The following is a 144,179-nucleotide window of genomic DNA, read 5'->3' on the forward strand; positions in this document are numbered from 1 at the left end:
TTTAGTAACGGACTCACTTCTTTCCTCATCTTTGACTGTTGACATACTTTAAAAAAAAAGCCTTTCTTGTTATCCTTTACCTTCTTTTCAACATTTAATTCCAAGAGGACCCTAGCCTTCCTCACTGCATCCCTACAGGTCCTGACAATATTTCTCTATTTTTTCCAAAGGTGGACAGGCCCTTTTTTCCACATTTCACGGATCTTTTTCTTTCCTTTCAGTTTATCCATGAGTTCCTTGCTCATCCACGCAGGACTTTTGTCATCTTTCCCTGATTTCTTACTCTTAGAGATGCACCAATCTTGAGTTTGGAAGAAGTGGTGTTTATGCACCAACCAGCTCTCATGTGCCCCTTACCTTCTAACACTCTAGCCTCTAGCCCATGGATAACTCCAAGTAGGTCTTTGAAGAAGTCAAAGTTGACTCTCATGAAGTCCAGGGCACAGTGAGGATGGGCTGATAGTTGGATGTAGTGATCTTAGAAGTATTTGTCAACCTATTATTCTATCAATTAAACAAAAAAGAAAAATGATAAAGTCCCCTAGGGAGCCTTGGAGGAGCAATGGGAAATGAAGCCACATAAGATACTATGTACTTACTGTAGCAAGACGGCTGTAAGAAGATCAGAGAAGGGTGTGAAGAGTGGTTAGTGATGGTTTTCACTGCAAGCAAAAGGAGTCATAACAGCAGTGCGGAGAGACATGAAGATAAGAGAACAGAGCTGTGCAGAAAGCTACAGTAAGAGCTGGTGTATGATTTTGGAGTAACTATGCAGCATAAAAAAGCACAACCAGAACCCACCCTAATAATGAACATCTGTTACCAGTGGGAAAGTAAGGTCCTAAGGCAGAAGATGAGTCTCAGAAGAACATTCGTTTTGATGTGCCACTTGGCTGTACATAAACTGTCTCACCTTGTTCTATGATGCGTGAAGAGTAGTTGGGCCAGGCGTTTGCAAAGCAAAATATGATGTGCTTCATCTTGCTCTCTCTCCATCCCACTTCTCACTTTCTGAACACTGATGGAGAAGGTCACATTGGGCAGGCCTCTCAAATCTTCCATCCATAAGGAATGCCTCCCAGTCGAAGAAGATTATTTAGGTTTTAGATTATTTAGATCTGACAGTTGAACTAGATGATCTTAATGGTCTTTTCCAACCTTAATGATTCTAGGTTGCCTTCAGTGAGCCCCTTCATGGCCATTTGTATTGACATAGTGCAAGCAAGAGTGCTGGCCCAAGTTGCTGATCAGTGTTCCCCAAATTAGCCAGAGCCAAAGCTCAGATAGACTGCAGGTTTTGGTAAATCTGCAGTCCTTCTCTGAGGTAAAGCTGTCATGTTTTATGCATTAGCATCCAAGAGAAACAAATTTAGGATAGCGTGGTAGCACTTCTAATAATGCATGCTAACTGCTTTACTGGAAAAGTGAGCAGTTGCAAAATTCAAATCAGCTATAGCCTGCATAGTTCTTCACATAGGATGCAAGATATATACATTATATGGGATGTTCAGCAATTCTAATAATAGATCAAATATGTCCCAGAAGTTAGTTTTTGAGATGTTTGCATTTTGGGCAGAAATCCTTTCAAAATATTTCCTCAGGCAACCAGTAGCTCAGGAGTGAGGAATTTATCTTGTTTAATTCTGACTGTCTTAAAAGGAGAAAGATTGTGGGGATCAGCTCCTTAGCTGTTGCAAACTGGCACCATTCCACCAACCTAAATCAGCTTTTGAGTTTGTGTACTGAAAATCTGGCCCAATGCTTCACTTAATCCTAGAAATTTTCACTGTATTAGCAAATCCAGTTTGATTTAAATGAAGAAGTATTAAACGTTTTCAGTTCTGTTTTACTGTCAAGTTGAGAGCACCAGTGTATAGGTCCAAGCACTACTTGTGATCCTGTGTATGATGAGTGTTTCAACATCTCACTGCAAATAGCTGAGACTGATGTAGAAATGGTAAATTTAGTGTCTGATTTTATACAAAAAGAGGTGAAATTCGAACACCTAGTGAATAAATGAACTGCTTTGCAACAGCTCATGAGGAGTGATGACTCCTGCTTGGCTCTATCTGTATTATCGAGGTATATTATCTTTTGTACATTTTTCAAATCCATCAATAAAGTGGGAACTGTGTGTCTTTGGCTCCAAAGAATGTGTTGTTTTAACTATGTTTCTTCTCATTGCAAAGGAAACGAAAAGTGGGATAAAGAGCTGCTAGTAAAACAATTTCCAGGATTGCCTATTTTTCTTGCTTGTAAATGGTTCGCTTCAATTTAACGCTAAGTCCCTAATGAACGTCTGGCAGAGGGGACTAGTGATTTATGCCTCCTTGTGATGTACTTCTGGCAATTGTCCAGACTGCTTTTTTCTTTGTACTTCACTGACTAGTGCAAGGATGCAGACTGGTAAATCTCAGTAATATTGGGAACTGAGAAATTCTGGTTCTTGTGTATCCAGTGCAGACGCATAAATTTGTCTTCCTGAAATCCATCTTCTTTTTAAAAGACAGCCTTGCTAAGGCTATATTTATGAATGCTAACGATAATAGAGGCAAAGCTCATGACTTTATAGTTTGGTGCAAATTTAATTCTAAAAACAGGAATCAATCCACTTTATTATTTTTTAAGCAAATATAACAAACTTCCAAAAATTGAAGCATATACTTACCACACACAGAACGAATTTGCTGAAAATGAACATGGCGAAGTAGGAAATAGTCTGACTTAAAAAAAAAACAAACAGACACTTACTACAGACATCTTTTATTATTTTTTTACCTGTTAGCCTATGAGATCCTGATTTATCTTAAAATTCCGCTTAGAATTCCCATTTAGCTACAACTCTCCAAAAATTCATTAGTCCTTTTATCTGTATGTTCCTCCTCCAAAAGAGTTAAATATGATATTCCACAGATTGCCACAAATAACTTTCCTCTTTGCAAATAACTGTTGCTGCTATTATTATCAATGCCAGCACAGCTTAGGAAAAAATACCCTCTGTCAGAATGATCCCTATTCCCAGTCCAGTGGGAATGAAGCCCAAACTGTCCTGGGATGATGCTGTCATCAGGGACCACATTTTGAAAAGACAAAAATGGTGCGCTTTTCTGAAGCCATAGGAAATGAAGATGTAGACATCTTATGCACAGTCCAGCATACATGTGTATGTGCAGTTGAGGGAACAGCTGGCTGCTTAGGCCAGAAAAGAATTCTGAAATAATGCTGAAAATGACAGTACAACTAGGGCAACAGCAAAGTTACAGGACACTCTTGCATGATGATTTCCTTGGCAATGAGGAATGGACACAGAAGAGACAGTCTTTGTGAAGTAGGTTACATACCCTTAGATGCTTTGACTTTTCATAGTTTTGTTTTTATTTTCAGTTTTTATGCTGTGGCACATATAGAATGATTTTTACATACAACATAAGAATTTTTATTTGTCTGAATTATAATGCACCATATGTGAATGCATCTGTTCTTCAGTGTGTTGCATTTATTATTTGTGCTATGGTGGGGCCTCAAGTTTCCACCTCAGATCAGGGTTCCAGCTTGCTAGGCAATGCGCAAATACATAATGGGAAACATTCTCTGCCTAGAGAAAAACATGCTCTAAATTGTCAAAAACAGCTTAGGGTGGGAAAGCAAAACAGACTCAGAGTACCGTTCCATGGTAGCTCAGCCTCATCCAAACTGAAGTCACCATAGTCCCACATCTCCAATCCAGACTTCTGGTTGCCCAGAGGTGGCTAGGACCAGATCATGGCTAGAGAGCTGCATCACAACAAGGAGAAGAGAAAGGTAGATAAGAGTAACCACCTTTTTTGGTAAGGTTAGTTCAGCAGAGGTGATTTGCAGTGCTGCAATACAAGTGCCAATGCTAGCATGAGGAAAGGGTATGGCAGGACATTGGGAGCACAATAGCCCTGCTATAGGTTGGCAAAAACTGCTGTAGAAGCATGTGTGGAGAAGCTGCATCTGTCCCACCTCCTACAAACTTAGTGCTGAGCAGGACAAAGCACCACAGCTCCACACAAGCACATCACTCTCTGCACTACCCCTCACTCTGCTGTGCTGCAGACCTCACCTGCTCCCACTGCCTGGTGACAGCAAAATGCACAGAGAAGGACACTGGCACTGGAATCAGGCCCTTGAATTATCAGGGCTGGAAAGACCACTAAGTTCACTTTGTTCATCTGTCAGCCCGCCATCACCATGCCCACTAACCACTTTCCTCAGTACCACCACATCTACATGGTTCTTAAAAACCTGTTGAATGATGCCTCCACCACCTCCCTGGGCAACCTGTTCCAACCTTACCCAAAACAAAGGATATTTGGGCAGCTAAGCCACAGAATAAATGCTTTGGCATGCAGTAAGTTTGCTCAGGAACCCAGTTTTTCCCACTCCTCATTGTGTATGTATGCACACACATACATTCAGGCCCACATGATGTCTGGAGAGTGGCATGGGATTGTCTGCATTTCTGGATCTTCAGAGCAGGAGCTCAAGGCTCCTGGTACCAGAGGTTGTGCTGAGTTCACTTGGCCATGGCCAGTAGGTACCATTTATGAAGCCTTTGATGTTACATGCCGCATTACTAACGAAACTGTGCATTGCATATATTCATGCCATAAAAAAGGCCAGAATGGTTTCTATCCTCAGATCTTTGTGTTCTTTCTGCTCCTTTCATTTTCAGTTCACACTGTTGTTTTTAAAAGTCCACTGGGGCTCACTCCATCTTAGCATTTGGTTTCTTTCTTTGTCCTCCTACTGCAATCTGTTACCTCTTGTTATCTAACATTATCCCCATCTTTATTGCTTTATGTGGTCTTGCATAGTTGCTGCTGCCTCTAGGAAAAGGCTGCCTGCCTCTGAGGGCATATTTTTTTTTTTTTCTTTTTTTTTTTCTTAAATTCTCATTTTAAAACACATGTTTTTCCAGCATTTATGATGCAAAATTGGCCTGTCCTTCTCTGCTATGGGCCATGAAGCATGCTTGCTTTAATTTACCCTACATGCTGTGCTTTTGCATTCTTCTTGTCTGTAATTTATGCCACATACTGTGCACTCCCTTGTTTTATACAACATAAAGTTGCCAGATGGGTGAGTGCAACGCATGCTTTAAAATGAAGGCTTGAAGGCAACTGCATAATATGAAGCTGTGGAACAAACCAACACCAAAAAGGAAAGAGCATTTGAAAATATATCTAAACGGGTCAGTAGTTATTATGTGGGCTAACACTCTCAGCAACACCTCCTAATTAGCAAAACACGCTATTAACTTTTCCCTGAGATTTACTTTTTCCTGCTTGCTTTTCATGGTATATGGTGGTAAATGGTGGAGCAAACAACAGAGCATTAAGAGGAAAGAGGGATATTTGGGCATAAACAAGGAGCAGTCATTTTGCAGAAGGAATTGGTGCCTAATGATGGGAGATTTGTTTGGTGGTGGCTGGTGGGTCAGTTCAGGAGAGCACTTTGCTGGGCTGTAGAAGATAACTTGTGCATGGAGGATTTCTTATTATTGATCTGCTCCTATCCTTTCCTAGCAAAGGTCATTTTACATGTCACCAGGGTTTATTCTATGCTGTGCGTTCTATGCTAGGAGCTCCTATGCTATGTGCTCCTATGCTAGGAGCCCTAGCTCTCAGTAAGCTCTCAGTTAGCACTACTCTGTGCACTCCATGCTTCCTTGGGCACACGTCATAGCAGCTGCACAGCCCTAATCTTCTATCACCCCCATCTCACAAACAGGATGGCTACATCCAGCTTTGATGCAACTGCTGATCTGCACCATTTGCTCTGGTGTTGCTGCCCTAGACCATGCTACGCAAGATGTATCTACATCGCTATAGTTCATGCAGTCTGTCTTGGGGCTACAGAAAGCAGATGTAGCCATAGAGTCCTTCTGCACTAACCAGACCTTCACTCACTTTGGGGCTTCTGCAGTACTTCCTAGAGGAAGAAGGCAGTAAGCATGGTGGTTGGCTTGGCCAGTGCTCCAGCAGAAGGAAAGGCTGGGATTAACCATGCATTTCATGTTGGCCGTTGGAAACCAGGCTGGGATTGCTAAACAGATGGTGTCATACTAAGCATCAGCACCCTCACTCTGCTGTGAGTGTTCTTGAGGAAAAACGTGAAGATAGGGAAAAAAAGCATGTGACAAAATCCTACTGCCTTGTGGAAGGGCCAGTGGGAGGAAGAAAGATGAGGAAAGAAATCACCTACATGCAAAATGAAAGGATAACATATCGATGCTAAATGTTGACAAATACTGAGCTCTGAGAGAAGAAGTCAACATGCAGGACTAAGTTTTTTGCCTTCTTTTTGCCCTCTTTCACCTGTCCTCTTTAATACCAAAACTGTAGCTGGTAAATGATCCTACTGCATCACCCTTAGTGAGACTGTTTTTGGAATGCTCTCTGTTCTCCCATCTACTGTACTTTTAATTGCTTTTACTCTGAAACTGGCTGATGAAATTTCCTCATCGGAAAGATGAGGAATGAAAAACAATCGTGTTGCTCATTGTTAGAGAGCGAGTCTGGAACAATGGGGCAGGGCTGGTAATATAAAGGCCTTTTGTGCTCCCCTACACTGAGTGATATACACAAAGTATCTTCTGTGGAAACAAAAGTCATTGGTGATATTTCATGACCATTTCGTCACCATTTACCTACAGATGCTTTAATTGTAAGTCACAGACTAGAGTTTGCTGATGCAGGTATTTGGCATTTCAAGTTTCCTCCTCAATTTTTTTTTTCATTTTTTCATTACTGTGAATGCAGATAGATTATGCTTTTGGTGGAGATTATGTCAGAAAAACATAAAAGGTCTGTACCTGATACGATGAACTTCCTCTTGACATTAAATTGGTGGAATAATGGAACAGAGAAATATATTTCACACTTAGTTTAATATGCCTTTAAGCAATCAGGTTAAAGGACAGAGAGTAAGTAAGGAAAATTAAGATCCAAAATAGCTGCTGATATATTTCCTTTGTTTTCTATAGGGCTGGACTTTTTAATAATCAATCAGTTTATCTCATGCATGTTCATATATTTGAGTACATTGGACACAGTCCAGGCATTGATTGACTGTCCTCTGCAGCTCCTACTGTGTTTCTTTTTCTTCTGAAGGAAGAAGAAACTCAAGAAAGAGAAACTTAGCGTGACAGTGCCTGAAAAAAAAGTTTTCTTTCCAGGCCTGAAAATAACTACTATGTGCTTGTTTGTCGTGGGTATATTTCCTGTTTCTGTATGACAGCCATTAGAAGAGACATGCCAGTGCAACCAGTAGAGTAGCTTCTTTTCTAAGGACATCTATGCGAGCATACGCAGATACATACAACTTTTATTCAGGGCTTGATCTCCATCACCACCAAATTTTCAGTTGCATCTCAACCCTGTAATTCAGGAGGCTGATTTATTAGTGAACCTCTGACCCTAGTCCCATAGAACAGTGTTCCAAGAGTGAGAAATCAGAGCAGAATTTGCCAAATCCCAAAATTACAATCTTATTTTCAAGGTTTCTTTCTTTTTTTTACCACCTACCACGGGCAAAAATTCTGCACTGGCTCAGGTACAACTGAGCTGGTGATTCCCAGAGGACAGCACAGCAGAAAGGTCTCTCACTGGGGTGGGGAGGACAGAGCCTTCTTTTGGGAGTTCTCAGTTCCTTTCCTGAGGCCAGCTGACACCTCATGTGATGCTCTGCTTCTTTGTTATAGTGGTTTGAGGGTGACGCATCTCTGCCAAACTTTTCATTCTTTTGGTTTGAGTATTTGGATTGTCATCAGAAAGGACTGAGGCCGATACACTGAATTTCATACCACTAGGATCTAGTTTTCAAGAGAGCAATCTATCAAATGGTAAGAGAAGGAAGGACATACTGACTTAGTCAAGATCAAAAAAACTTCTGTCTACATGACTAAGATTTAGTCACATACCTGTGACAGGGCTCTGTATTGGCTCTGAAACTGATGTGAAGAGCACATCCCTCGTTTTGGCAGGGGTGGAAGTTCAGTGCATTTTTCAGGGATGAAACTCAGAAGAACAGAGAAGGTCAGTTTAACCTTGTGGTTGTGGTTATGAATGAGCAAGGAAGTTTAAATTACACTGGAGGACAGCTCCTTTAGTCACAGGAGCCTGTAGTGCACTCTAGGGCTTTTATAAATAAATATAAGCACTTTGTGTTTTTACAGCAATAAGCAAACTGTTAAGGCACAGTGACTAGGTTGTTCTTATTTAGCTTTGCTGATGATGAAGTTCCTTATTGGTTGCTCAAGATTGCAGCTACAGAGCGGGCTATAAACTGAACAACCATGCATTTTTCACAAGTGCAACACAGTAGTTTTTCAGTAGAACTCTTTCTTGCTTCCTTGTTATTTTAAACGATAAGCATCAAGTGAAAGAGCTAATTAAATTTGTGTTTAATCAGTCCAACAGCTCATTCCAAATCTGACGGATTGTTTCGTACGTTGGGCTGAATACAGTAAAAGCATCAGTTTTCTTCCTAAGCTCCTCAGCCATTACACATAGGGTTGCGTGGACAATATCAACAGCTTTCCCTGAGAATTCTTCTGTTCCAGACTTAAGCACTTTGATGGCTGAGATACTTTGCTGCATGGTTTGTTTCACCCTGTGATCAGCTGCCCCTTGGATTACACACGCTCTTCTCAAAACGCCTGTCTTGTACCACAGGCAACACGGCAGTTCTGTCTCACAAAAGATCTCTTCAGAGAAATCTCCCAACATGGTTCAGGGCTCCTCCCTGCCACCCGTGTGGCCCAGATTTTGCTGGCAGATGCTGGCTGGGTGTATGCACTTGCTCAGCAGCACTGGGTGCAGCCAAGCCTCCCCAAATCCTTCACTCAACTTTGCCTGAATTGTCGCAGCAGCAGCAGCTTTTCACTGACTCACCAAAGCCCTATTAACTGAATAACAGAACATTTCCAACTGTTTTACCTGGCATCTGCCATCATTAAGTAATATTAAAGTTTTCATTAGTAACATAATCAGAAGTAAATAAAAGCCTAAAGTCAGTAATGCTCCGACTGATGTGACATTAGTTGTATGAAAGATCTGAATCAGACCTTTAGTCTTTATTAGCCAGGTGATTAAATACAAAATGAATTTCTGAGAGTGAGAACAGATGCCCAAGATGCATTTATCAAAACCTAGGCAGAAAATGCACTTGCACTTCAAATGGCATCTCATAATAGGTGGCATTTACAAAAACATGTAACTGTACAGTGTCCCAATGATTGGGCAGCTCTTTAATAAATCTTGTGCAAAAAGGCCTTTTGTGAAGAGAAGCTGTACTTAGCCATATTCTTCTTATTACCTAAATCTAGAGTCAACTGAGAGGGAAACCTCTCCTTGCCAGCTGTGTCAGCCTGCAGCACTAACAGGAAGGCTATTTTAATGCTGAACTGAGAACTGAATTACTTACTCAAACAGTAGTTTCCAAACTGCAAAATGACGATCTTGTTCCCTTTGCAGTGTGTTCCTAACAGCATCCCTTGCACTGCACAGTTTCAAAAGACCGTGCCTTTGCCATATACACACACAGCATCTTGCTTTCTGAAATTGGTCTCCCCCAGCTGATTTGAGCAGCTACTTTTCCCATACATCTATTTCAGTAACTCTTCAGCAGCTTACAGCCTGACCAGGCTTCAAACCAGCCTCCAGAACAGCTGGGTGGAAAAAAAAAAATAGTATTTCCAAGCTCCAGGTGGACATGTTTGCCATGGAAGTTATGATTCGTGTTCATACTGCTGCACTCTAGATACCTGCAGTAATTTGTGTGCACTTTGGTTTTCACTCTTGTGTGTGCTGAAGCCTTTGGGAATTCTGCTACTGACTTCATAACAAGTGCTGTATCTTAAACTGTCAGATATCCCCCTACTGTGAAGAATGAAAGTATTCAGCCAATTAAAAAGATCCTTTTTCTAAAGAAATAAATGCAAATATATTGCTATAGTATGTAAAATAATCAGTAAGGAGAAGGAAGGGATTGTCACCCTCTGCTCTGCCCTCATGAGGTCCAGCTGGAGTGCTGCACCCAGGCCTGGGGCACCCAGCACAAGGAGTGGAGCTGTTGGAGCGGGTCCAGAGCAGGGCAACAAAGGTGCTCACAGGGCTACAGCACCTCTCCTATGAAGAGAGGCTGAGGCAGCTGCGCTAGTTCAGTATGGAGATTCCAGGGAGACTTCATTGCAGCCTCGCAATACTTAATAAGAGCTTATAAACAGAAGGGCAACTAACTTTTCACATAGTCTGATAGTGACAGGACAAGGGAATGGCTTTAAACTAAAAGAGGGGAAATTCAGGTGAGATGTTAGGGGTAAATTCTTTTCCCAGAGGGAAGTGAGGCACTGGCATAGCTGCCCACAGAAGCTGTGGTGCTCCATCCCTGGAGGTGCTCAAGGTCAAGTTGGATGGGGGCCAGGGCAGCTGAGCTGGTGGGGGGCAGCCCTGTCCATGGCAGGGGTTGGGGTGGGTGGGTTTTGAGCTCCCTTCCAACCCAAACCATTCTGTGATTCTATGAATTTAGACTAGGCTTTCAGAGGCAAATGTTAAGGGTGCTTTTACAACCTGGGTATCAGTCACTGGATCTGAAAGGCTACTGAGCTATCTTGTGTGAGGACAGGGGGCCTGGATCCTCACTGAAACTCTCAGATGGGAAGGGCAGCCAGCCAGACCTTCCTGTGGCCAGAGCCACAGGGTCTTTTCTTTCCACAGAGGATACGTTCTCCCATATCAGGAGGCAGCTGATTGTATCCTTAAAGAGTAACAGAAGAAATTCCCCGTGCTTCACAGCATGTTCCAGAGAAGGCTAACTGCACATGGGACTGATAGGTCAGTGAGCCTGGACACTCCTGGTAACATGGAAACCATCTGCTGAGGGGTCCACAGGAACTTTCCAAAACTCTCGTCAGCTTCCTGCTGCCCTGCCTTGTGACAGCAGGCCTTTGGGAAAACCTCTGCAGCTTCTAAGTGAAACTTGACTTGCACATTACTTGTTCAAACAAGCTATGAGTACATATGACTCATCATTTCCCTACTTTGTTTTGCCTGTTAAGCAGCCATCAGCATTTACATCACAATTGATCATAAAAGTGCAAAAACCGTGTAGCAGTTCCAGCCTCACCCCATGTGAGTTACTACAAGAAATTAGCAGTCCTCCCTCAACTCTCCACCTTAACTGATATCATTTTGCTTCCTAGTACTTATTTTTACAGTTTTTATGATCTGTTGTGATCTGCAAACTAGCACATACAAACAAGTTTATGGCCTAAACAACCTGGTTACAAACCTCAGTGCACAGGAACACTCTCGCTCCTTCAGGCTGACCCAACCTGAAGGTCAGAGCCCTGTCCAGCCTGACGCCTTGAGGTCCTCAGCATCTCCAGGGATGGAGCTTCTACTGCTTCTATGGGCAACCTGTTCCAGTGACTCACCACCCTTATGGGTATAACAAAGTTATTTTACAAATCTAAATCTCCCCTCTTTTGGTTGAAACTACTTCCCTTCGTCTTATCACAACAGACCCTCTAAAGAACCCATCCCCTTCCTTCTTAACAGCCCTCCTTTGGATACTGAAAAGACAGCTCTCAGGTCATTCCAAAGCCTTCTGTTCTCCAGGCATGCTTGTGCTATACAATTCCAAGCCCTATTTTTCTTCACAAGATTCACTTTACAGAGGACTTAATTTTAAGCAGAGTATGGGGGGGTGGGATTTTAGGGCACAAAATATACAGGACTTGAGTGCTAACTATCCTGGGCACATGTGCCACAGCTGCATCTGTCCCAAAGCAGATATGCATTAAGTGACAGCTGGATAGATAAATATGTGCACATCCATACAACTGGAGCACTGTAGTTTATTTTCCTGAAAGCACGCAATTTGTCAAGGACCCCAGGGGAAGTAGACAAAGTGGCAGCATCTTGCTATAAGCAGTGGCTAGGGAGGGAAGAAGAAATTTGGATCATGAATGGGAAATCCCAGCAACAGCTTCCTTTCTCATGACAGCAAGTTCCTTAAGATGAACTTATTTCTCTCCCTGCAGGAAGAAAGATCAGACAGAGAAAAAGCATCAAACCTAAAAGAAGATAAATAGATATCATGGAAAGCAATGATGTCTGCAAAGCATTTGGCTTTATTATCTTAATCAAAGCAAGCCTTAAGCAGAATTTAGGCTACTAGTCCCTATTATGCTATTGATTGTGCTGCAGTCCATGCCAACGGGAGAACCAGACTTCGGAAAGCCCACTTGATGGCTGTCTGTTTTTGAGGCACCTGTCTCATATGCTCCTACAGTACAAGGTATTGTACTGATATGCCATCTTTTTCACTTCGGTCATAACCCAGCACTTCTCACTCCACACGTGGCATCCCCTGAAAGTCCTGAATGCCATCTCATGCATTGTTGGTAAGAGAACAAAGTGTAATGACATAATGGAACAAAATAGAAGTGCAAACTATCTTTGAAGAATCTGCTTTAGATTTCAGTGAGCAGCAGAACACAACACTCCTGGTGACATCGCCTTTCTGGTGATGTGCTACAGTAATTTTTTCTTAATTAAACAGAACTATTTAATTGCCTTCTAATTTATTTAATCAACTCATTTTTCATCGCAAATTCATCATTGGCTCAACTGAGCAGCTTTTACATGAAAGCCACAAAAGAAAAGAAAAAAGATGTTTCTGCACGGGGAATATTTTAATATTCCATCCCCGGTTTTGCTTCCTTTTTCTGAAGAGCAGAAATTCAGCATTTTCTTTTTCTTTAAATAATCCTTCTTGCTGTTGGGACAACTCCCTTTTAAGGCCAAGTTTTGCTCAGAGGGAATGTTGACTGCATTTATAAACACCCACTTCCTAGGGTTTATAATAGTAACAGCAACATAACCTGAACTATAGTTTCAGCAACACGAGGCAAATACATTCAGCAGGCCAACCAGCTTTTTTGGAAAAAAGTTTGGAGATGTTGTCAACGCCACCATGGTTTTAATTTTCTCTGCTCACACAATCACATCTTTGAAAACCCCCTTCCTTTTTCTTTGCCTCTTTGAAGGTAGAAGCTGGTGCTTCCTTCAGCTCCAAAATTCATAGTCAGAATATTCAGATGGTGCAGCAACCACGGAAGTAGGAAAATGCCACCTTCTTTATAACTCAGGAATTTTAAATGAATCCAAAACTGTGACTGCGGATAGAGTTTCCAAGAACTACAGTGAAGACCAAATTTCACCATATGTGTTATTCTGCTCAGTATGTCCCCTTTAACTCTGGGGAAGGCTGCCAAAAGAAAAAAAAAAACAAAAACCCTAGTGCAGGCCATTTCTAGTGTAACTTATTGTAATCTGATTAATCAGTTCAGTACCTAGAAAAAAGATATGATGTAACAGAGCAAGAAGAATTTCCACTTAATAAGGGTTACACACTTCCCAAAGGATGAGCCATACAAACCACAGCCTCCAGAAACACCACTGACTTCTGGATGTATCCTGCTCTGACACCATCAGCACTGAACCAGAGAGGGATACTTGTGTCTGGTCTTTAATGCTGCCTGCCAGCACAGCTAACTCAAGCTTTCCAGCCATGCAGGTTTGGAATTGCTACCTTGTATGAAAGTTATTGTCTATGTGTTTGTGTCACCATAATATTTTGCATCGTGTCCACCCTTTGTCTAGAGCAGGATGTGTAACTTCAGTGTGATACCAGAACAGTTCCCAAGGGCCTGGTGCTGAACTTGCTCAGGTGGCCATAAATTAGGAACAACCCCACTGCTGGTGGTGACACAGAAACGCACAAGCCTGGACTCGGGTTTCTCATACCTGTTGCACAGTTTTTAAGTGAATAGCCAGGGGGCTGAAAGTAAAATGATCTGCCTCCACCCTCCTAGAAAAAAAAAAATAAACCAACACCAAAATCCACTAAAACAAAACCCCAACAAATAGAAGCACATCAGAAATGTGTAAGGATAGCGGTGGTGAGGAAATTCTCACTGCAAACATAACAATCCTGTGCCAAATGAGTTGTCATGACTTTACTATAACATTCCCACAAAGAGGAGCTGAATTTTTCTTTATTGTGAAATCTTAGTTGTGAGCCTTTCTGCTCCTGGGAAAAGTCATATGTCAGAATAGAACAGTGTTTCCAAATATGACTAGTCTGAGCAGATAAACAATGAATGTCAACAGAGCATTCAGGGAAGTTTATATCTGTGGTTAAACTCCTTTCTGAAGGAGTGTATATTCTTGTTTTGGTAGTATTACACATCAGAAGTACCTTGCCTTTGTGCAAAACACCTATTGAACCGTGGTCACAGTTACCTGCAGTCCAAGTATCAGCTGTGCTCAAGAACATGCTATAGCAATACTGTACACCATGTTCAAAAGTTTCAGGTTTCTTTACACCACATTTTTTGATACTGTTGTACATTAGGCACTGACAAAATGAACATGCTAATTCTCTTAGTTCTTTCAGTTGACTCCAAACCAGACAAAATTTGGAGGTTCAATCTCTTGTATTTCTCAAATCTTGGAGACGATCCCACTTCGCTACTTCCTGTCCAAAAGGCTTTGAGGACCATAATGGGGCAGAAGACTCAGTCCTGACCACTCTGTTCTTACAAATACTGGGACCAAGCACACCTTGTCCTTCTACAGAGGTGAAAACAAAGCATTCTATTAGGAATGAGGGATCCTTTAGAAGCAAAATACTCCTACAACTACACTGCCTCTATGGCTCCCAGATCCAACAGCTCTTTAATACACTGTGCCTAGCAGTCTTGGAGAGGCTTCCTACCTCAAGACAACATCCATTTTAGTCACATTTACTTTGACCACCAAACCACAGCTCAGTTTTTTTGCTCTTTCGATGTATCAATTTTTATTTCTTAGAGGCAGAGCAACACCACTTTAATAAAGTGCCCTGCTGCTACTAAGCAGACTAAAAACCAGGGGTCACACCAATCTGCAAATAATGCAAAGAGGAAACTGAATTTGGGTCTCCCACTTCCTCAGGTTGCACTCCAACTTATATAGGCAGTAGCACTGAAGGTAAGAACTCTCTCTTCTGGTCAGTGTCCAAAGTCTTCAAGAATTCAGATCTTCTCCTCTTCCTTCCAAGTTCTCTTTATTATTGACAACACACTCACTTTCAGCTCTCCGCAAATTTTGTCGATGTGCTTAGGACAAATCCAGCATTTCACATACTTCCATTTAAATTGAATTTAAACTGATTTTAATCTGCAGACAGGCTAGCTCTTAATTTCACTGTGCCTCAACATCCCTCTTTTGTGGATGGGGAATTACAGAGCAGATGGAGATATAACATACTTAAAACACATTCAAGACAGCAACTTTCTTTTGTGGCCCCACAACACAGCAGAATCTTGGAACCAAGAAAGCACATTAAATCATACTGTCCTTGTTAAGGGAAAACTGAAGGGAGTTTGGTCACTAGAAGGGTTTTTTTTTTTTTTTTTTTTTTTTTTTTTAATACTATTAAACACAAAGAAACCCAGAAGCTTGGCAGCCTATCCCTCCATGTAAACCCATGTCTTTCTACATTATGAGGAAGTTCAGTTGAGGTGAAAACCCTCTGTGAAAATTTGGATTCTGAAATGCCTTCTAATCACTACCTGAAGTCTTTTTTTTTTTTTTTTTTTTTAAATCATTATTCACTGCAATTAAGTTTTAAAAAGAAGGGTACAACTGGCCTTGAGAGAAGGCTAGTTTCAGGAGACTGATTACATGACCAGTAGGATATACTGTGTATGACTGATGTCTTAAAATATTTAGGGAAGTGCAGTGAGTTTCTCATTGCTGTCATGAAATGGCATCCTAGGATTTTAGTTGTTTATCCTGTTGTATGAGTTAAGCTACATGGTGTTAACCAAGTATATTAACCAAGTATAACTGCACAAGCAAACAAACACTAGTTTGGTTTAACAACTTCATAGAATGAACCATGGAATGGCCTGCATCAAAAAGGACCACAAAGATCATCTAGTTTCAAGTTCGCTTCTAACAGGGTTGCCAACCACCAGACCAGGCTGCCCAGAGCCACATCCAGTCTGGCCTCGAATGCCCCCAGGGATGGGGCATCCACAACCTTCTTGGGCAACCTGTTCCAGTGCGTCACCACCTTCCGAGTGAAAAACTCCCTCCTAATATCTAACCTGAACTTCCTGTCTCAGTTTAAAACCATTCTTAAAATGAACTTTATACCAGGACTGCCTGGTAAAAAGGACCGAGAACCTTCTGCAAAGGTTGGCTTTTCAGCAACTCATACAACTTGCTTTCACACCTCTCTTTCAGTATACGTATATAGGAAAGTAAACAGAGGAAGACATTAGAAAGAGTTGTCACAACTCCTAACCTTACAGTTAATGAATCAGCTCTGCAGTAACCATGACAAACCCCACTGTTGTGTGCTGCAGTAGCTGCCGAGGCTAACCACAGACAAAAGGCAGCACTGGGGCCTGTTTGCTTTTGCATTCATTCATTTTCCGAATATTGGAAAGGCCGCAGCTACAGAGCAGAGGTATTCTTGGCTGTGCTGCTGTGGTTTTAATGCCTTTTACATGGACATTTTAGAAAGACTGCAATTATGCACAGCACTGAGATAACTGTGGCTAAGTCTACAAAACCATTTCCTCTGAGCACGTACTTCCCTAAGTGAGATTCATGAAGCAGGGAAAGCACGCTCAGGGAAAATAACAGCAACTGCTGCTCTCAGCAGAGATGGCACCTGCTCAGTTTCTGATACTACTCTCAAAGCAAGCCCAGCTCATCTATCTATACTATAGGACATCTAGAGAACAAGCACGCATGAACAAAGGAAGCAAAATATCCAAAAGGCGTGGTATGACATATGTCTAACTGAACAGTATACCAAGTTTCTAGGTATTTGAAAGGGACTGATCCCTCTTCTGGTAAAGCAGATCTAAAGAAGTGATTTATTACAGCTACTCTCCACCAACTTGTCCCCTGGCACCTCCCTAGCACTCAGCCTCTCTCTAAAAACCGCAGCATCTATAGCTATGTAAACATTAGTTGGCCAGCCTTGAGGTATGCAAGAACTCCCCTAACCAGTCATTCATCCTACATCCCTCTGCATTTTAGACAAAGCACAGCTTTGAAATTAGATAGTCATGATGAGCAAGCTGCTGTTAGAGGTGAGTCCCTTGCAGTTTCTATCCAGAATTAGTGTTTAAGTGTCTCAGAAGATGCTGCTTTCTTGTAGCTATGAAGAATCAGAGATTCACTGTATTAATGATTCTGCAAATGTCTTCAGATGGGAGAATTAACACCTACTGCAGGCAACATGATTGACTTCAATTTGCAGTGCCACTACCTTTCAGGATCTTGAGAGACACTAATTTTGGAAAGGTGTTTTGCATGGAAGACTGGCATTCAAAGCAAATGGAAGATTCAGTGTGTGCAGGTGTTACTTAGCAACCCACAGAAGAAAACTTTAGTTGCAGCTAGAAAAATTTCTAATTTAAAAGGATAGCATGGGTTAACGGTTAGGCACAGCAACAATTCAGCAAAGCCTTTAGAAACAAAACTTATGCTGCTGTATACATGGACAGCAACTGTCATATTAGCTATATCACTGCACACCATTTTCTTAAAATTAAGTGCAATTCTCTCATCTTCCCTGAGCTACCGCTGGAAGATGCATATTATTAAAAGGAGGAGTTATCAGTGGTATACATCTCTGTAGAACTATCTTTTCTTCCACTCAGCCTAAGCAAGCCTCTCCTGAAGGGTTTTCAAAGAGAATGATCCAAAACATTCATTCTATCCCTTCTGCTCTGCCCTTCCACAGGCACCTTCTTGGAGGCTTCCTTTGTGCTGAGAAGAGCTTGGAAAACAGCTACAGCACAGTCATTCCCCATCAAGCAGTCAACCTCAGAAAGGAGACTGTACAAGACATATTTAAGCTGTACTTAAGCTGTAGAAACTTTCCAGATATCAGCAATCTGCTCAATCCAGTTGGGAATGGAAACTGAAACAACCCACATTCACTTTCGCACAATAAAACAACCAACCATACTTGCATTTTGTTATTGCAGTATTAGAAGCTTCATTACTCCAGTTTTGCTTGAAGAACCTTAAGAGAATGTATGTGTCACTACTGCATACTGATAGGGCAGCATATGCTGTAAGTGCACCGAGATCAGACTAGATACATCCTTTCAGTTCTTTGAAATTGATTTGTGCAGAAACAATATGCATAGGCAAGAAAATAGTGTTTAGAGTTCAGAGGTATTCTTTTCAGAACAGAAATAGTAAGCAGTGAGGCCTTCCTAGCAGTTATCTGGAGCCAGAAAGTAAAAAATATTGTTCTTACTTGTATCAAGATTTAAACAGATATAAAGCCAAATTAAGAGTCAAGACAGGAAGAAGTATCAGTGTGGGAAGGTATTATGTGAACAGAGACACAGAAGAAAATACAAGATGAAAGTACTGTGATCTTCTCCAGCCCACTATTCCAGCAAACAGATCCAACTGGCACTGTTCTAGCTCCCATTATCTGCTTAGTGAATTATGCAGGGCAAAAAAAAAAACCAAAAAAAACCAACACAACAAAACAGTACAAATCAAGCTTGAATTCCCAACTCCACACTCTGCCTTTTGGAGAAGGAATATGGTTGAGTAATCCAGTAGTTATCAACACCTGCTGCATTGATCTGGTTTCAGAGATGCTGCAATGGGTTGGACAGCTCTGAACTGTCTCAGCCTCATATTCCCCTCTTTGGGCACGCGAGTCACTCTGCTTCTGTGCTGACTGCAGGCCTTGCACCTCTGAAATCTAAAAAGAATAGGAAAGAGTAGGAATAACAAACAAAAAACAGATGGTAAGAGGAGTAACCATTTTTTAATGCTTCCATTAGCTATGCTATACACTGAAAATTACAGAAAAACCTCAGAACAAGGTAATAGTTTTTGTTTTGTTTTAAAAGGTGCATGTACACAAACGCAAACAGCATGACAAAAAAAAGAAGAGGAACCAGAAGTACCTGCCCACAAAGGGGATTTCAACATCATAAGTTTAACTGAAACAGTGGGGAACTGAAACTGAATAGGAGAGGGGGCTTAATATTGAATACTGCAGAGATATGTTTTAATTGCTATACAGCATTTGCCATGTAGCCAGTTGGGGCAGAATTACCTTACTCTGATACAAACCCTGAGAAGCTGAACAACTATAGGCACAGAAGCAAAGCAACAAAAGAACTGCTGCTATCTTAGTTCCAACTAAAGCTAAATGAGCCTCATAAACACCACAGACAGGAATATATTGCCATTTTTATGAATATCTTAAGTATGCTTGTCGAGATTCAGGAGGCAGCTATATGGAGAGAAACATCAGTAACACAACCAAGAAAGCACCAATTAATTTAAACAACTTAAATATGAAGTCTTCTCCAATTTACGCAGAGAATACATGCTAACAGATTAGCATTGAGGAAATCATGTAAAGGAGAGGACAAACACTTGCTCAACATTAACAAGTAGTTTCCAAAGATGTATGGATAATCCAATTCCTTCCATGGAGAATCAATATTTGCTCCAGATACTGTCTGTAGTCAACTCTGCACAATTTTACAGAAAACAAACGCAAAAGGTGAATTGCAGGACTGCCTATACTGAATGTGTTAATTAACTTTATGTTCCCTAGTTCCTTTAACATTTTGTGGAAACACAGTTTAACAAACAGAATGACACAGTTCTTATCACTAGAAGTTTTATTTGTTTTTAACAGAATCAAAAAATTTTTAATACAAGCACTCACTTAGGAACCCTTCTGCTTCTTTAAAATTGCTATTCAAATTAAAAAAGTTCTGGATGCCTGCTGATCTTAACCTGTAGATACTTCAGAGAACACAGGCTTAACGAAACTATACATTTCTTCATTTTTTGGCCATCACAGCTCTGCCAATGTCCATGGTTAAAGTGCATATGATATCAACACTGAAAAGTTAACAGTACAGCCATATGCTGTACAAGCTCAACCTGAACAAGCTTCCCCATTCACTACTATGACTGCAGTTCAAGTCTGAATGGACAGTCTCCTCCTATTCCAGGCCTCATCTTCTCAAATTGAAACTGCCTGTTTCATCACTGCTCAGCTAAATATAGTGCACAAGTGAAACATCCTAGTTTTGGTGAAGCTTAAGAGATCTAGCTGGTACCAACACTCAATATGTTAGCTTATCCCTCCCCAATTATTTCTAGGCACTTTGTTTATAAGCCATACTATGTGTAGTGCTTTTTAAAAAAATACATTTATCAAACCTATAAATAGTTTCCCACTACTCCCTTCTTCAAAACCATTTCCTAACTATACAGTACACACACAGCTCTCTCTGAAGTTTAAAGAGAAAGCAAGACCATCACCAAGGCAAGGTAATGGTTATGTACACAGCATGCACTAGCTCCCACTCCCATGAGAGCCACTCAAGTTCAGATGCCTGCAACACTCCAGTCCCATGTACCACCTTCTTCTTAACTAGCTTCAGATCCACCCTGGCTTCCAGCTCTACTGACACCAGCTGGATCACTTGAGCTGGAACAAGCAGTAAGAAAGCCCACAGACATCAGTTGCATTATTTTTCCATATTTAAGATTGGCAGAGAGGCAACTCAACAACAACAACAAAAAAATTGTAGACAACCCTCCACTTTGTATTTCCAGGCAGCTGGAAACCCAGCAGACAATGTAGCTGTTGCTTAACAAACACAGAAATCTACATTGTATGCCAGGTTCATGCCCCAAACCTGGACAGTCTTCCCACACAACTGATTAACAGCAGCTGTGTGCACCGCAGTTCACAGTACATTTCCTCCCCTAATATGCAGTAGTCACACAATCAGACAAGATATCTTTTTCAACACCCATCCTTTGGTTGGGGTAGGCTGAAGACTCTTCATTGAAGAAGTCCAATTATTTTTGTAGTTCAAATTTACAGATACCAGTTAAACCACGGCCCCCAGAAAGAGGCTATGGAAAACATTTCTGCTTCCCAATATAAAACATTCAGATATTAGATCTAATTCCCACTGTAAAGTAGATCCAACATATCCAATCCTTTACTTGGGGCCACACCTCCGATGTTAACTTGTTAGCACTGTGAACTTGCTCTGCACCGAGGAGAGAAGACAGAAATCCAACAAACAGTCTAGATGGAAGATAGGAGATGTCATCAGAGACCCAGTAGCCAGATGTAGCTGCTGATTGTAAAGACAGAATCTACACTGACTACTGAGCGACTGATGGGCAACTACAAGTTCTGGGCTGAACGATCCACAGCATTAGTCCAACACCACCTGCAGAAACAATTAGAAAAAACATCAGTATAAGAAACATTTGGTTAGACAGACCTTACAGAGAGAAGCATCCACAGTTAGTGTTCTACAAGAAAAGAGTGTTTCAGGACAATCGCCTCAGTTACGCACTTATTAGTTGTTACAATGAACAGGCATTCACAAAGCGTTCCTGAAATTTTAACCTGAAATTACTAGTATAGGAAAATAAAAACAAGTTAAGAGTCAAAAGCAGCTAACATGAAATGCTCACAAATCTGAAGTATGCTAATATCAGAACAAAAGCCAACTCAAGTCTCCCCTTAATCCTCAATGCAGTATGAGAAGCTGAGAATTTTTCAAACAGGCTGTTCACTGTCCAAAAGGGCATTAAATAAAATTGAATGTAAAGGCACAGAGGTAATCCTGAAATGGTGAAACATATCCCACATCACAGTGAAAGAAATACAACCTCTACATTATTTAGTAGGGAAGGAAGGGAGCTGCTTAGAGTTCACTATAACAGCATTTTGAGTCTTTGCATAAAAACTCCTGAACATAGCTATTTGAAATAGTCTAGTATCAACTGAAAAAATTTCAATTCCTCTCAGTGCTGAACCTGTCATTCTTCTGCATTGCACATCCAAGAAAAACATGAATAGATACACATCTAGCTTGTGCTTCCAACGGTGACTTCAGTATAACTTCCTGAGTTCTTCAAGTGGAGCTAAGTGCTAAGACTTGGATGCTGACTTGCCATGTAAAAACAAAAAATGACCAAACTCCTCATCCAATATTTCAAATACTCTATTAAAACACTTACTTAGGAACAAATGAGATTTTCAACTTTAATGACAATACTTTCAACTCTGCCACTGGCCCGCTAACTGTTTCACTGCCTTTTTTTTTTTTTTTTTTTTTTTTTTTTAAACAGAGCTGTGGCTGATTGTAAGAGCATTTCCGCACTTTTTTTTTAATATCATTTGCTTACCACGGTTCTACCATTTATGTTTGACTAGATTATAGCCATACAATCAGATTAAGGATAGATCTACTGGAAAGCAAATAACTAACAGATTACTATAAAGTACTTCTGGAAAGGAGTGGTCGCTGTTACATCCCATAATTCTCCTGAACTTTACCACAGTGCCATTTCACAAGCAGTATTTAAGCATGAATCGACATTAACTGATTCCCATGTTGTATCCCTGCTAGCCTGTACCTCTGACAGCACTTTGCCAGCATTTAGTGCTATTGGAAGTGCAAGAGCAGCAGAGCTGAAGCTGGTAAACAGATACTAGGATTTCTGTTGGAAAACTGATCTGCACAGTTTATTTACCACAACCTGTCCACTTCCCCTCCTTTTGCATGCAATGCCTTCCTTACACTTACCTGACTCCTCAAGACAAATCACCATCCTGCTGTTCTCCCAAGAAAAAAGCCCACTAACTTTCTACTGTATTTCCACTCCCTTAAGAGCTTGGGCTTTTCGCAGGAAAGAGTCACAGAATCACAGAACAGCCTGGGTCAAAAAGGACCACAAAGATCATCTAGTTTCAACCCCCCTGCTACGTGCAGAGTCATCAACTACCAGACCAGGCTGCCCAGAGCCACATCCAGCCTGGCCTTGAATGCTTCCAGGGATGGGGCATCCACAGTCTCCTTGGGCAACCTGTTCCAGTGCCTCACCACCCTTTGAGTGAAAAACTTCCTCCCAATATCTAACCTAAACCTCCCCCGTCTCAGTTTAAAACCATTCCCCCTTGTCCTATCACTATTCACTCTCCTAATCAGCCATTCCCCCTCCTCTTGATATGCTCCCATCAGGTATTGGAAAAAGCCACAGTGAGGTCTCCCCAGAACCTTCTCTTCCCCAGGCTAAACAATCCCAGTTCCCTCAACCTTTCCTCATAGGAGGGGTACTCCAGCCCTCCAATCATCTTAGTGGCCCACCTCTGGACCCACTCTAAGTGCTCAATCTCCTTCCTGTATTGGGGGCCCCAGACCTGGACGCAATACTCCAGATGGGGCCTCAAAGAAAGAAAGGTTTGCAAAGGTCTCAGAGATGGAAAGCTCTTTCCTGTAGCACAGTGGACCTGCTCTGCACGTACATAACATGAAGTCTCAAGCTGTACCACCAGCCTAGGTCATCCAATCCTTATTTCAAATTGAGTAGTGCACTGGTTTGATATCTCTGCAAACTAAATTCTCATTACCATGTGAAAGGATTAAAAAATAAAAAACCTACCACACATAATCTGTAATATAGGCAGGTGATGCTTTGGCACTGGTGAACTCTTCTAACAGAGGTTTATCTATGCAAGAGGGAACTGAGCTGCATATCACCAGATCAAGATAAAATTGGAAAAGCACTATGGGATGTTGCTATGCACCAAATACAAAGGCAGCAGATTAGAACATTTGTGAATCACTGCTGAAGATACTCCTACCTTTACTTGCTGAATCAAGACAGGTTTAATGTGATTTAAAAGTTAAGTAGCTCAAAGCAAGAAAGACACGCACAGATACATACACCACTGTTCAAATATAGAAAAAGGTACAAAGTCAATAACTATTTTTTTAGTGAACATCCTATCTGTTGGATTGACAGGGAAGAAGACAGGTCCTGATCAATCATTTTGTAGTGGCAGAGATTCATATCATGGGATAATATATTATTGGAACAGGGACAGCACTGACTTGTTAAATTCTGTCACAAGAAGAGAAAGCAGCTATTAAGTAAGAAGATCACAGAAGCGAGGGCTGCAGGGCTGGGGGGAGTAATGTCAATTGTAGCAGTTTGAACAATAGTTTTTCCCATGATGTCCAAAACAGTATTTTTCCTGAATTTAGTGAGAACACTGTACAGGTGACTGAACAAAAAGAAGTAGGTGCTGCTTTACTAGTTTTACTATTTTGCCTAAGATCCATGTTGCAATATCCAAAAATGAAGCAGAGGATAGTTTCAATACTTCCTAAACAGAAAGCAAGCCATTACCTCCCCAGGTTCAGAGCTGACAGTTTGAGTTGTATTAAAATTCTTACCAGAGACGGCCAAAAGCCTGCAAGTCAGTGCACTGGACTGCAAGTTAAGAAACATTTCTCCACACTTAATGCACAATACGACGGAGTTTCAGCATTCACCAAGCATGCCAAGAACTTTTAATTACCTAATATGAACTTAGGCAAATAGCCATTATGTCTTAAGTTCAGAATTCAGTGAAACAGCTCAGTGCATTGTTTTAACTGAGCAGATATATGCTTTACAAAGAGCGTGTAATTGTGGAGTTCAGCTATGCACAGCAATTTGCCCTACTTAATGAAAAAGTTAGCCAAGGCACTGATTGTAGAGAACTATTGCACAAGTTTTAAAACCCAAGGTAATGATACAGAAGGTGAAACCAACATTAAATACAGGTGTCTAATTAAAAACACATTCTTACGCACAAATTCCTCTGCAGTTACCTAATTACACCAGAGCCAGGATATCTCTGCAGCAAAGCATGTTTCCAGCGATCCCAGATCCTGCATACCTCAGACCCTGTGACTGTATTGGTCAAACTCATTCAGACCAGCTGATGGTCACTTGACTCTCTGCACTATTTATACATCGCTCCATTAACTGAGCGATTCTGATTGGGCTGAGCACATTTACAAAAACCCTGCCCAAGACATTTTTTGAATTGCTCCACTAGAGAATACTAGTATGAGCAAGCCTAGGGAGGTATAGAGTTGGCACGGTCTCCTAAAACAATTTCCTAGAGGCAAAACCACTTGCATTCTCAGAGGCCAAGTAACGAGCTTGTTTTTAAAGTTGCATTTATCAGCAATTAAAACACAGTTACCCTTAACCAGGACCTATTTCTGAGTTGATTTTTACGGACAGTCTTTGAAATATTTAATATAACTAGACAAACTGGCTGCATTGTAAAACCCATAAAGGGCACTGTAAAGAGTTGAGTGTGTGTGTAGAGATATATATATATAAATAAAAATAAGAAAGATGAACACAAAAGAGTCAGTCATACGGGCATAAATAAAATCAGTTTTATATGAAGTTAAGTGTCCACTGAAGTTATCTAACCTTATATTTATGAAGAGAGGCATAAAGCTGCCACAGGAGCATATAAAAATGAATTAAGGTTCCTAAGCTATTTGCATAGCAAGAAGGAATGATCTTCCTTTTCATAGTGTCTGTATCAGGATGACACTGTTGTGCAAGTAAGCAGCATGCAGTTATCAGCTATCATTTGTCAATACTTACACCCCAGAACATTGTAACTGTCCACTGGATAGTAATAATAGGAAAAACTGACTTCAAATTGCAATTTGTTAAGTTATAAGCATTAAGTTAATGTAAAAGCAGCAAGCGGTGCCCACGAGGGCTCTGTTTCAGCAGAGCATCAGACAGCTTGCCAGAGGATTTCAGCTCAGCTCCTCATGAGAAATGCAGAAGGCAACTATCCACACACCAGCAGCAGATGCAACATTACAGAAGCATCACCAGCTCGCTGCTTGCGTGGACACAAACCCAGCATCTCTCAGCACAAGGCACACTTACAGCACAGGAGATTGCCAACGCAGGAAAACATCAGGATAGGAAAGTGAAAAACAACACCTTCCCCCCCCCCCCAGCCTGTGCCCCCCCGAGCTCACATCCCTAAGCCAGACCCACGCAAGGTGTGAGTCAGACTGCATGCAGCCCCCGTGTCTGCTCCATACGTTTGCCAGACGCACCATGCGTGCGTATGTCAGGCGTACATCAGGGTGTACTGCTTGTAGGGGAGAGGCCCACCCTGCCATTAAGAGGCAAATAGCTGGTGCTCACAGTACACCGCTGTTGTTGTAGCAGAGATGCTAAGCGAGATTCAACAGTGTCAGAGAATTACTTGATCGGAGTGTTAGCTCATTTATATATTTTTACAGCACGCACGTACCTTGCAACAGCACACCCGCAGCATGCCATGTATTAACAATCTGAACTAGCAACTCAACTGAAACATGAGTAGAAACTAAACGGGTTAAGCACAACACACTATTTTTAGTGCTGATAGACATGATTCAGCTGAAATTTAAAAAGACCAACTAGTAGAGAACTCCGATGATGGCTGAATTTATCCAGACAGCTCTCTCCCCTACAGCACAGTCAGGTTTTTAGAGTCTAGCCATCAATGTCCTCGCTATGCAATTCAATTTACGCTACCATTGTGGTTCAAGCGTGCTTAGCATGTAGTCCTAGGGGAAAACAGGGGGCTTCATCTTTCATTCCACTGCCAGTTTTTCAAGGCAGATACCTCTGCCCACAGAACACCAGGGGAAGAAAATACCGCTCTGAAATGGCAATCCAGTGAAGTAGAGAAAGCACACCAGGGATGAGACAAGTTTCTGAATGGCAACAATTTCTAAGATTAAACTCCCAGCTCTGACAGTATGATCCCTCTGTATAGTCCTCAAGGACCTATTTTAAAGTTAATTACTCTTCCAAGTGCAGTTAGTACTTACTTCAGGAGAACAACGCTGTTCATGTGTCACTTGAACTTTGCAATAAAGGCACTTGATTATTCAATTATGGAGATAACGCGACAAAGCCAGCTGCTCCTGCATCACACCCTAATACGTAATAGGAGGCTGGTGAATGTGAATTCTTTACCCACCCTCTCCTTCTAATTACCTTACTGTCAGATAAGCTCAGCTGGAGGAGGTAGCTCCTCCAGCATTTTCAGCCAGCTGCAATGTGAAGTTTATCACATTTATGCTTTAAGTCAACTTAAGCTGTTTCTGATCATCTTATTATTCTACAGGAGAAACAACTCTGTCCCCCAGGCAGACCTGGCCAGGCTTGAGAAAGAGAATACAATGACTGCTTAGATACAAATTCCAGTTCAATTAGTTGTGAGCTTCTAAGATGGGGAAGCTGGACTACAGGCATGGTTTGGGCACTGTCATGCCTTATGACTCAGTGGGACTCACTTTCTCCCCAAAACAGTTACCATCCTTTCCCCTACTAAATGCTAAAACAATCCTACTTGAATGAAAAAGAGAACAAGTCCACACAAAATTTCACACCTGCTATCTTACGCAACAGCATGCTTTTTTTTTTTTCCTGGAAACACAGGAGGAAAATTACAATGCACCAGGAAGGGCTGAACGCTATGTTACCCACCTCTATGTTTAGAAAACACAAAGACTGTATTTCAATGAATAACCCAATCATCTTAGGTAGACAGTGTTAAAAAACAGACATGAACAAAGAATACCAAGGAACATTAAAGAGTGCAGTAGGCTGGAAATCAGAGCACTGCTCCAGATTACAGCACAGATGAATCTCGTTGAGGTCTCCAGAAATTCCGGAATGAATGCTATTCTTGACAATAAGTTCTCAACAACCGCCGTTCTAAACATTAAGTGCTCTCTGAACTACTGACAACATCAAGCCCATCACAACAATAGAAACTATCACAGTTTAAGTGTTAATAAAAACCCTTATGAAAAATGTGAAAGTCAGGGACACACTTTATCTTGCCTGAAGATTATCACATGACATCAGCATGCTTCTATGCCTCAGAGACCTTAATGTGCATGTCTACTCCACAGCTCACATGACTTTGCTTCCTTTAGGCCATAGAAAGAAACAGAAGCAAGCGTCACAGAAGAGCAACAGGTACATCGTATTAAGAAGCTTCTCAAAACAAGGACTGGTTCTGTAGAATAAGAGTCAATATATTTACCAGTATTAAATCTGCTCTAAGTAATACAAGCAAGGTCACGGCATACAAATAAAAACTCAAAGCTCTCCATGTGCAACATTCCATGTATAACTTGCATAAAGGCATAAGGCATGTAGCAGTGTCAAAGGCAGTTAGTGTTTCTAAAGATACTAAATTTCTTACTCCAAGTTAGTATTCCCAGGCACATTGTGGTAGAAATCACTCCAGTTCTTGAAGTTAACCAGCAGGGGAGTTTTAAAATACAGACAGAGGCTCCACAGGAAACAGGAAAGCTGCATCTTACTGAAACAACCATATAAATGAAGATCCCTCTACATAAATATACACACACTTGTACTGAAGTGATGAGATTAGGTAAACAGATAGAGAAGCACACTGGCAGAAGAAAGTGATGGATGTCAGCACTACCCAAACTTTTGTGTAGTTAAACAGAAGGATCTATTTGGATCTGGGTCTGTACTATAGTGGCTATCAGTAGAGTTATTTAATGATGTTATTAACATTTGAGTAACACGTGCAAGTTAAAGTCAGAACGACCTCTCATGCTTGACATCATAAAAATAATGAAGAGGTCAGCAAATAAGTGACTGCTTCCATCAGTGCAAAAGCACTCTGTACACACCGATTGCTAATCAGGAAGTTTCTAAAAAGAGTCACAATAATTAAGGTAAAAAGGCAAGAAAATCCAGGATAGGTCTCAAGGATGCAAGAGATGCTGACAATGCTACTACTACTACTGCTGATAAATTAAAGGTTACTCATGACATGCAACGACAACTCTGGCATAGCTTAGCAACCCAACACTAGGAGAGAGAGCTGAATGGGATACTGAAGAAAAACCATAAAGCCACAAACTTAATAGGTCAAAAAGTATATGTGACCACATTATAATAAGAGGCAGAGACACCAGGGATTTAACTTTTACTTTATCCCTTTCTCAGAATGGGAAATGCAGAACTTGGAAGAAAAGAGTGAACTTGTGGATATAGTGTTTTGTCTGAATGATCTAGCTGCCACAAAACAGAAGAGAGACCAGCTGCAGAATCATCTTCTCCCACAGTAGATGTAACCTCCAGGCTGTTTTATCCACAGAGTCTTGCCAAGATTATCTTCCAGTTTTCCCATAGCATGAATCGCTTTTAGACCACCTCCAGCAAAAGCAAGAAAAAATAGCTAAAGGCCATTGTACACAAATATAGCTAGAAAGAACCAAGAAATAGCTCTCGAGATGAGACTTTCAGAACTATAGGAATGCTAACGGAGCCCTACAAGTAACACAGACAAATAGGAATCAATATATTGTTGGCTAAAGTGATCTTACAATGAAGACAACCAATTTATTCAGGGTAGGCAGGGATGGTGGTGAGGAATTAACAGCACTGAAGAACAAATGAGGAGTAGGATATCCCAGGGTATTTGAAAAAGTGCTCTTGAAGGGTCATCTTTAGCAGGATGAAATATCAACAATATACAAGATTAAATATTTTACTCCTGTTCGATTCTGTTTACAATAGAATGGAGGACAATGCCAATCTCAAGCTCTAAACTGCATGTTCATATATTAAGGAAATATATATGAAATCAAACTCAGTGATTAATGCCCCAATACTAAGTACTGCAGTGGCAGACGAGGAGTTAATTTATTCTGCAACATGAAAAGCTGTTTTGGGAACTACTAAAATTACAAGAACAGTTCTTACCAGTGCTTCTCATGAGGACTCCCAGTTTGGTCCAAATAAGCACTACTCCAAGGGTGGGTGTGATGCCCACTATGCATACAAATAACTTCAGTTCCCAACTTTAACCCACCAAGAGCTCTGCTGAGAAGCCTTTATTCTTGGTTCCTAACACATACTGAGGAAAAACTCAAAACAGATTGACTACAGGCTATGTTATAGAAATATAGGTTATACCTGACCTACTTTATCCCATTTGAATTACTGCAATGCACACTCATTAGACACTGTTAAACTCAGCTGTTCAATACTTGCATTTAAAATCTTATTATGAATCCTTACTTCCAAGAATACCATCACGGAGAGCAAGAACAAATCCTAGGTGTTCCATTTGGGAGAGGTTTTATGAGTTCTGCAGAATTGTTTGCTTTCTCATTCCAAGTATTTTTTAACATATTCAAAGCATATCTGCATTGTCTATGGAACTCTACAGTAAACAAGAAAAACCTTTTTAAGCCAGGCCTGCACAGACTCAATAGCTTTCTATCTGAACACTTCCTCATTTTCTAACCTTAGTAATAGCAAAATAAAGATGGCGGCAGAGAATCCAGTGATTTACTGTCAAAGCAAAGCAGTGAGGACACTCAAGCAAACATCCCACTGAGAATGCTGTAAGCACTTGAAAAGCACAAAAAGGTCAGATGAAGCTTAAGAGTAAATATGGATTCAAAAGCAGATTCAAAACCAACCACTTAATGTGCATATTCCCATCAGGATTACTAACAGAGGGTTTCAATTCAGAGCAAAGCCAGCTCTATGAGTGAGGACTCCATCTCTCTACAACTGCAAGACATACTGGCTTAGGTATATACATGCACATTTTGTCAGTGACAATCTTTGCATTAAGCACAGAAGACTTCCACATTCACTCACAGTGAAGTAGTTAACTAAAAAGCAAGGTAATCCAAACAAATAAAGTGAAGCAAAATTCACTGCAAAATCAACTGAAGAATAGAAGAATGCGTCAGATCCATTACTGCAATTAAATTTAATCTCTGAAGCAAAAAAAAAAAAATTAGTGCTAACCTCCTACTACAGGTCAAAATGACAAGACAACTTACACACAGCCATATTAAAATTCAGATCTCACACTGTATACTTTTATTCTTAATATCAATGTAAAGAGAGCAAAAAGTTGTCTTTATAGTATAAGAGCAGTACATAATTCTATTAAAACAGAGCTAAAAACCACCAAAGCCCAAAAAACTAACAAAATTGCCCTGATAATCCACCCAGTAAGTTTTAGATATACCCAATATTTTGCAATGCACTGCAGTAACATGAGTCATTATCAGATTGCCAGTGCCATTAATCCTCAGTTTTCTACAAATGATGGGGAAAAATCCACAAATAAAAAAACCACACATGAATATTTCTCATAAGCAGTAAGGAAAATGGGTACTCATGACTCTATCTTATGTCTGCTAATGGCATGATCAACTTCAGCTCAAGTCTTATTTCTCCTCTTCATTTCTCTGACCATAACAGATTCACAAGTATTGCTGCGAACATGTGAAATAAGGCATGAAACAATCTCTTTGCTGTAGCCTGTCACAGAGTGCTTCCAGTCTCACAGAGTCATTTGTTCACTACTTTTCAAGTTACAGATAACATCTTTCAGATATGAGACCTGGGACTTGAGCTCCAACACATTTAAAACATTTTCCTATTGTCTTCATAGTAGCATTTTCTCCTAAAGGAAGAATACAGTGGCAATTATAGACTTATTTGATTCACCATGCCACTCCAGTAGCCTTCAAATGGCTCTTAGAGAGAGTACCTTCATTTTATTTGCAGAATGCCTCATGCAACATCACCTGGGTAACTGATGGGAAAAATGCAATCACCTACATGGATACAAACATCAGCACAAGGTAACAACTTAATAGTGGAGTTACACATGTCAATCACTGGAGGAAGTATACTGAAAGTTGTCTTTTTTTTTTTTTTTTTTGAGATAATTCCAGAGCCTAGATCATGGTGTATTCATATCTTGCATGATATACACACAAGTACTATATGTACAAAAAATCCACTGCAATAGTCAGACAACAGGAAAGTTGTTTAAAATGAAGCCATTCAAAATAGGCAAAGTTTCAGAGTAAAGAACAAGCAGTTCCAGAGAAAATAATCCATCTGATATATTAACAGAAAAAAGCCATTTTAATAATTGGTGCCTTCAGAAAAACTGACTCTGTTAAAACTGTTTTAAATTCTGAGAGGTACAGTGAGAATGAAGAATTCCACGCTATATCTTACAATAACAACAAGGAAATAACTCTTTAGATCCCAGTGGGTTTAAGCACTTTTGGCATTACATAAACATGTGCTGAACAATTAGATGCGGCTTAAAATTTGCCAGAAGCTGCTTTTAATTACTTATCTAGCTGACATAACACCATGGAGCACTGAGTCAGTCATACACAGAAGCATCACTGGAAATTCTTCTGAAAAACTGCTGAGCACACAAGGGCAAGAGGCACAAGCTGCAAGTGAAGGTGTAAACCAAAGTAAAAGAGCAATTCCATCCAGCACAGCCTCTAGGTCTGCTAGTGGCAGGACAGGGGAGTTCAAAGTTCACTTTTCACAGTTGATGTGGGTTTCCTTTAAGATGCCTGGAAAATGACTATGTTGACCACATCCACATTCTGAAATACTTTTTTGAGAACTCCTAACGAAGCTTCAGCCAAAGGAACAGGAACTGACTCATTTGTACAGTACCCATCCACTGCACAGTCACTCTCAAGCGTGTGCCTGAGATGCATGTGGGCAGAAATAAAGCCATCAAAATTTACACTGTATTCGAGAGACTACAGCTAGAGATTTCACACTGACACACCAGCATACAGGTTGTGAGCACACCTTTAGGCTTATCTTTATGGCCACAGACTGCTACTCACCATATCAACTCCACTTTTTCTGAATGCAAGTTTATGCACAGGACTTACAACTATGAGCTCTCCGTAGTGTATTCTTACTACCTGCAACTCAAACGGGCCATGAACAAACAGATAAAGACAAATGAACCAGCACTGCTATCACAACCTATGGGAAGCACGCAGAAAATCAAGCGTACTGTTACAAACCAAGTGACTATATGCTGTATGCGACTCAGTTCTTTCCTAGGCATGTTTTATGGCAAGATCAAACCGCTCTCAAAATTAAACTTGAGGTATCCTGTAAATCATCTCAATAAATCAAATTCACTCAGCAATCTTCAATGCATGGGAAAACAGCATGCAGAGAAGGGAGCTCTCTACAGAAGGACGAGTGGGTACTACCAAGTTTCAGTGTAGGGCTGCTAGTTATGCACAGACTTGCAGAAAACAGGCATCCCATTTAGAAGTCAGCTTTCTATCAAATAGGTGTGCCACTAAGCCATTGTTTAAACCCACCGAAACTACACTGAATCATTTCCCTGAATAGCATCACAATGAAGTGGGTGTGTTGTTTTTAAATCAAGGTGTCCAAGCGATTTAACAATTTTTAATCAACACATGTACAAAACCCCCCCAATAAATTCTATAAGATTGTATACATAAAACTGCCCCAAGAAACAGCCCTTCAACGCCCCTCCCTCCCTCTCCCACCAAAAAATAAAAAAAATTAGGGAAAATAGAGATTGCAGGGAGAAAGACAACTTTGGTCTGACTGCAGAGCTATGCTATTCAGAATATCCATCAGCACCTTCATTGCTCCTGTCTAATTGGCTTTCTGAATGCAGACCCAACATCTCACCAACAGTTTTCCCAATGGTTTTGTCTCTCCAAGGTGTGACAAAGGAAAAGCTTAGTCTATAGTCCTCCCCCATATGAATATTTGAGTAAGCTTTCCTGCTCTTATCTAGGCACCTTATTGATGTGCACCTATGTGGTACCACATACTGCTCCCCTACCATAGAATTACATGCTCAAATTCAGCCAAGAAGTCAGCAAGTTCCAGCAGATAAATATTCAGGCAGCAAAAGTATACTGAAAATACACAAGGCAGTCACACACTGTTGAGGGGCTTTCTGGTAACATCACGACTCACTGGGCAGAAAGTTCTGGGGAAAGCACAAGCTTTTTGACAAGGTAAGTACTTTTTCCTCTCCCTACCAGATCAGGAAGATGCAGAACACATCTCCTAGCTTCATCTGAGAGCAAGAACACATCCTGGCACTTGATAGTTGAGAGGCAATTGGTTTCTTATTCAAGTGTAATGCCATAGTCCACACTCACTTTCTACAGGATTGCTCATGTAACTTTTTCAGAGCAACCTTTAAGATACAGCAGAGCTACTAAAATACATGATTTCCAAAAACACCAAAAAAACACCTTCTACCTACAACAATAGTAGTTTGGCAGAGTTTTTTTTTTTTTTTTTTTTTTAACAAAAACACTCTGCAAGTATACACATCTGTTTTATAAAAGTACCTGCAACAGTAACTTTGCTGCTGCTACTCATGTAGTTACTAGAAGACAAGATGTCACCTCTGGTACTTAGAAATGACCCACTTCTCCTCGTCATTCTGCCTACCAGAAGTGGCCAAACAAAACCCCCAAGGCACCTGCAACTGAGCATCATCCTGACTTTCACGCACTAAGACTCCGCACAGATTTCAGATGGGCCCACTGTCAGAAAGCACTTTGGTTTTCTGAACACGAAGTGAGATTTCACCATCCTCAGCTCCAGCTGCAGTATTACAGAAGTTCTTTGCAAGTCCTGCTTAACAGTCAATTCCTCAATTAACAGCTTCTGAGTTGTTTCAGGAAGACAGGTGATCACTCAGCTATAGTAGTGCCACAATTAGGACTCCCACTGATATTGCACCTGTTTGACCAAAGGTAGCACTTCTGTGTTCTTGAGCTTAGGTGGAAATAGAGAGCTTGGGTATAATACAATAATAATATATAATAATATATATATATATTAAGGTTGGAAGGCCACTAAGATAACCTTGTAGTCCAACCACCAACCCATCCCCCACCATGCTCACTAACCACATCCCTCAGTGCCACATCTACACAGCTCTTGTAGATCTTGAGAGACCGTGACTCCAGCTGCTGGGCAGCCTGTTCCAACATTCCACCATTTGTAATCAATCACTCCAATTTGTCCAAGCAGTGCAAATCCAGGCTAAATTCCCAGATGTGACGACAGGGGAGAAGATGGAACAACTGATGGCCTTCAGGTGAGCAACATCTTTGAAATAATATACCAATCACATACAACCTGTATCAGGCAGCAGATGGCAGCAAGCTGGGAACCAACTTGTTTTCCAGCTCTTCATCTCAGCCACAAGGCTCACCTTCCCTGCTCCCACTAACAACTACTTCCAAGTATTAAGGACACTGCATTGCAGCACCGGTTAACTGGTACCTACTAATTGAAGATCAAACAACTTTTTGAAGATGGTTAGAAACTAGAAAAATAATTCCCTTAAGCAAAGACCACAGTAATTTCCTTAAAAAAGTATTAGTTAAATACGTTTGTGGCCCTTAGTGCAGTTTTTCCCCTCGCATCAAAGCTTCTCACACCATGCTCTCCCTGCATCCTCTTTGGGCTCCCTCTACTGCAACTGCAAATACAATTATGCAATGTACACGAGAGCTGTGTTTCCTATAGTTTCCGGAAGAAAGAGTAAACATTGGATTTCATCCTCATTCCACAGCTGCTTCCAGGGAGGGAGGCCTCCCATGTGCTCCTTCCTCTCCAAGGAATTCGGTCAGAGGGGCAGAGCCTCGCTGGCCAGAGCTCAGCTGCAGCAGCTCCAAGAGCACCACAGCTGCCCACTGTGAAACCTCACTCATCAGACTAGGCACTCTGCTGACTGTTATTCTGTGCCACAGGTAGCTGCTGGCTCAGGGAGCTGGCACCTGGAGGCTGCCTTGCCTATTGTTAGATAGGAGATGGAAATGCTGCCATTATTGACAATAAACATCATAATAAATAACATTTGTTGTACTACAGAGCCATCGGAGATGTGTATTTACATGTTACACCTCATTATACATACATTCATTCAGAAGCTTAACTAAGGTCATAGGTTTGAATTGTTAAGTACTTGCTGATGCTGTATGAGGCTCCTTCCCATGCTGAAGTTTTCATCTTGCTAACCCGATAAATTTGGTTAGAAATTAATTTATCAATTTGCACTATTTCCTTGCAAGTTTAATCCTCACATATTTTAGCTTAAGGAACTAACACAAAAAAAAAAAACAATTTTCAGTTCTTTCAATTTCTTTAGATTCCTCCTAAAGTAATTAGGATGGCTAAAATATTTCATTTTACCCCATCACAGAGCTTTTCCAGAACCCCCCCCCCCCCCCCTTTTTTTTTTTTTAAAGTATATTTTTGGCCAATCTAACATACCAACTTTCCCATCTTCTGTTTGGTATTACCAAACACCTCCCTCTTAGTACGAAATAAGGAATGTCATCATACACTCATATTTACATGATCACCTCCCATCCAAAGCATTTGAATCCCATCCCGTAAAGCTCACCTCTGAATGACAAACCTTCCTCACCACAATATCATAACTTTCAACTAAGCCTGCAATTGAATACAAGATACTCTCATAGTTGTTTGTACACAATAAATCTGTTCTTGTAAATAGTTTCCAAATATGTTATTCGGGGTTTTGATTTGCTTAACTTCTCTTTTTCTCCTCCCAGTGCAAATGAAGAGTGTGCAAAACAGGCCCCACAAAAGCACAACTACTATAATTTCAATGAAGTAGAGGGACCATTTGCTAGTAGAAACCATTTCACATTTACTGCCCAAACACACACTTGTTAGGAAAGGGCAGTGAAAGATTAGTAGAACACAAATATTTAATTATTCACAAGTCATTGAGACCCGTGACGTTTTCCTTAAGGTGTGAACAGCTGGCTGCAAAATTTAGACCAGATGTTGCTCTTAAAATGAGCACTGATTATTATAAACAGTTTCAACCATGACCAAGACAGCTCCAAAACTGAACAGCACCATGCACCTATTTATAGTAGATACTTCTGACAGTGAAGAAAAATGAAACATCTGGCACAAGATGATTGTGAAACAGATAAATCTCATCACTTAATAACTTCAGAGTGTAACTTTTCAGTAACATAAGCAAACATGCAAGGAGGAGCCTAGAAGTGAGCAGGAAGATGCTCTCACACATAGTGGGCACAATTACTGTAAAGATGTAGTGTTGAATTACCATTGAAAAGCCAACGTAGTTCTTTACAAGCTGCTGAGTCTTACTTCATATTTTGTAGGGTACAACTCCAACCTGTAGATTAGATTCACCAAGGGAGCTGCACTGCTGTCTTGCACTAAAAGACAGTTGTATATAATAAAAGTTACAATGGCACACAATGGCAGTGTGTGCCATTATAACACAAATAAGCATCTACACATTCACAGTAAGGAGGGTTTGGCCCCTTACCTACAATGGGGTTTGGAAACACCAAAAACTTATCACCGAGGACAAGAATAAGAGCTTTGCATGGCTAGATGTCAGGGCAAAGCCAAAAGCTTTAAGTGATATTGGTATAATGTTAGGATAAGCATATGGCTTCACAGCGCAATCAGTGAGATAACAGCAAAATCTGTAACAGAACTCCTCTGAGAAATAGAATTTTTTTTTTCTCCATAAGTGAGCATTAGGACAGGACAACTATGGTGCAGTCTAACAATGAAATAAAGCATATCTCGAAAGTAGGCAGGAATCTGAACACAGGTATACAAGTAGGTATTTTCTTCTCAGGAAAATATTGCCTGCTCAGTTTTTCCACGCAAAAGTTGTGTCACATCACGTTTATCTGTTGCAATACCCCATGATATAATGTGCAGTATAGTATACTTACTCTAAAGAACAGTTATTTTCTTCCCTTAACATCAATGCTTGTTACTCAGTTGTTCTGTATCTTAGTCACTCGAGGGTGACTAAAGGTTTCTTCTTTAAAAAGAAATCTCACTCTAGAAACAGAATTACTTCCAGGAGACTGCAGACAGCAGTCTTCCATGAACCTTACCCAGACCCACCTTCCCTTGATGACTGCCACCATCATAGCTGGTTTGGATCCATCTGAGGTCCATTTCGGCAATCAGATAATTAGATTCAAGATAGAGGTGGGATATAGAGGCATACAAGCCCAGCAGTTTAGAAAGAGGGCACAGACCCTCCTCCTTGGGCAAATAGCTGTGGTTCAAACCTATTGCTAGGAATAGTTGGGTAAGGCAATGACTTAATTGTTTGGTAAACTTACAGAAGTCAGGCTTTCCTGCAATGGGTATTTCTGTGTCAGGTATCTTTAAGAACCGGTGAGAAATACATCCATCAGGATTCACTTAAAAATAGTTAGCCTAGCCCTTTGGGCAAGCTGATGGTCCAGAGAATCTCTTGTATGCCACAAAGTTCATTGTCACATGTTGTACTCAGAGGTCTTCATTCCATGATCAGCTTCAAGAACACGCAATAATTCTGTATCATTTCTTGAGTGAATTCATGAAGCTTTGTTTCATTTGCTTTGAGCCATAAAATCAGCTCTACCTTCTGACTGTTAAACTCACAGCATAGTGATGACTTACACTTGTATACCAATACATCACGTATTTAAATTTATACTGCTTATCAACCTTAGCAATACAATATATTCACAGAAATGAGGTGGCAATGCTTTGACATTATAAGATGAAACAACTATAATTATATCTATCATACATGCAGGAGACGGAAGCATTTAGATACAGTGCACCTAAGCATACCCATCCAGTAGCTTAGGCTTCACTCTGTTGTGCTGAGAATCCCCAAAAAGGTATTTAAAGCAGCATTAGTGGCCTATCACAAGTCTATACATGTGCCATATATACAAGCGTTTTGAAAGATGTTCTCAAAAACCCCAAGCAAACAAGTAACATCAGTTCTACTTATCACAGCAAGAGCTGGAAAGTTATTTGTAAGAACAAATCAAGGCAGACATAATAGCCTGATCGCCCCCCTGGGAGAACTGCTGCAGTCGTATTACACTGCATTTCTAACAGTTATAGGTGCAGAAGAACTATCTGCAGTGCTAAAGTTACAGCTGGGTGAACAGAATGTTTCTACATTTATGCAATGCGGCTTCAGATCAAGAGCCCACTTCTCAAACTTCAGCACAGGCAGAACTTGAAGGTGAAAATGTCTCACTGCTCAAAGGACAAGCACGCCAAAGGGCAGGTAACTCCTCCTCCCTTTTCACTAAGTAATAATAAACATAATGCATCTTCAGAGATGGGAACAGTGGGTGTCCTTGCCTACTGAAAGCTTTCCCCGAATTGCAGGCATTTGGAGACGTAACTGCCACCCCAAAAATAATTCCTGGTAAAAAAAAAAATGAATCGTTTTCTAAGAAGTGATAAATCATCGTACTTGTCAAAAGGTACCCACCATCACCACATGCGTGTTTCATGGAAAAAAAAATACATATCAAAGGGACTTTATATAACCTAACCCATTCAAGATGCTCTGGGAGCGGGAGGAGTTGCACACCATACATTGGAAGTTTCCATAGGTTACTGCAGCTACCAGAAGGATTGCAGGCATCCCTCACCCCAAAACTGATCTGGTTGGAAAATCCACCTACAACCCAAGGACGTGGAGGTGGACAGGGAGCAACATGGTATAGAAATCATAGAATGGCCTGGATTGAAAGGAACCACAATGATCACCCATACTGACAAAAACAAAAAGGAGCTCAGGATTTGCACTTATCTGGCAGTTCTCAACACCATGACATCCCACAACAGGCACCTCCTGATGCTTGCACCATCTTGCCATCCACGCTGCTGAAACATTTTACAGACTCCACTGACTCCTGCAGTGCTACCAAAGCAATCTAAACCAGGGCAGGAGTCACTCTGCCACGTAGCCCTTCCAGTACTTGAGATGCCAACTGACGCAAAATATCTGCTGACATACAAGAAGCATTTTGCTCATTTCCCACCTCTGCCTTTCTCTGCATCAGTCATCGAGCACCACTACTTGAATTAATAGAAATAGACATTAAGATACAAGATATACCAGTGACAGGGTTGTTTTTCTGCCTTTTTTTTTTTTTTTAACCAATACTTTCATTATATACATACACAAAATCAGACAGCAACAACATATTAACAGAATTAGCATAAGATGTGGTTTTGCATGAGATCATCTACTACAAAAGTTAAGATTTTTTTTTTTAATGAATAAACTGGAACAGTCAACAGCATGACACAAACCAAAACACAAGCAATAGACATGATCTAAACAGACCGGGACACGCCGATTTAATTCCTGAAATTTCAGCCTACATTAAAACCAGTCAGCCCTCACCTCATAACAGTATTTCAAAACAGGTGAGCAAGCCCCAATGGGAGGCTGCTGATCATTTTATTAACACACAACAATTCCTGTAGGATTCTCCTTTTTTAAGCTTCCCATACTCGAGCAGAACAGTATGTGTTTTTTATTTTCGGGAGGGTGAGGGGAAGGGAGGGGGGGACCTCCGGCAAGAATGCTAACCTTATGAATTCTTTCTCTGGAATTTTAATTGGTAAATCTATAAGGAAAAATGTACCCAGCTGCACAGAGCTGCTCCCCAATCCCAGGATGATCACAGGACCTTGGAGCAGTCAGTTCCAGGCTGAAAAGAGCCTTTTCCTCAGGTGGCATTGAGACACACCTCAGCTAAGGAATTGTAGAATGGCTTAGGTTGGAGGGGACCTCAAAGATCATCTAGCTCCGACCCCCCCCATGCTGTGGGCTTCATTAGCAGAAGACAGGTTACGCTCTTCCCCATTTGCTAAGGCGCAGTGCCCTAAGAAAGCATGCTTATCTTGAGATCTATTATTTTTATTGTTTCTCTTATTAGGCATTTCCTACTCATTTTCACTATAAATTTAGCTACACGGCAACCTTGAGCTCTATTTTTAAATAAAGCTTTGTTCAAAGAACTTCTGAAAATCATTTTAGGAAAGAGAGAAAGGCTTTCCAACATTTAAGACAAGCTTCATAGTAGGAATGTAATCTCAACACTGAATAGTTCCTATTTTTTTTTTAATGAATGCATTTAAAACCAGAGCTTTAAAAACAAGAAAAGCAGCAAAATAAGACACCGAGAAGTGTCAGGCAGAGCACATCTCTTTTAACCCGTAACCAAAGCGCTTTCTAAACACATCCTGAAGTTACTGCTCAAAAAGAAAGTAAAAAATAAAAGTCACAAACACAACAGATTTAAAGCCGAAGTTACAGTTTCCATGTAATACGTTCGCTATTTATTGTATTTACTTAGAGATACACCAAACCCATGCTTTACCGCAGGTACTCCCGCTCCTCACCCGACTCGGGGGCAGCTCTCGCAGCCCCGGTTACGATGCCATATTTAAACAGAAGCCAACGACACCGTTTGACACAGGATCTCGTTTTCCAAGCCCGTACCGGATTGGGGAGCCCAGGGGGAGAGCAGCACGATGCGCAGCGTCCGTCGGACTACTCCCGTCCTCCGCTTTCCCCAGGCTCTCCCCCACGCGGCCGTCGGCCCAGAGATGTCGGAAGCCGCCGACCGAACGGCCCGCGCCGCCCCCAGCGCGTCCATGCGCGCACCGCTCCTTCCCCGGCGGGGCGCAAAAAGCGCGCAGCCACCGCACGCGTGCTCGCCTCACTTCTCCCCCGCCCGGCTTCCTACAAGCGCTTTACAAACCGCTCCCTCCAACAAAAACGAAAGGAAGGCAACAAAAGCAGGCGCCGCACGCCCCAGGTACGTTTCGCTTCGCCCCAGCGCACCGCGTAACGGGGCTGCAAGCAGCGCCCGGCAGATCCCACAGCCCCCCAACGCGGGCCAGACGCACCACCACCAGCGCTGCGTTCCCTCCGCACTCACCGCGCCGAGCGGCCTTTCCCGTTGCCGGGCGGCTCCCCAAGCCTCTCCGGGCGGCGATACCGCGAGGTGGGAGCGCGGCCCCCGCCCGTACACCGGAGCCCCCCGGTATGGTGAGGCCGGGCCGGGAGCGGAGCCGCCGCGCACGCCGCCGCACGCCGCTCTTATAGCAACCCGCCAATTAAGGACGGCCAATCAGCGGGCGGCGGCCACGTGACGGGGCAGTTCCAATTACCGCGGAGAATTTTTCTGAATTAGCGGGGTTACACAAAGGACACTCATTGAGGGGGAAGGAAAAAAGGGCAGCAAGCGCGAGCGGGAACGCCCAGCCGGAGCCTGCTGGTGATTTAAAGCAGGAAACTCCCTCGCCTCACACAGACACGGCCGCATTCAGGACCAGCCAGCATCTAAATAGGAGGAATGTCTGGCACACATTACGCTAATCCGCGCGCTGCGAGCCGCGTCCTGCAGCCATCGGCGCTCTCTGCCCCCGCCGAGGAGCTCGTTGAGGGGGGAGGGGGGGGGAATGAAAAGAGGCACCTTCGGCCGGGAGAGCCCCTCTTGGTTACGTAGAGTAATTGTTATTAAATATGTAAGCTGGAATTACTTTCAAAGCAAAGGCTAGAGCGGCGCTGCTTTGAAAAACTTTGTATCATACAGTGTGCAAATCAGTAAAATAAATAAAAAAATAAAATAAAATAAAAAAATTATTTCAATGCCTCATTCAATGCGTTAAATAATCAACGCTAGCTCTCCGTGCCAGGAAGGAATCAGCCTGCTTAAAAAGCAAGGAATGTGCTGCCGTGCTACCGACCGCTTTCCATTTTTATTTTGCAGAATCGCTCCCAAAAAGAGATGAATGGCACACAAGGAACGGCTTCTGTCTTACATGCAATACTAAAACCCTCACCTTGCCTACATGCCCCTACTGCACGCAGGTGAGCGCTGAGCTTCAGCTCTCTTTTTGCACCTTGAAGACACACACGTAGCCATGCATGGCAGCAGGAAACACCATGAGGCAGAACCGGAAGGACTGTGGGGCTGAATGCCACAGCCACGCCAATCCCAACTTCTGAGCAGGAAAAGTGTGCCATGGCAAAGCACTGAAGATGATTCAAATCGCCTCTCCCCCACCCTCCGGTGCCACGGAACAACAGCCCTCTTTAGCCAGGGGAGCGGGACCATGTGGAGGGATGACTCAAAGCTCTGGGGTAGGGAAAAAACCCACAGAGCAGAGCACACAGCACCCCATCCCATCCACCCCCCCAAAAAAAAGGCACACCGCCTCACATTATATTAATTAAACACACAACAACTGTCTTGAGGTAATAAACACGACAAAGGCAAAGCCATCTCGTCCTACCGCAAGATAAGTTTACTGAGGTCAAACCCAAGGGAAAACTAATCTAACCACATTTTCAAATTGTTTGGAATATTCCATAGCCCAACAAAACCATAAAATGACAAAAACATCCCATCCTAGAATAGCACAGGGATAACAAAGAATGTTTTGTTTAATTAAAGGCAGATGACCTAATAAAAAATTTCACACTCACAGTGCGCATATAAATCTTTGTCTTGGTTTTACATCTATCACATTTTTTTTTAAGAAAACAATCCTATGTTTATTTCCTTTAGATGATATATTTTGGCTTTGAGTGAAGTTATTTCATTAAATATGTCAGAATACTTTAAAACTGTAGTCTTTATCTTGCCATGAGCTTCAAGCAGGTATGCAACTTTAAATTACAAGTAGCCAGACCAACTTATCAACAGTTACATCTTCCATCTTCTACAGGGATAGTGAATAAATGTCTCAAAATGGCCATGGGTTCCTGTTAATATTAAAATTTGAAATGAACCGTCCTTTCTTTCCAGAAGTTTAACTATAGACAACTGAATTAAAGAAGAAATCTAGGACAACAGGTATAGCTGAAGAACTTAGGGACTAATACCTCTCTTTTTTTCTGACCCTGCTGTCATCTCAAAGAGCTGCAGCTTTTCCTCAGCTCCTGAAGTTGAGAGGTTGCTCCTGAAGTTGCTTCTCATGGTTTGGAACTTCATTCTATGTTTCTATCCTAACCTTAGTTCGGGCCAGCTGTTGACACAACATGAAACGATCACCATCGTCTCTCTTTGCTTCAAGTCATGTTTCCCTTGTCTTGTTCTATACTTTCAGTCTTCCATTCTCCAACTTGGTAGAAAACAGACATGTATCTGCAGTTGTCCCTGATAAGTTACATAAGCCTAATGATTTTATCACACTTCGTTTGAGTTCTTCCCAAAGCACTTAGTATGAGGTTCTTCACAACAATATTTTAGATTAAAACAATCAAATTATTTCACTATTCTTTTTGAATGGAAACCGTGACTCAGATGAGCCAAACACAAAATATTCCAGAGAAGTATTCTATGTATAGCGTTCGTGTGAGCTCGTGTGTCTGAAGCCAGCCAAATCACGTAAGTACTCCATAATGGAAAAGCTGATTAACCATTGTAAGTATCTCAGAAGCACATTTTAAGGTAAATCCTTGTAATATCCATGTGAAATGGTAGACTTAAGTCTCTAGAAAATGAGAAACAGAGGCCAGGAGTATGTAAGCGACTCAATCAACATCACAGAAGTTTCCATCAGGAACTGAGTCGCATCAGGGAACTTTTGGCTCCCCATCCCACACGCATGTCCTGGAGCACACTGTGCATCTTGTTCCAACCAGTGCTGAGCTGGATGGTCTCCAGCCACCATCCACAGGGCTAAAATGTAGCACTCAAAAATGATAGCAGCTGGTGCTTAATGGGAAAAGACGTGCTTGCATTGCTGACCTCAGTGTTGAGAAATTTATTTTATTTATTTATTTATTTATTTTGTAAAGTTTGGATATCTTATGGGACTTTCGTCCTAATGGAACGCAGGAAGGTGCATCACTGCACTGCTGGCAGTGGTGCCTGAATTTCAGTAGCTTGGCTGTGCAAGCGTGACGAGTTCAGCTGGATTCTGCTTGTTGTGCTTGCTGGGGAAGGGATACTTCACTGCAACACAGAAACCCAGTTACACCAGGAAGAGAAGGGGAGGACTGGGGAGTACGAGAGAGAAGGCACAGCTCTCTTCATCCCATTCCATGTACTCTCACAGATGTAAATGCCCAACTCTTCTCTTACATTTTTCTTTTCTGAATGTTTCTTCAGTTGACTTGTCTTTCTTCACTGTCCCAGCAAAGCCTGTTTCCTGTTATTCTGAGCAGTTTCTCCCATTAGGGAAGTTTCCCTATTTTTCCCTTTGGATTTTCTCGCTGTTGTCACTTTGTCCAAATGTGTGGGGTAACTGACTCCCTTTAAGATGCTTGTCACTGGCATCAGACACAAGGGCTATCTAGTTGACCTGTTTATTTGGGAGTGAGACAGTCCAAGGTAGACAGTTTGCACATTGCATAAAGCAACCACACAGAGACCACCCTTCCCTCTTCAGGTCAAGTTCATTCATGCCAACACTTTGTGGCCAGGACTCAAAATATAGAAGTCACATCAGTGCTGGAGGAACTTCAAAGGAACTGGACAGCATCCTTCATGCTAATTACACTGACAGATCTTTCCCATTCAGAAAGGAATGTCCCCAGTGTCACAGAGATCTGGACATGTGTACAGATGCCATATTGTTTCTACACAGTACATATATGGAAGCAGAAGTTGTTAGGGGAATGAAGAAGAAATGAATATTATCTTTTCACAGAGCTAATGGAACGTGCATCATTTAACTAACAAGTTAATCTTTTCTGAGTAAACAAATGATCTGGGCTCTGAGAATTTTTGTTTCCCTATTGATTTTTACCTTTAAGGTATAACCTATTTGTCTCTTGCAGTAAGAGTGGAAGGGCTACATTAGTGAGCTTGGTTAAAAATACTCCTTCTCACCAACTTAAGCAAGTCATGGTACATACTGTGATTGTTTCATTGCATCAGTGTGCATTAAGTCCTCTGTGCTCAGTGTTATATACATAAGCACACGTGTCAGCTTTCAGAGGCACTGAGCTGCTCCTAATTTCCACTGGGATTGCTGGGCTGCAGCACCTCTAAATAGCAGATCTCTATAGCCATCTTTTCATATACAAAATACCTCCTTTGATTCCAGCATCTGATTGCAGAACCTGAGCTGTATTCAGTGTTCAGCTCTTACAAACGATAGCTCGCGAGATACAACGGTGAGCAGAATCCTACCACACACCTCCAGTGGGAGGTTAAGACAGGAGACTGCCAATTACCCATATAAAGAAGTATCTGACACGCTCTAGGAAACCAGGGAGACTGCTATAAACTTATGTAATGAAAGCACTGCAGCTTTTATCTCTTCTTGGGGAAAACCCTGCTAATATCTAAAAAAATGAGGTCATTAACACCAATTAAGAGAAAGACAGAAATAATATTAATTAAGATAGCTCTTCTGGTACTTCACCTCAACAAGAATCCCTATACACAGTTTCCTGAGAAGGTTTTTTTTTTTTTGGAAAGCCATATTCATGAATCCAACAACTTGTGCAATTTTAGCATCGCTTGCTGTAGCTTTGCTAAACTGCTAAAAAGCAACCACCTCTCAGAACTAACACAGTGCTGTTGTCTATTAAAGTAACATGAAAAACAGAGTACTGTTGCTGCCTCCATACCACTTGTAAAAAGGAAGTCTTATTAGACTCGGATCGACATATGTAATACGGCAGCCTGAAGAAGGATTTCATTTGCTCTGTTTTTAAAGAGCTACTCAACTTTTTCAGACTATGGTGACATAAATATACAGTGGGTGAGGGTGGGGGTGGTTTGGGTGGGAGAAGGGGAGGATGGAGGAGGACAGGGTTTTATGCCAAGAGCTGAATCATAACCATGTGAGTAATTTTGAGTTTTTTTTCCTTAAGGGTATGAATCAAATTAAATTTGTTTTGCTGTGGGTGAAGGAAGAGAGAGAATATAATAGCATGAATCAGAGCTATCATCAAATATGTGGCACAGTCTAAAAATTAATTACAATTACTGCCGTCTTCTAAAAAGTTTCTGCCATAAGATGTAGCAATTTTGTTAATCAATATAATTCATTGAAAATATTCTCATGAGTAAAAATCTTTAGGTTACCTTCCTCTGCATTTTTTTTCCTATTGCAATAGAAAAATATTAAAATCTCTGGATAGAGATCTGTTAGATGCCCTTTTGCTCTGGCTGTTAGCAAACTGCTGCCAATAATGAAATGTAGTTATTAGACTCCATGTAATTTTGTCAGTTGGAGCTATCTTGAGGGTGAAAGCACATGGAAGACATGCTTCACTAGCACAGATACCCTGACATTCTAGTTAAGACAACCTATTTAACGAAAAATGCAAACAGAAAAACACTCAATATTCCTTTAATTGTTCTTTCCTGTGAGAGTGAGATGAAGTATTGGAAAATTGTGTGCTAGACACTGGAGGTTTTGCACTTTGGAATAATAACTGAAATACGTGATACGGAAAAATACGTAAGGGGCTCAGAATATAAAACCTCTTTCTAAAGAGGTCAGTATAGATACATGGGGGGAAAAACAACCAAGCATTATTAATTATTAGCTAGATAGATAACCAAGGACATATGTTTCTTTGTACTAAGTAAGAAACCACTGGTTCTGGTAACTAAAAAGTTAGAGAGACATTGCTTCCAAGCCTCTAGTATGGAGAAAACAGTATTTAATTCATTGTCTGAAAAACACTATAAACCCAAAGCAAGACATCATTTGGAATCAATTCCTCTCTCTAAACAACTCCAGATCTTTCCCATAGTAAGTCCTCTGCACGTGCCCAGCCAAAATCTGTGCGGAAAGGACTCATATTCAGTGTGCTGTGGAAGTCAGCTGACTGGTGAACCGTGAGCCTCAGGGACATGATTCCCAGAGGGACACAACGCTTGTTTCTGTGGAGAACTCTGCAGCTGCTGTGATGTCCCAGGGGTGCGTTGGGGGAAGGAAGAAAGCAGATCTCTTGGGGTTGGAAAAGACCTCCAAGATCACCTAGTCCAACTGCTCACCTATCACCAATATCGACCACTAAACCACATCCATAAGTATCACAACTATATGCTTCAGGAACACCTCCAGAGACGTCTGTGAACAACAAGTCAACACCCACTCAACAGCTTCTGCATCAGTTGAAGTTTCCCATTCTGTCTGGACAGTGTCTGAGGGGACAGGTTCTGGCCTGGTGCCTGCTGCCTCTGCCATACCCGTGTTAATGCCAACGTGCCAATCTGCTTCATTCCTGTCAGTATCTTCTAGAGTTCTTCAAGAACAGCCAAACTATCACAACTGAAACCCATGGTCACTTCAAAGACCTGATGGTCAGACAGAAGGCCCAAAAGTTTCGTGGCCAATGCCACATGACGGACGATTCCTTTGGCTCTCCTCCTGGACAGCCCTCGCTGACATGGTCAAACATTTGGTTTACCAGCCAGACTTCCTTGCTACATTGCCTCCCTTTTTCCACCATCACTCCGTACCTGGTTTCAACCAAGCCTCAGCCTGCTGCCAGGCAGTAGGAAAACCGGCCAACTGACTTGTGTCAGGTGAGAGAGGCACGTCTTCACATACAGGACATACATGTGGGGGGAACATAAAACTCAGAAGATGCTTTGCAATAAGACACCCAAGACTGAAAAGCTAGATCACTACAGCATCTGCTGGGATCACTCTGAAAACAGAGGTAGAAATTCTTCAATACGAGGTCTGAAGGCCTGCAAAAAGATTGGCACCACACCTTAGCCAACACTTATTGGTCTGGCAACATAATTGGCACATAAGAATTTTCATTACATTCACATTGTCACGGAAGGTCAATTCCCCCCTACCTCACCCTAGACAAAGAACACTGATATTCTGTAGTTATAGCTTTTACTTGCAATGAAGAATAACTACCAAATCCAATAAAATGCAAGTTCCCAGAAATAATGCTCTTATTCAAGAAAAAAAATATCTTTACCATATCTATGTTTCATCAGTAGTCACCTTTATTTATAACCAAACAACATAGATTACCAGTGAATTTTCTACGTCTCTGGTTAAATTATTTCTCAACCATTGTGCATAAACCAAACTCCTTCAACTCATGCTCATTCTTATTTTGGCACACAATGCCAGGTTTTTAGTAGGACGAATAACTTCTCTCCGGAGGATACATGCTGGTTGGTAAATTTAATTTCAACCCTTCCATACCAAATACTCACATTTTCTCGCACATTTTAGATGAGAAGCTTCAAAAATAAAAAGAACATGTTTCTTTGGCAAAAAACACTACAGGAATACAACTCAGCAGCTGCCTTCCCAGCCAATAAGCAGAGAGCTATCACATGCAGGTTAACAGAAATTTGTCCTATTTTTAATAACATAATGGCTTTGGTATAGCTTTGGTATAGCTCATGCCTTTCTTAAAGCTATGAAATTTTAAATATGTTTCTAGAAAAAGAAAGTATCTTTGCTATCTGCTGTTCTCAACTATTCAAAATGGAGTCTGCTACATAGCCACTTTGGCTACAAAAGCAGATGAAGGGGAGACAGTGATTTTAATTCCGTCTCTTTTCCCATCTAACTAGTGATAGGACTGGAGGGAATGCCTTCAAATTGCGCCAGGGGAGATTCAGGTTGGATGTCAGGAAAAACATTGGACTGGGTGATCTTAGAGGTCTTTTCCAACTTTGGTGATTCTGTGATTCTATGATTCTATGAATACAAATTCAGAAAAAAAATACACTGTAGTGTTTCACAAGATTATTAGGGGTTTATTGGAACACTGAAGATTTTTAACAGAAAAGCTCCTATAGTCAATGGCTTTAATTTAGTAGACAATATTACTAATACTTGTTTACTTCATTTGCTTAGGAGATGTTTCTGAAAGTAGTTACTGAAAACTGAAATTCTGTTTTGCTTTCAAAAAAAAAAAAAAAAAAAAAAAGTCACACATCCTGTACATTTCTAGAATTGCTGAAATAGTTCAACAAAATGTGATGAGAAATTCCATTTGAAAATGCCAATGCATGCAAATATGATTTGAAGTATGGGATGGCTTGATGAAAAAACTAAACACAAACATTTCTCCATGATTATATATTCTATTTCTACAGTCCTATGAAGGAAAGGTGTGGGAAGGCTGTGGAGGAGGAGGGGTGACTGAGAGGAAACTGCAGTTGTAATCAAGGGGATCATATACAACAAAAATTCTTTTGTTTGTTTGTTTGTTTTGCCTTCAGAACAGAAAATTCAGTACAAACATAGGTATACACTACTGCATGCCCTCTACAGCACCACATTTTTTCCTGCCTTGTTAATTCTATAAGGCAGTCCAGGACTACGAATTTTTCAGTGAACTCAGAATGGATGCACATGTGAGCATTTAAACAACCCTGTGATTCCTGAAACTTGTTATTTCAGAATTGTTTTAAGACATGTTCCAGGAGAGGTCTTAAAATAGAAGAGAAGCAACTCTGATCTTGTGCCTTATACACAGAGGAGGAGTTGACTGCATAGATTAGTGAAGCCATCACAGGCCAATTCATATGCGTACAATTGCTTCAACAACCCAGAAGTACATCCAGAACAGAGCCACAATAATAACAAACACAGAATTAATTTCCACCTTCTAAATTAGAAGGCAAATTTTATCACTGCTGGCCTGTAAGCTTCCTGGGGCAGGGAAGGTCTTGTCTGTCTCTCTTGTAGAGCATTAATCATGCTGCGGGTGCTTACAGCTAATAAGATGCATGTAAGTCTATTCTGATGTGGTTTCTGACACTTCAGACTATTGAAGAGTCACACACACACTCAGACATACTCTTACCTCCCTACCTAATGATACATTAATGTTCCTAATTTAAAATACAAGTCATGATAGGAACAGAAAGACTTTGTTTTTGTTTTCTGCCACCCAGACAGAGTCTGTGGCTATACATTGCAAATACTTGGCAAAAACTAAACCGCAAGTATGCAGCAGCACTGTGAGTAATAAAGATAATGTTTGTATTTTGTTTTTGAAGAGCCCTAACCAACACACGAAAGCAAGCGTACTGAAACTAAATAATACTCAGACCTTTAGAAGAACTTTTGAGGATCCAAATTATGCAATTTAAGCACTTTGTTCTTCAACAACCTAAACATCATGTAAAATTTACAAGCATTAACTCTGTGCAAGTTCTCCAGGCTGAAAAGCGGAATGTAGCCATTCTTTTCTACTCCAAATATTAAAGCTCAAACAAAAAGCTCTATTATTAATAAAAGGAAAAAAGTACCAAATTCTGTTGCCCCAAAAGTTGAGAAATACTACACTGCTAAGCATGCCAATACAGAATTCTTCACTGTGTAGAATCATGTGGAATGTACAGGTGTCCTGTAGTTACTTTGGTATGATGTATGCTGAGCAGTATCCATTTGGTATTGTGAGCAATATCCATTAACTTTGACAGCACATCAGTAATTCTGCATGGACTACAAAAATAATGGATAAGAAATATATTTGTTACTTTTCACAAAATAATGGTGTTGAAAAGACTTTCAAGCCAAAACAAAACACACAACCATAAAAACAGAAGGGGAGAGTTGCTGAGGTAAGACTTTCCTAAAAGACAAATTTCTCCTTTAGCTGTATATTGCATGCTAGATCAAAACTTTATTATTGACAAGCATGTTGCTTTTATTCAGAACAATTTAAATAAATTCTCTTTCCAGAACTACACTGTGCTCTTACTTGCCAAAAGCTGATGAAAAAGAACTTCACGTTGCATCCAAAATTATGCAGGTTCCCTTTCCTTCTCTTTATCCTTTATTCTTTATAAAGTAGCAGGCAGATCAGGAGTCCCTTTGTGCAAGTGGGCTCACTTGAGTCATGAGGAACACTGCTTCTGCTGCATCAGGGAACCCTGAAAGGAACCCTCTTTCCGGATAACCTTTCTAAATTCAGAATTTACAGGCTTTAGGAGGCAAAATTATAGCTCTCCCACAGTACAGTGGGGAGCAGTACATCAGTTCACTCATCCAACAACATATTTTGGACTTGCAAATGGGTTGTGTTTAAGAGTAACCAGAGGGGAGCAGAGTATTATGTGGTACAACCAGTTAACTAATAATAGTCACATCCTGCTTAGCAGGGTTGCATTTCTACTGTCCTGTTACCTCACTCTCAGCAACTATCAATGCTGAATTCCTTGACCATACACAATCAGAGGCATTTTGAGAGTACTCTGACTGGACGACAGATGGAAAGTCAAGGATCCAACTGGCTCCTCCCCACAGGGCACACAGGAGGCAGTTTGAACAGATGTGCATCACAGAGCATCCCTGAAAAATGTTGACCAGAACTGCCAACACAAATCTTACAAAGCAGTGAAGCAAAGCCAGGTCTGTAACACAGCTCTCTTGAAACCCCAGTGTGCCAAATGAGCCATCAAAAGAACCACCATTATCATCCCTACAAGAAATTGTCCAAGAAAACAGGGTTAGTCAGGCTCAGAGAACTCCAACCAGACTTCACCTACAAGAGAGATGTATATGGGGTCTTAATCCAAGCCTCAGCCAGCCTTCTCCAGCACTGAACTGAAATGCTTAGCTTTACCATTGTGGTCCTCTGCTCCGCCAAACAGCCCAGATCTCTAATGCAGATGCTGCCAGCCAAGCATCAAATCCAGAGTTTTCAAGTGCCCCAGATCTGCCCAGCAATCAGGCAATATACCAGGGACAACACTCACCCACTGATATCTGCCTGAACAGCCAGATCTCAGTTTTCAGAAAAAAATCACCATTTTACACCTTTACTGCTATGGCACACGACCATGGATAAAAATACGCTTTGGAAGAACCTCTTTGCTAACAAAAAATGACCACAAAGGATATCTTAAGATCCACTCCACATACACACAGGGAAAACAAACAAACATAAAACCCAGAAATCTTCATTTCCAAACGAAAAGCTCTCAAGCTAGACTAAATCTTCTCTAAGCCCAAGAGAGCTGGCTAGGAAAGGCTTAGAGAAAGAGCAGCGACTGCCTTATCCTCATGCTGTCTGCTCTGCAAAAATGATTTTAGAGACTGGGTTTGTCCAGTTTTTTTTTTTTACTGGTTTTCTCAGGGAGATTCTGGGCAAGAATGGCACTAGGAGATAACTGACTATCACCCCCATCACACAGGAAATTGTGAAGTGTTCCTGAAGATGTCCTGTCAGCCTGTGGATGGAGAAAAATGACCAGCATGTGGTGTGCGTGCACGCAATGAGTGTGAGAATGGTAAAGCAGCAACTGAAGATAGAAAATAAAGTTCCAGGAATAACTAACTGGTTTGCAAGAATGACTTCCCTGCTTTCCATCCCTAACCTTTCTTTTCTCTTATGCATCCACCCTCTTTTTTAAAGGGAGCCGTACCGCAACCACTGTTTCTATTAAATTCACAAACCAGAGCAGTTCTTTAAGGCATTTGGAACTATGTGCAATCCTTGAAACATCTGTCTGGCCAGTACTCTCAGAAGTGTCACCTTAGTAACTTTTCATCAAAGCTCTTCAAGATTCCTGTTTGCTCAACTGCCTGAAGGTTTCATTCACTGACCTCCATTGGGAAATCATGTGCAAACAGTTACTAAACCTTTCAAAAGCAGACAAAGAGCAACCAAAGAATCCTCTTCATGTGAAGGACATGATCACATCTGTCAGTGAGCATCCCCTCCCACCCAGTCCCCAAATCAATCCCTTTCACAAGTGAGATCCTCTGGTTAAGTCCTTCCTAAAGCCTAACCCCAAATTCAGGCAGATGTCACTGCATGTGCAGAACTGACACTTTGTTCCCACCTACACTGGTGCCCATAAAGGGTGTGCTGGATACAGGTCCAAAATCTATTCCTAAAGAAAGGCTGTGCACTTAGTTAGACCAAGAGATCTGTTTCCACCTTGCTGCCCCTTAACAGTCCTCCAGTGGTTCAGGAACAGCAAAATTTGGCAACAAGCACCTAGTAATTTTTGATTTCCTACAAGCTTCAGCTGTCCTGCATTTAAGTCCAGGACAGCCAACCACTTAATCACCTCCACAAATAAACTTTTCCAGAGCACACATCAGAATAAAAACATACTATAACAAACTTATTTTAAGATGTCTGCTTACTCTAGTCTGAGAGAAAAGTGGTGCTTGCACACTGAAGCTCAGCATTCATACCATTCACACAGTGGCTTTAAAAAAAATAAATTGAATGAGCAGGGAACTGCCATTCTGCAATACTGCATCTAGAGCAAACGCTGATCACTCTTACTTAGCAAACATCGAACGGGCTGCATGACACGGTTCTCAAAGAAATAAATCTTCATTTTTAGATTTTTTTAGTCTTAGCCAAAGAATGAACGATTAGGTTATTTTCTCATCTTAATAAATGATGCAAAAGCTCCAGACATATGGTAGCATTTGTGTACTTCCAGGCAAGCGATGATAGCTTTCAAATGTTACTTCCCCTCCTCCTCCTCCACTACATGAAACAAACACACTGCAGCCCATTTAAAACTTAGTGACACACACATTTAAGAGAAACTATTTCAGTACAAGTTACCAAATGCCAGATGCTTGTGTTAAGTAATTATATTAGGAAATAATGAGGAGATGAACATCACTATGGGTTGACAAAGTGCCTATGTTTACCATTAAAGTTAAAATAATTTTAAGAGGTAAAATTTCTGCTTAAATTAGCAAGGAGCCAATATGTATAACACATATCAACCACAATAACACCTACAAGATCAGAGGATTTGGTACTGACTCATTCGGTCTTGTTAGTATTAATCCTCAACTGCTTCATTTCTCTTTTTCTAGTTTAAGATCCACAACAGGACTCAATTTCTGAATGAGGCAATGGTAATAAAATGGCTGAAGACAAAGTATAACATTTTTTAAGAAGCAGGAAGCCTACAAATCTCAAAATGGCAAGGTATGGCATTATAAATATTGAGGTGCTTAATTAGGAGAAGTCATCTCTTAAGGCTTCAGCTCTTGTTTTCCTTGGAAAGACAAAGCTGCGTTTCCCCAGCAGCTTTTTGCATTTACAAGATTCATTTCTGTTCTCAAGAAATGCCTATGTCCTCCCTAAAATACATAGCACAGTCGTACTGGAATTGTTCAGACGTCCTCTCTGACTGAGCGTTGTACTGTCATCTACTATTGCTCAAGACTGGTCATAACACTCTGTAACATTTACAAAGTTGGACTCTGTTCAGCCTGTCCACCCAGTAGCTGACTAACTAGACATCATTACTTGAGACTAATCTGAAGAAAAAGGGAAAACAAATAACCTGAATACCATAACGCCACTGTATGCCTGTATTTTCTCAATCTCAGGGAGTTCTAACACTGAATAAATTGACAAGTACACTATCTGTAACAACTTCTGAGGTTTTCACAGAGCAAAAAGAATGAATAGCCGGCAATTAATATTATTTTGCATTTTCAGAATGAAAGGAGAAGTTTAAATAGGAAAATGTTTTCTACTGGTTAGAGGCAAATTCTTGTTATTCCTTTAAATTAAAAAAATGTTATGTGCTTCAGGGGGAAGTAGGCACCAGCAACAACAAGCTGTTCTCCACTTCTGAGCCAAATGCTTGCAAAAATACTGAACACAGAATACATTCATAGCTGCGGCAAGACAGAATAAGAGCTAAGAAAATCAATAGGGAAAGACAGACATCTCTCTCCACCTTGGACGAGGCTAAAAAGAACAATTCTTAACCTTAGATGCTACTTACAAGGCTCTGCTTCCAGAAAGTACTTTCAAATAAATTTGTATGGAATTAACATGAAATCAGAAGCATTTGACCAGGGAAATGCTTCATCCTTGCATGGGAATTGACGTTAACATGGAGAAACTTAGGGTCTGTTCAGAACTTACTCCTATTTATACACCGAGGCGAGCTGTAAATTGTGAGATTGAATGCAAGATTACTCTAGCAGCAATTGGCACAAACCCCTAAACAACATCGTGGGCTGTATCTTTAAAAGGTGTCAGAGGAAAAGCAGATGAAATGCTGTAATCTCCACCCACTGCCATTTAAGAGCCGCTGCCCACGCACTCCACACACCCAGCATCCTGAAATCCGCCCTGCTTGAAAAACCCGCTGCATTAGGCGATGGAAACTCGGGCTGTGCTGCACACAGCTGCCCCTTCGTGCCGCCCCACGGCAGGGCTGGCAGCAGGCAAGCTGTCCTTCCCAGGCTCTGGTGCCCACGTTTAGCCATCTTTCCATCAAACAGATAAAAAAGGAGCCGCAAAACACAGGAGCTGTATGTCTGGGATAGGGGTTTTCTGTCGTTGGCACAACTGAAAAAGGGGCTGTCCAACCTCAGTATTCTTGGGGAACATTTACATCAGTCTCTCTGAGAGGTCTGCCCTGTGTTAAGGCAAACGTATTCAGCTTCAGCATATATGCCCCTCCATTGTGTGCAACGGTTTGCATGGACACTGCCCACTGTGCAAAAAAGTTCAGTAAGAGCTTTAGCTCCATGGCTCCTTTTTCTTCAAAGGAAGGGAATTTCACTGAGAAAGCGAAAAGGCTGGGTTATGGGGATGATTACTTCATTATATGTTAAGAGTTCTCAGAACAGAACTCAGTAAATCCATCATACAGGATCTTTACATTTAATGAACTCCTTCGATATTCTTTGGGGAAAAAAAATGCACGGTCCTATAAAATTTCCTATAAAATTACATATAGTCAACAAGACATTGAACCACTGCTCAAAATGAACTGAACAGTTTAAGCACACCTAAATGAAAATAAAATTAAAACTATCATTGCCTATTTGCAAGATATATTACAACACTTTAGATCTGGCCTCTAAATATGACTGAATTTCTTGTAGCTTTGGAGAGGACAAGACCATACACCTTATTCTGGACAGCAACAGTAGCTCTTAAGTGGGGGGCAGTCCTATTTGGAAAAAAGCAATGAATTTGTATCACAGATGAGATGCTGATGCTGAGAGGATTACAACTTTTCTATCATGCAATGCACACTCAGATATTTAATAAGAGAAATGAGGAGAAAATGTTTGGAAAAAGTGAAAAAATGAAAAAAAGTGGCTCTTGAGATACGATTATTACAAAACAGAAGATCTGCAACAAAAACAGGCCTTTATTTTAAGGAAAAAAAAATAAAATCCTTAGGAAACAACATCTTGGGCAGTGTCACTGCAGAGTACAAACTATATTATCTTGTCATAGTATGTTGTTTTGATTGGGATGAATTTTAACTGAATAACAAACTAAATTACAGCTTCAGAAACATGTGCTAATGCTGAAGAGCTTGGAACGTGGCACTTGAGAAAACAAGTGAGTGTGGACGTTCTGACTGCTCTTGTTAAGATGTAAATGATCACCAACCTTAGTGGCAGGTCATCATTTGGGGACTCACCTATATTATACTGTTATAAATGACAAACAGTAACACTATTAAAAGAAATACACATGCACACACACATCAGTTCCTCAGAAAAGGTGGTCCTCTGTAAAAATAGCTATGATCTGAATAAGCAGGACAAAATCAAATCAATCTCTAGTTAGCTTTGTTTAAATTGCAGCATTGTTTTTTTTCATCTCTCTTCTTTTGCTTCCCATCAGCATGTAGCAAGTCATGATTACGCTGAAGAATTTGCACATCATTAGCACCACTTACGAAGTCTTTTCATGCTTCACTGTCTTCGGTAATTTTAAAACACGGGATATTTATGATGTTCAGTATGGCACCTTCTGCATTCAAGCTCAGAACAACCCTTCTCATCAGTACCGCACAGCACAATCTGCTGTCACTGGTCAAAGCATTCCATGCGGCAGCAGGTGGAAATGATGGGAAGCTGCCAGGAACAAGTCCCACACAAGCACTTCCACGTATGATTGCACTTTACAGAATATCCACTTTACTCCTAGGGTGCTCCAAAAGCACAGGGGCATTTTAACACCCTGTACAGCTTCTTGTTTACACCTTTAATATGATGAACTTACAGGATATTCTGTCCATGTAACTGAAGTTCAGAGCACGTAGTGCAATGACAGCTTTCAATTGGAATATAAGCATGTTGTGGCAGGACTTTCACTTCTGAATAATCATTCCTCATAAACAGTGATTAAGTGTGAGAGCTCATGACTATTTCAGATGCTTATTACTTCTACCAGCGCATATAGTCATAAGATTTTTTCTTTCTTCTTCAGCTGCTAAGAAGCACGGCAAAATTGATTTGGAAATAACTCACACGTATTGAAATTAAACGCTAACATGAAACACTTTATTTGAGAAGCTTTAGGGACTTATAACATTTTGTTATAGTCCTGTATGATCTGGGAAGGTTACAACAGATATTTCTGACAGTATACTTTCGTGCTGAGGCTAAATTTCATTCGCTAATAGTAATGCTACATCGCAGCTAATATAAAGAGGACTTCTCAAGGGGCTCTTTGCACTGTTTCAGAACAGGTGCCAGCTTTCATCGAGGTGGGTTCTCTTTAGTATTTTCTGCGTGCACAGCTCATTTGCCGCGTGTTACATAGTGGAAACCGCACTCATAAAGGAAACGGGCGTGAAACGCCGGCGGAAAGCGAGAAACCAGCGAAACGCTCGACGTGCCCGAGCTGTCCTCAGCAACCCCGGCTCCATCCGAAGGAAGATAAGGGGTCGCTGGGGCCTCGGGCTGCCCGCCATAGCGCGCAGCCCGCGGGGAGCCGCAGCGGCGGGAGCGGCCGGGAGGGGGCGCCGCGCTTTTACCACACAAGGCCGCCGGGTAGGCGAAGCCGGGCGCCGCTCTGTACGGCTTGCAGCAACGGCGTGGGGCTTAAAGAAGCAAACCCCGCGCCTGCCTGAACATTCAAGCGAGGCGATAAGCTACAGAATGACACGTCTAAGAGGAGCTTAAAGATACAAGCAAGATTTTAGCTAATGGTAGTACTGTTTCGCGTGACTGAGCTTTAATATGCAACTGAAGTCTTAAGAGAAGGGTGTGAATAATGGCAAAGAAGTCTAAGCTCCTCAGCTCCTCAAAGCTGGAAAATCCTATTCCAGATTTGTCATGTTTGTGCTTGTAAGTCTGCTCGGAAAGAGAAGGTAGGAAAAAAGAGTAGGGTTTTGTTTTAAAGCAGCTACAGCATTGTCCATTGAAACAAAAGTGGGATACCACTTAATTATGACACTTGGGTGTTAAATTAAGCCGTGACAAACACGTATCAAGAACCTACTCAATTAAGTAGCAGCAAAGTCTACCCTGTATCAAGTAACAGAACTCCCCAAAACTTCAGTCCTCATTGTCTAAAATTAATTTAAAAAACAACAACAACAACAAAACTATGAGTCAATGTACAGTAAAACACCTTCTAAAGATAAAATAATGTGATCTATCTATTCTTTCCCCCAAATTTTTCCTTGACATTCTTAAGCTGATTTATTTATGAAAGTGTCTCTATATTTAATAGTGTTAAGACGTTATTTTCTTGCAAGTTTACTCAGTAGAGCCATTAAACTCTTGATTTTCCTTCCACTACTCTAAGGAAAACTACTGTTATCCTTTATAATGCCATATACACAGAACCAGTTCCTCATTTGCAGACAATTTTTTCCTACCTAGATTCAGAGCAATCATGATCATTAGGCAACACTAGAGTTAAATAAATGTGACCTAAAGTGATCACAAGTCAGAATTTATTTTGACAGAGATATTCTAACTTCAATAAGTGGAAACTGAAAAACTGCTCCTGAAATATTTCAAGCAAACTTCACTCTCCAAATGCAAATATAATAAAAACACAAATGAAAAGCTAGAAATACACTCAAAAATATTTCCTATCTCTGAAATGCATTTGAACAAGATCGGCTACTTGGCCAAAAGTCAAACATGCTAGTTCTCACTGACAATTAATAAATTAAAGAACATTCATACATTAAAAAAAAAAAAAAAGAAAGAAACATAAATAACAACAACACAGTCTACAGTGAATATCCAGTTTTAGCTAGATGAAAAAAACACACAGTACTCTCTGAAATAGTTTCACATTTACCTATTCCAGCTCCTCTCCTCTCTCCTGTTGCTACAGCAGTGCACACATGTAAGATATGGACTGCCTTGTTTATGTACATATACCAATAGTACCTCTACTGCACGCAGCCTTAGACAAGCCCACCTGCTGGGAATTCCCCTAAGGAGAGCACCATGAAACATAAGAAAATTTGCATCTATTCATAAAAAGATCACTTTACTTTAGATGAAGCCCATGTGGAATGGTTATAGATGAGCTTGGGACATTTATAGACTTGATACCTCATTTCTCCAAAACGCCAAGCCTGTGCAACTCCCTGATCTCAGTAAGAAGAGTACATTGAAGAGAGAGCTCCTCATTGTTGCCCCCTTGGCAGAAAGACCAGCCTTTACAGGGTAATCTGTGCTAACCAGCCTGGCACTGTTCAATTTCACTCATCTTTCCTCACCTTGTGAAACCTCTACTTTCCTCCATCCTGTAAAAGAGAAAAATAAGTCCCCAAATCCTTTAGAACTATCTCACAATTGCTGCTATGACCTTACCTATATGAAAACATAGTTCCTCTGTTACATGACCATCCTCTTCCTTGTCTGTGTTGCCTGATGCAGCTTAACTTGCCAGAGACAGAATGCTCCCTGCACCATGATGCAGTACAAAAGCCAATGTCACTTCATTATCCTTTTGTAAATACACTATTACCACTACCAATGTGTTTGATACTTCATCTGCCTCTTGTAATTATCCTCAAATTGGGTCTCTTGAAACAAGGTGTTTTCTTAACCTTCCAAATGATTAAGGACCACTAGGGTAAAGACCACAGAAAGAGTCTTTCACCTATCTCACTACTCTCTTCTAGGTTCTCCTTCCCTCAGATGAAACTTCAGTTTATCCAAGCACTGGTTGCTGTTGTAAGGCAATGCCAATACTGCACAGCCAGCTTATCATTATATTTTTAACAGTGAGAAAAGAGAAACAGCATGAAATGAAATATAACTGCAAAGTCATGTACCTTTATCCCTACTGAGTGCAGCACCAGCATCTTAAGAGATACTGCATATGCTGACTGGAAAAAAAGTATGTTTCAAACAGTTTTTGTTTAAATATTGCAGAATCATAGATAAGATCACCAGTAAAATACATGAATTCCTGCAACACCTTATCAAAATAAAGTCTTCAAGCTCAGACCACGAGGAGTTTGTCAGAGCTACAGGTGGGAGCTAGGAACACTCAGCTGCCTTTTTCGCCCTAAGAACTCATAACTGCGTCTTTCATTACAAGTTGTTCCAGATTTCAGAGAGCATCTGAGATCTTTCAATAAAGAGAAGTAAAGGTGAGAGAGAATGCATGACAGATGTTGAAAGAGAAGGGAATGTGGCACAGTAGTTAGGCATACAATCAGCTGAAAACCACTTTGATCTGTACTACCTGCCATGTATTCTTATTTTCCAATTGTTCACTTACTTGCAGTAAGCACACTTATTACCATTTGTTTTTTGTTTTTCTTCTTTTCCTTTCTTTTTTTTTCCTTTCTTTCTAAGACATCATACAAAGGAATTAGGGAGTTGGAGTCCTTTGAGGCGCCCTCAGGACACGAGAAGCTTCTTTTCGCAAGGTTTGCAAATAGAAACAATGAAAGAAAACACACATGAAACTGAGAGCATTCTAATAATCTTACCCCCAGTCATCTGTTTAGCTTCTATACACTATATATGTTTTGGGTTCCGGTCAGCAATTAGTATTTCTCCAGCATTTGCACATCTCTGTTTTTTTTAAGACTACCAACGCATAAGAAAGCAGCTTCCCACGACTGAGCAGAGTTTTTATCCTAAGCTGTTGTACTGGTCCTTTAACTTTTTATGACTCATAGTTTAAGTATTTGGGAATTCCCCTCTAAATATGAGTTTGACACACTTGCATTACGGAAAGTTATTTTATTCAAAAAGTAACAGAACGCAACATTCATGCAATCCCCAAGTCTATATTTAGCAATGCACAATAGGTCTTTTTTTTTTCCCAAAAAAGCTTTCGTACTGATTGTAATTAAAGACAGATTGAAGGGGAAAAAGAAAAAAAAAAAAAAAAAAAGAGGGAGAAGAAGATTGAATAGGAAAAACAGTGGCATTGAGAACAATCATAGTGTTATACACTAAAGCAAACCAGGAGCTTTTTTTTTTTCTAAACTATTCAAGCAATGCTGGGCTGTTTGAACTCCCTGCCCTCCAGTTGCATGTAAAAGCATGCAGCTTATCTCTTACCTGGCTGCTGAGGTACCCTCTTGGTGGGCTGACCAGTCACCATGGATCACCTGACCAAAGCCTGGAAAAAAGGAAAATAAGATCAGCTGACCATCGGTGCTGGCTAGCTTCAAGCTCAAGCACTGCTCTCCACAGCACTTTGTCATGTGAGTCTGGACAGAACCAGCTGTCATTGCTTCAGAAAAAGGGAAATGGGCCCCTCCGCTTCCACCTCCTTCCTTCCTCCTCTCTCACTCTTTCCTATCTCTCTCTGCCTCCAGCCTCCTCCCTTTCTCATTCTCCAGCCCCGCTCATTCACCGCCTGCCTAGTGGGGGTCTCCCAGGGGAAGCCACATTCCACAACATGCAAGCATTTCCCCTGCATCTTGAGGTTTCTCAACAGGCTGCCTACACACTTCTGCTGAAAAAAATAAAAAAATAAAAAAATCAGAGAAACAGAGAAAAGGCACCACATTCCACAGCCCTCAGTCAGCCCTGGCAGTCTATGAGGCATTTTCAGTCACACAGCACAAAATGCATTAGTCAGAGCTGAAAGACCACACACTTTGTACCACTACCATGCTAACAGAGAATGGTCTGAGCAGAGCTACAGGAAAAAGGAAAAGGAGGGGTTCCTATCAGTGCTCCCATTTTACACGGTGCACCCACCCAAACCCAGGGACATTTCATGGGGAAAGGCCCCCGGGTGACACCCACAGCAGAACTACAGTGGGTGTGGGCAGAGGGGACGGCTCTACGTTCCTGGAGCACAACCTTCACGGCCAGGACTCCCCCTCCAGCAGAATGTGTTATTCCAAAGACTGCAAGACATTATCTAAATCAGAACTTCTATCTCCCCGATGGTTTGTTCGTAGGAAATAGAAGCCTAGAAGAAGCGAAAGTAACACTGCATGATTCAGATTCCCCTAAACCACATATACTTTCAATTCAAACTTTTCCCCTCTTCGATACTCCCTATAGTTCTGCCACTATATCCATCTATGGAGTTTTCTTTTCTCTACTGACGCAGTTTCAACCCCGCATGTGTGCAGAGAATCTGATCAGCCAGGAATGAGAAGGGAGCTCAGTATAAAAAACCCTCATTCCTAATCCAAATGACCTAATCGTTCATCTATCTGCTCGCTGCTTCCGTTCTCCCTCTCCACACACACACACACACACACACACACACACACTTATCTATTGCTTGAAGACATTTTATGAGCACATGTATGGCTTAGGAGGAAACACTACTTTTTAAAATACGTTATAGAGAGAACGTGCGCTGTGCTTGCGCATACTTGTGCCCACTGAAACCAGTACCAAAGTCCCCAGCCCCAAATTCCCCACTCTGCACAGGGACCGTCCCTAACCCTGCCAGACACACTGGCTGAAGTCAGCATAAGAAAAGGGCAGGGAGGTGGGGGACAGGGAGGTGAGAACCCCGAACCATTTGCACTGGAATTTCTGTTTAGGAAAGTCCGCGCTTTAATGAAAGACTGATACTAGATACCACAAAGAAACTTTTATTTCTGTATGCATATGACTCATATATATTTTCTGTGTGGGTTATGTGGGTTATGTTATGTTTCATCTTAAAAAAAAAAAAAAAATGTTTCAAGGAGATTTTTAAACATTAGTTTAAAGTTTAAAAACATAATATGTTTATGTACAATGATGTACAATTGTTTTTAATCTGCCTTTTATTGCACAGCGCTATATAGAGCAAGTTCCCTAATGTGTTGTTATTGTATAGTCTGCATTAATAAATACAACAATCAGCAAAAATATTTATCCTAAATAATTTCCCCGAATGGCTCCAGAAAAGTTTACTAACTGAGCCTTTCAGAAAAACATACCTTCTTGGTTGTTTGGTTATTTTCTTTTCCTTTTCTCACTTTTCTGATTGTGAAAATATATTTTCTCAATACGTTACTGACATAAAGGCAATATTTTATGAAACAAATGGTAGCTGCTGCTGTGCAGTATTTCAGCAGAGGAAGGCTATCCAGAACAGCCTCCAAGACTGAACACTGTCGCCATTATAACAAAAGCATTAAAATGAATAATTCATGAGCAGAGGGGCCACTCTACTATTAAAAGGCACCAACTATTCCACAAATTGTCCAAAAGCTATCCCTTCTACTGCACAGTTCCTCCAACTACTTTGTGACTCTTTATTATTCTTCACTTTTCTTAAATTGCACAAAACAGTAATTAACAGAAGCCAAAGGACCTATGTTAGGAGATTTTCCACAGGAGTAACACATGAAAGCTGAAAATGAGCCAGAAGGAAAACAAATGTGTTTATATTTGATGATGGATCTATTAAAGGGTGGAGGAAACAGGACTTCAACAGGCTTCTCGAATCTGCACTTTCCAATCATGAAAAGGACGAATGCAGCAGTATGTCCTTTGCCTTTATTTGGGACCTTCCTTTTCAGGATCCCAAAGCATCACAACAACACACTCATGAATTAAAAGACCTCGTTAGAGAGCACTTGCAGAACTTTTCTTCTGCGTACAGCTGCCAAACATAAAGCCTTAAGAAGACCAAATGATTTGCTCCAGTTCACAGAGGAAGGCTTGTAGAGTGAGCTAAGAACAGCGCTTCATCTCCTGCTTAACAGTCCCATGTCCAACAAAAAACTTCCTTGCTCTACACTAATGGGTAGCACAATATTAAATAGTTCTGCAGAGAGAAACCAGTTTTAGCATTCCCCAAACAAAACAAAACAACTGTGATGCACAGGTAATTACTGCAGGGCTAGGGAAACAATGTGATCCACTGATTCAAATTTACCCCAGAATAATTTACAAACTCAGGCTCAGAACAAAGTTTTTAAAGGAACTTAGGTTAGAATAGCAAAGTACATCTGTGTATGGATCATATGCTGCATGAAAAGCACATACTGTGCCTGCAAAGAGATTATTTATAATATATATTTTCAAACTTTTTAAGGCTTACTGAAAACAGGTACACTAGCATCAATCAACTTCTATTTCACTTGAACCAAATTTATTTCTTAAAACAAAGAAATCAAGAAATTGCATGCCTAAGTAACTTTACCAGTGATGCCATTCTACAGTGTTGAGCAAAATCCATAAAAAATATCTTTCAGTACACAGGTCCCATTCTCTTTTTAGGTTTTCTACTGTCTTATGGAATTGGATTGAAATCAAATCTCAAGTCTCTCACTGCAGTAAGTTTACTGGATACATGGCAGCAAGCCTATTGTAGTGGCACACAAAAACATGTCCCCAAGATAGAACATAGCGGGTGGAATAGTAACAGCAGGTGTAGTTTTGCAGGAACAGACACTGGTCACTAGTAAACTCTTAATATTTTTATTTTAAATTAGTCAGCTTTCTTGCAGAGCCTTGGTAAGTACTTCCCTGAGTGTTACTTTCATAATTCTAATCATCAAAAGGGCCTTTTTTAATACCAACAGCATCTACTTGAAAAAGATGCTCTTCTGATCGAGTATTAGATTTCTGCTGTGCCAAAAATTTGTCCTTTGGTCAACTGAGAGCTGCTCCCACAGCAAGTCCTTACAGGAATAAGGAAACAGTCTTCAGCAATTAGAACAATCTGTACAGTTAAATATATTTTTAGTTTGCAGTCCCCAAGGAACTGTGGCAAGAACTGAACTACAAAAAAAAAAAAAAAGAAAAAAACCCCACACTTGTCTGACTTGTCTGTTAGATATAATTTATACAGCTCAGCTTATAGTGAGCAGTTTCACTGTAAGTAATCAGTTACTTCAGTGCTAATGATCATTAATGGCTTGATAACTTGTGGAAGGAAATAGAGGTCAAAAAATCATAAAATGCTTATGAAAATGATTCAAAGTTTGTCTTCTTCAAAATAACCATCTTGAATCAATACACAGGAAGAATTTTCTGTCGATGTGAACATGATGAGTCTGTCTGTCCACCAAACTAGCAACCTCCACCAGGGAATTCAGACTACTGAGTCAATATCTAGCCACAGGTGTTTTGGAAATCAAACAGAATCAAAAAAATAATTTTAGAGAAAACATTATCAGAAGAGAAAGATTACTACTGCTTCTATGTGGAGATAGGTTTAAAAAAAAAAAAAAGAGAAAAAGCAAAGCAAAAAGCTTTTCTCAGTTTAATGTCCATGATGGGGACAAGAATTCCAAATAAGGAAGTTAAGCGGGATTTTGGTGCTCAGACAATCAATGAAAGCTGGATGAGAAGAGACAGAAGTAGTATTTATGTGCACTTTGATACAATAATATTTATCAAACTGATACATTGGTCAGTATGCATGACTGTCTCAGAACTACATTATGGCTCTAAACAAGAATAAACAGAATTATTACCTTACCATTACTTTGATCTATAATCAAATGCAAAAGAAGAGGTTAAAGAAATCAGACGGAAAAGAACTGTCCAACAACCAAAGAACACTCCATCTGATCACAGTATGCCTTAAAGTCACATCAGACAATATACATCACTTTATCTAGAAAGTTTTGGTATCTGAATTTTAAACTTGATATAAGGAAAAAGTGCTTTTTGATAAGGGTGGTAAGGCAGTGGCACAGGCTGCCCCGAGAGGTAGTGGATGCCCCATCCCTGGAGACGTTCAAGGTCAGGCTGGACTGGGCTTTGAGCAACCTGATGTAGCTGTAGGTGAACCTGTTCATTGCAGGGGGGTTGGACTGGATGATCTTTAATGGTCCCTTCCAACTCAAACCATTCTATGATCCCATTGATTACCTCCAACTATCTCATAATTTCTAAGAGCCTGTAAGTTGAGTAGACTTATCTTCTGCTGTTGCGCTGACATACTAACTGTTGTCAATATGAGAAAGTGAGCCTGTGAATCACACAGACTATGAAATGTAGCATAAGCACAGAAACTAGTCAGAGGCCTTTGAATATTACAGAGGCACAATACAACAATTATTTAACGCTCTTAAATAAAACTTTCATACACTAATACATAACTCAGTGTTATAAATTACAAAAAAAATTCAGAGAAAATTTCAAGGGCTAAATAAACAGTAAACAGTAAAGGACAGCAGAATGGTAGTTCCTACCATCTTTATAATAAAAAAAAATATGGTGAAGGAGGTGTCTCACCTCAACAACAAAACCAGAATCCTGGGTTGAAGTTGGAAGGAACATCTGGGTCCATCTGGCCCACCCCCTGCTCCAGCAGAGATACCCACAGCAAGGTGCCCAGAACCACATTCAAGCAGCTTTTGAAGAGCTCCAAGGAGGAGATTCCACAGCCTCTCTAGGAAGTCTGTACAAGTGCTCTGTTACCTGCAGAGCACAGAAGTGCTTTCTGATGGTCAAACAGAAGGTCCCATTTTGTGTCCACTATCTCTTGTCCTGGCATTGGGCACCACTGAAAAGAGCCTCGCTCCTTCCTCCTCATATCCTCCCTTCAGGTCTTCATAGACATGGATGAGATCTCCCCAAGCCTCCACTTTGCCAAACTGAAGAGTTTCAGCTCTTTCAGCCTTCTTCCCATTCAAAGTGCTCCATTACTGATCGCTGTGGACCTTTGCCACAGTCTTTCTTGTATGGAGGAGCCCAGAACTGGACCAAGCACTCCAGGGGTGGTCTCATCAATACAGAGTAGGATCACCTCCCTCCACCTGCTGGCAGCAATCCTCTTAACGCAGCCCAAGATAGTATCAGCTTTCTTGGCAGCAAAAGGGCACTGTTGGCTTTCATTCAAGTCTACCAGGACCCCCCAGATCCAGTCCCTGTTCTGAAAAAGCTGCTTTCCAGTCAGTAAGACCTCAATGTGTACTGGCGCCTTGGGTTGTTCTTCTCCAGGTGCAGGACTTTGCACTTCTCCACATAAGTCTTTCAGGTGCACAGGTTTCCCAAGAAGTTATAACAAGCTGTGTATTTTGACTAAGGTGCACACTGCTTTCATTAACATCATTATTTTTTCCTTTTAGCCATCAGGCTAGACTTCATGAAATAGGGCTCACTTTCCCTCCTTGACAGGAAATCCTAGGTTCAGTACTCTTTCCTTCTTTTCAAATACCAGAGCTATTTCTTAGAGTAGAGAAGGTAAGATTTTCGTGACAGTTCATTTTTATAATCTTGACGCTGTCTGACAATCACAGTTTTTAAGATTTTGGGAGTGCTGGCCTAGAAGAACTCAGGAAAAAAAGAAAAAAAGTAAAACTTGCATATACTTAAAAGTAACAAATTTGTTAGGGTATGCATTTTTAGGATAGTTTTGTGGTGCTTTTAAACAGAATAGAAGCAGCAACTCTGAGTCTGATGAACTTGCAGCATCATGTTGCAGTCTCTGAAGTGTCAAATTGCCATATGAAGTTAAAGGAAGTAGAAAATGTTTTCTTTTGGGCCTCATTATCAAACAATCTACTGCCAAATGGGCAAGCTAGTTATAAAACAAAGAACTGCACTGACAGAAAAATTATAACAATAAATTTTCTTCAGACATTCTGGTTGCAATTCTGTTGCCTCAGTACAGGTCTGTGTTACTGTCTGAAATACCCTGTGTGTCCACCTGGCTTCCTGCAGGCAATCCTCTAACTTCCAAAAGGCTCAAGCTCTGCACCAGATCTGCATGCCTCATGTGGGTGCTACAGCACCTCGAAAAAGCTAGACAATTCCATTTACAAAACTCAATCCCATCCTAAACACCACAAATGACAAATATGACTCTTGTTCATGCCCATACTTAAATACATTGTGTGATAAGCGTGTGTAAAGCAACATTTTGTGTTGTGAAACAAGAACAAAATAGACCACAGAAGACAGAAGCCAAGAGTGACAGGGAGAAGAATTTAGCACATTCAAGCTTCGTGCTCCAATCTCCAAACAACTTCCTCCTTTTCTCCTTACTGCAGTAATTCTCTCCATCATAAAGGACAACACAGGCTCTGTGTTCACTCGAGTGTATACATCTCCTGTACCAAAGCGGGATCAATAAACTAGGCACTATAATTTAACATGGAAAAGGGGTATATGTAGGCCATCTGACTACCACATAAACAGAGAAACAAACAAGGCAACCTCGTGTCTTCTCCTGTAGCACGGAGTTCACTGAGAATCCCTCAAATACTCCCATGGCAAGAAAATCAGCCAAAACATTACAGGATCCTACAACTGCAGCTCATACTACTAATAAGATTCTATAGAATCTGTCCAACAAAAATAATTATGCTGCCAGTGCTTGCATTTTCCTCTCATCTTACTCAGTGTCCTCCAAATGTTCAACTCTGTTTTTTATTCGTTACCTATATTTATGACGTTTCTAATTAAACATAAGAAAGGGGATCAAATACTGCTTTTTTGGGTAACACGCTTTACCGTTAACACAATTTTTAAAACAATAAAGAGCAGCTCCAGACCAACAGGCCTAAAATAAAAAGACAGACTTGACCATTTAGCTCAGACAGACACAGGGATGTCGGAGTTCTGAACTGACTACTCAGGTGCTAGAAGCAAGATGAGTACACTGGCATTTGTTCCACTTTCTCAAGAAGGTCAATCAAGGAACATGGTGTCACTGACTACTGTCGTTTCTTTTGCAGTGTTATCATGACACGCTGAGTTCCAGGCTTTTGCCATTTTGATCTTCTATGTGATACATGGTACTAGTTTTGCGATTGTGGCATGAATGGATATCCTTAAAGCCTTCTTTGGGGCTTAATGGCTATTATGTCACTTGCCTGCTAGTAATTTCATTTTGTTGTAGGTAACCACACAAAAGAAATAGGACAAAGATATCTTTCTCATGTCTCAATTGTTCCTATGCAAGTCAGTGTTTGTTTGCTGTATATAAAAACAGGAAGACTATTTGTGCCCTATGTGTCTGAAGGAACATCTGCTTAGTATTTCTTACCATACTAGTATTTTGTTATAGAATCTCAAGCAATGATAATATTCAAAATGAAAAAGTTTGCAGTACTTCCCAATAGGAGAACAGGAAAAGGTAGATTTTAGGGTTCCTCATCTGTTTCTTCCTCAGTTTTAGCTCACCAGGATTATTAACATCAAAAACTTACAAGCATGAACAGAGACTGATGACCAGAAGTCAACCACCTCTGTCTCTACGCTTGCTTTACCTAGCTTATGGCTATTCTGCACAAGAATTATAATTGCTTTTATTGGTGTTGTATCTAAAAATATATTTATATAACAACAACAACAAAAGCATGTTACATAATATATAAAAATATTTTTTAAAGAAATAAATTAATACTTGAAGTTCTCTGGTCATGGAGAAATTGCCATTAATTTTTGCCTCTGAAAAGTTTCAACAACTTAATTCGAAAGCTTACCCTCTACGAATGTGAGGCATTAATTAAAATTCAAATAGTTTGCTCACAGTTTTCATGGCTAGAAGCCGAACTTTTTCAATAGCATGTCACTAGCTAAATCAAGTCCTGTTTAATTTAAGAATCAGAGGAAAACAAAAGAAAGGGAGGAACCTTAGCAAACTGAATGAAAGCCAGCTTTTAAGCAAGGGTGTAGAACAAGAACAGGGCAAGGAGAATGCAAAGGAGTTTTCAGTCCTATGGAATGTAAAACTTGCTTATGCTACTCTTCAAATGTAATGTTTATTGCACAACAACAATAAGATTGAAGGCCACAATTTTTACAGAGATTACCTCAATTACTTTCTATATTTGTCTTTCAGGTTGCTATCAAGATGGAGGTACACATGGATTTGCCAGGCGCTAACATTTTAGAGCATTTTAAAACAATCTATAGCAGGTAAAAATTATCCTGGAATTCATGTTCCTGTTTTTTTTGTTTGTTTATGTTTTTATGGAATAAATCATGAGATAATAGGCATACAAGTCTGTAAAATACTGGTACATCTAAAAATGCATGATGTGCAGAAAACTGCCTTAGTGCGAAGCTGAGCACTCAAAAGGCATATGAGACTAAGCTAAAGGACATTCACGCAACCTTAAGTTCACCTTTATGTTTGCATATAGCAAGATAAAGTCTTCAGGTATGGTTCAAAACCTGGAGCTTCTTCTTTTACAGATCCATCCCATTCGATACACAAGATCATTAGCTTTTTGTTCAACAAGCAAAATGATATTTTTTTTTACGCTGCTATTCACTACATGGCCATAGAACTGCTGTATCCTATTTCGCTCCAACTCTGAGAAGCAAACCTTTTCATAGGCTTGTAGCCACTGTTGGTGCAGTGTGAAAATGACATCCATAATACTAGTAAACACCATCTTCCTATTAAAAGAAAAACTAGGAAGAGGAATGACCTTCATTTCATACCTTGGGAATTGTGGTGTAAAGAGATTAAGGCTTAGATAGCCACAGTGAGTGGTGCTTACATGTAACCTATGGCAAAGAAAATAAGAAACAATACTAAGTGATGTTAGCAGGCTAAAACTGTAAGTTGCATCGGTTCAGCAGCTGATTCAAAAACACCTCAGCTCTCCTCACAGCAAGTCCCTGCAAAGGCTCTCAGCTCAGGGGTAATCATCTCTGAGCAAGCTGTCTCCAGCCAGGAGTCAGAGACCTTCAAAATGCAGCAGCTGGTGACCTCAGAAGGGAAAAGACTGCTGAGCACTACCAATAACCAAGCACAGTCAGATACTCTCAAAACAGGGCATAAACAAATAGGGAAACCAGCTTTTCAGTAGTGCTGAGGATGTCTCTCAGACCTCTGTGGCAGAAGCAGGAATAGCAACCAGCTCTCCTGGGCAGCATTCTGTTGCCCTTCTCTTAAGCCATCCTTTCTTTGCGAACTTCCCTCGTTCACTGCTTATCTTTCGAGGTCTGTGGCTGTCAAATTTGATTCATCTCCTTACAAATCCACCTGATTCAGTGAGTAAAGGAAGAAGTCTTGCGGAATAAATATTATATGAATATGTAACTAGATTCTCTGCCACAGATACATAATCAGAACTACAATGAACTAAGTTAGCACTGCCAAAATTCTGACTGTGGGTAATTTTTTAGCACCCAATTTATCACATTATTTTTCAACCTACTTTTATTCAGTAAATTTTTAAAGCCATAGGAAAAAAATATAGAATATTTTCATAGGAAAGTTGGCCTGATCACAGCACGGACTAACTACAGCAGTAAGGTGATCCCTTCCATTTAAGCCATCATTTCGACACTGGGTCAGCTACAAAAAGCAGGTGGCAAATAACAAGAGACAGCAGTCCATGCTCAGAAATCTTTAGCTCTTCTGTTGCACAAAACTACAGTTGACTTGCACACAACTTTTGATTCATTACCTCAATCTTGATGTTTCTGCTTTCACACTTTATCTTTTCTTTCAATTTTTGCCTTAGAATAATTGTTCTTCATTTACTCCTAAGCTTCCAAGGACTGAACCTCACCACTGCTACATTATCCTACCTTCTTCAGTTACTCATTCTATTACATCTCTAGTCCCGCAGGTTTCTAAATCCCAGTTCCCATCCCCTTCTTGGACCTTCTTGTTTACATCTTTCATTTACCTACCCAAGGGACCCTACCTCATCTCCTCAGTTGATCCCATCATAATACTTGCATTTACTTCATCTCCTCCATATCAGGTCTTTCTCCCGGACTCCTGAGAGTCCTTATCTCACTGTCCTTACACAGACAAACTCCAGCTCCAGTATACAGCATCCATCTGAAGCACGCTATCTGTGCTGTGTACTTCACACTGCACCTTCTGTGTTCCCTGCATACAAGTCCGGAATTTTCTAGAAAAGCTGTAAGATGATTTTAAAAAGGTTCTTTGTTCACAGTTGTAATAGCCCGGGTCTGCATTACTAAATGCTGCAGATGATTTCCACGTTCAGCTACCCACCTCCAAATTTCATATCCCTATCTCACAGCACAGGCAAAAGAGCACTAAAACTATGGAAAACAATCAAAAATAGCTGAACATTTTTTATGTGGCAATTTAAATCCTCCCTCTTCTTACCTTCAATGAAATGTGCCCAAGGTAAAGTTGTGACATGGTCAATTTGTGTGGTGTGATGGACTTGTGCTCCAACAGAGAGCAAGCTCCTGTGAGCAGAGGTAGTCTGTCCCTCACTCTTTCCATCCTTTACCTCCTACAGTGATCACTTCTGCTCCATGCCTTCAGCATGGACGAGGAACTAAACTGACACGTTAAACGGAGTCAGGTGCAAACCTTCAGTCCCTTTGTGTAGCTCATGAGTTTCGTCTTATATCTGCAATCCCATCAGACAGATTCAAGTGAACTGAGGTGGTGGGCCTACAAATGCAGTTAAACCAGACCACCCTCTGAGGCTGAGATCTGGATGATGAGGCAGAGTGTACTGGGCACAGTTCAGTGCACGCAGTCCAAATGCATCAGACTGTACCTCTTTTGATAAATCAGAAGGAAAGGAGAGGGTCTTCTCCAAGATCAAAATGGGAACTCTGAGCTTTGTTGTGGTTTTCTGCAACTTTCTTTTCAGGATAAAGCGCAGAGAGCTGATTGCAATTAAGTTCTATAGGGTATCTATAATAAAAAAAAAGGGTGCTTGCTAGATGAATTTTAGAGTTCATATTCACAGCATTCCTTCAAGCAGATTTTTATTATGTATTACAATTCTTACTGTATTTTGCAGTCACTTTGTATTACATGTAGTTTTGCAAAATGCAGTTATATTATACTGAAAAGCTGACAAGAGTTTACATGAATTATTTTGGTATAATTACACTTTTATTCTTTTTAAAAAAACTCTCAATCAACTCCACCAAAAGAAAAAAGCCGTTTTGTTTTAAAAACAAAGAGATGAAGCCAAAATATGCAAGATATTGTGCTGGCATTCCACTTTTAAAAAAATAAAAGCTAAGGGTATTCTCATAACAAAGCTTCCACAAATTATTCCTATGGTAATTAAATCCCTCTTTGCTGGAAACTAACAAAATGCCATTAAGACCACAAGACAATTATTATCTTTCATTCTTTTTGCTTTCTATATAATAGAGTATTACCTAAGTTTCAGCGATTCTTGCTGCGCTATCCACCTCTCCTTTAAAGAAAATACTCGGTAACCATAGCAATACTTTCCCACCCTGGTATTATTTCCCGCTGGCTTGTTCTAGGCTTTTGCACATAGCAACCACAGCAATCCTTGTTCCAAACTGTCAACTTCTTCTTGGCAACTCTTAGTAAAATTATCTATCTAAACTATCAAGTATTCAGCCGTACATTTTCAAAACAAAATTAATACATGTGGTCTGAATAAATTGTATTTCAATTGTAACTACTGTATGCAATACTCTCATGTCACAAACACTATCATCTGGAATATCAACATCTATCTTATGCCTTTATTATTTTCCACAGAGCAATGCACCAGTCTGTCCTTTGATAAAAAACAATGAGTAGCTTTGCAACACTCTGCTATTATTCACTGAACATTCACACTTCAAATCTATCCCACTCTTTACTGAAACATGTACAGGAATATCAGCTATACCTTCTACACTTGACTAGATGAGCTTTGGCATCACAAACAACATAGGTTCTGCAAGACCTTAGTCATACTTTTTAACGTTGACATCTAAGCACTCACATAGCCCATAAAAAAGCAGATATGCACAGCATTTGATGACTGTGCTACATATGACTGATCATAATCATGTTCATCACTTCTCAACTCTACAGGCATAAACAGCCATACTAGCATGACTTACATATCCAATTCTTTGCAGAAGAAAGCACATCAGAAGTTCACAGAATCACAGAATGGCCAGGGTTGGAAGGGACCTCAAGGATCATGAATCTCCAACCCCCCTGCCACATGCAGGGCCACCAACCTCCCCATTTAATACTAGACCAGGCTGCCCAGGGCCCCATCCAACCTGGCCTTGAACACCTCCAGGGATGGGGCATCCACAACCTCTCTGGGCAGCCTGTGCCAGCACCTCATCACTCTCACAGTAAAGAACTTCCCCCTGACATCCAACCTAAATCTTCCCTCACTCAACTTAAAACTATTTCCCCTTGTCCTGCCATTATGTACCCTTGAAAAGAGTTGACTCCCCTCCTGTTTGTAGGCTCCCTTTATGTACTGAAAGGCTGTAATAAGGTCACCCCACAGCCTTCTTTTCTCCAGGCTGAACAAGCCCAGCTCTCTCAGCCTGTCTTTGTAGGGGAGTGCTCCAGTCCCCTGATCATCTTTGTGGCTCTCCACTGGACCCTCTCCAACAGCTCCGTCTTTCTTCACTGGGGGCTTCAGACCTGGACACCGTACTCCAGATGGGGCCTCACAGGGGCAGAGTAGAGAGGGACAATCACCTCCCTGTCCCTGTTGGCTATCCCTCTTCTGACGAAGAAGTTCAAGTCACACAGCCTTAGACTCATCATTTTATTTCATTTCTCTTCATCCTGTAACAGCATTAAGCATCTCAGCTTTCAGTAGACTATCTTTTTGATCACTACTTTACTGTAGAATCTACAACTGCAGAGATTTTTTTTTTCCCATACGACAACAAACACACACAACCACTTAAGCAAATGGAGATCAATTCAGTTGAATGTCTTTCTAACAGCAACTTAATTTGACACAATAATTACAACAAGAGCAGTAGTATGCTTTGAGACATGCTTTACCTATGCTTTGATACTAATTGAATTAGTTTTCATAAGCTGAATAGTATAGTACAGAAGGTCAATATTAGCGAGGCAGAAAAAAGTACACTTGTAGGCAACAGTAGATGAATATATTAATGTATTATCGCTCATCCTCTCTCCACCTACATTCTCATCCCACTAGAGACAATATGGCTTTTGTCATTGGTATCTATGTCAAAATTTTATCCCCACTTCTTATTTGTTGGTATGAATCACCCAGCAATATTCTCTCACTAGGTTCTGTGCAGGGGTAGTTCCACAGGAGTTAATATGTATGCATGACAAGCACATTTACAGATCACCTACTGTGAGAGAAGCATTTTGTTACAGTGACAATAGATGGAATCAACCACAGGACAAGTATATATATATATATATACTTACATTTACTTAAATGTAATTTAATGTAATGTAAATGTAATTTACATTTACATATACAACTACTGGGTAAGTATATATACACCTCCTATATGTTTCCTATATGTGCGTATCTCCCCCTCTCCAAATATAAAAAGGGGATTATTTATTTATTATATTATTTATTATTTGTGCATGTATATGTAGATATTTGTAGATAAACATGAGATATATGTGTGTATATAAAACATTAAATTATATTTGGAAAATGAGACATATATATGTACTCATAAATACTCACGGTATAATATAATTAGTAAAAGATGGTTAAAAAAATCTAATGAATAAGTGATGAGGTTATTCACTAAGTCAGCAGCAGCTACCTAGGTTTTTCTGAGTTTGAAATCTTACAAAAGAAAACAACAGTGAAAAATGATTTTTATAAAAAGATTATTCCAGAAGGAGAGGAAGGTGTACAGATTACTATTCCATGCCTAATGTTTTAAATAGACTGGGCTAAAGCATATCCTAGCTAAACCATGCATCAGCTATCCATAAACATACAATTTTTCTACAATTACCAGACAGCTGGGGTTAAACAGTAGAGAAATATACCCCCATGAGATGGGATATATGGGAGTATTGGATCATATCCTCAATGAGGATTTTTTTACTTGTTTTTTTGTTGTTGTTGTTTTGTTTGTTTGTTTGTTTTTAATGCAAGGAGTTAAGCATTCATGGATGCAGAGAACAACAACAGAAAAAGAGGTCTAGATTTGGAGAAGTAAAGACATTATGGTGATATAATTACTTCTATAATAACTGCTACAAAAAGGAAAGACAAAAATATATATACTATGTCATATTGGTATTATGCCTAGCAGAGACATGTATTTAAAAGTAATCTTAAAATTTACTTAGTTAAGCTTTCATTTTAAAGAAAAGAGGAAAATGTGAAGCTACTGTTTCCTGTGATTTAGCTATGATCACCAAATGAACAGCAGGAACACAGAAAAGAAGTGGTAATTTCATCTCCAGAAAGCCTCAAAATCTGTGTTGTTCTATCAGAGTAGTAAAGTGCTCTATCACTGTACAGTAAATTACTATTTTATCAACAATTATGCTCAATTTATGGAAGGATTTTCACAAAGAATCTTTCAGCTGAAAATCACAAATCATAAACAAAATGCAGACCACTTCATTTTTTTGTTTTTCCTCAAGCCAACAGTAATACATTTACGAAATTATAATTCAAACTGTATTTTTAATATGTTGTTCAAAGTACCACGAAAACCAAGTACTACTTTCTTTGCTAAGTTTCATGAGATTACAGAACAAAACTCAACTGTAGCTCACCAAGAACTTCCTGAATACATTGACTTTGTCAGTCTACTAACAAGCCCATTTATGTTTTATACTGAAATAATCAAATATATTCTTCTTTGCTATAAAAGCTATTTTGTTTTGAATGTACACACTTTGGTTGTTCTCTCATATCCTAGAGACACTGTATTCTAGAAGTCACCATCGCCATGCAAAAAAGCACAGCATTTTGCTGAGTCTTCATTTGATTTATACAAGAGACTTAGAGGGAACGAGGCCACTGAGATTAAAATTAATTTTTGAAATTATAATTTAGTCCATAATCTAAGGAACACATGCTTTAGCCAAGCCACAATGAAATAACTTTAAAAACCTTCATACGAATTCAATGACAAAATAAAAAAAAGGAAGTCAATATTTTTCCACTGGAAAGTCATGAGAAAGCGATGTGTCTTATTGCTTTGTTTCTCTTTAGGATAGCTCAGGCTTACCTATTTCACAAATTTCAAAACTTTTTTGTTTTTTCAATTTTATCCCCTCTTTGTAGAGGATAACTGCCCTAAGGTTTACTGTCTTTTGGAAGTTATGAACATCTTATCTTTAAAATCTCTGCGTTTTGTTTTGAAACTGCCAAATAGTCTTCCCTTTTTGTAACGAGGTAAAGACCTCATTACAGTGACACTTCAAACACAATTTCAATGTTTCCCCATAAGTTAAAAATGAGTATTGTTTTGGTGCTAGTCTACTCAAAGGAATTCTTTCCTTTGCAGGTTTCTGAGGTCTCAGAAGACTCTCTCCAGCCTACTGCAAATGGATCTTGCATGCAAACAGCCAATGATCTAATAAACACTGAACAAAAAAGTGTCAAAGGAACCAAAACAAACTTTGAGTTCTGTGACATATCTCAGGTATTTGGGGAAATTAGAGAATATCCTTTGATTATAAATTCATTCTTTTAAAAATAAATAAATCCTTTGTGTCTTTTTTTTTTTTTTTCTTTTTTTTCTGGGAATGTGTAAACTGTCTCTTACCCAGTATCACAAATAAATTAGCTTTAAAAGAATCAAAAAACAAATCTCAGTAGAAGCAAGACACGGTCATGTTTGGGATATACGCATTAACCACTGTGGATTCAACGTTCATGTTAGACTGTATTATCACACAGTATCCAAATTTATCAATCCTGGCCTCAATTCAAATATGCAGCTAGATGCCTTCCTAAGTGCTCAGCTAAATTGAGCCTTTACTACCATTTAGAAGTATCTTAATATAGAAAAGAACTATAGATTAACTGACGTATCTATTGTCTTTTTTGTTACAAACACTTCTATTTAAGCGCATTGCTCTTTGAAGAATATACATATATTTATTGGGGGGGAGGGGGAGAGAGGTGCTTGGAGGGGAGCAATTCAAACACTGAACCATTCCAGACCTCAAGCTGTCTGATTTTTCCACTCTCATGTCATCTATTCAATAGTTCAGTTTCACTGCCTATTACTGTTTAGTAAGGGCTGTGACTGACATTGAATTTCTTACTGCTCATCATCTAAAACCAGCTTTGAAGGACCATGTGACTGCTGGAGTTGATTTGGAAATCCGAAAAATAAGACATAAGCCAGCATTTTAGCAGTTGGCCAAGGAAATAATAGCTTCATAAAAGAAAACAGTGGCACAGGCAGCAGTGACAGAACTCAATTCTCTTTTGTACCACCTGATGTCTTAGCCATGAGACCCTCCTTTGTCCTTGCCCAATGCCCTATATCATTCACACCTTCTTGCTCTTGTGACAAGAAAAAATTTAGAGATGAGGTGTTCCCAAAGCACAGTACATGCACCATTAGATAAATGAAGGCTGTCCACATAGCCCAGCACTTCCTCTGAAACACATAGGAAGCTTGTGCAAAGCCAGGAACCATCCCATGCTGCTAGCTTACAAAAAGAGTATAAATTAGGGAAATCCCTATCTCCAGTAGTTTTCTAAGGGATGGCACCAAACATACTTAAGGCCCAGAGGCTGTTGTTGACACTGCCCACAGGACGGGAGCTGCAGATGGGGGCAGCCAGCAGGAACCTCTGAGAGAAGAGGGTTGCCTGGGACAGCTAAATGACTTTGACGGTTTTGTCCAAGCAAACCAGCACAGGAATATCTGTGATAATCTCATCTCCTACGTGTCTCCTACTCATACCATAAACACCATCATTTTACCACATGCATGTTTATTCTGGGAAAACAACAAAACTTACCATTTAATAGAAGATTTTGCACTAACACATACTTCCAAGAAAGCAGAGCTGCAACCTCAATTTTAGCATTTCTCAGTGCTGGTTGCCTAGTTCTGACCCCTTAACGTTTTTGTTTTTATTTTTGTTTTTGAAGTGCATTCTGTACCTGCAAAATTTCTTCAGTTTTCAAGGAAAGAAAATAATCAAACAAGGCAGTCAAATTAATTTTTGTGGCAACCTATTGACAACTGCACAGCTGAGAGTCAGAGCCATTAGCATTCAGCCCTATTTCTTCAGACAATCAAGTAAAAATAGTTTGTGGGGTAGATCTTTTCCAGTGCACCAACTAGGTGAGAAAGAGGAATCAAGGAATCTGATGTTACAGTCAGTGTACTGGAAAGCAGCAACATCCAACAGCTAATGACCTCCCCAAACTGTCCCTCACCTACTTGACCCCTCACCAGTCATCTTGGCCTCATTGTTAATCCATCTTAACTTTTCACTTTCTTGTGGTTACAGCAAGTCTGACCCTATTTCTTGCCTCTTTTGCTTCCTCTACGTGACACATGCATCAGACTACAGCCCATCTTCACTCACTCACCTTCTGCTGCATGGTGCTCAGAAGCCTGCCAAGGGCATGGCCTCACCCATGCTTCTAACGCTCCAACTGAAGTCAATGGGATACACTGGTGCACTGATGATTACATGTACTAACATACAACAGCATGCTAAGAATGCCTTCTTCAACCTCATGTAGTTTTTTGGTTTTTTTTTAATGGGATTCGCTTAGCTCCCTTTACTCTACCTACTGCTCCTCTCTGACAATCAGGAGACAGTTCCACAAGCAAGTAACTCCATATTCAGAACATACAATGTGTTTTGTTTTGTTTTGTTTTCTAAGGAAGAACAAAAGAAACAACCTCTTCCAAGTGGTGCATAGTGCAATTGTGGGGCTAAGTTGATTATGTCTACAAAGGAACAAAAAGAAAACGACTTCATATTCCGAATGAAGAGAGAGCATGGAACAAAATGTAATGCGAGAACAACACAGCTGAAAACAAAAAAAAAAAGACATGCCATTTTTTCAACAATGCAGATGTTAAGATATGGAACATATTTTTAGCATGTATCAGGGAACACAAAAAAGAAAACAATTTTGGAATAGCAGTCTTAATATACATTGTTATCCTATTTTTCACAATACATACAATGAATTTTATGAATTCAAACACATAGCTCTGAAAGACACTATTTTTTTTTTCCCCATGAAAATATCAAATTTTTACTGCTTTTAAACACATAAATTCTACAGAATTGTACCTGTAGCACCCTTCATTCTTTTCTGTTTTTCTGCTTTCAGAGGTCTGAATACTCTTGTATCCAGACCTCACCCCTGTCAAAATAATGCCTGAGATTTTATACTTCCACTCTATTTTTGGTTTCAACTTTTAGTATGCTGCACACGCAAGTCTCAAAAACTCAACGTAGCATAACTCAATCGCAGCATGCATCTTTTTTTTTTTTTTTTTTTTTTTTTTCTTCTGTAATAAGTTGATTTAACACCACAGCAGTTGTTCTATACGCTCCAAGGTTTGTCATCATCCTTTTCCACTACCTTCTCTAGAAACTGAGTGTATCTACAGCTCGGCAATCTATGCAGCCTTTGCAACGAAGTGCAACTGCTCCTCTTCTACTGCATAAGACTGGGCCTTCTCCATACACAACAATATACTATACAGCACAAGAATATCCATGGTACCATGGCAGCATTCTTGCAATTCCAAATAATACCAAACTGTAAGGTCTTGTACCTTGTTCAGTACCATTCAATGCCATCTTGTCTGAATACACTCTGCACAATGGACTCTGCTGCTCATTCGTCTTTGCCTCTCCCTGGTTCCCCATGACAAGACCATTCTTTTGCTTTGCATCGCTGCTCCCTCTCCCCAAAGAGACAAGATAAAGAACAAATGAAGCCTGTGTGCAGTTTTTCAACTCCCCTGTCAACCAGAAAGTGGTTTTCTAGGGTAAGCAATTTGATATTCTAGAGGGACAGATAATACGGTCCCACTATTCCCACCACGACTTGATTCTCCAGTGTTCAACACTTTCTGAAGAACTGCTGTTCATGACCAGCTAACAAACTGGTGTAGTTGAGGAGAACCAACAACTCTGCCAGCCCCTCAAAACTCCATCCCACACTCAAAATAGTTGTAGCGATGTGGCACTGCCAAACATAATGATGCCTCACCTGGTGTTTGCCCTGTAAGACCCCAAAAATGTCACCCTCCATTAGTACATGGAGGCTGTACATCTCAGAGGGCAACATTTCATCTTACACAGTACGCAAAGAAAAGCTGTCCGCCTCTCCTCCCAAATTTGTGAGGCAGCTCTTCTAGGACTTCTAGGACCTTGCACAGTTTGCAAGGTTTTCCAGTACTTATTAACCTACCATTGCCATTGACATCATCCATGACACAGAGACAGTGGAACATATTGGACTGATGCTAGAGAAAGAGCTTTAAGAGGCCTGGGTTTAGCCTCCCTAGGTTTAATTACAGACTACCAGACACAGGCTTCAGAAAGATATGAAAAGTTCAAGAAAGATGAAGGACCTGCAGAAAAGACGAATGTCTGTTTTAATTTAAACTGACATTGCATTTCCAAAGTCATTTCAATAATCCAGAACACTAGAAGAGAGTTATTTGACCTGTAAGCAGAACTGAGCAGTTGAAAGGCTCAGGAAAGTGGTTCTATAAGCACAGAGCGTAAGCTATGAAACCTTGGTTTAATACAAGATGCCACACACTACGGTGTTATTTCATAAGAAATCATTCCCAAACATAAGTTATATACTGGATAAAAGAAGGTATGAAATATCAGTTGGGCAAAGAGTCAGGAAATTTCATCTCCTCACTCACACTCAGAAGACAAATTATTATAAGCCATCAGGCAAAATGGAGCCCAGATGCCAAGCAAGGCAGCTCCCATCACTTCATCTCCTCCAGATGATCCTGGCTTTGCAGTCACCCAGCCAGGCTAGTTCCTGCACCTTAGCCCTAAGGCACCCCAGACAAGTGAATGCAGGGGGTGAAGGTCACACAAGAAAGTGATAGTAGTCTACATGGCTACCTTCTAGCTTAAGAACAAAACAAATCTAACTTATTGGAAAGAAAGTAGTTGACTGCGAAGGGGCAAACTGGGAACAGGGGTGTTCCCAAGTTCCTAACAGTTTCTAGAGTTTGTGGGAAAAAAAAAAAAAAGTAAACTTTTTCTAGTTTTTCTCCATATAAATGGAAAGTGCAGCTCACTGACTTAACTGCAAAGTGTAATGTCAAATTTAAGTAAGCATCCATGTAGACAAACTCATTTTTACACAACTGTGAAATCAAGGAATTAAAGAACATACAATGTAGGCCTGTTCTTTTACTCTTAAAGCTCATTCAGTATAATCATATCTAAAGCTCAGATACTCTCTATAAGAAGAGAGTATCTCCAGTCAAGCCCGGTATTTCTCCCAAATTCTTGATTGTATAAACAAAAAACAAACAGTAAAGGCAAAAAATAACGTGAATGTGAGGTCACACTTCTCTAAGAACACAGAAAGTCAGTGCACACTGGAAGCCTAGGACTGCCATCTGGATCACAATTAGCCTCATAAAGGTTTTAGGCCACTGAAGAAATTGTTTCACAATTGTGCCTTGCAATGTTATGGCAAACAAAGACACCCAACAGAAATAAATTTGCCAGTCTTGATTTTTCAATGTATATTGAGGCCAATACTATGAAACAGACACTGGAACTGAGTCCAGAAGATGCTACAAAAATTGGAAAAGACATATTGAAAGCTTATGCGATTTAAGGGATAAAGACCAAGTCTCTTTTCAGGAATTAAATCTGCATAAATGATCAATAAGGACAAGCGACTGCTTAAGCGTAGTACCAAAGAGATGATTCTCTGTCATCCTCTTCATTTTTTGTAAGATATTGACCACTGCAGAATCATCAGAGAGCAAATTTTGGTCCTGTGGTATACCAATGGGTTTTAAAAGAGCTTAAAGATATTTCTGACCTTAAAAACAAGATTTTGAGGGCTGTCTTAGGTTTTTAGCTGAAGACTGAAATTAAAAGAAAATATTTAACATTTAAAACAACTAACGTTTCCTATTAAAAAGAAAAACCACTTTTCTAGACAAAACATTAAGACTGGGAAAGCACAAGCATTTCCAAATGCCAGGTTGCGATGTTAAAATTTCTTAGAAATAATTTAATTTTCTATGAAATATTTTGTGCTCATTCTGTAATTGGGGAAAATTCATGTGAATATCAGTCTCACCTCCTACCAATTATGACCAAAATATTGCCTTTTACTTCCCATCAGTGACACACGACTACTGGCATTTTTATTTCAAAATTTGTATGTGAGGACAAAATGAACATATTAGTAAAAGGTTGTGGTTAGTTAGGTAAACTCCCCGTGGTAAATTTAGTTATTTCCTGATCTCACAGCTTAGTAAGACAGGAAAGTCTTTTGCCAGTCTCTGCCTTCTCAATATATGGCAACTCATTTCAAACCAAAAAGAGATACAAAAAGCTCCCCTCTTGCAATGAAGTAATTAATCACTGTCTGTTAACATTCTTTCCTATACTCGTATCACTTTTTAAAGGAATTCCCCAAGTCTTTTTTCTTTACCAAGACTTTGGGTGCAGTATTAAGCAAATTATTAACATTAAATAAACAATTTAATTCTCAGCCTCACAAAATAATGCTTCTCTGCAAGTCTTCCTGTACTTCCATCACCCTCAGTCCTCCCCCATTGTATGTGGAAAAAATAACAAAAAATGAAAATACAAAACAAAAAACGAAAACATATATGGAAATGTAGAAAAAAAAGTATGTAAAAGAATACCAAAGTTGTGAAGTGCAAATATTAAACCCACTCAGACTGAAAACTGAAAAATGCTATGAAGATAATCAGCCTATCATTTGGGTTTCTGTGGGAATTAAATAGGGTATAAATAACATGAGAAGTGTTACAAATGTGATCCTGGAATTCAGCTTTAAGAAACACAGGCATACAGATTTGAGGTAAGCTTTCTGAATTAGCGAACCAAGAGAACGCAAAAGAACGCACGGCAAATGCTTCATGCGTTGTTCAGCATTTCTTATTCTACAATACGCAATTTGAAAGCAGAGATGCTAATTTATACTAAAATTCTCAGGATCTACACACTGTGAAAGACTGTATATAACCTTAATATCATCGAACCACTGATTCAGTAGTAGCCTGTAGGCAGCCAGCATGAAGGGACGAGTAAGATGGTCTCTAAGATCTCGATGGTAGCTCTGTTTCAGTAGCATTCCCAACTTTTTCCAGAGCAAAAATGAGGATGGGGATATACTATGAGAATGGAACTACGTTAAAATGAGTTCACTAGCAACAGTATCACACATTTTAGCTCTGTACCTGCTTCAGGAGGCTGTTGAATTCAGATTAGATAGAAATGCAGTTTTTTATACCTCAAAGCAGGGTGGATTCTTCAGCACTATGATAAAAGGCAATTTCTACATTATGAAGCCTATGACATCAGCCACCACCTACTTGAAGAGCAAATATATAACAGTCACACTGAGAAAACTTCTGCTAAACACTTGGGGTTCTTCAATTTCCAGCAGTGACTACAAACTGAAACACAACTCAAGCTTATAGCCTGTATTTTTTATCAAGTATACACAGTTCAAGCCGACATAAATACATGCACTCTACAATCCAATAAAAAGTCATAATTCTCAAGCATTCATTTTATTTCTCCTCTCCTGATACATCTAACTTCCATGGGCAGGGAGATCTACATCTTCACCAGAGGCCATAAAAACCAGTTCTGCTGCAGCTATAAGAACTAGAAAGCTGCCTGTGCTCCTCATTTACAGGAATGTGGAAACAATACACAGGATTAATTGGGCTGGCATCATCTGCAGAAGCTGTGGCTTTCTCTGGAGTGCAATTCAGAAAAAAAAAAGCCTAAATTGGAAAATCAGAATTGCCCTAGAAACCCCAATAATTTTCCATTAGCCAGAGAGGAAACACAGTGTTCCTACTAGACTTATATTAGTGGAATCAAGAGGACAGGGGAGGGGATGGGAGGGGAGGGGAGAGAAGGGGAAGGAATTAATTCATTGAAATAAAGAAGAGAAGCTTCTCATAATAGCTTTGGAATAATACATGCTGGCAATGGAAAAGGTAAAAGGACATTTGACTAGAGTAGACAGAAGTACCTACAAACTTCAGCGCTAACACAGCAACATTTTATTCATCACATAACCAAGAAAAGACAGAACCATCACCCAAGGAAAGTCCTGTTCTACTTTGTTTTTAACAGTCTAAGAGATGAAACTGGCTATCAGTTCTGTATAAAACCAAACCAAAACAAACAAACTCAAGGGATGAAAATCCATTGCATTTTCTGAACAAAATATTCCCTAGTTCAAATTTGGACAACTAGATGGACATATTTTGACAGACCACTGCAAAATAACAGGAAAAAAAACAAAAAACAAAAAAACCAACAACCAGGAGAGCAGCTAACTGATTTCAGATGAAAATCTGGAACCATGTATAAAGACTCATTTCACAAAACTTTAAAAGCAACATTCTTTATATTCAAGTATCGTATCTTGCCTGGTCCATCTTCCCCCTTTTGATTGTATTCCCTAGGCCTTTTGATAAATTTGTGCCACAATCTCAGACTGCAGAAACCATGAAGTACCTAATGAACATGAAATGTGAGGAGGTAAAGAGAACCATGCCTACCACTTAACCTCTAATGCAATCATCAACATTTTTGCCCAAATACCAGCAACCATCAAGATACCTAATATTTGTGCATTTGATAATGGCTATATGCTTTTTCTTTCTTAAACATCATTATTTACACCATACCACTCCCCCAAAGCCTCACAGCTAAGTTTGATTTAATTCTAACTCCCTAAGAATTTTTCAGCTTCATAGCTTCATATCATCCACAGGCTTGATCAGCTCTTCACTATATTCCAAGATATTACATAATTAATGAGAAATAAATCAAAAGGGAATTTTTGTGGGATGCATCTTTTTTTTTTAACTTCAATCATTAAAATAAATCAAAGTAATTACTGAACCAGTCATAGTTCATGAAAAGCTCAGTAAAGTATGTAAGCAAGTAAGTAAGTAGTCCACTTGGCTTCAAATTCATATGAGCTTTCTACAATTTGCTGAATCAAAGACCTAACAGTGGACTTCTTGGAATGACTGCTACCTACTAAATGTTTTCTACTTCCTTAGCAAATACCACTACCACTCTCCTCCATGCCCCGGTTCTATAAATGCAAAACAATCCTTCTTCAGGTTGAAGTTTTTCACATTTTGCCTGCAATGAAACCAAATAACAATGGAAAAAATGAAAAAAGGAAATGGTTCAAATAAAAAAAAAAAAAAAAAAAAAAAAAAAAAAAAAGCCTCTTTTCACTGAAAAACATTGTGAAAGATTCACAAGATCTTTCTGCAAGAAATTCATGACATTATTTTTTGGCTCCATAGGACAATGCTGAAGCTCAAACTTAAAAGTTAGAATTTTAAATAGAAGAATCAATAACAGAGGCGTGGTATTCATCCAAAAGAAACTGGTCCTGATTTTAAAAGTTTAAGACCTCTGGAAACAAAACATGATAGAGCAGATGAAATATAACTCTTTATACAAACCAGCAGGACTTCAAACCCTGAAGAGTCTTATTTACATATCTTCTTTCATGTTAATCATGGTGTCCCATGTAACTTCATGTGAGAACTGAATATCTCTATGATGGAATTCACAAATTTTTACATGTTGGAGTCTAAATATGCAGCTAAAATGTGACATTTGGAAGAGTTCCAAAAAACACCTCTGATTTTATACCAGTGAGACAAGATCTCTTCTCAACTGCCCAGCAATTCAAAGAACTACTTTGAATTCACAAAATTACATCTAGCTAGCAATTTTTCTTTTTGAAATGTTCACATATAGACCAGATTCAAATAAAAAGTGAGGTTACAGCTCTGCTTTTGGTCTCTACATCCTCAGCAGCCATAATTTCTAGTGATGATGTAAAAAAAAATTTTTTTTTTGAAAAATACTCCTGCAATTGTGACAGAAACAGACAAGGATTTGTACAAGATCATACGGACAATGTTCAGCAGATCTCACATTTTAGCTGGACACAGCTATGGATTACTGACAGTCTTTTGGAGTTAAAGTCAGTTAAAGTTAGTTATGTCTGATGAAACAGGATAAGAAAACATACTGCCCCAGCACAGTTGCTGTCCCTGGATACTGCATTTCCTTGACAGCCCACCTTACCAGCATTGGTCCCAACACAGGATGAAATAAAAATCTCCACTAAAAGACATACAATACTGTCCCTACTTGATGGCAGGTTGATCCCCAAACAATGGAAGCCAGAGTTGCAGAGTTGATAGATGGTTTCCTTATCTAAGTAATGAGAAGATCTAGGCATCAGAACAATCTAAAATGTCCACGCAAAGCTGGAAACAATCTAGGTTTAAGTGCAGACACCAACCTTAAATCTCATCATAGCTTTGACCCTGTGCTATAGTCCAGGGCCTTACTCTCGCCTGTCATCCAGAACACAAAACTATTTCTGGTTGCAGCAAGGAGGGTGGAGGTCTATTTTCTCAAGTAGTAAGACACAAGGAGACATGCTCAAGATGTGCCAGGGGTAGTTTAGACTGGATATCAGGAAGAATTTTCTCACTGGAATTAGAAAGGACCATAAAGGACTTCACCTAGACCTATCTCCCATGATGTGGACAGGGCTGTGATCAGTCAGCTCAGGCTGCCCATCCAAACTGGCCTTGAACACCTCCAGGGATTGGGCATTCAGACTTCTCTGGGCAATTTGTTCCAGAACCTCACCATCCTCTGAGTAAAAAATTTCCTCCTGCTATCTAATCTAGAGAAATGGATAAGCATTGGAGTGCGCTGCCCAGGGAAGAGGTAGAATCCCCATCCTGGAAGATGTTTAAGAGATGTGAAGGTATGGCACTAAGAGATACGGTTTAGTGGTAGGACTCTGTAGGTCAGGCCGGTGGTTGGAACTGATGATCTTGAACATCTTTTCCAACTCAAATGGTTCTATGAATTGTACCTGTGTTTATTTTTCCCACAGATGAGCTAAACTCTCTTCAAGTGGTTTGAAGGAAAAGCAGGGAGGTAATTTAACTGCTTCTCTGATAGAACAACCTCTTGCGCGCAGCACAGTCACAAAATAAGCCAACATCTCTACCTATGGCAACCTGATCTTCTAGTTACCATCTGTGGGGTCAACAACCTTGTCTTTCATACACTCAACGGAAGCTGTGCTGCAAAGACCTGGATTACAGAAAAGTGAGAGCAAGTGTAGCCATTACTGACCTCTTGGCTACAGCACTAGTACAGAAAAATCAGAAGGTTCTTTTGTCGGCAGATTTTTCCAGCAGTCTGTTCACAGGGTCATTTTGTATTAAACCAAGAGTGCAAAGGAATTTGTAAGTTACTTAAGCTACAGTCTGAGGGATCAGGAAGCATTCAACAGAACAATCCTGTTCAAAAGCATCTTAAACATACTCTACAGGCACTTTCACCTTTACAAACTCCCAATTCAATATGCAAATGCCCACATCAGAAAGTAACTGAGATGACATTGGTAAAGAAGTTGCCAGTACTGGCTTGGTCTCCGTTAGCAATCATATGCTCATTTATTTTGCAAGGTAAAATATGTTGAACCAAACAACCTTTGTAAGACGTTTCTCACCAAAAACTGATTTAGCACATTACCATTTTAGTTAGTCCAACTTTTTCTCACTGAACATGTGAAATAAAAACATATTTAAACTTTCTAAAGTGGCCAAACTTGAGTTAATGTTATGTCTATATCTTTCATACACTACTAAATATTCATTGGAATCATAATTTACCTGTGGGTGAAGAGAAGGAAAGAGGGAGATGGTATTTAGAAGTTTCATAAAATAATGAGATGAGTCAACATAAACAATCAAGTATAATATCTAGGCATTTAGATGATGGTTAACAGTAAAACTGCAAAATAGGGCTGGGGGAAAGAGCAGTGAAACATAAATATAATAGGAGGCACATCTGAAAGGACAAAAAGTGGTCTGCAACAATTTCATCCCCTTAAACTTGCAGACTTGCATTTCAGGAACCAGCAAGACACAAGGCTGCAGGACGTGATGTCAGAAGTATGTCTACTCCCAGCCACTGAACAGATCCGATAAGCAGTTGTTTAGTTTTGCTTTGAGTTTTGGCTTCCATTTTATCTATGGTTCCCTAAGAGTTTACAGCTTCATTTGTGAGCAACGCAGTCTTTGTATAACTGAAATCTGAGTCAAGGACAGCATGTGATTTTCATTTTGACTTCAGAATTATTATTATTTTCATTTTAGAGTGCACAACCACTTCAACTATCAGGAACAGCAAGAACAATCCAGATGAAAACTAACAAATACAATCAACTATTTGCAGAGCATTAAAGTATAACTGCAGAGCCAGGCACCATCTCCAAAACAAAAAAGGAGAAGGAAGAAAAAAAGAAGAAAAACATCAAGCCCAGTTACCATTTAAAAGAAAATAAAAAAGGTTTAGTGCATATGCAGATGTTTCACCATACTGAACAATGCAGCGTTCTCAGTCTTCTCAGAGGACTTTGCATCAGAAAAATCCAACTGAAGCAGCTTCCAAAGAACTGATTTCATGCAATAAAAGATGCATGGAAGCATCCATTTCCTCAGATAACACTGGGATAAATACTACTTGAGAGGTGTGCTTGGCTGTTTGTAAACTCTTTTCTGTTTAAGACCATGCCTTACATTTTAAAGTACAGTTTTAAATTATTTGGAAATCTAACTCCCAGAGTACAGCACTAATAAAAATTTGTTTTAGGATGTCTGGTCTTACTGATGTATAAATTCTCTTTTAATGTCAGACTGCCACTGGTTCAGCATCATTACTTTATTGCATAAGTCAACAGAGGCAGAACTGAGATTTTTTTTTCTTATATTTTATTTGTTTTGCATCATATTCCACTATAGGAAATCAAAATAAACTAAACTAAAAAAAAAAAAAGAAAAAAAAGAAAAAAAAAAAAGAGTTTGAAGTATGCTTTCTACTGTTCAATAGATAGAAAACCTCTAACCAGTGCTCGAAGAGATCCTGAGAAAACTGATTCTCCTTCCATTGGTGAGAAACAAGAATGTGTGAGGGTGTTTGGAGGGATACATATCCAAACATGTTCTATTACCCAGCATTAGTAGTTTAAAAAACTTCATATAATTTCTCTGTGTGATTTAATCTTTTTGCTTCAGAAAAATCTCTGATTTTACTTTTCTTTTTTTTTTTTTTGTTTTTATTCTTATTTTTAACATGATCAACTCTGTCATGCAAATATAGAAACCTGCAGGACAACCTGAATTTTAGGAAGTCTGAAATAACCTTTTCTTCACTTAAGGTTTAAAAATGGGCTTAGATACTATTGTCTTCCTGTGTATTTTTATTCTAGTAACACTGGAAAAGAAAAATGACCTACTAAAACATCTAGAAAAATCAGGTCTCATGCTAGCACACAGAATGATTGCATAGAAAGGGTAACTTGAACTCAGCAGGGCCAGCAGTCTGTGTCTCCTTTGTCAATCTATGGCCTGTGTGGACAGGGAAAGGCTCCTCTAGAGGATAAAGAGTAGAAACTGGCCGTAGATGCCCCATGTCATTCACTGAAGATGCTGATATGCTGTGACTGCCCACAGGAACCCAAGACAACTAACTTGGTGTAGGGAACAACTACAACCTGCTTTGGCAGGGGGTTTGGACTCGATGATCTCTGGAGGTCCCTTCCAACCCCTACAATTCTGTGATTCTGTGATTCTGTAACTTTCCTCAGCTAAAGTCAGCCTTTGAATATACTCCAACATCTATTCCCTAACTCGTTACGGCTTGCAGGACTCTGCTGGTTGTACTGACATATGCTTGTAGGACACTGCACTGGGAGATTTTTCTTCCCAGACTCATCATATTATTTTTTTTCCCCTAGTTCCATTTGTCATTTGAGTTGTATGAGTCAATAATTCTTCTGTAACTTCTACATTCTTTTAATATTTAAATGCAATTTTAACACTTAAGAGTCAAGTTACCCTTTGTTCTTAATAACCCGTTTTCTCCAAGTCCTTATTCACTGTAATGTACCTTTAGCCCTTAAAGTTTGGATAAGGCAAAAACCTAGATATAATCTTATCCTATTAATAGGAAATAGGAATTTTACCTTCCATATTTACTCCTTCCCCTGGAGACTTCCAAGGTGAGGCTGAATAAAGCCATAGGCAAGCTGATCTAGCTGCGATTTCTCTGTTCATTGCAGGGGAGTTGGACTAGGTGGCCTGAAGAGATCTCTTCCAATTCTAAGGATTCCATGATTCTGTATTTATGACTCAAAATTTTTTTCCTTTTAATATATAGATAAGCATTTTATTATGCAGGTAAACCTGCTTCCAATTCTCCCAACTTAAACTTTATTTTTTGCAGTTAGGTTTTTAATTCAGTTGATCTGAAGATAAACTTCAATAAGCACCCAATAAATTTAGGCAAGCACTGAATACTGGCACCTCAGAACAAAGAGATATCACGTCCATCACATGGGCACTAAACTTGAAGTATCAATTTGGTACAACGAGGACCAGTAGTCTTAAAACAAAAGCAGTTAAGAAGTTATTAGCCCTAATAAAATAAAGAAAATGTCCTTAGTGTATCAGGAGAGGCATATAGTCAGTGCTTTGTCCAAGGGACTGCTACTAGTTTTGTTTTACATATTAACTGCTGTATTCAGCCAAACCAAAGATACACCTATCCCAAATATTGCATCTTTCACAGAGGTTAGGAACAGAGGTCCATGGAAATGCATTGAAACAGGGAAAGCACCTCACGATCCTCCCTGCTCTCAAGAAACTGTGGCTTATTCTTTTAAGCATGAGATGGTGCTTTTGTACTGGATGCCCAAACTCAGCTGAACTTCTAGTGGTTCACAGTTAAACTACTTGGTGCAAGAAAAACGCAACCTCTTATTTTGTTCTGAATCTGCCACCTGATAATTTTATTTTATCCCTTCTGGGTCTTGTACTACAGGAGATGGTTACTGAGCATAACCTACTCACCTTTTCCATTATGCTCCTACATAGATTTTTATCATTTTCACCTTCAGCTGTTTCTTTGTACAGCTGAATATTACTAAGCTATTTAATTGCTCTTTATCATCATGCCACCCATTTCTACTTCTACCACCAAGCCCCTTTTCATCACCCCTTCCTTTAAATACAGGGATCAGAACTGCACGCAGAGGTCAAGACAAAGCATGGAGTTCACAAACTGCAAAGCAGTTTTCTGTTCTGTTACTCTGCTATTCTTCCTTAGTAACAGTTCTGAATAATTAACTGGTGCTTGGATTTACTGAGGCAAGCTCTCTACTAAATATCTTCCTTTAGTAAATAGTAGGATTGTTGTCCTTTGCATTACTTCATCTTATCAGTATCAGCTTCATCTACTACTTCATCCCTAGTTACCAAGTATCACAAGATCCCTCCTGAGTTCTTCATAATTGACTTTTATTTTTGCTGTCCTTGCTATAAAAACATATCATTTATTCCTAGCCTATTTTTCAACGAGTTGTAAGTCTAGGAGAGGACTTTCCTCTTATGTCATAGCAGTTTCATTTTGCTAAGCACCATAGGTGAGTCTTTCTCAAAAAAACTTTTGGAAACCCAAGCTTGCTGCATCAGCTAGATTTTACACTTACAACATCAGTGTCTTCAGAGAACCCAGACTGATGAAGCAGCTCTACAGAGACAGTGCTGACTCTCTCCTGATAGAGCAAATTTGCCCAGAGATCCATTACTTCTCTTCTTTGTTACAGTCACTAGCAAACTGGATGGTATGAATGACATACTTGTCCTGTTCTTTCCTATAAGCTGCCTGGTAGCCTTCTTAAAAACTGACATCACATTTACTGACTTCAACTCCACTAGCACAAAGCAATTCTGCAAGACTAAGCACCATACCCACTAGTTCAGTATTTTACACCGGGAGATCTACAGCTCTTTGGCGAATTCAGTATCCCTGCACAGCAAATATGAACAACTCACATCAGTAACTCTAGTGTAGTGCAATCTTCTTTGAGCACTACAATTCTCAGCCATCTATTGGCCCAATGGCTCTTCCCTTTCTGATGTTTTTAAAGATGACTTCTGACAAGCTTTTTGATGTTTTATAAATCACTCAGACTTTCACTGTCCTTACTGTGTATTTTGTTCTGAATTCATCCAAGTTTCACATTTATTACTTTTCTTTTAGGAGGCAATAGCAGAAGTGACCAGACAAGTTTTTGAAGGATATATATATCTTATAGACTATTCTGCTGCTTATCCAAGCTTTTTTTTTTTTTTTTTTTTTTTTTTTTTTTTTTGTAATTTTTTAAAGCATCAGAGAAGAAGCTGTTAGATTTACTTGTTCTGGATCTCTGATCAATACCTTTAATTTCCAGACTGGCTGCAAGTATCTTATTCCTTTGGCCTGTCCTCTTACCAGGCTTTTTCAGACATCTTAATGTGCATCCTGCTAGCTTATCTCTGGCACATCTATACCATCAGTAACTTAAAAAAATAAAATGGAGAGACTAAATACCTGGTTCTAGATTTCTAGATGCTGCATAGCAACTCTTCGACTTTAATCTGACCATCCATCCTTCCAGGCTTCTCTCTAAACAGGTCTTAATTTTGTTCAAGCAATTCTACACTGTTTTCTATAATTTTTGTCAACTTCTATCCAACATGTAGCAGCGTTAAGGACTTTCAGCCCCAAAGGTTGCATCTTCTTGATCAATATGCACTTTCCATCCTCATATAAGGTACTGAGATAGTCTAGTCTTCTCCTGGTGTCAGTCAGTTTGGCATGCAGTTGGAAGGCTATGATGTGCTCCCTTTCAGCATCATAAATCCACTTGCACTCTACTTAACTACACCTTACTACAACAGGAGATCCACTCCTGTCATTGAAGATCAACACCATGGAAGAGTATTCTTAGAGAATAAGGAAACTGGGCCATCACCTAAAAGAAAGGTATCATCTACAGAATATAATTTCGGTATCATTTCTTAAAATTTCAGTATCCTTCTGCATTAGGATACACTTGTATAATAAGCTCAGAGGCACCCAACCTAGAGATGGCTGAAGGACTACATCCCCATAGCTTTATTTTACACATTTGCTAGCTAAGGATACTTACTGTATACATGTACTTAGCATGTGACTTCCACAAGAGTCTCCCTCAGTTATAATAGCCTACAATGAGTATCTTCCAGTGCTGTAGCTATCTATATCATTGTTTTAATAGCTGTATTAACGCCAAGATTAATAAAATGCTACCCTTTTCTAACTGGAGAGCTGACAATGAGCCAATCTCATTAGTCTGAGTAGCTAAAGTGCCTAAACTAAATGGCCTCAGACATGGTCCTATGTTAACAAACATTTTTGCTGAGAGTCAAGCAATCCTACTTGGTAGTCTAACAGATTACACTCATTGTTATTTTAGTGTGAAATGACTGATTGCTTTGAGGGGCTTGCACAGTTCTGAGGCAACAAAAATGCATAATCAGCCATAGCTTTCAGTTCAAAACAATCACTGGACAGTTTTCTATGATGTTTTCTAAGGTGCAATATCTGTAGTATCCTTAAGAAGAGCAGCACCTACTGGTTCTGCTGTTTTAGATGTCAAATTCATGTTTCTTACTGAAAACTTGTCTTTCAGTTACAACTAATACAACATAGCATACTTGACATGATTCACACAATTCTGAAGAATATCTTAAGTCCTGAAAGTTTCATGCACACACAGCTGTATTTATAGACAAAATGATTAAACATTTCATTTTATTGTTAATGATAGATTGCACCATACAATAAAGAGAAAAGTAATTAATGAATTCATAAAATAGGCCTGATCTTTCAGTTGATAGAAAATTCCCCTTTCCACCATTAGAGCTAATTTAAAAAAAAAAAAAAAAAAAAAAAAGTAGTGCAAATACAGTAGATACTTCATAATCTCCAGTAATGGCAGGGAAACTCATCACAACTTGCTGAATGCTATGAATCATCTTATGAACACATAACTGCTATAGACTTTAGAAGGCAGTTTAACAAGTAGTTTCATTCATTGATGTCAATACTTCCTAATTAGCACAGAGAAGTGTCTGTAGATTGAACTCTTAAGCAGCACGTTGCTTAGTTAACAGTTTTATTTAATATTTTGGCAAACACTTGATGTAATGGGAGACTACATTAAAATTTTGTATCTGTAACAGTTTCATTTTCTGTTCTCAACACACTGGCATAAACTAATGAGCTCAGCACTGTTTGACAAAGCCATAAGCATATACTGACCTGTATTACATCAGAAAAATTTTTCAAAACCTTTGTGAATAGCCACATTTAAGTTGGATGAACTGCTTAGCTGTTTTGTGTAATAAGTTACAACAATGAAAACTACATGGCCATACAGGCCTCAGTGCTGCATACTTCCTCCTCCCCAGCTATGCCTCAGCAGGTCAACTTACAGAAGCAAGTGATGAGCAATAACATGACGGTCAATGAAATAAACTGTCTGCAAATGTGTTCTCACTTTGTACAAGGTGACTTGGTCATCTGTGAACTTGTGGGAACACCATGTTCTCTCAAAAGCAATTTAAAGGTTTAGACAGAATGCCTTCCTAAAGTGTATAAAAAAAAAAAAAAAAAGCCAAACATATTTATAAACACAGTGGTGGCAGCATCTGATCACTTCTTACCAGGATAGATTCTCATTCACAAGTTCCAAAAACCCCTCCAGCTCTGAGTTCACCCCATCCTCCCTGGCTTCCCAGGAATCCTGGAATGCCAACCCATGGACTCATTTCTACAGGCTGTCCACAATGACATATGTGTACAAGAAAAGTTTTGCTGTATTCTAATATTCCTAATTAATGAGAGATTATTTAGATCAGGTAGCCTGGTACTTCCCTTTTCTTAGAAGGATGAGAGCTAATCATGGGCTCTTACACACTGCCTTTCCCTCCCACCTCTCCCCAGCAGAAATGAGCATTATAAAGCATCACACCCAGATGAGTATTTGAAATGACATCTTTATTTACATCTCTCATTCTCCTTGTGCTTCCTATTCATTGTTCATAAAGAGATTCTACAGGAAGGTTTCCATGCCTATAATATTTGACATTTCTCCATTTCAAGCATATTCAGGGATGTAACTGCACTCAACTTTATCAATATAGAATCCAGGTATTTAGAAGGAAATTAACTCAATTTTCAAGCAGCTTAACTCTGCTCTGATTCTTCATAGTTAACATACACCATAAGAAGTCTGAAAATCCCACCTCTCATTACACACTGCATTCAAAGTATTTTATTATTTTCTCATTTCAGTAATCAGACATAGCATTTTCCTTATCATTAATGCAGTCACAGTAAGAGATAATTATCCAAGAATACCTATTGCGCCAGGAATACTGGGGGCACCGTAGGCAGTTGTATGAATCACTTCACATACCTGTGGTTTTCCAGGTTCCTGTGCTTAGTCATGAGTATACTCTTCATTCTCTTGTACACAGAATGTAATTTCTGCCAATTTTTGTTCTTGGCTTCTACACTGCCACCTGTAGTCATACAAGAGAAATGAGCCGTATTTAATGCTGCAAATCCTACTACCACAACATTTCAGCTCACTTGCCTTTCCGACACAACCACTCCAAAGTATTCCCCTTGGCAAAAGAAAAAAAAAAAAAAAAAAAAGTGTTAAAATCCTGGAATTGAGTCATTTGTAATGTTCTCTTTACTCAGTTTCAGGAAGGATGAAAAATCCTAATTTAATCCAACAAAACACTTCCAACTCTCCAAGACAGTTAAGAGCCGTACGGATTTCTACGTATCTCTTGTTGCCTTATGGACACCCAGACACCTAGATACAGCAGGGGGGATTTCTGCAGTGGGAATACAAACACACTTGCACTTCACTACTTGGTAAATATGAAAGCTGATTTGATTTGTTCTTCCATCTGAGAAACGAACACAGTTTTACAGAGATGTAAGCTTCACGCATGGTTTAGCTGCCCCTACACAGCTTGTGAAGAATGCATACAATAGAAGCCAACATTCAGAGGGACATATCACAGAGTTAAAGCGATCTTCAACTTCTTAAAACGATGAACGACTCTCGATTCATTCTGTGGTCACTGCAGTTTGAGCAGCACGCCACAGATTCCGCCGAATTACGCCCCAACACCCAAACCAAATACACAGTACCCAGAACTCCCACGTTAACCATTTCCTGAAGATACGATAAAATAAACTCAACTCTTCCTGGAAAACAGCAAAGCTTTTAGAACAGGGGTTTCGCCGAATACTGAAGTTCCGGAACGCAATCTCAGGGGGAACGCTAGCGTTACGTCTGCGTGTACTCCCCGTTGTTCCAGCGAAGGATGGCTCTTACGTTTTCTCTGGAAGCCACCGTGAGCGCACTGCCCAGCGAGGCTATGGTAGGGAAAACACTACCAAGTCTTTCATAGACAGAAAGTAACTTATCTCTCCTCCCCTCCCCACGGCCGCGCGTGTGTGCGAGTGCCGCCGCTCGCGGACCTGCGCCCATCGGGGAGAGCCCCGCACGCGGCGCTACGCCAGCCGAAGAAAGAAAATAATAATAATAATAATAATCAGAAAGCCGCAGACTGGAATAGAAACTGAAATCAAACGTGATTTTCCAAGAACGCTCTCGCAAAGCGCATCTTTAAAGATGAGATGCTCGTCAATCGTCTAAAATTCAATAAACGCGTTGATTTAAAAGCAATAACGCCAAGCACCGTCTGTGCCCGTCGCCTGTCTGTGCCCCAAAGCCTCGTCCCAGGTAATCCTCCGGCTCCCCCCACACCCCCCGCCCTCTCAGGTGCGTGCCGGGCACCGCCCCACAACCTCCCTCCCCCGGTCCGGGCCCCCGCCGCACCCCTCAGCCCGACCGCCGCGGACCCACCTGCGTCCTCCGGGCAGAGCCGGCCGCTGCCGCAGGATGAGGCGGCGGCCGCTTCTCGATGCTCACCCGCCTCCCGCCGCCGCGCAGCCAGGGGGAGCCGCGCGTCCCGGCTGCTGCTGCTATTACTACTGCTACTGCCACCCGCCCGGGATTCCTGCGGGAGGCGGCGGCTCCTTCGCTCGCTTCCTCCCTCCCAGCCACGCTCTTCCCCCCCCCCTCAGTGCCGCAACGCGCACCGCCCGCCGCCCAGCCCCTTCCCTTTTATCGCGGGGCCGGGGCTCCCGACGCCACCGCCGCCGCCGCTCCGCAGCCGCTCCGCTGCCTACACATGGCCGCGGCCCGCCCCCCGCCAGCCCACCTGTCCGCGCCCCGCCGTCGCGGCCCACGCAGCGCCCGCCCCCGCGCCGCCCACAGCCGCTCCGCAGCGGCCCCGGGCGGGGGGGAGCGGGGCGGCCTCCGGAGGCGCGGCGGCTTCGCTCCCACCTGTGCGCGCAGCCCCCAGCCCAGCACCGGAGGTGCCCGCATTTCTATCGCCCTGTGCGTGTTCGGGAAGATGCTGGAAGCCCGGTTCTTGGCGGCTCTCCGGCAGCTGGTGGTGAGGGATGACCTCGCTGGAGGAGGTCGGCTCTCAGAAGCCAGCGCACGGTGCCAAAGCAGCAGGTACACGCACAGACATAAGTGTTGAAAAGACGTATCCTAAGCAGAACTGCAGCAGTTCAGGTTGTGCGTGCTGTCACGGCTCTGGCACCAAGGGAAGAGCAGCCTGTCCTGTGCTGACTGTTCCTTTATTCTCTGTTTTTTGCCTGTTGTATATGAATGTTGGAAACGAGCTCTGCATTTCAATGATTGGGTTTGCATCTTTCCTTGATCACATGTTTGTTCACTGTGATACTGACATTATGAGTGCGATCTGGCAGACCGGCCAACTTTCAAGAGTGCTGGGAGGAACTCAGTGCTTTGATGCAGTCATATGGACCCATATTTTAAAATTTGTCATATAAAAATCTGTTGCATTCATTCTGTTGAGAGCAGTAGCATCTATGGTGGCTAGGACCATCTTTACCTTCCCCAAACATTTCACTAAAGTTCTGCATTCAGTTCAAATGTTATGCTTAAACTCTTCAGCGGGGTCTGTTGTGATAGAACAAGGGGGAAATTATTTCAAACTGGAAGAAAGGAGATTTAGATCAGATATAAGGAAGTAGTTATAATAGGAGTGGTGAGGCATTGGCACAGATTGCCTAGAGAGATGGTGGATGCCCCATCCCTGGAGACGCTCAAGATCAGGCTGGATAGGGCTCTGAGCAACCTGATGTAGCTGTAGGTGTCCCTGTTCATTGCATGATTGGACTAGATGGCCTTTAAGGTCCCTTCCAATCATACGGTTTTATGATTCTACTCTGTGATTCTCTGTAAGATCTAAACTTTTCAAAGCAAACAAAAAAGCCACGCAGACCTCTCACAGATGCTGGTATCACGCTGTAGTCTGATGATATTAAGAAGTGAACTACAAAAATAAAACCTTGCCTTTGTCTGGTCCTTTGCAGAATTAAGGCTGGTTTCAGTTCCTCTCCTTGTGTCTCACAAGTGAAGTGCCAGACCATCTGACTGTTTAATGAGTGATAAACCAAAATTCTGTAGGTAGTTAAAGTAGCGAACAGAAGACATGTTTCTAATAGAAACACAGAAAGACAGAAAGGTGCTTTTCTGAAAAAAAAAAAAAAAAAAAAAAAAAAAAAAAAAGTCTAAAAGATTTAATTTCACCTCATTACTCAACCTTCTAGCTGTGCAGATGTGCTTGATGCAAGAACGATTAAAATCAAACAAATCTTCTGCTAAAAATGTATAAATAATCCCACGGAGATGAGGATAGCTGTTGGTACATGCATTCAAGAAGAGAACTTTGACTATGCTCCAGCCAAGTAAAAGGTCCTGTCCCTTCATTCCAGAAATCACAGAATCATAGAACATCCCAAGCTGGAAGGGACCCACAAGGATCAGGTACCCATCTGGCAGCATTCTTTTACAATAAGTCAATGTGAGCACGTAAGATTTGTTGTTCGTAGCCTTGCTTGCAAAGACTGCTGTTAAACCTAATTTTTAACATCTAATAAGTAATAATAACTATGTTAACTTTAGATTGGATGTTTATACTCCCACTCCTTGACATTATAATACTTGAGATATACTGAAAATGATAGGTTTCCCATTCTTCCCTCTGCAACTAAATTTTGATTAGAAGAGTTCCTGGCCAGTAAATGGCACTCTACAATTCCATAGTTACCTACATGAGGTCTGTCAGAGCCTTCAGGGATGGGCTTGTTGCACTGTGTCTCTTCAAACAGTGCATCAGCAGCAGAGACAGAACTGAAGTAGCTCTGGTCTAAAAGAACCATGCCATTTTCCACTAAACCCCCCATAAATACACCGCTCTGTCTGCAGGTGTCTTTCCTACAACTATTATGAATGTATTGAATTCTATAAGAAAGTTCTGGTCTTTATCAGTGAAGCATGTCTGCTGCATGGGCTCTTTAGAAAGAGAAGTCATCAATCCTGTGGGGTCTCACATGAAGCTGGTCTGAAAGCCAGCCCATCAGAAAAGAAACACTGTTTTTTCTGATTTTTCAAATTGGGAAAGCAAACATTTGGTCACTTCACAATGAGGATTAATCAGGTTCTATCCTATTTGTTTGCCTGAGTTTGTGAGATGCAGAAATCCAGCTCATTCATGCACTGACTCACTATTTTTCACTCCTCTGTCCCAGCCACCTCCCAAACAGCTCTGACATTTTTTCTTGAGCAACTCAGATTTGGAAGAATAAATGCCATTGTTACCAGAATTCAGAGGCAAATTGAAAGCCAAGTGAAATACTGTTCTCTCAAATCTGACAGGAAAGCTTACAGGATGGAAACATCCAGAAGATAAAAACCCCTTCTTTTATAATATGCTCCAAAAAGCATTACTTGTCACTTTCCCTTTGCTCCCAGAATATACACAGCAACTGCTGGGTTGTTGTAGCACTCAAACTTTCTGGTTTTCCAGATGATGAGCTGTGACTCAGTACTCCTACTGATACACCTCAACAAACCATCTATTTGCTTTATGTGGTGCTAAATCATCTCTCTATAGAACTAGAACCTATTAAACACCCTCTCATGTCTGCAGATGTAATCTACTTCGCTATGTCCTACCTAGCCTGCCTCCTGCCTGAGACCAGACCACGCAAATGTTCTACTGCCCTGGCATTCCTATAGACCAACTCCTTATTTCAGCTGCTGCCCAAATGCCCAGTGTTGAGATGACCAGCTTGTGTATTTGGAACAGGTTCTGCACCAGGGTTTGGTGGGCATGGAACAGGTTGCCCAGGGCAGTAATCACAGCCTCAAGTGCCAGAGTTCAAAGGGCATCTAGACAACGCTCCCACACCTACCATTTGAATTTTTGATGGTGTTGTGTAGAGCAAGGAATTAGACTCAGTGATTCTTATGTGTCCCTTCCAACTTGGATTATCCTATGATTCTATGATTTTAACCATGAGCGGTAGAGGTCAGCTTGCATGCCACTTGCTCTTCTATCCCGCCCATTCTGCTTCTTGGTGAACAAGTCTGGAAAAGTGCTCTTTCTCTTTGTGTTGAAGTAGTTTCTAGAAACTAATTCTGGAAAAAGTACGCATTTTTATGCAAAATCCCTTGGAAAAGTTAGTGAGGTGATTAAGCAACTTTTGATTCATTTAGCATTGAAGAAGTTACTTCCACCTATACAATGGAAATCAGAATTTGGCATAACAAAGCCAATAGTAGATTGAGGAAGATTAATAGTGTGAGCTCTTTGGCGATCACAGATAAGACACACAAGTCAAAGTTAGGATAGCATGTGATGATTACAAACAATATTAAGGAGATAAAACACCTTCATTAGTACACTTATCAGCAAAATATTTTTTCATGGGAAAGCCATTATGCTTATTGCCCATAGTAGCTTCAGAAATGCCATATAAAACATTTAATATGCAAAAATATGATGCTAATGAGGAATCTGTTTTAAATAGTCCTCATGAACTAACTACACAGTGCAAAATATATCATGAGCAGCTAGGATGTCCTAATTTCAGGCATTCCTCTGACTTCAGTTTGCTATTTACAGTGAAAATCAACACAGTGCTATAAGAGTACTTAAATATTTTTGAACATCCATGAAAGCCCTGCAGAACAACAGAAGTGGAGAAGAGGTCAAGTTCCTTGACACAGGATTCAGCAAAATGAGGGAAATAAGCGGTGGAAAGGAACTTTGGCATGGAGGTAGGGGGAGAAATGCGGACAGATCTTTGCAAAGGATAGAAGATCACATACACTATGTCTCAGCAAGTGATACTAAAAGTACTGTGCTTCCTACTAGGGCTAGACATCTCAAGTAAGGAAGCTGATCAGCTCCCCAAGAACAAATTCACCCTCAAAGAATTTGCTGTTTGTGAAATCACTGGGAATGCATATTAGTTGCTTGCAACAACAAACAGTATGCTTACATTTTGTCTTTCCTTCCAGGTTAAATTATCATCCTTCTATTAATAGGATCCCCAATAGCCTTCTGCTTTTTTTTTTCACAAAGAGCATCCAAGACTTATTCATAAAATGTTTTAAAATCTTGCACATTTTGAGAGACTTGGCATGAGTGAAATTGACTGTTTCAATTTAACGTTGTTATAATGGTTCCAAACTCATTGTTTTGGACATGCCAACTTTCCAGTTATTGATTTAAGAATAAGAGAGACATTTTCCTTCATGTCAGTTTATTCATTACTGGCTATTTCTTGTCTCTTCACAATGAATATGATACGGGTAAAGATCCATCTTGAGCAAAGCAAGGCTAGAGTGCCCGTTCCATGGAAACACACTCATTTAGCAAAACTATTCTACTTCAAAGAATCATAGAATAACTCAGGTTGGAAAAGACCTTAAAGATCATCAAGTCCAACCACAACCTGACCATACTACCCTAACTCTAACAACCCTGCACTAAATCATGTCCCTGAGCACCACATTCAAACAGTTTTTAAACACATCCAGGGATGGTGACTCAACCACCTTCCTGGGAAGCCTATTCCAGTGTTTAACAACCCTTTCTGTAAAGAAGTTTTCCTGATATTCAACGTAAACCTCCCCATCTGTGACTTGAGGCCATTTTTCCTCATCCTGTCACCTGTCACCAGTGAGCAGAGTCCAACCGTGCTCTTGCTGCAATCAGGTTTCAGGCATTGGAAGAGAGCAATAAGGTCTCCTTCCAGCCTTGTTTTCCTCAGACTGAACAGCCCCAGTTCCTTCAGTTGCTCCTGATAGGGCATATTCTCCAAACCCTTCACCTGCTGTCCTTTAAAAAATTTCCTTTTCAGTAGAAACAGGAACAAGTTCATAATCAGTGCAACTTGTAAATTAGGCTTGTAATAGAACCATTATTAGGATTGCCTTCACATTTGTTTTGCTCAAGCCTTCACAATGCTCTTCTACCATCGCATTTCAGTACATCTAAAGTCACTTTTTTTTCACAGAAAAATATTTGGGTTTGCTGGAACCATGTCCAAGAAGTCAAAAAGAAATGTGCTTTACATGGAGATTCCCATGCAGGTTTTCAAAGGTCTGTATTTTTCATTACAGTACTCAGTTCCAGCAAACTGTATTGCAGCTAATATCACAGGATCACCAAATCACAGAACTGCAGGGGTTGGAAGCAACCTCAAAAGATCATTGAGTATAACTAATTGTAGCTAATGATGGATTTACAAATTAGATGTCCATGACCACATAACTCCCAGGGAACTATGTCCATTTTCATTCACGTCAACTGTTACAGTCATTTTTCTCTCTGCAGTCATTAATCTGTTTTCTAATGCAACAATTTCCCCAGACCAGACCTACTTTGAGACATCATTGCTTATTAAAAGCTGTGGCAATAAAACTGTATTTCTAAGAACTGCTGTGCAAATCAATATAATTTCTTAATTGCTTAACCAAATAGTTGCCATGCTAATGAGTCACTGCAATTCTCTGTAAACATCTCTTTCTCCCCTGGTTACATTTCTTTAGTAACTCCATAGCCAGATGGAAGAGAAGGGCCTCTCTTTCTGCTGTTTGCAGTCATTACAGCTTATAATATTGCAGTTCATTGACTGATTGCCTTCCAACAGTTTGGAAGTCTTTGCAAGCCTAAAGAATATCTACTTAACATGTATTTCTGATAGCTCTACATCTAGCTCTCATGTAATATACACATTTATAAACTGACTATTTTACAAAAGCAGTGCACAGGACAGTCATGTGGTCGGCTGCCTAAAGAAGCATGTAAAATATCTTGAAGGGAAAGTCATACCAAAATTGTAAATTTTACATAAGCAAATGACAAACTTATATACGGTTCAGTCTGATGAAGGTAAACCCCTGCCTTTTGGTCTTTTGGTGATAATGTTCTGAACTTGCAGATTATGAAACTCTGTGAATCTCCAGTGCAATGATATTACCTGTTGTACGAGTACCAAATGCTTATCATCATTTAATAGACATCTTCCAAGGTATAAAACTCTTTTGCTCCTTAGTGGTAAGGGTAAATATCAAACACTGAGCCATGATTGTCTGATAGACCTCTAGTAGCTGTGATGGCTGCTCAAATATTAAAATACAACCCCCTCACTGGCAATTGTTTTGGTTAGTGGAAACTGTTTTATCAAATATATGGTGTTATGTCCAATAAAAAGGCCCTGATACACCTTATTACAGTTTTGTGCCCACCATTTGAGGCAAAAAATATATTTCTATGTCATCTTTTCTTCTCTATCAATACAGCCTCATCCTGGGTGTTAGTTTCTTAATTTAGCCCTTTCAAAAGGGAAGCATCAGCCACAAAGTTCAGATGACTCGGGTCACAACTTCCCTGGCATCTGCTGAATGGCTGTATCAGTGCTTTTGGTTTAGGATCCTCTTCAGAATTCCTTATTCTTAACCACAGTCAGAATGAAGCAGTGAGAGAGGTGGTGTCTCCTGTCTTGTTTCTGGTCAGATCAAGCCGGAGTTGCCCTCCATTTTCTTACTTGTCTATGAGGGCAGGAACACTGATGAAAATCAGCATGGCCATCGAAAATGGATACACTCATGCTACCTGAATGGAATCTGGGCTTCAGTTTAAAGAGTGATCCTTTCCCAGTCATGTATTTTTTCTTTATTTCTCCATCCTGAAGAGTCATCTTTAAAATATATTAATATAGAGGGTATAAAGCGTCTCATTTTATCACTATATCTAATAGAGAGTTGAAATTATTTTACCATCCACATTTACTCATGGACGCATGAGTCCCAATTACTCCAGAAACACACAAAAATATCATGACAAATAAAATTCCCTCCATGTTCAGCATCCTTTTCCAGCATTTCCACATGCTGAGTTTTCATTTGTGAATAACAGTGACTGACTTTCAAACAAGTTACAGTATGAGATGGAAAAATTTATTGCCAACTATAAGATGAATGAAAGACTCCTAAAACAGGCTGGCCAAGTTACAAGGCCTTAGCTGGTGACTGCTTTGTCAAATAAGAAAATCAATTAAAAAACAAAACACAAAAATAACAAAAATAAGACAAAACAAAAAAAAAAACACCAGGCAGAGCATCAACTTGCAATTTCTTTTAGAAATTGCAAACTCTTAAAAGTAAAATCTTCAGATTCTGTTCCTCTCCTGAGATTAATTTTCATAAAGGTTAAATCAATACCACCAAGGTCAGAAAATGAAAGCTGGACAAAAAGAATGCCATCACCATTCCAGCTCTATATAGTTTCTGTGGATCATCTTTTTATTGTTTCAACCGGCATAGGAACAGTAAGATCGAAAATGTCATAGGAATACCTAGCAGTCTGTTTACTGCCCTTTCACAATGCGATGCCATTCCCCACTGGTCCTGAGTTATTACTGCAATGAACATTACTAATAATAACTAAGAAGGCACACAAATGGCCTGCCAAGCTGAATATAAAAGACCAAAATGTCATCAGAATACAGGATCCCATGTACTCTTTTTTGGTTTTATCACTCAATAGGATACCTTAGGATGTGATTCCATGCATTGATCAACATGCATGTTCTTTGCCTAACTAGAATATTTGGGAAACTGTGTGATTCCTCATAAGGATTTTCCAAGGAGTACAGGGATATAAAGTTTTCTGTGTTCAAAGCTCTCAAATGTCCCTGAATCACAGAATCATTGAGACAGGAAGGAATTGGAAGGATGGGAAGGATCTCCTACTCTGGAGGTCATCTGGTTCAACCCCTTTTTATAAGCAGGGACACCTGGAGCCACTTGCCTGTGTCCATGTCCAAATGGCTGCTGAGGAGGCAGACTCCACAAACTCTACAGCACAGCACAGCACAGCACAGCAGTGCTTCCTGGTGTTCAAACGGAAACTCTTGTGGTCCAGTATGTGCCCACTGCCTCTTGTGCTGACACTGAGCATCACTGCAAAGAGTCTCACTCCATTCTCTTTGCACCCATCCTTCAGGTATTTATAGACATTGATGAGATCCTCTGAGCCTCATCTTCTACAGGCTGAGCATCCCCAGCTCTCTCAGCCTCTCCTGACAGGAGGGGTACTCGTGTCCCTTCATCATCTTAATGGCCCTCTGTTGGACTCTCTCCAATATGTTCTTGTCTGTCTTGCCCTGGGAAGCCTAGAATTGGAGAGCTACCAGAGTGTCTCACCAGTTATGAGCAGTGGGGGAAACCTTACTTTTCTTGCCCTGATGAAAATTGTCAAATGGTTATTTTGCATCAACGTTTTCTGTTCCAAGTGTTAAAATTAATTTGGAAGAAGTTTTGCTGTCCTCTCCTATTTAAGAATTGTTCAAAAATGAGCTACAATCACAGAACGGAAACAAGGAGTATCAGAGCTAGGGATGTCAAAGATCTGAGCTGGTGAGACCATGGGAAGAAATGAGGAGGAACAGTGCTGCCAGTTGCTCCATCACAGCTGCTGCCTGCAGAAGGTGAATGTCTGCCTTACTCCCTGTGGACTATTCAAGTTTTCCAGCAATTCTTACAGTGTTCACTTAGGGATTTTGTATTTTGCTTCTAAACTATTTAGGTGTTTTTTTTTTTTGTTGTTTTTTTTTTAAATAATTTTTTTTATTATTTATTTTGCCATTCTATTTTAGTTTAACAGAAAAGCCAAGGTAAATTGCATTATTGACTCAATGTCTCCTTCCTATGGTATCTTTCAAAAATTGCTTGGACAGGAAGGAAAATGTTTATGTATGTAGATTTAATATGTAAGAGGATTATAAAAAAGCACTAACAACTTCAGCACAAGGAATTTTCTGGGAAATTAATGACTAGCTGAAGTTAATGGCCCTGAGCTTCACGTTGGCCCATCAACTCTCCAGGTCAGTCATTAATTCCCAGGAAATACCTTGTACCTTGATTGTTATTGCTTTAATACATTAAATTCAAGTTAAAGGCTTGACTTAATGTTTAGCCACTGTAAAGCAAAACACAAGGAAATGTTCCCACTGGACATATTTAATGCCGAATGTATTGTTATTTACCTTTTTGCTGTAGGCATTTAAACAGGCAAATTGAACCTGTTTACCAATTTGCCTTGTTTTTACTGATAATAGAACATACAAAATCCTCCACGCAACTTTGTGACTTACTAATATTTCATTTAAAAGATCTGATCCAAGTTCATATATGACTGAATGCACAGAATATAGACGTGACTGTACTTACTGGGTGAGGCGAAGAAATTAAAAACTGATCAGAACTAGTATTGTTGTATCTAATTAGTATCATACTAGTTTCATTATTACAAAGAATAAGGCACTATGACTGTTTACAGGCTTCAGCTGAAAGTGAAAAATCAATGTCTGTTTTGGGCCCAAACCAGCTGAAAGGTGGAAATCTGATGATGCCAGCCGTTCTTGTGAAATTTCTGCCACAGCGGCCTCCATTAAAGAGAAGAAAAAACACTGTTTGCAGGATTTTTTTCTGCTGTGTTCTGAGGAAACCAAATTGGATCTGGAAGAAAAATCCACCTAGATTTAGAGTGAATTCTTGTCTAAAAGTGTGGTTTCATCTTTCTGTTGTTCTCTGCAGGGCAGAGGTAAGGAAGGAAAAAAGCTTTAACCAGACTTTGTTTATTTACTCAGAAATTAACATATTTTACCACGTATATATTGTATATATAATTATACTAGCATATATTAATATGATATATATGAACAATATATTTTTAATATTTCTAGCAACATTAAAACACACATATATATATATATTTTTTCTTGACTCATTTTATATGTTAGTTAGTGAATGTGGTAGGCATTTTCAAACATAGCCAGTATATTTTCCATCAGTACACAAAGAAAATAAATTGATAAAATCATTACTATCTTCAACACTCAAATGGTAGTGTTTGTATTTAATCCATTGGCCAAATAATGAATTTTTTTCCACTGTTGAAAATAGTTGCACGCTGGCTGAAAAATGTGTTTCTGAAATTAATCTTAAAATTTCATAGACAAACTTGATTTCTTGTGCCACTTCCTTAAAGCCAACGGAGTTACGACAGAGATAAATTTGACTTACTGTAACATGACTGTATACTAAAGTGAGTTTTTATTTGATGTGTACATAAAAGAGCATTGGAATCACTGCTAGATATCTGCATTAAGTTTTCAGAGGTCTGGCAAATGTCACACAGCCACTGTCATGTATTGTTCAAGACAGTACACAATCAAATGTCCTTGGAATGTGAGATGATGCTAAGTCAGGTCAAAATGTGTGACAAAAAATTGCTTATAAAGGGATTCAGACAACTTTGCCTATATTTTGACTGATATTCTCCTGATGAGTGACTTTGTATGGTCACCTAAACTATCTACGCTTCATTTTTGCCAGACTGTAAAATGAGTAAAATACTCATGAGATAAAGACAGGGAGAAAGAAAACACCTCTGCTGTGACTTTGAATGTGATCTTCCACGCTGGCAGTTATGCCAGTATAAAACTTGTAATTTTGCACTAAAATCAATTCCTCATTATCTAGGAACAGGGGATGGGACAATTTATACAATGGATTCATACAGGCATTGGAAGCAGAGTACAAATACTTATGGTGTTCCTGCATACCTGGCTTTGAGCTGGAGGCAAGGAGGCCTCCCAAGTGATCAATGTGGAGCCACTGGCAATCTTTTCACCCAACAGTACACCATCTGAATTGCTTGCCTGACATAAATGACTGCAATGATAATCTCTCCCCACACAGGGTAAAACTGCTTTAAATTCTCTGTTCTTGTAAACAGGTTTTATTGCCTTTTCCTGATGAAACTTTTGTCATGCACTGGGTAATCCATCTGGACTTTTATATGACTGGTGTCAGCTGTGCATCTTCATGCACTTGGCTTTGGATGAGCCACCCATTCCTCTCTCCATTGGCTGTTCTTCCACCACCTTGAGTACCATCCGTACTTTCAGCTTTTGCTTATTTAGGGGATACAACTGTGGACATGCATCACACAAAGGAATGATGGAAGAGGAGAATGGTGGCCAAGGGCCACCTGCAGGAGACAAACATTGCTGGTTGCACGTTTGCCACATCCTCACTCTGTGCAGCAGATGCATCAGGTCCCAAACCAGCACCCTCAAACAGGAAGCAGGACAGGGATGCTGGAGATGTGAGGCACTGCAGGGGCAAGTGGCAGGGGAATTGCATCCAGGGGTAGTCTCATAACCATATGAATAAAGCAGGCAGGCTACTCATTTGGTAGATGGTAACATGCATCTGCATGAAGCAGTAATTTCAAGTCTCAATCAAAGAAGGTTTAGAAATAAAGGATGCAAGACAGGAACGGAGAAGAAGGTTTCCAGTGAGAGAGAAGAAGTTGACAGCAAGGGGGTGCAGATCTCATTTGAAAAGATGCAGAGCATGGCAGGTTGTCACAGATCTCAGCACATGAAAATTTTGGAATTGGTTTCCAGTATGAAAAAGCGAAACTGTGAACTGAGCCATCGTTTCTGTCCTACTGGAGACTCTGCTTTTTGTGGCGACGGAAGCAACCTTTCAAATGTTATCTGAACAGCAGCCCAGCATGAGGAATTATGCCCATGTCTTCAGATGTCCTGAAGAGAGCTCTCGGAGAGGTTGTAAGCCAACCTCATTCATCTCATCAGGGTGTTCCAACTAAAGGCCAGTGACGATAATTGAAATGTCAACATTAGCTTTTTAATTGCACAACAAATAATATCATTTGTCTCTGTAGTTATCCTACATTTAGAAACAGAAAGTGCTCCATCTACTCTGGTAGGTAGATGTAGTGTCCAATTGTGAGAGCTGTTGTAGATCTTTACCTCAAAACCGTGTCTAAACTGAAGTGGTGTGAGGTTTCTACAAAAAAAACCCTCAGTATTCCTACAGAAGTCAACAACTCAAATTTTCATTCCTGCTTAAAATCCTTGCCATCCTCCTCCAGCCAGATGCAAAAGTATCCACATGCGATATTTTGCAATCATTAATTATTTATTAAATACTATATAAGAAAGTATAATAATTCATTCTTTAATAATTTACTTTATAATATTTTATACTAATTTTTACAATATATTGAAATTTTCTTTAGTACAAATGATGGTGTCACACCAGAAATTGAAGAACAGATGGCACTCTGAAATAGGTTGCACAATTAGCACCATTACTCTCTGAAGACGGGATTGCAAAGGAAACAGTGAAAAAAAATCCCTATGTGAGGGCCAGCCTCATAACTCTCTGGTTTCTTGGTACATCAGCCATGGATAACATCTTGCAGGGTTCTTCGAACAATACCATTTCTAATTAATGCATAGTGATGGCCTATCCAAAATGGGGAGAGTATTTCTCAGGAGTTGCAGAGCACCCATGGCCACCTGGTATTCCTGCTTTAGGGGAGCAAATCCTGAGCCATGAGGGCAAAGCTCAGTGGTGCTCTTAGGGCCGCCCACCAGTGACACATCCATAGGGATAACTGCCAATGGTCCAGGTCACTTCAGGAGGTCAATGTCAGTTAGGAGATGTGTGGTCTAAGCAAGGCTCTGGCACAGTGAGATTACTGCCTGTTCTGAAGGCAGGCTGCTGTGATGCCTCTGAGGGTCTCATCTCGAGCATCTCACCTGGGATAGCAACTCTGCATCCCACAGCCACTACGGGAGTTGATGGGCTGCAGGTGGGACTCTCTCTCTCCTTCCTCAGGAGAAGGCTCAGGAAGGAACCTGATGCCACTAAGTCACTCTTACAGCAACATCATCAGTACAGATTAAAAACAGCTATTACACCCTCCCACACACTCATTCAGTAGCCACCATCAGACACCTTTCCACACCCTCCCTCTCATCACGTCCATTCCAAATTTTTCCAAAAGATCTGAAGTTGGTAACACTATTGTCTCAGTCATGTTTTCTTCTTGTCATCTCATACAATCTGATGTCATCCACAGTCTTTTTTCATATGTTCATATTTACACTGACACAACCTTCACGCTCTCAGCTCCACTTAATCTGATTGGGATTGTCCTTCTACACTGTACAGTCTCCTTTTTACTCAGGTCTTCCCTAAACTCACTTCTATCATGTATTGTGGATGCAGCCTCTTGACAAAATGGACTCTCACCGCTGTAGAAATTACTGCTGAATTGTTTGTTCTTTTTAAAGTGTGAGGACATCAGCTGGTCATTCTAGTAGGAAAAAAATATTTAGTGGACTCATTTGTTGCTGTTCGGGGCATGGGAGACGTTAAGAGGCTTTTGCAGCTGGGTAGCACCAAGAGTTGGTAGGCAGAGAATGAGAAACTCCAATTGCTTCCTTCTCTGATTAAATGTCACCTATGCCCCTGCAAATATATAAATCTTAAAGTTCTAATTTGAAGCTAATCATAATTTGCCATTAAGTCTTGCATACAAGTACAGAAAGAAAAATAGAGTTTTAGTACTAGAAACAGCTGGGTAACCAAAAAAGTGGCTGAGTGATTCCAGCTTGAGATTTGTGCCTTTTCAAAACAAATTTTCCAGTTTCGCAGTACAAGCAACACAGCCTGCTAGCATGCAACTTCATCTATGAATCACTGATGCTGAAACTTTACTATCTGGAATCTTTGGTCCATAAAACGCTTATACAACCACTACCAGCTTTACTATAGCATTTCCTTTCCTAGAAAAGAGATAGATTATGGTTTGAGATATCTGTCTCAATTAATTTGCTAATCAGTTAAGCACTTATCCCAGTCTAAGATAATTATGTATCATTTAAAAACAAATTCATGGAAAATAAGTCCTATAAAGGTCTTTGCTATCAATTTAGATAATTAGCCATAGTTATTGTGACGTGTTAGACTGAAAGGATCTGTGGATCGTATTAATTTATAATCTGTAGGTCAAATGGTTCAACAGATAGGTAAAATCCCCCAAAATTGCAATCCAGTATAAAGGGTGTAAAACTGTAGTGTAACAACTGAACCAGGGGACGGTGCTGAAACTTGGCTTCCTGATTTATTTCCTAGGAAAAAAATATCAGCCAGAAACCATAGGAGTGAGACCCAGAAGATATTGCTCACTGTCAGTTGTTACAGGTAAAACAAAGACTTATCAGAGAGATTAGCCTGATATTAACATGGGAGAATACTAAGGTAGAGAAGCCTCCTGTAATCTCCAGAGTAAACAATATTTGTGATCCAATGGGAAGAATGGCATTACATTCCACTGAATGAGCCATCCCATAAGAGATGATGGGCTCTGATATCCATGCAGTTTCCTAGATGCCATCTTTACATTTCGTAGGCCCAGAACACTTTTGGCTTATACATTATCTCTATTTAGCAATAAAAATATTTGACAAAAAAAAAAAAAAAAAAAAAAAAAAAAGCTATTACATCTGTAATAGAAGTTTGTACATTATTACATTACCATTACAAACATAAAACATAATTTCTCATGCTTTGCATCTCTAAATTGGTTTGTAGTCAGCCTACTTGACTAGAGAAGTGCAACTGTGTTGCTTGCTAGAATGTATATTTTCATGTATACCTTAACTAAATGGGAATTCTGTTTAGACTTTCCATACTTCTAAAACTTCACAGACTGGATACAAACTGTAACTTTTAAGTTTCTTTGAATGCCCTACCAATGTGGCATTCTGATACCTGTAACCTGATACACTTCATGATGTTGCTGAGGGTGCAGCAATTTTCATTGCTGTGTGTAGTAATGGAATTGCTTGGGGTGTCCTGCATTTTCGGGTACTTAAATGTTTGTCTTATGATCTTTTGCAGATGTTTGCTGCTTTTAAACTTTTTCCTTTCAAAGCTGACCTTTCTGAATTTGCTCATGGCTACATTTTACTTTGTTTTAATGAGAGCAGAAGTTGTCAAATGCATTCTCTCGATGTCATGTGTGGGAGGGCTCTTGTAAATTTTGCCATCAGGTCACATATAAGCTACCGCTGATCATAATTTCCTGCTTTTTTCCAAAGCACCAGGGAATCAATCAAATAATCATTGATTTTTCTTCTATTATTTCCATTCTTGTTTCATCCCGTAATATTCTGGTCTGAGCCAAGAACAAGTTCCTGATACTCAAACCATAAAACTCCCTCAGTTCTGCACCCAGGTGTTAACCCTGTTTCCTAGTCTCTGTTCTGGGGAAAGAGAATTACATTCTCGCTCATTTGCAGCCAGTAGCAAAACAGCTGCCAAGCTCAGTAGAGCCAGAAACTCATCCAGAAATTTCCTTTCATGCTGCCTGGGAAGCTTCCATGCTGAGTAGTTCACATCTCTTGAGTTGGACCCCTGAATCCTGCACTGTCATTTAAACTGCTTGGGTATTTTCTTGGTATTTAAGGAAAGGAAAAAAGAAGAAAAGAGAAAGGAGATTGTGATTTTTATGCTGTTGTTCTTGTTGACTTGCGCTTTTTGATTACAAGAAAAAGGAATTAAAAAATAGTGGTACAGAATAATATGAAAGTGGCTCCAAAAGTAATGCCTTCTATTTTATGATGTTGACCCACAATGTCAGAGGTGAATTTTGGTGATATGGCAGTAGAGGCTGAACCTTCCCATCAATATCCCATTACATTTTGTTACCGCACGACAGATAGCAGCAGAGGGACAGCCTGATACAGTGGCATCTTACATGGAAGTGCATATGAAGCAAAGGTTGTCATTGAATTCCTCTGTTCAAAAAAATGGCACCCACTGACATTCATCAGCTCTTGCTGAATGTTGATGGAGAACAAACAGTGGATGTGAGCACAGTGAGGTGGTGGGTGGTGTATTTCATTGATGACAGTGACATGAAGACAAGCTACATTCTATATGGACATGCACAGCTGTCACACAATAAAATGAAGAGTGCCTTGGTCAGCTCATCTGCACAAATTATCAGCTTATGACTAGGGAACTGAGAACAGCTTCAATGAACTAGAAACAGTGATGGCGACACTGGAATATTGCAAATTGTGTGCCAGGTGAGTACCATGAATGCTCACACAAGTACAGAAAGAACACTGTATGCAAGTTTTTCAGGATGTATTGAACAAATAAGAGGCTGAAGGTGACAGTTTCCTGGATCATATCATTGCTAGTGATGATATGTGTTGTCACCACTACTAGACAGAGTCAAAACAGGAGTCCATGGAGGGGTGACATGTGAATTCCCCATTGAAGAAAAAGTTCGAGACACAGCCCTCAAAGGGTAAAGTGATGTGTACTGTCTTTTGGATAGGAAAGAGGTGGTAGTTCTGCATTTCCTTGAACCTGGATAAACCATCAACACTGACTGCTACATCGCAGTGCAGACTGAGCTGAAGGCTCAGACTTTCAGAGTAAGCCAGAGACCACTTTTCTCTCGCAACACAGTAACGCCAGGTCTCATGCCAGTTTGAAGACCATGAAGCATATTGCCAGTCTTGGCTGGACTGTCTGGCCACACCCACAATATAGTCTGGATTTAGTGCCTTTTGATTTCCTTCTATTTGGGATGATAAAAGATGGACTTCATGAGTAACATTTTTCTCCCAATGGTGCCAGCATAGCAGCTGGCAGCCAGTAGGTCACCTCTGCTGGTGCAGATTTTTATGAACCTAGCAATCAAGCTCTTGTCCGTCTCTGGTGAAAACACATAGTAGTGATATGTTGAAAAATAGTTCTTTGTAGCTAAGAATTTGCTCTGTCAAATACCATTATTGTGCTTTTTGTATCTCTTGCAGTTCTTCTGAAAATAAATAGGAAGCAGTAGCATTGGAGTGAACTAAGTTAATGCAAGTGTATATATATGATATCTGCTTGTGTGTATGCATACATACATGTATACACATCTAAATAGACGCATTTGAGTTTCCATGGCCAAGCATTAAATTAGAGCCTTTCTCTCTTGAGATGAGGCTTTTTTTTGACATTTCTTAGCTCAGAATGCTATAGAATTCACATGGCTGTTGAACTGAAGAATGTAGCAGCAGTGTCAAGTCCACGTCATGCACACATCATGGGACTTCGAGTGCTGTGCATTCAGCAAGAATAGCTAACTCTATGCTCCACACAGAAGAAAAAAATAAAATCTAAATGCGACTGTACTGAAGCAGCAATTTAAAAATCTTTGTGTGTCCAAAATGTACCTCTTTTTGAAGTTAGTTACATCGAGTGTAGTCTCATGATCATACGCCTCTCACAATTAACTTCCTCTTTGATAGAGTCACGAAACCCAGATGAAAATGAGATATTCTGTGGTTTATGAATGGGTTCAAAATTTCATCTCTGCGCTGTCAGAGCAATGTTTTCAGACAAGGATTTCTGATTTGTGAGGAAGGGATGGCTCCGTCCGTGCTGCCCCCAGGGACAGCCAAGCCCTGCTCAGGAGCACGGCCAACACTAGGTCCTGGCGAGGGGCAGTGCTAGGCCTGGGTGGGCACTCCCTGAGCCAGCTCTGTTCAGTGCTACCACTCTCCTCTTGCTCTCCTTGCTGTCAGCCAAGACTGCAAGTGACATGTGTTTACAAACAGCGGAGTTAACCACATTCTGCAACTACTTAAACTGTTTTAAAAGCATGTGGGCTGGCCCCCTCTCCACCGCAAGTGTTATAAATAACTGTCTTCCTGGCTGCTGTGTTTACAAACTGAGCTCCTTCTACCACCTCTACCACCCCCGCCTGCTCCCTTCACAGGCACGTGCTACTTCTCCCAGGACTTCAAAGTTTATTTCTCAAACGCTTTTGGGGTGTAGGAGTGAAGAAAGAGGAATAACTGTGTTCACGTATGTCAGAAGTGTCAATTCAAACCAATTCCTTTCTTCTTGTGTGCTGGGTCATGCAGGAACTAAGCTTCAATCTGTTTTCAAACTCAAAGTATTAGCACTGAGATGCTCTGCAAAGATTAAAAGGCTTGAACTTCAGAAATCCTAGCGTACTTTGCAGGTGACACAGAAGTGGAATGAAATCCACCCTCATGTTGTACAAAGGTAGATGGTGCTTGTCCACGTTTTTCTTCACTGTCCCATTGGTGCTCATTAAATCTCTTACTCCAAAGCTTTAGGCTTTTGCTTGAAGGCCTACTAATGACTGATCATAAAAAAATTCCTCTTCGGTGCTGATGATTCTAGGAGAAACATGTTGGAGAGCACAAAAATCCTCAATTTAAAAGCAAAACCTTGTTTCATAATAATATACCTTGCAGCCGGTACTTTCTGTACGGGGCTGAAGGGTTCTCTTTCTGCATCAGTCATTAAGATCCACAAATAACTTATGAGAAATTTCAAGTGATCCACGTCAAGCACCTAGCAAGGTAAGCGAATGAATTTCACTAATGGCAAGGATGCCTTTCTGTCTCTTGCTGTGGAGTCTCCCAAATGCTGACTTGTTTTTTGCCATATGAAGCATCTGATGTCACTTTTTTGAGTGGGCGGAAAATGCTGTACAAAGGTTAATCAAATTCTTTCATCCTTGCTCACGAAAGTAAGCTCATATTGCATTTCCAGTAACTAAGTGCACTGCTATGACAGGTTGGGGATTTACTTCATGCTTATGTGTGTATTCCTGGTGATGAACTGGCCATGCGTTCTCTCCCTTCTTACTCCTGCTCAAATTATTGCTCAATCTGAATGTTCCTTTGGTCTGGGTTTGCAATGAGACAATAGCCAACACTTCCAGTTATCAGCAAGTAGGCTTCAGAGCACGGTACCAAGGAATCTGTATTTGCTCTGCACACTACAACAAATAGAAATTGAGATTTTGAAATGTTGAGAAATTAAATAATATCTCATAAAAGAGAGTATTTCTTTTGCCAAGTAGAAAAATAGCTATCTCTTATTGCATATGCACATGCTTCTGAGTGTGGGAAAAATCCCACCAACTGTAGTTTGATAGTAAGTACCTGATGATAGGTTTTGTTAGGCAGAGGCCTATAACAGCAGGAATCAAGGGTGTCACCTCAGTGGCTAGAATGCACGAGAACTGTCAAAAAGCCTGTGATCACTTTTTTTTTTTTTTTTTTTTTTTTCTTTCTAGAAAGTCTGTTTAACATGTGTAACAGGTTGGGATTGGCTGAGATATGGTGGCTACAAACAAGTCGCAGTCAGAGGTACAGCTGAAGGTTGAGGAGCAGTGCACAAGTTATTTCTGGCTGGCTTGCTCACATACCGCAGGAGGGTAGGTGTATCAGCACAGAGATCATCACAGCTACCTATCTGGAGCCTGCAAGCCAGGAGGGCTCACAGCCTCCCACACTGCCTGCTACTGCCAGCTTTACCTGAGCTAACAAGTTCAAAGGCAGTTTAGATGTGCCTGCATGAGCTCCAGCAACAGCTCTGCACTAATAACTGGAGCACAGCATAGAAGTGTGAAATGAAGAGAGAACAACCAACTTCAATGGCCTGGGTTGGGCGTCTCCTGTCTTCTGGCAGTGCTGTTGACAGGAGTGAACCCAAGAAAGGGCTAAGTGTGAAGGGAGGTTACCCGCAGAATACACACACAAATGCACATGAGCGTATGAAGTATTGGTCAAAACTGAGGAAAAACATAAAGGAGACTCTAATGGGGCTATGGGAAGGGAAGCACAGAGCATTCTGATAAATAAAAAGTAAACAGCTCTAGCAGGAGTGATTAGGAAGTTGCAAACACTTTTCTGGCTCCTAAACTGTGACGCTGAAAATTGGCCATATAACTGCAAATGACAGGTCTGCAGAAGCACTTCTGTAGAATATGTCATCAAAATAAAACTAAAAAAAAAAAACAACCAGATGATATTTCATATGGCATTAGAAAAAGGATGGGAAATACATTATAAATAGCACAGTGTGACAAGTAAACGAATATTATACTGCCAACTGGGATGCTGCATTCAGATTTGGTCAGTGCTTTTATAGGTGATAATACAGGAACAGAGGAGATTGAGATAAAAAAAAATTACTAAAATAAGTAGAGAAGAAATTTCTATATGAAAAGATGAGAGGGATTAAGTCCATTTAATTTAAAGGCAAAATAAGGTGTAATATATTAGAGGTTGCAATACAATGACTAATACAAATGAAATATCCTACACTTCTATTCAACGTTTCTCTCATTCAGAAATTGGAAATATTACATGATAAAAAAATCCACAAGGAGCAATAAAGACTGTTTTTTTTCACACAACACAAATATAAAGTTACTGTCTAGAGCTCTGAATTCTAGCAGATTTAAAATGGACCAAACTCAAATAAAGAAATAATATGCAAATCCATCAAGTTCAGTAAATAATTATCAAGAAGTTACATGTACCTTCTTTAGATAAAACAGATCTTGGGCTGATATCATATGCCAATTCAATACAGAAAGGGCAGGAAAAGGGTAGTAAGAGAGGAAGAATAGCATGAAAATTGTTTTTCTATACCTGAAGGCATTACAACTTCAAACACGATATCTAATGCCCTGCTGACATTAGATGTAAGAATCACAAGTTTTTCATGGAGGTAAGATTCATCTTTTTCCAGTGGAAGAGCTTCTGGTGCTATTCTTGCATTGCTGCAAGCTATTGAACATACATTCCATGTGTTTGCATGCAGAGAACCCGCTGACAGTGCAGGAGTGAACCTCATCTACCCGATGCCTCAGGCCAGAATAATGGAGGAGAGAGGAAATTCCATTTCTGGTGGGAAGAAGAGAAAACATTTTCCCTACAAATTACTTAAAATAAAATAAGAATCCTGAGAGCTATTTGTTACTGTTCGTAAAAACTGAATAAGTTCCAGAGGGAACAGACTGGCGGGCAGAAATCTGGGGAAACACTGCAGAGCTAATTGATTTATTATGTAACTCCATGGCTTATCAAATGATTATCACTCCACATAAATGACACGAGCAAAAAAGGAACATGGTAGCTTTCCGGAGCATCAACCAGCATCTTTTTGGGAAGAAAGATTCCATGTACTATTAAATCTTCAGGAACAAGTGTCTCATGATGTGCAGCAGTTATTGAGCAGGTTTTTCCAAAAACAGAAGATCCTCCTTCCCCCTACCTTAAAAAGAGAACGAAACAAAAAGAAAAATTCCCCAGGACCATAAACAGCACAATGAGAGGGAACAAATATTAAAGAAAAAACCCATGTCTTTGTAACCCAGTTCCTCCTACATGCATTTCCCACAAACTGTCAACATCCCACAGGAATCTACCCACGTTACACATCACAGCACAGCTCCCAACAAAGGCATCTCAGCCCATGATGTTTCAGGCAGCTTTTCAAACCGCCTTCAGTGTATCTAGGTTCACCAGCTCTGTAATTAGGTGATGAGTTTAAGCAATCCAAGAATTTATGCAGAGAGATACATCTCTGGTTTTTCAGCAAGATTTATGCCTGCAAGGTCTAGCTGGAATGAACAAAGGTTCATCTCATGAAGAAAATGAGACTTTCCATATCTCTGGAAGGCTCCAGTTCACTGAAGCACTTAAACATATGTTCAGGTTTATCCCTGTTTAGAATAACAATTAAACAAGCATGGAGAGCTCAGAGTTCCTCTCAGCTCCATGGAACTAAAGTATGCGAGTGCTCTCCTTAACAGGCTTTAGTTTGTAAACACCATCAATAATAGTGTTAATAATCATCATCATAACAACATCTGCTCTGTTTGGCTTTACATGACAACACCAGACTTCAGAAGTGAACTATGATAAATCATAATCCTGGGTCTTCCCATAAGCAAAACAGAAAAGATAACTGTGTGAATAATACAGATCCTTGCCAATACATTTTTCTTTGGTACACAACAGAGTTCTGTATGGTTAAAATGACCATTCAGAATGCTGCTCTGATGTGTGAATAACTCTGAGCGAGTGAATATTTTCATTGATCTAGAAAAATGATGACTATCACATATTTCATGTTAGTCTCCAGCATAAGAGGTTAGGAAAAAAAAAAAAAAAAAAGGTGGAAAAATGTCACTCTAGGAGATTAGGAGAATTTTAATGGAGGAAAGACAGAATATGACAAAACCTAAGATAAAATTATTGAACTAAGCAAGCAGCCAATTCTATGGGAGACTGCAAAGTATGTTTTCAGACGTTTTGCTAATCGTTACCCCGGTATGTGTTGAAAGAAGTGCTTCTAATGATTCTTCTCATATCCCCAAATATTCACCCAAAATGTGAATAGAAACAAATTTGGCAATCAATTATTGAAGTTTCAGCACCAATTGTATCTAGAGTAACTGACTAATCTAAACATGCATCTCTGTTTTCATCACGTATACTTTAATTGCCATAAAAACTGATTTACATTGTTATCTCTTAGGTATAATAGATGATTTCCTGTGGTCTCTTCCAAACTTCAGATGAACATCAGATACACTGTAAGCCAGACGACACACTGTAGGTCTAAATCTTCCAAAGCATTCTTAAGACCATGAACACGATCAGAGGGCTGGAGCACCTCACTAATGAAGAAAGGTTGAGAGAGCTAGAACTGTTTAGCTTGGAGAGGAGAAGGCTGCAGCGAGACTTTATTGCAGTCTTCTAGCACTTGAAGGGAGCATATAAACAGGAGGGGGACCAACTTTTTGCATGGTCTAGTACTGATAGGACAGGGGGGAATGGCTTTAAACTAAAAGAAGAGAAATTTAAGTTAGATGCTAGGCAGAAACTCTTTCCCAGAGGGCGGTGAGGCGCTGGCACAGCTGCCCAGAGAAGCTGTGGTGCCCCATCCCTGGAGGCCAGGTTGGATGGGGCCCTGGGCAGCTGAGCTGGTGGGGGGCAGCCCTGCTCACAGCAGAGGGAGTGGAACTGCATGATTTCAAATGTTTCCTCCAACCTAAGCCATGCTATGATCATATGAAGACCACTATACTGATATTGCATTTATTTTATTTGCTTTCTTGTTCAGTAAACAACCTGGAAAAAAATAGTATTAGCCATAGCATGTAAATCTTGGTAATGTTTACAGACAGCTACCACACTTCTTTATCTGTAGGTGACTACTCAGCAGTGCTGCAATGAAGAGCAACAGCTAATGCTTGCTATAGCAATATTGTCCAGGCAGTTGTTTTTCCAAATCTAATCTAATCCACAATTTCTTGTCTGTCAAAAGAATTGCAACTTTTTGTTATTGGCTAATTTTTTGAAGCAAGTTGATTGTCACAGTTACATTTGAAAACGCAACTTTTTTACACATAATACATATATGAGTACATATGTAAGTACAGATATAAGCATGTTAAAATATCTACAGATATCTTAATTATGTCTTACTGTTGTTTCTTTTGTTTTGTTTTTTTTTTTCCAGAAAATATTCAAAATGAGGAAAAAAAAACAGATTTAGGGGGCAAAAGACTCTCATATCTCAACTGGCACATGGTACATTTATTCCATTTTATCTTTACTGTGACTGTATGCAAACCACTTTCAGGATACTTTCAGGAAATGTTCAGAACTTTCTAGTCACTGATTGTGAAGCAAAATTTTGGAAGAGGCTTTCAGGCATATTGCCAGTTTTTTATTCCATGGAAGGACAGGGAAACAAAGAAAGAAAGAAAAAGCACTCCGATCTCATTAGATCATTCAACACTGCTATTAATTATACATAATACAAATCCATTGATTTTTTAGCTTTTATTTGTATGTAAATATCAAGGAAAGCAAATAGAAAAGAAAACCATACAAGAGGGAAATCTTTGCTGTCTGAGTCATTACTGGAAGGACAGAATAATAATATGTGGATTGTCTGCCACAGAGTCCCAAATCTCTCAACTTTCACCTCTACTTGAATACGGCATTAGACTTCTAGTTACATAGATGGTGGAAATGAAAAATAACTGTTGCATTTCTGAAAAAAAACCTAAGCTTCCACATCCTTCCCTAGACATAAAAAAATTGTTTTAGAAAAAAAATCTGTTTGTTTGTTTTAATTGCTTAAAGCACTTCTGAATGACTTGAAATCAAGGAGGTTGCAATGGAACCATAAACAGAGGACACACTTGGAAATAGAATTTGGGGCAAACATCTGTGCTGTCTTCCTATAGCTCCACAACACAGATCTGTAGAATCATAGAATCATTAAGGTTGGGAAAAAAACTGTAAGATCACTTAATCCAACAGTCCACCTACCACGTATATTGCCCACTATACCACATCCTTAAGTACAACATACTTAGAACTGAGAGCTCCTATTCACTGAGTCCTCTTGATTTTCCAGCTCAGTTATTGCATCCACTGCTGTTCTGCTCAGCTGGAAGATAGGGCTCCACTTCCCATTGAACTGAGGTCTGCAGGCAACAACAGGAAGAACCACTTTTGCAAGACAAAAGAAGATGGAAAGCAGAGAGAAAAAGTGCCCAAACCTCACTTCCCTTTCTCTTCTGTGGAAGTCAGCCCACGCTGTTTGAACTTTTCTGCTTTCTGTTAGATGGCCACAGTTCGTAGAAACCAGGAGGGGAGGGGAGAGTTTGGGGAGAAGAAAGGAGGGGGTTGTTGATCTGTTTTTATTTGTTGGCTTTTTGTAAAATTCATGGGGTCATAGAAAAGCCAACATAAATTATAATTACTCATCACATCTGCAATTATTAGGAAGAGCTGTTCCTAGTTTCAGTCCTAATTATGGTGCTAGTAATTTCTGATTCGTTTTTAACACAGTATGAAGGATTGCACAAAGTCTGCCCATGAAAACAAGCAGTGACCATAAAGGTGTAAAATGAGATAATTACAGTCTGAAACAAAGGAAAAAAATGCTGTTATTCAATTCCTCGGTGGTAATTAAAACTTCTATCTGATGGCCATAACTTCAGCATGTACTTAGGAACAGAAATGAGTTTGTTCATTGCTGGTTCTAATTTACATTTCTACAACAGTGCCGAAACAGAAAAAAAACAATGACTAAATGGAAAAGTCTCTATAATGTTGAGGTAAAAACATGTTTAGGGTCTAAATTCCCATTGCTGCAATACCAGGTTCACTAATTCCAATCGGCTCTTTGTTTTCATTCACAAAAGGTGTGAGGGCAATGAAATTCTGGACCAAGTGTCCACTGAAGGGCTCTGTGTGTCTGCATGCCTCTCCTTCTACCTATGGTGGGAGAGTTGTGGACTCTTCAGACACTCCTGTGTGGCTTCTGCTTATTGCATACATTGAGCATGTAGGGAACATGAATAGAAAAGGTGCTTCAATCTGTCAGATGGAGAAAATAATACCATCAAAAGTCCTCCATGGAAAAGGAAGGAAGGAAGATAACCATCAGAGCAGTGCTGTGGGGTGACAAGTTTCTCATCCGTAGTAGGTATGGTGTCTCTTTTTGGTTAATGCTGACAAAAGACAGACTCTTCATTTTCTTTCTTCCTCTTGAGAAGATGTGCTTGATGAGTTCTCCCTGTTACTGCTATGAGGCCTCATGGCCACTTGAAGGGCTTGGTATGGGATGTCCAGCCCCAAGGAAGGAACTCAGGCTGGCCACAGAAGAGCAGGGTAAAAGGAGGGAAGAGAGCAATTACAAGAAATGATTGGTGGGTGATCACACCTTGATGTGTTCATTTATTCTTCTTTTCATAAATTCCATAAAGCCATGTTCTTAGTCCCAAAGACTCAGAAATATGCAGCAGAACAGTTCTTTTTCCCAGAGTTGGATATATTCACCAGCCACAGCTCATTACTTGGAAACTCCTTCACAATTAAGCCTTTATCGAAACTCTTCAGGATTAATAGGACATAAATTTAGAGCAGGTTCCTTCCTGATTTTGCCAGTAGATACACAAGTATACTGTGTGTCCTGAGAGACACATGATTCGTTGTGAATAATTTAACAAGGGGGTTCTCACAAAAATATTCCCCCTTAATCTGTAACAAACTCCTTGTCCCAGGAGTCCATGTTTGTGCACACTCCTACAGAGGAGAAGTGAGAGAGCAGGCAATCTGGTTTGTGTTTCCCTGATTTGATAATCTTTTGCCTTTTAAGCAATGACTATTAGAATTAATTCGTCATAAAAAAGAAAGCAATATCTTTTCCTTGAATATCATTAACTCAACAAGAAAACAAATGGCTCCACAGAACATTGGCAGCAAAGGGCAAATAATCCATTGTTAATCAAAGTAGACGTAACAGATGACACAAATCTGCTTTCACTTACAGTAAATGAGCGTACATAGATATGTACATGGATAAATAGGCTTCTCAGGAGTTTCTTCTGTGGAAGACTCATAAAACTTGGAAATGCCAAACAGATATCTTTGTGTCCCTTGTGCTGTTGCTCATAAACTTCAAGTACATTTACTGTAAAAGTGACATCGCCACATATTATTGCTCACTACGTGTAAGGCAAATTACTTCTTTGAAACAATCAGATGATGAATGCATTCACAGTATTTTAAATAGACAAACATAACAGATAATCACCTATATAATTAACCTAAGTCATTTGATATTGCATTATGGAAACACTCTGCTACAACACAAGGCGTGCTCTTCTCACAGTAAGCTAACCCCAGCCACCCCTTTATACATGTTAGTTTCCTGCACTGCTGCAGCCTATCAAGCACCTGCCTATTGAAATTTTTCTTCAAATAAAGACACTCAAAATCAGGTTGCTTGGCATTCCCAGAGCTTTAAAGTATTTTTAAATGCAGTCTGTAATGCCTTTTGCACTTGATAAAACCTCCTGAAATCTTAATGAGGTAATATGAATTCTCGTGACAAGTGATGTATTTGTGTGAAGAATATTAATCTTGCAACATGTAGCATAATATCTATCTAGAATGGGTTAATCTTACAGAAAGGGTCACAAACTTGTTTCTGTTGAATAGAATATAGTTCTGTGACTAACTCACTGTGAATTGAAGTATCTCCACAGCTAATAATGTGCTGCAAAAGCTCAGCAAGAACAGAGTTTGGTTAGAAGAGATGTAAGCATTAAATAATGTGGTAAGATGGAGGCAGTCAAACACAGAAGGTGTCTATTTAGAGTATTTAAGAAACTATCCATTTGGTTCAATTACTTATTAAAGACTTTTTAATGCTGCATTTCAAGAAGCCTTTCTCTTACTGAAAATTAGCTTCTCCATAAATTTCTCTTCCCCTTAGTATGGATCACTGCAGTAAATCTGCATTGATGAAGGGCATTATCTTTCCCTGCATCTAACATCTCTACCATTTCATTTTTATAGGTTTTCTTTGATTTGCACAACTATTAGCTGCTTTTATGCTTATGAGAGCATATGACAGAACTGAAAGGATGCATACTTAGTAATATTCAACATGTTTCTATCATCCTGTTTTTATACCAGCATAAAACTAGTACAATACAATGATAAATCAAGCCTGAAACAGCTAAATCTTAAAAGGACAGTCTCAAAAGGAGAGTTATTTTCTGTTTTGGGTTGCGTTTGTTGTTGTTCTTTATTAGTTACTCTCACAGTTGCTTTCATAGTTGATTTTTGCTTTTTAAATTAAACTTAACTGTTCTATTTCACCATTCTTTTCCATGTTCTGAAAGTCTATGTGACATCCAGGATATTGCAGAACATTCATTTGTGCAGAGTCCCTGGCAGAGGTGTCTCATAGCTGTGGCTTACTAAGCCCAAATGCTCACATTTGCTCATCATGTAGAAGAAAACAAAAGTGAAATGGCATGTGTAGCATAAGAAGTAAGTTTTTATAGGCCAAGTGCAGTAAGACAGTTCTGGCTTCTGGGATACATATGTGTCTGTACAGAAAGGGTACTTCCCATCATGTTGGTTTTGACATTTGCCACAGCAGCATGTCTAACTTTCACAACACTGTTCTGACATCCAGACTGCCATCAGTAAAGGATGATGAAGCTGCAGTTTCATGATAGCTGTCACATACAATTTGTTTTGAGCTGGCTTCGCATACTTAAAAATCAAACCACAAATTTTACCATAGGGACACTTCTGTTTCTTAATAGGATAATTATGTGGACACCCGGAACAGTTTGGGGCACCTCTCAAGAAGGTGATTTCACAGCTAGAGCTCTTGATTACCTCTGGACATCTCAGAGGCTCAGAAGATCTCAAGACCAACAGCACCCCATCTGCAGTGGTCCTGCGCTCCTGCCCTGTCTGCTCCCTTCCACCAGGATGGGTGGATTCTTGCCTCATATGCAGCAAGCTGAGGAAATGCATTTCACTCAAAGCAGCTGACAAGGACTACTGCAAGGAAACATTGAGCTTACTACAAAGTCATCTTCTGCAGTTAATTCACTGCATACTCATTTGAGTAGCAGAGCTGGAGTGAGGATGGGACAGGAGTGTGGCTTGGGAACAAGGGAGCAGGCAGGTCATCAGCACTGCCAACTTGGGTTGGTTTAATCTGCCACCGCGCTTTGTCTTCTGGTTATGGTTTCATATTCTGTTCAGTCCTGCCAAAGAAGATGGAGGAGGTCCCATCTTCTCTCCTTTTCCAGCCAGATTCTTCTGCTCAGTCCCCATGGGATGGCTGTGGCCCTGAGGCAAATCAATTTTGAGAACTGACCCAGTGGAAACCTAACACTGGTTGTAAAAAAACACAAATAAAAGAGAATTTTTCTGCTAGATATGTCAATATGACAGCTGAGTCAATTCTCCTAAAGGCTGTGATTGTTATACCTGATATGAGAAGGAAGAAAGGTACATGCAACTGGAGAAAGGGTACAAAGGACAGTTACAGGAGCATCTTATTCAGTAGATATTTGGCAGCGTCTTGACAGCGCTGCTTTTAATGTTAGCACAATTTCTCCAACCCTATGAGTCCTCCAGTTTGGATGGAGTGGGGCTTAAAGGTGGGAAACAACCACAGAGATAAATTGTACAAGGGTTACTTTGAAAGTAATTCCTCCCATTTATGATGTTGGCACATGACATCAGAGGCAGATGTTGGTGATACGGCAGTAGAGACTCTATCTTCCCACCATTATCCCATTACATGCTGTTGCCATGTGACAGATGGCAGCAGAGGTGCAATCTGACACAATGGTGCCTGATGTGGAAATGCGTAAGAAGCAAAGGTGTGTCACTGAATTCCTCTGTGTGGAAAAAATGGCACCCACTGACATTCACTGACACTTGTTGAACACTGATGGAAACTGAAGAGTGAATATGCATACAGTGAGGTGGTGGGTGGTACACAGTGACAGCGGGTCACCTCTGTTGGTGCAGATTGTTATGAGAACAACATGCACACTCTTGTTCCTTGCTGGCAAAAATGCATACCTAGTGGTGGTGACTATGTTGAAAAATAGTGCTCTGTAGCTGAGAATTTTCTCTATCAAATTGTGTTATTGTGCTCTTTGTAGGTGTTGTGTTTTCCACAGAATTACTTTCAGAGCAAACTCCACAGCTCATGAAAGTTAATCCACCAGGGCTAATCCTGGCCAGATCACCTCCTGGAAGCCCCTGAAGGAGTAATCTGTGAGCTCAGGACTCAGCAGATAACAGGCAGAGACCTTCAAACCCACGAAACTACACGTTCACTTCTCTCTGCAAAGGTAGGACAGCAGAATAGAAGACAGAGCAATAATAGTTCTCAGTGACCTGTACGGTTTTGTGTTATTGCTACCAGTTAACTTTAGGTACATATTTCTCAAAACGTCATTTTGTTTCAACGTTTACATTTTTATATAAAGGATGACTGTATTTAAATAGTATGATCCATCTTTCTTTACTACGCGGTTGTGATGTTTGCCTTCCACTGTTCCCATGACAATTTGTATGATTTATTATGACAAAGCACTAGCCATAGTAACTACAGGCATAGATCTCTGACAGCAAAATATACTACATATTTTAAAGTTGTTTATACTATACATGTGTGTTTTCAATCCAATGAAAAGTAGAGAGAAATTCGCCAACAATTTCCTAAATGGAAAAGATCTAGATAAGACAAGGAAAAAGATCACATTTCTGAACCTCATAGTAAAAATAAAATTAAACTAAACTAAACAAACAAACAAAAAAAGCCTTCTAAAATATTCTTCAGAGAAATTGCTGTTTTCTGCTATAATGGAGTTTCACCAGGCCTCGCTGAGTTCCATTCCATTCTAATTTTTCATATAAACACTCTCACATCCACTAGTTTGTATTGGGCTGTATTCGTAGGGTCAGCTACTGCCTTTTCTTGTTAGGAAATTTAGAAATGTTCTTCAAGCAATCTTTCTGGTTAGAAATGTATTGCTTAATTATTTACTTGGCCATTGATTAAACTACAAATTGCAGTATTGCTTGGCGTATGCAATATCTCAACAGGTTCAATTCTCAGTATTTAATAAAATGCTGAAAAGTTCATGTGTATGTGTGCTCAGGAGCAAATTAGCAGTTGGTCATAAATTGATAAAATCGGGGGAGTGAAAAACATAGCTTGTTTTTCCAGCTTTATGAGACTCTTACACGTCAAAAATCCTACCACATATGCCTACAGACTGTCAGTATAGTTTACCTCAGTTGACTCACCATTTTAATCAGTGAAAAGCTCATCAAACTTCCTACATGCTAAAATACTGACAAATAATCTATGTGCAAATTAATTATTGTTAATGTACAAGACATTGCTGAATTAATAATCTCCCATTATACTAGAGGAATTTACATACTGAGATTATTTATCTAAGGAACGAATGAACATTTGAAGTTGTCTGTGATATGTATCACACAACATCATAAGAAACAGAGAATTAAACTCAGAATGAAGAAAAAAAAACACCAGAGGAAAGGATTCATTTCCCTACACAGGCACGATGACAGAACTTCAGACTTTTGGAAGACTCTTAAATGTTAGATAATGAAACTGTCTTATTTATTCAAGGTTTACTATCCGATGTTAGTATGAAGGCAGAAAGAAAATATGAAGTGAGAAACTCAGTGCAACGTGAGGAACACAGTATCAGTGTATTTCCTTCGTTTTAAATCTACCCTCGGTTCCACAAACACACAAGACCTCTGCTTATTTTGAGTTTTGCTGGATCACTTAGGGCATGTCATTTACTCTCCCTGTGCCCTCATTTTCTCCTGGAGACAATACACTGATCTCTGTGTTAAAGGATACCGAAGTGAAGTCATGAAACTATGCTGTATTTGATCATACCTTCTTGATCATCACTGCTCTTTCCCTCAGGACAAACGAGAAGAGAAATTAAACACAAACACTGTCATCCAGCTTCCTATGACTCTGCTTAGGAAAAAAGCATTTTTAATTAAAAGATGTTTCTCACTCATACACCAAACAGCAGAGGTGAAATTATAGTTTCATTAAATATGATATAGTTTTTGCCATCGACCTCAATGGAGCTGGGTTCAATTTTCCTTGGCAGGATTCTGTACACCAACTCATTCTGAACTACATTTACAGTGTATTTCACTAAAATATATGCTTGTAAGGGAAAAAGTCTCCTCTGGATGGATGTCACACTCAAACAAGGCTATGAGAAACAGCCTTTTTATTCAGAAAGTTGGAGGGTGGAAGTATGGCTTAAAATCTATGATAGAAATTAAACAACAACCTAAATTGTGAACATTCTTAAGGCTCTGAAACATGTATCTTTGTTCTCTGTCTGGGTTTCCGATGAGGTATCAGATTTTCAAAATGATACCCAAGAAGAACAGGCAATTTATTGCTTTTCCCAGTTTCTGTTTTTCTCGAGCTCCACAGCTAAATGAACAAGAAAAGCCGTTTGTACAAGGTGGAGTAGATATGTTAACATGCACGCTGATTTTATGGTTGGCGTATAAGGAACACAGCAATGAAGAACACTCTTAAACTTCCATTTATTTACACAGCAGCTATGGCATTTGGGTAACTGAAGAGAATTGATTAGCAAGAAGGCTGTTAAACAGCAGTGCTATAGCAGGCACTGCACTGGGGATTATAGGTTTACTTCACTCATTAGTGCCCTCCTGGAGTCTTTATGAGTCAATTCTAAAACAAAAACAAAAAAAAAACCAAAAAAAACAAAAAAAAGGAGCATTCTGAATTTTGTTTAGAATAAAAGCAGAATGATGCTTTTCCCTGCACAGAAATCCCATAGTTGAGATCCTCCAGAAAACAACAACAACAACAAAAGCCAAAAAAAAACCCACCCAAAAACGAAGGAAGTCTTAGGATTCCCCAGCCAAATTATTCTTTCCATGTGAATTCTTGCTTGCAGCGCTGTATGTCATTACTGAACCACTTTAGTGAACCCTGGATAGCGTGGCATGCTGAAAAACGGATCTGTATCTGCCATGGTAAGCATGATTTTTGCGGTTGTCCACCAGGATCACCTGGGACATGGCAGCTGTGTGTCTTGGGGAGGGCAGAGCCCTGTTACTGCCTCAGGAACCAGCTTGCAGCCCCTCCACGTATGGACAGGCAGGCAAAATTTCAAGCCCTTAGGGACAGCAGCACAGAGACTCATTATACTGTCATGTCTGCAAAGGTTCTGCAAGTTTGAACCATGCCATGGCTATGTACAGGGGACTCCCCAGCACTTGGGATCTCTTGCAAACCAACTGTTATATAGGGACAACCCAATGGGAAAGTGGCTTCACGAATAGGCAAGAAATAAAGTTCTCATCTTTGTGGTTTTAATAAGAACGTGACATAAGGACATGCACACAGTGAACCCCAAAGAACAGTATAACTATTAACATGATGGGCACACGGACTACCTGGCCCAGTCAGCTCCTGGAGGTTTCCAGGGCCCACTGAGAACCACTAGAGGGCTCACAATGTATTCAGAGGGTTAGTACATGTCATACATAAAAATATTCTCATTTTACTTTCTGCACCTCCATTTGTATGCTCAATGTATTTCAGAACTCAACCTGCTGAAGCATGCCCATACTGTAAATTGAGTTCCATGGATTCTCATGGGCTTACTTCCGTATGGGGACACCACCATGCTTTGACCTCTTCTGTGTAAACAAGCCTCCCACATAAAATAGCTGCAGCCTCATCATGCTGCTCATTACTCAGCAGTCACTAACCAGAGGCAGCATTCAGCAAAACAGGGGCTGCCATCAGAGCTTCCAGGGGAGCAGATTAAGTTCACTATGTCAGTTGTAGCCATATCAGTTATACCAGTGTCTCAGGCTTATCAGTATGCATTAGTATGAGGTACCACAGTGTATCACATCTACTGGTGCTTCAGAAAGAAAACAAAAAACATTGCCTTGTTTCCCTCCATATTCCCCATAGAAACAGAAAAATAAAAGCTATAGTAAAGCTATCTGAAAGGGAAAAAGACATGATCTTAATACACTGTACCTTGTTCCTAATTAGGGGATTCATATATATGTTCTGGAACAGCAGTCTTGTAGGCACGTGAAGACTTTGGTAAATTGCTCATAGGGTCAAGGAGGTTTGCAATCCCTATAATAAGACATGAAAGCTATATGTGGTACATGAGCAGAACTGGTAAATAGTACAAACTACCCGTAAGTCATGCTTCTTCCTAAGGATGCTTCCCGCCTTGTCAATGAGGAAGAATACAAAACTAGTGCAATGGGTTTTCTTTTTCCTCTCTTACCACTCACTGACCCAAAGACCTAGTTATAACATTCTGTGCTGAGAGTAAAGTAGTAAAATATACCCCAAACTAAAATAAATGTGAAGGCAATTATGAGAGTATTTCAAAGTGAACTAAAATGGATTTCCTTCTTTTTTTTCTGCTTTTTCCCTTTCCTCTCTAAAAGAGGCTGCCAAGGGAATTACTGTGATTACTCTGCATGTTTTGCAGATGGTTGGCTGCTGCATGGGTTTCTCAAAAGAGGTCAACATCCTATAGCAACCAGCTTGGATGCTGCCCTCCACACCAGAAGAGCTGTGGAAGTCCTTGTCAGCAAAGGATTTGCTGACATTCCAAACTGAAGTTTCTGGGACCAGTCACCTCCTTAAAGCTCAGATAGAAGCCTTTCCTTGAACTGCAACTTGATTCTATTCTCCCCTAAACCCAACAGAAATACTTCTCTTGACAGGAATGGAAGCTGAATGGGACTTAACATTTTTAAAAGTATTTATATCTGAATATATATGTATCAATACACATACACATACAAAAGCTGTTGAGGTTGTCAGAAGCCATGTTCAATGTTGGTCACAGGAGTCTCAGCTAAATACCATAATTTTTCTTCTCAGGAATACTAGAGACTAGGGACATTGGTTGTACCATGCTACTAGTGTGAGGACAGGAAGATTTCCTGCTTTTTGGCTTTCCACATGGCATAAAAACAAGCAGTTAAGACAGCCTCTAGTAGCAGGCTGGTGGGGGCAGGGAAGTTGTGTGCATATTTAATCCATAGCCTTTTGGCAAATAATCAATGAACCCACTTTTCTTGAACAATTGCACTGCAACGTGGAAGAGAAGAAGGATCTGTACTGTAATAGCCACTTATAGAGCCTCTTGTTTTCCTCATAAATGTCAACAATGTGGACAAACTCTCTGGGGCTGGACCAAAATAGGAATAGTAACTGCCCCAAAGGCTCTGTTTGGTTAGTATATCACCTTTGCTCCCATTTATCAAGGAAGATGTAACAAATCCAGACTTTCAGTCCCAAAGAAGGCTAGAGAATCAGTTGCTGCAGGTTGTCTGGGAGCCAGTCAGGTCATGTAACTGGTAGAAAGACTGTGGCTATGGATCAGGAACAAGCACTGCTAAGGAAGAATGCTCCTGCCAGGTCCCAGGGTGGCATCCAGCTGTCCAAAGTTTGGGGAAACTCCCTGGGAAGAGACAAACAGCACTCTGCCCTTCAAAGTCTGCAGAAGACACACAACCTGGCTCCATCTGCCCCACGTGTATTCCAAGAGAAAACTGAAAATCCTTCATTACAGCAGGGTTGCCCTTTGGGGCAGAAATGTTTCTCCCCAACACATCTGCATCACAGCAACAAGTACTGAGCAACCAGTACATGGAGATGAGCGCATTGACTAAATAGGCTGAGATTGGCAAAGCTACCTTGAGTAAGAGCTGGATTTCCATATCCTTCAGATACTTTGAGTCTCTGCCCTCATTATCAGAGCTGTACCCACAAAGACAATCTCTGCAAATGTAGCATTTTTCCAATTTGGGTTTCAGATTTGTTGTTTAAAATTATTTTTATGAAACCAATGCTCTCTAATGCAATCTATCTGCTCATCTACATCAGCAAATCATAGTTTGTATGGTTAAAATCTGGTTGTATCAATCTTTGGTTTCTAAAATGTAAATTGCATGTTTATTCTAGAAATTGAGGGATCAACTACAGCTTATTTTGGGGTGGTTTGTTGTTTTTTTTTTTTCATTTTACACATTTCTTTCTCAAAGACGCATACCACTATTTAAGAATGATGAAGTTAGAATAAACTATCAAAAGCAAAGAAAATGTAAGCTAAGATTGATGATATGTTCGTCACTCACGCTGTTATGCCTAATTATTGCAGGACTACCAACCAGTTTGTGATAATTGCATATTAAAAATAGAGCTGTGTGGGGAAAGTAAATCATTGTTTTGGGTTCATATTACTTTCACTGAACTTTACTGGCATGCTTGATTCATATTTCCTTACAGTGTTTTGAGCTCATACATCCTGAAAACTCAAATACAAACCTTCCGATGGCACCAGGAGGCAAGGCCAGCTTTCCCTCCAGCCTATCTTCTAAAACACGGTGACAATCTTCTTCCACTTCTTACCACGAAAACAGAGTTATTGCTTCTTTTCATGAGCTACCATTGGCCAATCTACTGATTTCCAGAAGTGACACGAGTCTGTCTTGTTTCTGTTGTTAGACTGCATGTGAGAAGAGGACAGGGCTATGAAGGGCAAGTTGCATTACATCCAGCGACTGCAGGTTTCTATCAGCCTCTTTTATACTGTTACCTGCAGATCGAAAGCAGACATATCTTTCCAATCTTTTACTGGATATGAGTAGCAGTATATAGAGAGGAATTCAGTCATTTTTACTCTCATTTCACATGTTTTGTCCAAAGCTCAATGTAGATGGTCAAAACACTTTGAGCCAGTGGTTTTCATTTGCTCAGTGTGCGTGCGGTTCCAAGCACTACAGGGCCCCACCCTAGTAGAGGACATTAAGTACTTGTCTGATAAAAATGCTAAATAATTGATCACAAATCCCCAAACCATACAAAGCGATGTAATTTCTTCTCTCTGATTTTGTTACGCTATTATTTATATCAACATACAGTATTGATATAACAAATTTGTAATGAAGTCCCAGAGATGCTTTGATTTAATGTGGTTACAGGGACTATCATTGAAAGTGGCAACAGATAGCTCTAATGGATTTTCTACTACCTTGTTTTCATCATCTGTAATAGACTTTAATCTGCCCTGGTCGGAACTGTAGGATGCCCACGTGTTCTTTCTCCAGACTTTAACAGATCTATATTTTATGGTTTGACAGTAAAAAGTAATTGCAGGGTTTATAATGTCTGTGTACCACTTCAACCAAAAGCCATCTATTTAGAGGCTTCTGGAAAGTTGAGGTGTTTCAGCTGTAAATGCATGAGCTGAGACTGGCCCTAGTCACGCTGTGGGCTGCTTAGCAGCCTCTTTTTCTTGAGGATATATTCCAGTGACCTAACTTGCGTTTCCTTTTCCTTTTTAGTAACACCAAAATAGAAAAAAAATTTGGAAAACCTGTGGTTTAAGCTAAAAGGATTTTGCTCCTTTTTAACTCCTTTTATTGATTCAGAAGAAGCCCAGAACCTTGGAGGCTAGCTCAGGAGATGCTGCTTGACTGCTGGAGCAGCCACTGAGAGCAGTGTGCAAGAACAGCTGCTCACCTCCTTCCCAAATCAAACCCTTCAGCTGCAGCTCACAGTTGACAAAAATCCAGAATCAGTCTTGACTCACAGGCTGACCTCAAATTAGCTTTCAAAAGCTTTCAGAAGCTGAGATTTTGACAATCTCCCTGTAGGTAAGCAGGAACTAAGGCGATCGTATTTTCTGTGTGTGTGTTGAATGACGGAGTAATTATACCGACTACCTCAAATGCTAGTGCTCTGCCAGACATTCATTCCTTCACAACTCTCTGAAGATCTGCCTTCTGCCACCATGGTAACAGCCAGCCTAGCAGCGAGAATTTGTCTCAGGGAGCAGGAGGAGAAGGTAACAGGGGGACTGGGCTCTTCAAAGGCACACATGCCCTCTAAACACCTGTCTGCTGTTTTCACCTCTTAAGGCCAAGAACAACTCTATCTGAATGTTAGCAGTGTCTTTTTACTGCACGTTATAAATGCAGTAAACCTACTATTATCAGAATGGTTAATCTTGCTTGACACTCCAGGCAAAAAAATCCAATACACTGGATTCCACAGGCATGACAGTACTTTGTAATATTTTGTTATCTTTCTAAAATATAATTAATAAGGAGAGTAGGGAATGTAGGAGAATCAAGCAGCATTAAGATAAGCAGAAAGGTATATAAGTGGAGTTAAGCCAAATGAGTCTCAGCCATTTCAAAGACAGCATCTGTTGGAAGGAAGGTCCCCAGCTGAGAGACTGACAAGATCCAGTTGCAGCTGGCAATGACCCAGATGTCATTTGCTTAAATTATCTGAGACATATTTTTTGTCCTAACATGAATTACACGGTCTTACTGATGAGTCTAATAATGAAGTGCTGTTGTTTATACAGTACAGTCCTTGACTGTGCTACATATTGAAAGCTGCTGAGGAGGAAGAAAGAATTGTTGGTTTAGATCCTTAGCATCTTTGGTATTCCCAAAAGGCATTCAACATGGAAACCTGTGCATGTACAAGTAGGGGAAGAGATATGCTTAAGTCATAAGGGTAGACAGAATCCTTCTAGTTCTCTTGCTTTTTACTTTTAAAATAGTAACCCAAAACTACAAACTTGCCTTGACCAGAACAATGAACTTTCAAACTCTAACTAGAAATCATGTGAATCAAACTGCTACCTCCAGATAAATTATTTATTGGCATGCAAATAATTCTCTTCCACGCAAAATACATACATTATCTTCTTGCGTCCTTTTTTTCCACGAGTTAAATACTCATTCTGACACTGCACAGCTGACTATACAAAATTTGTCACTAGCCTAGTTCAGCTCACTTCTTGGAAAATAAGCAGAAATTTTCAGCTTGGAGCCATTACAAGGTCCAGTGGGGGTATACTCTCTGCTGCAACCTTCCTTTGGCCTGGAAATCACCAAGCTGATGTGGTTCAGAAGCTGTTCTCAGCAGAGCAGTCACCAGCTCGTATGTTGTTAAGTGACAGCACATTCTTATTCCTATTTTCCAAATGTACTGTATCACTAAAGGAAGAGCTGCTGAATTACATCTTCATTTTGCAGCATCGCTAGCTGAATGTACCATAGTGCAGCTCTATAATTGTTTCAGATTGCTCATGAGGAATCAGTGTGCTGGTATGCACACCTGATATGAGACTTTGGGGGTTTAGCTCCTAAATATCACTAAGAAACATGTGAACTCATCTTGATGAGGAAGAATATTCTGCTTCTACAGTTTTGCAGCTGAAACACACAGGGAACAAAGCAAAATGCAGTTCTAGAAAGTAAACAGAAAATGTGAGTTCTTGTGAGCATTGCATTATATTTCATCTCCATACATACAGTCAAGATAGGAAAAAAGTGATACCTTATCTATCAGGTCTTGTTTATTAGGTTATGCTGTAAATAGCAAAGGAATACTGATGGAAGTGTCTGAAACCAAAAAGGGGGCTGGAGGTGGAAAAGGAAATCGAAGAGAAGGCTGGTAGATCAGATGTCCCCAGGCAGCTGCATATGCCCCTGACCAAGCCCATAGGGCTGTAGACACACAGCAGCAAAGTTCCCCAGGCACATCCAGCCTCCCTTCTATGGTATTCGGCCCCTTGCAGCAGAAGAAGTGGAAAAATAAGTGAGTTTGGCATTTGGTACTTGAGTGGGAAACATCCAAAGAAGAGCTTCGCGCTTTTCTAAAAGACTCACAAAGTTGTTTCTCTACCTTATAATGCTCCATTTAAAAGCACTGTTATTACCAAAGACTGTGACTTGCTTCCAGCAGATCCTACCACTGCAGTAGCCATGTACCAGTTATGGGAATTGGAGCACTCCTGGCCGAGCTCTTGCTTGCCTGTCTTGCACATGTGGGCAGATCTCTTAGCTTACGAGAAGCTACATAAGGAACTATGCAGAGAAGAATTTGGTCACATTGTGAATCAGATAAAAATATAATCCCTGGGGACAGATGCTCAGTTTGATACCTTGGCATGGCCTCATAGACTTGGAGTGAACAGAAGGGTCTGGCTGTATGAATATGTAAAGTGAATAAAAGGATTATTGTGAAGCAGAAGGCAATAACCACAGAGAAAAAAAAATGATGTTTATTGGGAAGCTCTTCCTGTTCTTAGACCAATATGGAAAGACATTATATTACACAGAGATGTAGAAGGGGTATGACTGAGTACTTGCTTTTGTTTACCAAACCTCTAATTTATTATTTCTGTATTTCTCATAAAAGACTGATAATGGTATGCAATGCTTCACCCAATTTCAGGTGTCATTGACATTTGCAGCTCTTACAACTGTACTTCACGCAGAGCCCCCTGTCCAGATATTACCAGTAAGAAATGAGCTAAATTCACTTCTTCAGAAAGCAGGCTTTGCTAAGAGGTCATCATGAGCTTACAGATGTCCTGCAGTGTTCAAAATACATGCTGCAATAGACCAGGTCATTCTCTGATACTCTTTCATTTCTTCTAGTCTCTCTGCCTGTTATTTTTGTAATTGCCATTTCACATCCCCTTCTCTTTCTGAGAACTACTCAGATTCTATGGTTTGGATTAAATGCATTTGAAGCCCAAGCTGTTGCCGGGCAGCCACTTCATGATAAAATTAGTCTTACAGCTCAGAAAAGACACTCCTACTCCTCTCTTGTAACCATGCTAGCTGCAGCTTTTCTTGCGTTGGCTCTTGAGCCTTCTGTGGCCTTGAGAAACGTTGAAGACTCACTATACATGCAGAGGAAGCTACACGACTCACATCTGGAGCACAGGTTCATGCATGCCACTGCAGAGGACCTCTGCTATTCCCTCAGCGAAAGCAAAAGGTTATTGAATTGTTTTTAAGCAAATAATGCAGTGTCTTTTGAGCCATTCAGCTCCTGAATGGAGGCAGTTACTGAAGCAGTACTCCCTCGTGCTGTGAGGCAAAACTAACTTATACCTACAAAGAACTGGTGAAAAGGGTTGCATTAGTCTTTCATGCTTGCTCAGACTCTGCCATGCTCCACCCAGAGACTTAAATCTGCCCATAATGAACAACCAATCCCTTCATGCATAGAGGTTTTCCATCTCTAAGTTATCATAGTGTCCTTGTTGGTCCCTGCTTTTTATTTATCAATTTTCTCCCATTTCTTATCGTAAACTGCTTTATTTAAATGCCTCTCTGATGCCCACTTTGCCCAATTGCACCTTACCTGTTCCCCACCCTTTCTTTTTAATACAGATCTGGGGGATTGGCAGGGATTCAGGAGAGAGTAGTAGTTGGTGTTATCATCTCTTTATTTTTTCCCACGGTCTCCATTCCTTCTCTTTCCTTTGGCTCTAAAAGAGATACACAATTTCTCAGGCCCAGTAAAATACCATTTTTGACCTATATATTTTCTGCACTATGTGATATTTATTTGCAAAGTATGCTTCCCACTTATCTTAAAACCGAATATTCAAATACTATTTGCTTTCCAAATCCTATATGTCCACAATTTACAGTGATCTCACAATGTAAATTATAATGGCTACATAAAATTTAATTAGAGGAAGATAGTACCTCACATTGGGTATCTCAATATAGCATGGCTGAAATGGTAAGAAATAATTTTTTCTTAGTGCTGATTTGGGCAGTGAAACATTTTGCTGGAGTTAGGGAAAGGACATCAATGACAACAGGGACAACATAATCCTTTCCTGGTCATTTATCACCTATTTCTTCCACAGAAAAATGAACATTCCAGATATGAGTAGACCCAGTGACCATGGAAGTCATTGGATATCTGTCAGCTGACAGTAATGCTCATACCCTTAATTACTTTCTTCTAAATACCACAAAAGTAACAAATTCCAAAACCTACATAGCGGGTCAGAGGACATTTGGTGAATGACAGGATCTTTAAAAGAATTCTCACTATTTCTGTGATGCCCAACTGCTTATGCTCACATCAACCTGTTTTCTCCACAAAAAAATATAACTTCCCCTCAGCCCTGCTTCCTCTCTCATTGAAGATGGATCTTTCACGAAATTGCACAAAGCAAAATCACAGTTGCCTTTCAAAGCTCTCCTAAATTCAAATGCATTTTGCAGCCACAATGTCTACCAGACACATCATTGGATAGACACACCTGATGACCAAATATCATCAGGTTTGCCCTAGAGGAAAATTTTGTCAACAGTGAGATGTGAACAGAACTCTCAAACAGTATATACTTAGTAAAACTTGGAAGACTGAAGAGAAGATTTGAATGAAGTCTGCCTGTAACATCGCCATATTCCTAGAGACCCCTGTGTTCAAAGAACCCAAGGAGTATTTCTAGTGCTTTCAAGACCTGTTGTTTCAAGATAGATAGTCATCCAGGGAGCCAGGGAACCAAAGATCCTGAAGTTCTAGATCTAACTGAGCTCAAGATCTGCAGCAGAGAGTTTGGAAATTACTAAAACCTTTATTTTAATTGGGCTTCTTTGACTGATGGTGTGACTTCCCATAGAAACAGGGTTGGGTTCTGAAAGTCTTCTTGAGAGCAGTGGGTGTGTTGGATGGTCCAACTGGTCTGAGGCTTAGGACACTCCCTGTCCCATCACAAGGCAGCCCACAGGAGTGTGCTGCTAGGGAAAGTCAGACCTGGGAGCACAAACACTCATCCACATCAACAAACATTTTCCTCAGCAGCAAAGATCACGAGAACCAGGATCAGATTTTCTAGTACCCTCATTCAATCATTCTGAAACCATTTTTCCAGTTGGTACATAGCTTCAAAACCTTTCCTTCTGTTTGACTCATAAATGCAATGTAAGGTTTGTGTTCTTGGCTTTTTCAAATAGCTTTTTGCAAACTATTTTATCCTGTGGTTTCAGCTGTGACAATTTCTCTCTAGACCAACTACTGATGGCTAAAATATTATTGTGTTTTTCTGCACTCATTTTGTTGTCTCTAGCTGGTATTTCTCATTGTACTGTTCAATTTGTAACAGGACTAATCCTTCAGCTTATTTGTGTACAGGGCTAGACACAATAGAGCCCTGTTTCATAATTGTGTTGAGGTAATGCCCAAGGCTCTCAGCAAGAAATAATAATAAATGACATGACACAACTGTGCTGAGTCACACCTTTTTAAAGCCCAGATCTTTTTGAGGGACACAAGAGCAGAGATAAAAACAGCCATGGGCAGCAAAGAGAACCTTCTGAAAACAGCTCCTGGTAACCATTCAAGTCAGTGGCCATAAAGAACAATAGCACAGCTGTTACATAAATGGAATGCTTATAACTACACACAGAAAACCTACAAATTTCAGCAACAAAACCATTAGCCTTTACTACACGAGTGGTACAGGACCTGCTGTTTCAGTAATGTTCTGCTGGGTCACATAAACCCTGTAGGGAAAACACAGCAAGGTCTGGCATCCATCCATTACTCCATCTGTTTAGGGGCAGCTGGGAAACTACCCTTTTCAGACCTTGGACTTGGAGATGCTCTAATGGTGTAGCCAGTGTCAGTATATGAGAACTGTTACATGACCAATGTGTTCACAGGCTTCAGTTTACAATGAATACCTTACATCATCTTTCATTAATAATTAAAATAAAAGCTCTAATTTTTTACAGCTGTTTCAATCAGTTCTGCTCGTAGACTATAGTCTCCTAAAATACCAGAATCACAGATCATCACCATTTCTGAATCATCTCTTTAGCTTGTGATCATAGTCAGTGCAATCCTTTTACCAGGAATTTCAAAACCATCACATACCTGTTTTCCACCTAGTGGCATCAGTAACTCACATTTCCATACAAGAGAGAGTAAAGTATATTCTGAAGGTGACATCGTGGAGACAAATCAGAACATATGTTAAAGATGGCACAAACCTGGAACTAGTGGTTTTTTTTCCTAGGGCTTTGCTTTTGGTTGTGTATTAGAGAGGTTTTTTTAGGGAGGTTGTTATTTTATTTTATTTTAACTATACTAGGTAGTTCTCCTAATTTGTTATGATTAAAAAAAAAAAAAAAAAGCAACTTAGGAATAAAGGATTCTATAAAGTCCTTCCACATTCTTAGTTTCCATGGTCTAATATTCCCCTTATAGCACTGCTCTGTTCTCTCTTGATGAGGTCAGGACTGAGGAAATCTATTAGAGGGTTGTTTCATTTCAAGGGCAAGGTAAGCTGAAGATCACTTATTTCCCAAGACAAGGTTTCTTCAGTTTGATGTGCTTGTAAGCAAGCCAGAAACTAATGAGATCACTGAGGAAACCAACTCTCCTTCATTATAGATCATCAATAATATTCTAGACAATGTTGAAAATAGTTCATATCATGCTGCCTCTCTAACTTGTATTGTAACCTTTTAGAGTAGTTACTGTGAACGTTGTTTGTGACAATATCTTGAAAAAGCAATCAATGCTTGCCAAGGGTATACTTTCCTACTTGTTTATTCTATTATTCGTTCAGTGGCAACAGCAATCATTTCAGGTCTTTTATGCACTGATATGTTGCTAATGATGAATATAGCTAGGAAAGATCAAGACTGTTCCATGCTGAGTAATACAGAAGAAAGTATGCCCAAATCACCACCACTGTAGCATCTGAAGAAATTTTGCATACAATGAAAAGTAAGAGGAAAGTGGACTTCTTCCCCTCTCATCCTACAAATAAAAACATTACCACAGATATTGAAAAGAAATGAACCATCTACCAAGTGGACCAAGCTTGTATGAAAGAAAGAAGAAAAACAAGCATTTTAATGATGTGGGGATTAGGGTTTTGTGGCAGCAAGAGAAACAATATTTGATTTTGTGGACCCAGCTATTGGTACTCCCTCCACCCATTTTTGCGTTGGTCTTTATTTTATGTTTGCCAAAAATTCCAATGTTGAAGATGTAAGATTTTGTTTTATGTCTGTTTTTCATAAAGAAAGTAGAGAAAACCAATCTAGAAATCCATTGGTTGATGGTTAATGACCATTCTTGCTTTGAATTCCTTCTGTCTGCTTCTCCTGCACTTCTAAGAAACCATGAACTGTTTCATCCTCAGGAAATACAACAAACCTTAATTAGGAGAAATTGAAAATCTTATGGAGATTTGGGAAATGCTCTGAAAAATGCTGCCTATCTCCTGTGGCAAAATATTGCAGCAGAGACAGTTGCAATACTGGTGGAAACTACTGGCAGAGTGATACTGCAAAATACATGTGACTGTAGAACCAAATATGGCTGTTTCTCTGCCGGAAGGAGCTGAACACAAGAGCACATTGTGAAAAGCACAACAGTGCCACAACAGTGGCAATAGCGTGCAGCAGTAAGAACAAGGCTTGTGTAGAAAAAGGAAAGTGAATGAATATATCATCTAAAATAATGGAGCTAAGTTAAATATATATTCACTTTTGTGGAGTTACTGCTTGATGATATTGAAGAGCAATTTTTCTTTTGTCGAAAACAGGTACAACATTTTTTTGAGAGTCCTCCACATAGAGGCCAAATTTCTTTTAAGAACTTCAAAAGAAAAAACATCCATACAGAGAACAATGGAAGATGCTGGACTGAGTAGACTAGCTTTATCCAGTAGCTGAGGACAAAGAAAGGACTAAGACAGACAGACAGACAACAATCACTTAAGCTGGAATTAGCCAAGGCCCAGCAATAATACTCAGCTGTTGGGTGGATATGTATACCCTTACAAAAGGTCAGCTAATCACACCATGATTCACCTAGATAGTTTGCTTGTTGTAAACAAACACTTGCCTTTTTAAACTGAGTTAAATCAAGCTGGTTAAGAGTGGTGCTCTCCAGGGGCACCTGTAGAGTATTGGAACCGGCCCTGCTAATATCTTTATTGATGATCTGGGTGAGAGGATTGAGAACACCTCTTAGTAAATTTGCAGATGACACCAAGCTGGAAGGAAGTGTTGATCTGTTCTATAGTGGTTCTTACAGAGGGAGG

The 144,179-nt window shown here is 40.0% G+C and overlaps 1 protein-coding gene and 1 long non-coding RNA gene across 3 annotated transcripts; one reads left to right on the forward strand and one right to left on the reverse strand.

Annotated features, from left to right (window-relative positions):
- The first annotated feature begins 38,880 nt into the window (after positions 1-38,880).
- LOC128076574 (uncharacterized) lies at positions 38,881-42,933 on the forward strand. Its single transcript, XM_052674369.1, has 3 exons — positions 38,881-38,982; positions 41,075-41,539; positions 42,497-42,933. Exons 1-3 carry the CDS (start codon positions 38,881-38,883, stop codon positions 42,599-42,601), a joined length of 672 nt encoding a protein of 223 aa, XP_052530329.1. The 3' UTR covers positions 42,602-42,933.
- Positions 42,934-46,148: 3,215 nt separating this feature from the next.
- On the reverse strand, positions 46,149-98,451 carry LOC128076507 (uncharacterized). Of its 2 annotated transcripts, XR_008204401.1 has the most exons (3): positions 97,091-98,451; positions 61,941-62,001; positions 46,149-49,371 (listed from the first exon to the last, which is right to left on the reverse strand). It is a non-coding gene; the product is annotated as an uncharacterized LOC128076507 (long non-coding RNA). The 2 variants fall into 2 exon arrangements; XR_008204402.1 differs by lacking the exon at positions 46,149-49,371 and having other exon boundaries at positions 61,171-62,001.
- Positions 98,452-144,179: the final 45,728 nt, after the last annotated feature.

This window comes from Tympanuchus pallidicinctus, unplaced genomic scaffold (genome assembly GCF_026119805.1).
Source record: "Tympanuchus pallidicinctus isolate F22 unplaced genomic scaffold, pur_lepc_1.0 scaffold14, whole genome shotgun sequence".
In the NCBI taxonomy this organism is placed as follows: Eukaryota; Metazoa; Chordata; class Aves; order Galliformes; family Phasianidae; genus Tympanuchus; species Tympanuchus pallidicinctus.

Bases quoted from the DNA above. Each gene is read 5' to 3' on its own strand.
- LOC128076574 (XM_052674369.1), top strand. From the start codon at position 38,881: ATGCGGCTTCAGATCAAGAGCCCACTTCTCAAACTTCAGCACAGGCAG. The intron at 38,983-41,074 runs GTAACTCCTCCT...GTATTTACTTAG, and splicing joins ACAAGCACGCCAAAGGGCAG to AGATACACCAAACCCATGCT. The intron at 41,540-42,496 runs GTACGTTTCGCT...TTTATTTTGCAG, and splicing joins GCAGGCGCCGCACGCCCCAG to AATCGCTCCCAAAAAGAGAT.